General features: G+C 46.4%; 4 protein-coding genes and 1 non-coding gene across 5 annotated transcripts in view; 3 read left to right on the top strand and 2 right to left on the bottom strand.

Moving 5' to 3' along the window:
* LGALS3 (galectin 3) overlaps positions 1–17601 on the top strand; it is a 22928-nt gene extending 5327 nt beyond the window's left edge. Inside the window, exons 2-6 of the mRNA XM_063118218.1 lie at positions 10499–10520; positions 11385–11885; positions 13436–13524; positions 15511–15679; positions 17339–17601. Coding sequence (XP_062974288.1) covers positions 10503–10520; positions 11385–11885; positions 13436–13524; positions 15511–15679; positions 17339–17494 — 933 coding nt within the window. The 5' untranslated portion in view covers positions 10499–10502 and the 3' untranslated portion in view covers positions 17495–17601. The remainder of the gene's footprint in view (positions 1–10498; positions 10521–11384; positions 11886–13435; positions 13525–15510; positions 15680–17338) is intronic.
* Positions 17602–20706: 3105 nt separating this feature from the next.
* On the bottom strand, positions 20707–43773 carry DLGAP5 (DLG associated protein 5). The gene is made up of 18 exons (XM_063147680.1): positions 43542–43773; positions 41674–41876; positions 40450–40551; positions 39105–39168; positions 37007–37111; positions 36689–36759; positions 35968–36260; positions 35660–35799; positions 34274–34403; positions 32649–32734; positions 32082–32242; positions 30941–31036; positions 28220–28442; positions 26295–26511; positions 24777–24837; positions 23322–23550; positions 22906–22955; positions 20707–20907 (listed from the first exon to the last, which is right to left on the bottom strand). The coding sequence occupies exons 1-18, from the start codon at positions 43771–43773 to the stop codon at positions 20779–20781; spliced, it is 2592 nt and encodes an 863-aa protein (XP_063003750.1). The 3' UTR covers positions 20707–20778.
* Positions 38244–38378, bottom strand: LOC134393835 (small Cajal body-specific RNA 14). Its single transcript, XR_010025119.1, has one exon. It is a non-coding gene; the product is annotated as a small Cajal body-specific RNA 14 (non-coding RNA).
* A 2951-nt stretch (positions 43774–46724) lies between the features above and the next one.
* Positions 46725–50578, top strand: IMP3 (IMP U3 small nucleolar ribonucleoprotein 3). Its single transcript, XM_063147679.1, has 2 exons — positions 46725–46809; positions 49264–50578. Exon 2 carries the CDS (start codon positions 49273–49275, stop codon positions 49834–49836), a length of 564 nt encoding a protein of 187 aa, XP_063003749.1. The 5' UTR covers positions 46725–46809; positions 49264–49272; the 3' UTR covers positions 49837–50578.
* Positions 50579–63654: 13076 nt separating this feature from the next.
* On the top strand, positions 63655–137307 carry FBXO34 (F-box protein 34). The gene is given in 5 exon segments (XM_063118194.1): positions 63655–63824; positions 93781–93859; positions 131980–132188; positions 134547–135360; positions 135362–137307. Coding segments are annotated over 3 exon segments (2190 nt in total). The 5' UTR covers positions 63655–63824; positions 93781–93859; positions 131980–132108; the 3' UTR covers positions 136658–137307.
* Positions 137308–143367: the final 6060 nt, after the last annotated feature.

Here is a 143367-nt window from a genome sequence, read left to right as displayed (position 1 = left end):
TGTACCTTGAAGCATTCTGGCTGACCTTGGGCCAGTAGCTCTACCTCGCAGGGTCATTGGGAAGATAATGCGGGTGATCGTGCCTCTGTGTATGCCATCCTACACATAATAGAATCATAGAATAGTAGAGTCAGAAGGGGCCTACAAGGCCATCTAGTCCAATCCCCTGCTCAATGCAGGAATCCGCCTTAAAGCATCCCTGACAGATGGTTGTCCAGCTGCCTCTAGTGTGGGAGAGCCCACAACCTCCCTAGGTAACTGGTTCCATTGTCATACTACTCTAACAGGCAGGAAGTTTTTCCTGATGTCCAGCCAGAATCCACTTTCCTATAAGAGCCCGTTATTCCGTGTCCTGCCCTTGATCGAGAAGAGATCCTGGCCCTCCTCTGTGTGACAACTTTTCAAGTATAGAGGAAGGGTGAGATAGAAATGGGAGTGAGAACATTTGTCTTCTAGTGTCGAAGGGCCTTTATGTACATTACTGCAGAGGGATGAACATTATTACCCACATAGCACAGCTGTGGGCTGAGGCCGACACGTTTCAGCTTGCTGGAGGCTGGCTGGTGACAGTTCATAGCGGAGGCGTGAGTTGATTCAGAGAATTCCTAGTTCACAGCTCCTGCCTTTTTGCCCCTATATCACATCGGTTGTGGCTTCCAGCTAATTCTGTGTTGCATGTGTGTATACGCCTTTCATTTGATGTAAACTCAGCACCCCTCCCATTGAAACGATCATACAGAGGGCCTTTGTGTTATTTGGAAACAGGCCAGACACTATAATCCTGCTTGGATTATGTCTGCATTGTAGGTATGAGCCCCTCCAATGAATTCTCCCTCTCCCATAATACTAGAACCTGATGAGGTCATCCTGTGAAACTGACGGGTGGGAGAGTCAAGACAGATAAAAGGAAGTCCTTCTTCATATGGCGCAGAGTTGAACTGTAGAATTCACTACCACTCCCCACTTTATACGGGGAGTGGTAAGATCATCTACAGGGGTCCTTCTCTGTGAGCCCCTGCCAAAGGAAGTGAGGCAGGTGGCTACTAGGAGGAGGGCTTTCTCCGCTGTAGCATCCCGGTTGTGGAATGAGCTCCCCAGAGAGGTCCGCCTGGCGCCTACACTGTACTCCTTTTGTCGCCAGCTGAAGACCTTTTATTCTCTCAGTATTTTAACACTTAATTTTAACTTAAATTTAAATTTTACTGTTTTAACTCTGTATTTTAGTCTTATATCAATTTTGCTGCGTGGTTTTTATCCTGGTTGTGCTTTTGATACTGTATTTTGTATTTGTGCTTTTAACCTGATGGTTGTTTTATTATGGTTTTAATTTTTGTGAACCGCCCAGAGAGCTTCGGCTATTGGGCGGTATAAAAATGTAATAAATAAATAAATATGTGGTCGGAGGAGGCCAAGGTTTCGGCAAACTGCTGCTGTCATGTCTAGCTTGAACCTCAGTGGAGAGAGGAAGCATTCTGCACATGCTCAGAGGCATGAATTTACCTGTTCTGAGGTCCACTGGATTGTTGGAAACACAAGTGTTGAAAGCTTCTGGGTTGAGATAAAAGGGCAACTTAACAAAAGGGAAAACTTTCTAGGTGCCTGCTGCAGGCCACCAAATCAATCAGAAGAGCTAGATGAAGATTTACTAAAGCAAATAACTGAAGCCTCAAAAAGCCATGAATTATTATTAGTATTATTATATTTATTTATATCCCGCCTTTTTCCCAGTACTGGGACTCAAAGCAGTTTACAAAATTAAAACATGTACAATTAAAACATATAAATATAAATTTACAAAAGTTAAAATAGAATCATAGAATAGCAGAGTTGGAAGGGTCCTCTTAGGGCCATCCAGTCCAACCCCCTGCTCAATGCAGGAATCCACCTTAAAGCATACCTGACAGACGGCTGTCCAGCTGCCTCTTGAAGGCCTCTAGTGTGGGAGAGCTCACAGCCTCCCTAGGTAACTGATTCCATTGTCGTACTGCTCTAACAGTCAGTAAGTTTTTCCTGATGTCCAGCTGGAATCTGGCTTCCTTTAACTTGAGCCCGTTATTCCGTGTCCTGCACTTTACAGTAAATTAACCTACAGTAAAATTTAAAAAATGTTAATATTTTTAAAAAACAGTAACAGATAAAAAAGGGGAAGGGAATCTCATACATTAACACAGGTCCAGAGTGGTTGTGATGGGAGATTTCCACAACCCAGATATTTGTTGGAAGATTAATCCTGCCAAACTCAACTGCCTGCAAGTATGTTGAAAACAAAAGAGTTGTTAAGAATTCGATGCTCTCCAAGGTCACAGTTAGACTTTTGTTGTCTAAATATTTGATTTTCAAAGAGGGGTGTTATTACCTAAGCTTTGTATTCAGGGAAGGCTCTCTTTGCTCTCAGGGGACTGGCCTGGGCTTGTCTTCCACAGCTTGGGACTGGTTCTTAAAGGAGTATTGAAATGGCACTAGTGAAGATCAAAGCTGAAATGTATTCAGATCAGGGCTGGTGCAACCATAGAGGCCACTCAGGCGGCCGCCTAGAGCGCCAAGCTAAGAGGGGCACCGGGCGCAGCGCAGCACTCACACGTGTTGAAGCCCAAGGATTCAGCTGGGCCTGGCTGGGCGAGATGGCGCCCCGCGCTTGCCCAGGTAAAGCGAAGCCAGGGACGCTGGGGTGGGGCGGCTCCACGTTCGGACTTCCGGAACGCTCCCGGAAGAGAGAGAGAGAGAGAGATAATGTATGGGTGAATGGGGTGCATGGGGTCTGTGTTTGTTTGGAGTGAGTGATGCTGAGTGTGCCTGTGCGCGCGCGTGTGAGTTGTGGGGGGGATGATTTGGAGGTGATGTTCCTATTAAATAATGCATTTTAGACCCATAGACGTTCCTTTCCAATTTGTTTGCTATAATTGGCATGACGTATTTCTTGCACTTTAAAATAAATTTAGCAGTTTCAAGCTTTGTGCTTCTTATTTTTTCCAGTTGGCATTTTTGGGGTGGGGTGGGGTGAAAGTAGCTCACCTTGCCTAGGGCGCAAAATAGTCTGGCACCAGCCCTGATTCAGATGAAATCAACTTGCTTTGCAGTCTCCTAAAGTAAGATAGGTGAGGTCATCCCTTACAGGAACATCTCCAACTCTTGTCTGAAAATCTACAACCTCCTGGGCAGAAATGAATTGCTCTAATGGCAAAGACGTGCTTCTGACAAATCGCTTTAAATAGCCTTGCCTAATCGCCTCTGGTGATTCACAGTTGTATCGAGATGACCAGGCAGGGAACAAAGTTCAAAGGAGAGAGGGTGCTATTACCGTATTTCTTCGATTGTAAGACACCATCGATTGTAAGATGCACGCTAATTTCAGTACCACCAACAGTAAAAAAAACACCTAAGACACACCTGCCATTCTAAGACGCACCCCATTTTTAGAGATGTTTATATGGGGGAAAGCGTGTCTTAGAATCGAAGAAATAGGGTACATTCATGTCTATTTATTTATTTATTACTTTTCTATACCGGCCAATAACCAGGGCTCTCTGGGCGGTTCACAAAAATTATGCTTGTAGGTGTACCGCGGGCAGCAGGTTAATCAGTGTCACATTCTTGGGTTCTTAAAAGTTTGGTTCCCCCCCCCCCCCCGCTTTCTCTTTTAAAAAATAAATTCCAGGACATCACTATGCTTCAAATGACTCACTCAGGTTTAAGTGTGAAGGTGGACTACACTAGTTGCTGGAGAACATAGGCGTTAGGTTGCTGTTGCATCCATTTCCTGCTTGTGAGTTTTGTGTGGGCAGCTGGTTGGCCATTGTGTGAACAGATTTCTGGACTAGATCAGTCTTGCTCAATTTGGGGCGCTCAGAGGAGGGCCAGGATCTCTTCTCGATCCTCCCAGAGTGCAGGACACGGAATAATGGTCTCAAGTTAAAGGAAGCCAGATTCCAGCTGGACATCAGGAAAAACTTCCTGACTGTTAGAGCAGTGCGACAATAGAATCAGTTCCCTAGGGAGGTTGTGGGCTCTCCCACACTAGAGGCCTTCAAGAGGCAGCTGGACAACCATCTGTCAGGGATGCTTTAGGGTGGATTCCTGCATTGAGCAGGGGGTTGGACTCGATGGCCTTGTAGGCCCCTTCCAACTCTGCTGTTCTGTGATTCTATGATTCTATAATCACACAAAAATCTACGTTACTCCACCACTCCATCCAAAACTAACACTTTATCCAGTACATGGCACTACTTTACGTCTTCCATGCTAGTAAGGAGTGACCTGGATTCAAATCCTCCCGCAGCCATGAGGTGACAGCGACCCGACACGTTTCCTAATATATAAGCGGGTTGCAAGGAGAACCTTGCTGAAGACAATGCGGTGTTCTTCGTCACGGCAGCAGCTTATAACCAGTGTTTGCCAAACCAACACCCTCCAAATGCGTTGAACTACAAATGCCATCATCCCCAGCCGGCACGGTAGAAATGTTGCTCTTGTTTCTAGGGAAGCCAGCAGAGTTAGTGAGCCTTGAAGCAAGCGATGGGCGTGGGGAGTTATGACTCATGTTTGCACAGTGCTTTCGCCTTGCACAATGGCTGTGTGTTGTCCGATAGAGGAAGCTCTTGCAATTTTCCTGGTTATCCCCTTGAATGTGTGTGTGGTGGGGGAGAAGGGCTCTTGCGTCCGTGCACTGCTGAAGTTTTCCACAGAATCTGCGGTTTTCCTTCAGGGCCTCTATGGTCTTACAGTGCGTTGCACGCTCTCCACAAAACAGCTCTGTTTGTGTGCAGAAAGCCAAAATATGTTCTTTTGCTGCCTTCTCAGTTTATTCCAAGATGAGTCAACACCATGTGCGTAAAACGCAAGAGAAAATTAACTGGCAGCACATTTGAACGGCTGGCAGCAAGCAGCTGCCCCGGGACAGCTTCTGACAGTTCAATCAAAACAAGCTCAATTGTAATCTCCTTTTAAACCCACGTTGCCTCCTTTTCCAGCCCGCCCCCAAATCACTTTATCTCAAATCACTTTACTTCTTCTACATCCAACGCTCCAGTCAGGATTCTAAATAGTACAGCGGCTTAGCAAAAAAAATCGTGCACATTGTGATACAAGTGTGAAATTTGGTATGGTGGCATTTATGACCATGTTGATTAAAATGAGATATAGGGACATCTTGGGAAATCATCGTAGCGGCCGCCATCTTGGAAAATGGCGGCCAAAATCCAGTTTTCGCACAATAACTCTATTATTTGTAACCTCACAGAAAAGATGTCTCAATACAAATTAAAGCGCATAAAATTTGCTACAAAAAAAGTCATTAACAATCCTTTCATAGGAGCAACCCTCGTTGAGATATAAAGGTTTTATTCCTACCCATTTGTCTGAGAAGTCAACAACATGCACTATCTCACCATCATTCCAATCTTGCACTTTGTGTTGCAAGCCTGAAACTTTCAGAAGTTACACTTTACACATTTTTCAACAAGAATACATACTGAGGCATCAATTTGGGGCGGTTTTTTGTAGCAAATTTTATGCCCTTTAATTTGTATTGAGACATCTTTTCTGCGAGATTACAAAGAATAGAGTTATTGTGCGAAAACTGGATTTTGGCTGCCATTTTCCAAGATGGCGGCCGCTATGATGCTGTCCCAAGATGCCCCTATATCTCATTTTAATCGACATGGTCATAAATACCACCATACCAAACTTCATACTTGTATCACAATGTGCACGATTTGGCCAGAAATTGTCGTTAAGCCGCTGTATTTATTATTTTATTTTATTTTTATTAATTACATTTCTATACTGCCCAATAGCCTGAGCTCTATGGGCGGTTCACAAAAATTAAAAACATTCAAAGTATAAAACAACAGTATAAAACCATAATATAAAATACAATATAAAAGCTCAACCAGATAAAAACAGCAGCAATGCAAAATTACAAATTTAAAACACCAAGTTAAAATTTATTTATAGACTGCTAAAATGCTGGGAGAATAAAAAGGTCTTCACCTGGCGTCTAAAAGCATATAATGTAGGTGCCAAGTGAACCTCCTTAGGGAGCTCATTCCACAGCCGGGGTGCCACAGCAGAGAAGGCCCTGCTCCTGGTAGCCACCTGCCTCACTTCCTTTGGCAGGGGCCGTAGCTAGACCTAAGGTTTATCCCAGGATTGTCCTGGGATCAAACCTGTTCATCTAAGTGCCACACAGGGCATCCAGCGCTCAGGCAGAAGGACCCCTGAGGATGACTTTAAGGTCTGGGCAGGTACATATGGGAGGAGGTGTTCCTTCAGATAGCCTGGCCCCAAGCCATTTAGGGCTTTAAATGTTAATACCAGCACTTTGAATCGGGCCCTAAAATGTACTAAAAGGAACTATGCAAACTATGCAGTGGTAAATTTGAGGCGCGACTTCTGCAATGCACTCTACATAGGGCTACCTTTGTGCCTAGTCCGGAAACTTCAACTAGTTCAAAATATAGCAGCCAGGTTGGTCACTGGAACACCTAGGGGTGACCACATTACACCAGTTTTAAAAACTCTTCACTGGCTGCCAATTAGTTTCCAGGCGAAGTATATAGTGTTGGTTATTACCTTTAAAGCCCTACATGGTTTGGGTCCAGGCTACCTGCGGGATCGCCTTCTCCCGTACAATCCGCCCCGCACACTCAGGTCCTCTGGGAAGAATCGACTTCAGTCAACCAAAACTAGGCTGACAGTTATTACCCAGACAACCTTCTCTTCTGCTGCTCCCAGACGGAGGAGATTAGTCAACTTGACAGCCCTTTAGCATTTAAAAAAGCAATAAAGACTGATCTATTCTGGCAGGCCTACCCAGTTGACTCTTAAGATGCCTTTTAATAATGTGCTGCTTTAATAATAATAATAATAATAATAATAATAATAATAATAATTTTATTTGTTACCTGCCTCTCCCTCTGGATCGAGGCAGGGTACAACACAAACACCATAAAATACATATAACTAATTAAAACATTTAAAACTAATGCATTATTAAAAGCAGCACACCATTAAAAAGGCATCTTAAAATTCAGGTGGGTATGCCTGCTGGAAGAGATGAGTCTTTATGGCTTTCTTAAATTCTGGAAGACTGTTAAGTTGACGAATCTCTCCCAGCAAGCCATTCCACAAACTGGGAGAGGCAGAAGAAAAGGTCCTCTGGGTAATAGTTGTCAGCCTTGTTTTTGTTGGCTGGAGTCAATTCTTCCCGGAGGGCCTGAGTGTGCGGGGCAGATTGTACGGGAAAAGGCGATCCCGCAGGTAACCTGGACCCAAACCATGTAGGGCTTTAATAATGTATTAGTTTTAATAATGTATTAGTTTTAAGTGTTTTAATTATATGTATTTTATGGTGTTTGCATTTGTGTTGTACCCCGCCTCGATCCAGAGGGAGAGGCAGGTAACAAATTATTATTATTATTATTATTATTATTATTATTATTATTATTATTATTATTATTATTATTCATCCTTTATTGCTCTGACTGAAACCTGGAGCAGATTCATAACCCCACACTGACATTGGAGCTCCCAGCCTCCACTGTTTCTGCGATTAAATGTCCATCCAGGTCATGGCTGGGTTCTCTAGAGCCAAAGAATTTATTTGTATGAAGCCCAACGCGTTTCAGCCTACGTACTGTGAAAGGCCTTCTTCAGGGGGCTGTAAACATTAAAAGTACATTTTAAAATGCTTTAATTGGACACATGTAGTAGTCCCATGTAATATGTATAACTTTTAAAACCTATATAGGCCCCTGTGGCAATATGTCTAAAGTTATACATATTTTAACTTCATGTGTTGTCCCACCATTTTAAAATGTATTTTTTAAATGTTTATAGCCCCATGAAAAAGGCCTTTTATAGTACATAGGCCAAAACCAATAGTACGTAGGCTTCATACAAATACATTCTTTTGCATCCTGAGGACCTGTTTCTCTCTTCTTTTGATTTGACTGGGATGCTATCCTCCTTTTGGTTTTCGGGTTCTCTAGAGCGCCTGCCTTAATTGGGTGCAAAATGTCCTAAAAGCAGACAAGGCACAGGTGAGCCTCTTTGGGTCTTCCCCCTCCTTCTTATATATTCAAAGTCCTAAATGGCTTGGGGCCAGGTTATTTGAAGGAACACCTCCTCCCATAGGTACCTGCCCAGACCTTAAGATCATCCTCAGGGGTCCTTCTCCGTGAGCCCCTGCCAAAAGAAGTGAGGCAGGTGGCTACCAGGAGGAGGGCCTTCTCCGCTGTGGCACCCCGCCTGTGGAACGAGCTCCCCAGAGAGGTTCGCCTGGCGCCTACAATGTATTCCTTCCATTGCCAGCTGAACACCTTTTTATTTTCTCAGTATTTTAACACCAAATTTAACTTAAATTTAAACGTTGCAGTTTTAATTTCCGTATTTTAATCTATATCCATTTCTGCTGTATGGTTTTTATCCTATTATTATTATTATTATTATTATTATTATTTATTTATTTATTTATTTATTTATTTATATAGCACCATCAATGTACATGGTGCTGTACAGAGTAAAACAGTAAATAGCAAGACCCTGCCGCATAGGCTTACAATCTAATAAAATCATAGTAAAACAATAAGGAGGGGAAGAGAATGCAAACAGGCACAGGGTAGGGTAAGAAGGCACAGGGTAGGGTAAAACTAACAGTATAAAGTCTGCACAACATGTACCTGGTTGTGCTTTTTATATATTGTATTTTGTATTTGTGTTTTTAGACTGTTGGTAGTTTTGTTGTGCTTTTCATGGTTTTAATTTTTGTGAACTGCCCAGAGAGCTTCGGCTATTGGGCGGCATAAAAATGTAATAAATAAATAAGATCAGCATTATGTTTATGCGGAGGGAGGGCCTGGGTTATTGCGTGATACAGTTTGCCTTATTGAGTCAAACCATTGGTTCTAATGCTGCAGAGCACTAAAACGGACAAATCCATTTGCAAGGCAAAATTGACCTTTCAGAGCTCTGTAGCAGCTATGGAGTACTAAAAGGGTTGTATTTAGCTTGCAAAGAAGGTAAATGCAACCCTTGTAGTGCTACGGAGCACAGGGGTTTTTTAAAGCAAATTTTCCAACTGCACAAATGCTCTATAAGACACCCCCGCCCCCGCCCAAGCCAAACACATTATTTCTCTTTCACAACTGGACAGATTATCACCAATTCTAGTAGTACCTTACATTAAAGACAGATTGACCCCGGGCTGTACGGATACCCAGGAAGGACGGCAGACCAAGAGACGTACACCACTGGTGGTCATCTACAGCCCCCAATTGAAACCACTGCAACGGATCATCGGTGAACTCCAACCCATCATCAGCACAGATGTTTCTCTCTCACAAGCCTTGGGAGGCAGAGCAGTCCTGGCCTACAGACCACCGCCCAACCTGAAGCAGATGCTAACCAGCAATAGTACACAGGACAGAGACACACACAGAGGGACCAGGACATGCAATAGACCCAAGGGCCAACTCTGCCCCCACATCTATTCAGGCAACACTGTCACAGGACCCAACAACACCAGTCCCACCATCAAAGTCTCTTTCACCTGCATCCTTATATAATTTGTGTTACGTGCCATCCCTGACTTTGTCTATTGTTAAGTTCTTAATAAGCACATAAGACATTAATTTTATTTTATTTTATTTTATTTTATTTATTACATTTGCAACACAACCTTGGGAGTTTGTGACTGACACCCAAGGAAATTGCCTCCTGGGATTAATGGTTTGAGGGTGAGGGTTTTAATGGAATTGTCTTAATGTGGGTTTTAATGGAATTGTTTTATATGTTATTGTGAAGCGCCTTGATGCCAGAAATGGTGAGGCGGCGCTATAAAAATGCTTTAAATAATAATAATAATAATAATAATAATAATAATAAGAAGAAGAAGAAGAAGAAGAAGAAGAAGAAGAAGAAGTAATAATAATAATAATAAAATAATAGTACTGGCTGTACTCTGGAATTTTCTCCGCTTGTCATAAATGTATGTATGTTACTGCCAGATTAATGTATGAAGAACTTACTGGACAGCTGTTGAATTGTACAGACGTTGTTCATGATATAAGGCAGCCTTCCTCAACCTGGGGCGCTCCAGATGTGTTGGACTACAACTCCCAGAATGCCCCAGCCAGCTGGCTGGGGCATTCTGGGAGGTGCAGTCCAACACATCTGGAGCGCCCCAGGTTGAGGAAGGCTGATATAAGGGTTTGTACTGTGGAATATGCTTAATAAAAACAATAAAAAAGGCTACTAGTCCTGATGGCTACAGTATATGTGACCTCCAGTATCTGAGGAAGTAAGCATATATATACCAGTTGCTGGGGAACATGGACAGGAGGTTGCTGTAGCGTTTGTACTCTGCTTGTGGGTTTCCATGGGCAGCCGGGCAGCCACTGTGTGAACAGAGTACCGGATTCGATGGACCTTTCTCTGATCTGGCACGATTGTTCTTATGTTCTTATGTTCTGATCTCTTCTATTTTTCTGTTTTGTTTCAGGAAGATGTCTGACGGTTTTTCGGTAAGTGTCTTGTTTCTTAAGGGGGCGGCGCTTTTTGATGCCGAACTTGGGAAAGGGTTGATTTTTGTTGTTGTTACATGAAGTGGGGAGCATTGACTGGTCTAGCTGTCTTGGGCTGCACCCCCAGAATCCTGACTGATGAGGAGCACTTGTGTCAAAGACGTCCCACGCAGCTTTCTTGGGGAAATGAGAAAGCACCATCGTCAACTTGACAGTCTTTTAAGCAATAAAGACTGATTAGGGTGACCCTATGGAAAGGAGGACAGGGCTCCTGTATCTTTAACAGTTGTATTGAAAAGGAAATTTCAGCAGGTGTCATTGGTATATATGGGGAATCTGGGGAAATTTCCTCTTCATCACAGCAATTAAAGCTGCCGGTGCCCTTCCCTCTTTTAAATCTGGTCACTCTAGTAGAGCTCCTGCACCTTTAACTGTTGTGATGAAGAGGGAATTTCACCAGGTTCTCCATATTTACAAATGACACCGGACGAAATTCCATTTTCTATGCAACTATTAAAGATACAGGAGCCCTGTCCTCCTTTTCATAGGGTCACCCTAAGACTGATCTATTCTGGCAGGCCTATCCAGTGAAATTTTAGAATGCTTTTAGGATGTTTTAATAATTTATACTATGTTTTTAATCGGTTTTTATGTGTTTTATATTCACTGTTGTTCCCTGCCTCGATCCAAGTAGAGAGGTGGGTAAGAAATAAATTATTATTATTATTATTATTATTATTATTATGATTATGATTATGATTATTATTATTATTCCCGGAAAGAAATGGCTACCGCCCAGAGTAGTGCAGACATGCCCGAGGAAAATCACTGCAAATTACTGATGTTGGTTTGTTTCTCACACAGCTCTCTGATGCCCTGTCAGGGTCCAACAACCCTAACCCTAACCCTAACCCAAATGCACAGCCTGGCGCATGGGGAAATCAACCTGGTGCGTTCCCGGGTTATCCTGCCGGATTTCCAGGCATGTATCCTGGAGCCCCGGGCACATTCCCCGGAGCACCGGGCGCGTATCCTGGAGGCCCACCATCAGCCGGATCGTACCCCGGAGGTCCAGCAGGAGCCGGATCGTACCCCGGAGGTCCAGCAGGAGCCGGATCGTACCCCGGAGGTCCAGCAGGAGCAGGATCGTACCCCGGAGGTCCAGCAGGAGCCGGATCGTACCCCGGAGGCCCACCAGCACCAGGTGGCTTTCCCAGCGCTCCAGGAGTTGTTCCACCAGGTGCATCGGGAATGTATCCTGGCCCTGGGCAGCCGCCAAGCGGCAGCGGAGTTCAGCCAACTGCGCCGCAGACTGGGCCTGGATTCGGGACTCCCACGCCGATTGGAGGCTCTTCGGCACCCTTGGTGAGAGAATCCTGCGAGGGTTGGGGGAGGCGAAGGACATGTATCGTCATTCCTGTTCCTTAGGGTGACCATATGAAAAGGAGGACAGGGCTCCTGTATCTTTAAAGTTGTATAGAAAAGGGAATTTCAGCAAGTGTCATTTGAATGCATGTAGCAGCTGGTGAAATTTTGTCCTCATCATAAGAGTTAAAGCTGCCTCTTGACCAGATACAAAAGAGAGGAGGGCACCTGCACCTTTAACTATTGCTATGAAAAGGTAATTTCACCAGATGCTGTCTGCATACAAATGACACCTGCTGAAAATCCCTTTGCTCTACAACTGTTAAAGATACAGGAGCCCTGTCCTCCTTTTCATATGGTCACCCTACTGTTCCTTGACTACAAGGTCTAGAATTCCACAGAAGCAGCAAGTCCTTTTGTTCACAGAACAAATGATAACAGCTGCCTTAAACTAGGAGCATCTGACGCATTTTGCAGATAAGTATAGGTACACGTCCCTCTTGGCACCGATGGGCCGCTTAAAGCTGTTTCGTTATACCCAGATTAAGCAGAAACGCCCCATTCTTTAGGAATCTGTTTGAGGGCAGGCAAATCGTACAGATACGATGGAACGGCCTGCACAATAGGTACAAACGTGTTGGAAATCGGAGTGGCGCAGAGGTCGGCAACCGCAAGCCTTTGGGGCAAATCCAACCCTCTGGGGTTTCCCAGATAACCACGCCTCCCTTTCTTGACCACCCCCCTTCCCCCGGAATGCTGCTCATTTGGTCTCTTCCCCCAGCTTTTGTGCAGGGTTTCCCCCATTCTAAAAGACTGAAAGGCCTTTCTTAAGGCTGGGTTACTAGCACTCAGAGCTTCAAGCTCAAATATGGTGATATTTTTGGTATTTGGGCTGCACCCCTATGCCCCATGTCTGGAAGGTCCCATGCACACACAGCTTATCTGAAATGAATCCAGCCTTCGGGCTGAAAGTAGTTCCCCAACACTATGGAGGGGGCTGTTTTTATGATGGCACATTGGGCTCCATAAGCCCTCAAACCCCTGTGTTTGCGCTCCTGCGGGGTTGTCCCCATGCGAAGGAGCGAGTGCAGGGTTTTGTGTCAATGGGAGGAGCTGCTCTGCCATGTCTCCTTGAGCTGGTGGAGAGCTCTGGCTTAGCTCCTCCAGTTGCCCCCCAACCAAGAAGGAGAAGCCGTCCTTCTCCCTCCCTCCTGCAGCTTGAGTTCCCCAAGCACGGAGGTGTTCCAGCAGGCATTTGGCTCTCTGGCTCACCCCCCCCCCTTCTTCCTGTCCGGCTGACGGTGACCAATCATGGGTCCCCATTGGTCGGCCACACCTCTGCTGCAACACTGGAGCAAGGCGACAGACACAGATGAACCGGAGTCGCCTTGCTCCGCAGAAAATAAGTCAGGGTAAGTCCCTGACTTTTTAAATTCGGATCTTTGCCAGGGGTGGGGGGGACCTAGGATGGCTCTGCAGTGGCTGCTGGGTCAAATAAAGGACTGAGGATACATTGATTTCATGCAAAGTGATCTGTGTTCTTTTTGCAGAAAGTCCCTTGCGACATACCGCTTCAGTCAGGGCTTGTGCCTCGCTTGTTAATAACCATTGTTGGGGCGGTGAATTCAAATCCGAACAAGTAAGTCCGGGCCCTGGGGGGTGGGGAGGTGGAGGCAGGCTGATCCCAAATTCTCTGCATTTGTTGCGCGGGATTGCCCTTGTTGTGGGGTAGGGTGACCATAAGGAAAGGAGGACCTGGTCAAGAGAGCAGGGCTCCTGCGGCTTTAACTGTTGTGATGGAGAGGGAATTTCACCAGGTGCTGCATGCCTACAAATGACACTTGCTGAAATTTCCTTTTCAATACAACTGTTAAAGATACAGGAGCTCTGTCCTCCTTTCCTAGGGTGACCCTAGGAAAAGGAGGACAGGGCTCCTGTATCTTTAACAGTTGCAAAGAAAAGGGAATTTCAGCAGGTGTCATTTGTATGCATGCAGCACCTGGTGAAATTTCCTCTTCCTCACAACAGTTAAAGCTACAGGAGCTATGCTAGAGTGACCAGATTTAAAAGAGGCCAGGGCACCTGCACCTTTAACTGTTGTGATGAAGAGGGAATTCCACCAGGTTCTCCATATATACAAAAGACACCTGCTGAAATTCCCTTTTCTATGCAACTGTTAAAGATACAAGAGCCCTGTCCTCCTTTCCATAGGGTCACTCTGTGGCTCTCCAGCCTTGCATCTGGGAATAAGGAGCCAATAGATACTGGTGGATGTTTGCTAGTTGGAGATATCCCAGGAGAGGTCAAGGGACCGGGTGGGTTAACCACGCAGCATACCTGGGCAGTTTCCAAAATGTCCCACCAGGTTGCTGCTCCTTGAACCAGAGAGTCTTCCTTATAGCCAAGCAGAGCAATAGCTCCACCTGCTGCCTGTAAATGAAATAACCCCACAAGTTACTCCAGTACACTTGAATGGCTTTAATGTTCATAATTGCTTCCTGTCACGCACACCCCATCCCCGCAACTAGCAGAGCTGTAAAACTAAGCAGATTTATGGAGATTTTAAAAATGTGCATTATACTGAGAGCCAGTGTGGTGTAGTGGTTAAAGTGTTGGACTGTGAGTCGGGAGATCCAGGTTCTAGTCCCCACTCGGCCATGGAAACCCACTGGGTGACTTTAGGACAGTCACTGACTCTCAGCCCAGCCTACCTCACAGGGCTGTTGCTGTGAGGATAAAATGGAGAAGAGGGGGACCATGTAAGCCACCCTTCCTTGCAAGGGGAAAAAAAGCGGGGTATACATGTAATAAATAAATAATACAATATAGTCAGGTGGTAGAAATAGGTTTGTTTTTAAGTTAGGCTCATCATATGAAAAGTTGGTCAGGGCTCCTGTATCTTTAACAGTTGCATAGAAAAGGGAATTTCAGCAGGTGTCATTTGTATATATGGGGAACCTGGTGAAATTCCCTCTTCATCACAATTAAAGGTGCTGGAACTATACTAGAGTGACTAGATTTAAAAGAGGGCAGGGCTCCTGCAGCTTTAACTGTTGTGATGAAGAGGAAATTTCTCCAGTTTCTCCATATATACAAATGACACCTGCTGAAATTCCCTTTTCTATGCAACAGTTAAAGGTAACGGGAGGCCTGTCCTCCTTTTCATAGGGTCACCCTATTTAAGTACAATTCCTTTTTATCCATGATCATACAGGCAGCAGTGAGTTTTCTTTCTGGGATTACAAATTAATCCCAGAAAGGGACAGGGCCTTTTCGGTGGTGGCCCCAAGACTATAGAATGATCTCCCTGATGAGGCTCGCCTGGCGCCAACGCTGCTATCTTTCCGGCGCCAGGTTAAGACTTTCCTCTTTGCCCAGACATATGGTGGCACATCTTAATTACCCACGTTTTTGTTTTTTTAATGGTTTTTAATGCTTTATGTATGTTCTGTTTTAGAATTTTAAATTTTGTATACTCGTTTTAATCTTAATTTTAGATGTTGGAACACGCTAACACATACAATGATGATCTTAATTGAAATGCCTCCCACTTCATACCCCCCCCTTAAAGTCAAATATTGCAACATTCCCCTGGAATATCATGGTGTCTTCCTGTTCTTTGTAGATTTCAAGTGGACTTGAAGAAAGGCAATGACATTGCCTTCCACTTTAACCCCCGCTTCAATGAGGGCAACAGGAAAGTGATTGTGTGCAACACCATGCAGCAAAATAATTGGGGGAAGGAAGAGAGAACAGCCCCCTGGTTCCCATTTGAGGCTGGCAAACCTTTCAAGGTAAAAATAATGGAAGCATTGGCTGTGATGTAATACTATTATTATTATTGTTATCATCATCATCAAATCATAGAATATTAGAGTTGGAAGGGGCCTATAAGTCCATCGAGTCCAACCCCCAGCTCAATGCAGGAATCCACCTTAAAGCATCCCTGACAGATGGTTGTCCAGCTGCCTCTAGTGTGGGAGAGCCCACAACCTCCCTAGGTAACTGGTTCTATTGTCGTACTGCTCTAACAGTCAGGAAGTTTTTCCTGATGTCCAGCCGGAATCTGGCTTCCTGTGACTAGAACCCGTTATTCCGTGTCCTGCACTCTGAGATGATCGAGAAGAGATCCTGGCCCTCCTCTGCGTGACAACCTTTTAAGTATTTGAAGAGTGCTACCATGTCTCCCCTCCATCTTATCTTCTCCAGGCTAAACATGCAATTCTGTCCCATAAGCTATATCTGCTTCAAACTGGTGCTGTGATTTGTGGGATTTTGCATAAGCATGTCTATAGTAAAATCCCTAGTCACTGCATCCTGTACCTGGGACCGTATTCACAATTGTGTTGCACAAAATTACATCTGAAATTCCACGTGCAAAAATGGCTATGAAAAGATACCATCTTGACATCAGAGTGTGGGGAATGTTGTTGTTGTTGTTATGGTACCTTCAGAACTAAGGGTGCAATCCTGCTGAGAGTTGTAGGACTTTTTTCTGGTTTAAACATGCATAGGATTGCACATTAACACATTTTATTATGGCATAAGCATTTGTGGATTAGAGCCAATTTCATCAGATTCATGGAGTGAGATGGGTGTAAAATGTACAGAGCGTTTACGATATATTTTTGAATATAAGCAATATAAGTACTGAGTCTATTAATTAATGCATGTGTGCAAATGGGGGGAATCTAAAGGTTGGAGTAAAATGGCAATGTAGAATGTACGGTGTATCACAGCCTTCCACAACCAGGTGCTGTAGATGTGCCCAGGGTGGGGACAGCTGGTCTCCGATGATTCAATTAAAGCTTTAAAAAGTATGCAAAATTATCCTTCACAGCAGCAGTAATTGGCGATATCGTGAACGTTTTAGCTCTGCTAAGGTGAAATGGGCTCTAGTCTAGGAGAAAGGAAGGAAAGGAACCTCTCGTGCAAGCACTGAGTCATTACTGACTCTTGGAGGGACGCCAGCTTTTGCTGACATTTTCTTGGCAAACCTTATAGCGGGGTGGTTTGCCGTTGCCTTCCCCGGCCGTTATTACCTTTCCCCCAGCTAACTGGGTACTCATTTTACCGACCTCGGGAGGCTGGAAGGCTGAGTCGACCCGAGCCGGCTGCCTGAGAACCAGCTTCCGCTGGGATCGAACTCAGGCCGTGGGGAGAGTTTCAGCTGCAGAAACTGCTGCTTTACTACTCTGCACCACACAAGGCTCATTGTCTAGGAGAGCTCATGCCATAATAAAATCCATGCCCAGGACTCTTGGTTAGTCTTGCCGCAACAGCCTAACACAGCTATAGCTCTGGAAACAAGTTACAATGGAGGTGTGCTAAAGCTGTGTCTTAAAAGGTTCAGCCACGATTTTGAGCACTGGGCCATCTTCATCCATGGCTTCCCCAAGCACCGCAATTAGTTTCAGTACTGTTAAAAGTATTTAACGTCTGTCCTTTTGCAGATCCAGATTCTGTGTGAACCGAATCATTTGAAGGTGGCCGTCAACGACGCTCACGTCTTGCAGTACAACCATCGCATCAAAGAGCTGAACCAGATCACCAAACTGTCCATCATGGGCGACGTCACCCTCACCAGCGTCACACCGACCATGATCTAACCCCCTTTGCCTCTGGCCTACCAATACTCCCAACGCTTTGTGTTAAAACAGATCCTTTTTTAAAAAACAGGTCTGATTGGATTAATTTTGTAAGACAAAAATTAATAATAAAATATAGGACGTTACACCAAGGCTGGTTGTCATCTTGTGGTTATACGCCCAGTTATATGCCGGATTCCTGACGTCCATGCCAAATGTGCTTGAAAAAGAAACAAAAGCCAAACTGCACGTTTCTATTCATAGAATCACAGAATAGCAGAGTTGGAAGGGGCCTACAAGGCCATCAAATCCAACCCCTGCTCAATGCAGGAATCCACCCTAAAGCATCCCTGACAGGTGGTTGTCCAGCTGCCTCTTGAAGGCCTCTAGTGTGGGAGAGCCCACCACCTCCCTAGGTAACTGGTTCCATTGTCGTACTGCTCTAACAGTCAGGAAGTTTTTCCTGATGTCCAACTGGAATCTGGCTTCCTGTAACTTGAGCCCGTTATTCCGTGTCCTGCACTCTGGGAGGATCGAGAAGAGATCCTGGCCCTCCTCTGTGTGACAACCTTTCAAGTATTTGAAGAGTGCCATCATGTCTCCCCTCCATCTTCTCTTCTCCAGGCTAAACATGCCCAGTTCTTTCAGTCTCCCTTCATAGGGCTTTGTTTCCAGACCGCTGATCATCCTGGTTGCCCTCCTCTGAACACGCTCCAGCTTGTCTGCGTCCTTCTTGAATTGTGGAGCCCAGAACTGGACGCAATACTCTAGATGAGGCCTAACCAGGGCCGAATAGAGAGGAACCAGTACCTCATGTGATTTGGAAGCTAAACTTCTATTAATGCAGCCCAAAATAGCACTTGCCTTTCTTGCAGCCATATCGCACTGCTGGCTCATATTCAGCTTGCGATCTACAATTCCTTAAGGATTGAGGAGAGTTTTGGAAGGGGTGAGCAATAAATGGGAGGTTTCTCAGATGCTGGATTTGGGATGTACCTGTGCAAGACAGCCGGTGGCCGGGGTGTCAATGTCATCCCTCTGCCTCGAATAATTGAATGAATGCAAACTCTGGAGGTACTTGCATGCAGATGATCTTTATTTCGTCTATTACAATCTGAACAAAAACATTATATCCTCTAGCCCAGCTGGCTGGGAATAACGGGAGTTGGGGTGCAACATACCTGGAAGGTACCAGGTATGGTACCTTCTCTCTCTTTCTGCTCGTTTCCTGATTAAAGATCCCTACAAGCTAGCGGCCATTCCCAAGTTAGAAATCATGCAGTTTTAAATCCCTGCCCTGATTGGTAGGCCCCACCTTGGAAACGATCACCACCTTTTAAGACTGACCAGGGTTGTGCCTTGCTTAGCTATGGAAAAGTGAGGGCAGAGATGGAGGCAGCTTACTCGATCGATAAGGGCAAGTTAAGAGCCTCATCTACCCAACTGGGGAAGCAGAGGCTAAAATCGAAGTGTGACATGAATTCAGTGGATGCCATCCCAGAAACCGTTGTCACATTCAAACCCCATGAAGGCTGTAGCAAATACAAAGCCCATTGCAGTGTTTGGAGGGGCAGGATCGGGGGGCATGGTCTGGGGACAGGGACTGGATATGTATTATTTTAGCCCTTGTTCCTTCAAGACAAGGGTTACCAGGTCAAAGGCGAAAGCCTCTCAGCCTCTTGAATGAGAGAGTCTGAGCTGTAGGGGAAGATTTGTCTTACGGTTATGGGCTCTGATTAGTTCTTTCAAATCAATGAAACTTCTCACCTTTGTAGCTCGGGATCATCTGTCCTTACGGACTTTCCTCTACACCCCTTCTCTTTTCCTGGGCTCCTGCTGCCTCCTCCCCTACGCACTCCTGCCCACCCACCGAGGTGCTCTGAAGCAGCCCAGCCAATGACAGCCAGAGACGCTTCTGTGCCTCTGCTCCAGCGGACTCATCCTGCGATTCATAGAGCTTCGGCTATGGGACGGTATACAGATGCAATAAATAATAATAAATGCCCAACAACCACTCAACATCCGTAGCGTAAGAGTTACCAGCTATGAGTGTATTGTCTTCACAAGCCTGGACTACAACTCCCATCGTCTGGAGGGATGTAGGGGAGAGGGCAGCACCGGCAGACAGAAATGGCTGGACACAACGCAGAGCTAAGCAGAAAGATGCAATACTGGAAAGAAAGAAAAAGTTGTCCCAAGCGTAGGCAGGGCCCTATGGTCTCATACCTTACAACGAACTGCCATAAAGATTCATACAGGAGCTGTTTTAAAGACATTCCCTCTATGGTTAAAAAAAATAAAATGAAATGTACAGTGAAACAAAGGCCCTGATCAGAAGATACCTTAGATCAGGGTGGCTAAGGCTTTTTGTTAATAAAAAAGCCTTAACCAATGCAGTTTAAGGTGTCTTCTGAACAGGGCCAAAAGGATGCAGTGCTTGGCTGTATTGAAACGATAAATAATACTCTAGATTATTATTATTATTATTATTATTATTATTATTATTATTATTATTATTATTTATTTATATAGCACCATCAATGTACATGGTGCTGATCATGTCAGATTTTCACCATTCTTTCCGAAATAGTATCAGGTTTATATAAACCCGTGATTTAAGTCAACCTGGGTTTTTTTCTTGCTTGAGTCCCAGTCAGCCTATGCTTCCTTGATCATCTTGATTTAAGATCAATCCACCCTGGGAGGGAGATAGATGGGGAAAGATGGATTTTTTTTTTAAAAAAAAATCCAAAATATAATTAAACTAACCAACAGTAAGGAAGGGGGGGGGGAGATGGGAAATGATATTTCAGAACCCAGATAAATGACACTGAGAGGTAGAAGCAGGCCCCCATTCATAAGACGGGCTCAAGCTTGTTAATGTAACTTTAATAATAATGATATATATTTCCAAGTTTGATTAAAAGAATATAGGAAAATGACAAAAAAAAATCTAAACAACGAAGATTCTGTCGCACACACCCCTCTTGAAGTTACGCCACGACCTTTATTTACAGACTTTTGAAACTTGAAATGTTTCATCCCAAAGAAATTTACTTGCTAGGAACACAACTGAAGATGGATACTTGGAAAACACACACGTTGGATAACAGAAACTTCTCCATGGCAGAGCTTGGGTCTCTCTTCTGGCAGAGGTACCCATCTTTGAGACACTTATATTTAAAACATAACCCAGTAAAAAAGTTTTAAATGCTAAAAGGTAAGAGACCTCATTTATTCAGTGCACTGGTGCAGTTGCTCTCAAACATAATAAACCCCAAAGTTGATAGGATTAATCCAGCCCCTTATTTCTCCCCATCTGGCAGAGGGAGGGGAGAGAATACAATGAGGTCGTTGGACGAAGCCCCCGCAGCAATTTTCGCAGCTTCGTTCCCCAGAGGAGTGAAGAAAAGGCTGGTGTCCGGGTGTGGCTGCTGCGAACAAAGAAACGAGTTAAGACCCACCTACTGCTCAGTTCACTACATGCTCAAAACGCAAGCTCCCTAAGGAGCCCAGCTGTCCTTTGAAACCCAAGCAAAGTTTCCAGTCCTCTTGGTGGCAGGGAAGAACTTTTGAATGGCACTATTTGCTGCCGGTTTTGAGGCAATAAGGAAGTGGTCATGGTGCGGCTCCTGGCGGCCAAGGAAATCTTGCCCTCTCGATGACTAGAAATGCTTCCCAAGGCCAACTTGCATCTTACGGCTGTAGCTTCCTCACAAAATAATCCCCCAAATAAGTTGTATGAATGCTAGAACCTCTCTCCTTGAAGCTTACCTGCCAAGTCTCACTAAGCTACTCCTTGCCTTGGGCAGTCTTTGGCCAATCAGAAATGCATGGCTGCAGTTTCACTACAAACTCTGACATCCTGAGTATCCCTATCTTTTGGGGGGAGGGGGGGCGAGGAGAAGAAAGTACGTTTCTAGACCTCATTGTTGCAAAGAGCTTAAAATGTGTGCATACTCTATTATTACTTAAGACATGGACCCAAAAGTTTCAGGTAAAGATTCTAGGGAACTCCCCCAAAGAAGACGGCCCATCGGTATCCCCCCCTTCACCAAGCATATGCCTCCCACAGAAACTTAGCCATCCAACCCATAATTCTCCCTGCATTCCAGACACTTCACCTGTGTCTGGAACCTGTCATATCTTGCTGAGAAAATTCCATATTGTTAGACAATCAAAAACTTTGGAAGCAAGGTATGCTATCCAAACCCCAATATCTACTTAAGAAGCAGCGGGGATTCCAACAAGAACTTGTTGCTTCCAGTGTGAAGACCTGGATGATTCTTATTTTGGGACATAATACACACAAACCTATCTCATCTCAGTTCATAGAATAGCAGAGCTGGAAGGGGCCTATAAGGCCATCGAGTCCAACCCCCTGCTCAATGCAGGAATCCACCCTAAAGCATCCCTGACAGATGGTTGTCCAGCTGCCTCTTGAAGGCCTCTAGTGTGGGAGAGCCCACAACCTCCCTAGGTAACTGGTTCCATTGTCATACTGCTCTAACGGTCAGGAAGTTTTTCCTGATGTCCAGCTGGAATCTGGCTTCCTTTAACTTGAGCCCGTTATTCCATGTCCTGCACTCTGGGAGGATCGAGAAGAGATCCTGGCCCTCCTCTGTGTGACAACCTTTCAAGTATTTGAAGAGTGCTATCATGTCTTCCCTCCATCTTCTCTTCTCCAGGCTAAACATGCCCAGTTCTTTCAGTCTCTCTTCACAGGGCTTTGTTTCCAGACCCCTGATCATCCTGGTTGGCCTCCAGCTTGAACACGCTCCAGCTTGTCTGTGTCCTTCTTGAATTGTGGAGCCCAGAACTGGACGCAATACTCTAGATGAGGCCTAACCAACTTATAGCTAAGCTGTAAGGGGCATGGCTTGAATAGGATGCAACACTTCTAAGAAGGCTTTCTTCACTGGGCGCCATGCACCTAAATTTGGAATTGCATGCATGAATGGCTTTCTCCTCCCACGTTATCAAAAGCTGAAGTACACCTGAGACCCCATCTGACAAATATGTACTTCTCTGCTATGCTAGTGTTGCAAAGCCTGACTCTGCAACACAAAACAGATGGGAGTCATTTGCTCTACAGGGAGATTGACGCAGCCTAGTTTCTGCCAAAGTTCACACCACTGTGTGCATCACGTGGGCTGCTCTCGGGAGGATAGATCTGGCCTTGCACCAGGGGGTGGGAACTTGCTATAACTGGTCTTCCTCAATCTCCCACCCACTCCATTCTTTGAAAAATGGAAAGCATAGCATCAAATTTAGGGTGGATTCCTGCACTGAGCAGGGGGTTGGACTCGATGGCCTTGTAGGCCCCTTCCAACTCTGCTATTCTATGATTCTATGAAATTAATTGCAGTAAACTGAGAAATATTACAATTGCCCATATTCACGATGACTGACTCCATTCCAAGCAAATGTACCTGGAGATCAAGCGGTCCATCATCACAGGAGAAGTTACTGAGAAGGAGGCCTGGAAAATAAAGTCATATTTTCAGCAGGGTTTGATAACCAACAACAAACCACAAGGAGTACCCATGGTTTGTTGTTGGGCGTGAAATGCGAGTTGTTTGTGGTTAACAAACCATGATCTTTTAGCGTGGCTGGGAGCACACAACACAATTCACCACCCACCCAAGATTCAACAGCAACCCATACTCAACACGTACTCTGGCTTGCTGTATCGAGTACATCCACCTTCTCTTTTGTTGCAGTGGAGTCAGTTCCAGGAATTCAAATCCCAAATTGGTCCTTGTGATCCCAGAATACAGCCAGAGGGGTTTTTCCACACTGCTCAAAGAATCATGTTCAAGTGCTCAAATCTACCAGTTTTACTTACCTTCTGGAGTGTGTAATTCCGGAGAGCAAATTCCTTCAGACTGGGAATCCTTCTTCGGAGTGCACAGAACACCCTGCTCTTCCAGATCTGCAACGGCTTCTTCCATCTCTTCTTCAATTTCCGGTTCTTCCTTTATAACGCTGGGACTTTCCAGCCCCTGACAACGGACAGGAGCCAAGCCATTGTCACTTGAGGGTGAGCCCCTGTCACAGGTGTTTGCTCGTGAATCCTGGGGATTCAGAGAAGAGAAACAGATTTCAAAGAGCATGAAAGGGAGGGCAAATGCTTTTGAAGGCAGTGCTTTTTACAAGCCTGCACCAACCAAGGACCTTATCTATGCTTCAGATACAATTTGGGAGTCATTTTTCCTTGAGACAGGAGGGAACGTTAAAACCCCCCTGTTTTTTTCCGGTGTATCCTCAAAAGAGAAAGACACAGAAGAGATTTATAGGAGCCAACTTTTGGTCCTAATGGGAATTCTTGTATTTGGGGCTAATTTTTTTAAAAAATAAAATTTGTTTTAAATTTTCACCACTGATGAAGACCATGTGGGTTGAAACGCGTTGGGGTTAGTTGTATGTTGTATTCAGTTTAAATTTTAAGTGTATATATTTGTTTAATGATTAAATATATTTCCTATGGATATATGATTTTATTCCAGTATATATAACTCCATTTGAATTTTGTACATTGTTTCATATCAGTTTCCTATTTTGTTTTTTGGGGAGAAATGGGCAATTATTTGTATTACAGAAAAATGTCGGCCAGCGTTAGAGATTTCATCTGAACCAGGGGTAGCCAAATTGCTCTTTGGAAAGAGTTTCATCCAGTGCAGTGAGCTGATCAACTTTAAAACTGTAGTTTAAAAAGCTGCTCATAGTTTCACTTCCATTTCACAGCATTATAGAGTGGGAAGGGACCTCAAAGGTCATCTAGTCCAACCCCATGCCGATGCAGGAAATCCACTACTACAGCATCCTTGATAGATGTCTTCTCATAGAATAGCAGAGTTGGAAGGGACCTACAAGGCCATCGTGTCCAACCCCCTGCTCAATGCAGGAGAGGAACCTCACGTGATTTGGAAGCTATACTTCTATTAATGCAGCCCAAAATAGCATTTGCCTTTCTTGCAACTATATCGCATTGTTGGCTCATATTCAGCTAGTGATCTACAACAATTCCAAGATCCTTCTCGTTTGTAGTATTGCTGAGCCAAGTATCCCCAAGTATCTCCTTGAAACCTCCAATGAAGAGTCAACCACCTCCGGAGGGAAGCTGTTTCACTGTCGAAGAGCTCATACTGACAGGAAGTTCTTCCTACCGTTGAGTGTAAATCCTTTTTCTTGTAACTTGGACCCATCAGTTTGGGTCCTACCCTCTTGGAAGCAACAGAAAATGAATGTGCAAATCTCTGACCTTAAGGATAATTATGCATGCAACCGCAATGCCACTTACCGTAGTTTCCTCTGCTAGCTCTTCTGTTGCGGTCCGCAATTCCTCTGCAGCCTGGATGTCACTGGGGAAAAGGGAAGAGAGCAGACATGTGCAATCTGGAAATTATGTCACTATCCAGCTTTTCCAAATATTTATCTTGGGAAAGGTGTGGGCATGTGCGAAAGAGAGGAGAGAAGAGTTATTCCCTAGACTCTAGAGCATCCCAAACCCTCTATTCATAGTCAACATCCAAGATACTGAACGAACAATCACGAGGGTGACGTGTACAGTATGAATCAGTACAGAGATGCAGTGGACCATTCTGAGTGCAGGGGAATGAAGAATAATTTCTTCCATTCAAGCCAGCCAGCAGCCACCCCTGGGCCCTGCAACAGGGCCGGAATAATGATACCTTATTTAGCCCTGGAAAAGATTGAGACAACACTATTACAGCTGGATGTGCAGCCAGGGGAAATTGGGTCAAGCATCACAGCTAGAAGGAATTGACATAGGAGAGGAGGTGGGCAAATTATTTAAATGATTTTCGTCTGTGCGTTATCAGTATGAGTTGAATTATCAACTTCCAGGAGTGGTTTAAATCTACACCACAGGTTCTGAAGCAGGATGGAGGAATCGGGGATCTAGCAGGGGCACTGTGGCATAGGAAGAGCCCCGCACTGGTCCTGGCACAACAGATGAAAATCTAGGAGATATGATAGAGGCGTACAAAATTACACACGGTGTGGAGAATGTGGATAGGGAGACATTTTTCTCCATCTCTCAAAATACTAGAACCCAGTGGGGTCATCCCGTGAAGCTGATTGGTGGCAGACTCAGGACAAATTAAAGGACTCCTTCACACAGCACATAGTTAAATTATGGAATTCGCAACCACAAGATGTGGTGATGGCCACCAATTTGGGTGGCTTTAAAAGGGGGGTGGGTGGATAAATTCCTGGAGGAGAAGGTTATCCATGGCTACTAGCCATGATGGTTATGCGCTACCTCCAGTATCTGAGGCAGTAAGCCTATATGCACCAGTTGCTGGGGAACATGGGTGGGAGAGTGCTCCCTGCTTTGTTGGTCCCTGGTCGACAGCTGGTTGGCCATTGTGTGAACAGAGTGCTGGACTAGATGGACCTTCGGTCTGATGCAGCAGGGCACTCCTTATGTTCTTAATTGGCATCAATGATTGCTTCATGCTGTTGTTCTGATCCTCTGGCTTATTGTGGATCCCAAGAGCTGAGGGAGAGCATGGAACAAAATGCACCTCCATGCGTTTGGCTTGAGGGTCAAATGGAGCCTCCATGTGCTCAGGGAGGATCCTCTGGCATCCCAAATGCTGTGTACAAACAACAGGGGACGGGCCACCCTGCATGCGGACATCCAGCTTGCTGCTGTGAGAAACAGCAGGTTGGGCAGGACAGACTTTTGGCCTGATCCAGAAACAACTGTTCTGACGCTCCAGACAGCTGGACAGGTGGGGAGGGTCATTTCTGCCCCCAGCCAAAGGGGCCCAAGCGCACTCCAGCTGCATACCTTTGTTCAGAAACAGATCCAAGTAGGCCAGGTGCACCAGGATCCAAGCACGCATTCAGATCTGGCACAGAAGGAACGGCTTGGGACGCGGACGGTGTGCTGAGCCGTACAACGCAGGTCTCTGCGCAACTCTGAAGCAGGGCCTTATGGGCAGATCTTGGAGTTGCTCGCCTGGAAATCCGTCGGGAACTCCTGCTGACAGATTTAGGAGTCCGGCCTGTGGGGTCAGGAGATAAAATAGGGGGTGTTCTATTTTATGTCAAAAAGAAATTTATAGTATTTTATTAAAACATTTGTATCCTGCCCTATATCGCTGGGATCTCAGGGCGGCGTACAGATAAAATAATACAAACCGTATAAAACAATAAATATACACAGCTAAAAACTAATCAAACCATTAATCAAGCTAAAACCAGTATAGAATTTAAAAGCAGTAAAAACAATTAAAACCATGTTCAACCTTGGTGAATTTAGCCATCAAAGGCTTTGTTTAAAAGCCATATTTTAATTTGGAGCTGAAATGAGGCCGGCGCCAGTCGGGCCTCCAAGGGGACGGCATTCCACAGCCGGGGTGCCACCACAGAGAAATCTGAATTCTTAAAGATTGCTCTGTGCCCCGAAACACCTAGAAATTACCTGGATGGCAGAATGTTTAGTCCCTTCTGCATATTGCATAGAATTGAGTTTCTGAACTGTACCACTTTCCGTCTGCAGCTGAGGGGAGGAGAGGTGTCATGTTTTTGAAGCATCAGAAAGTGGGCTAAATTAATTAATTCAGAATTTAGTGCCTGAATTTGCTTCCCCCCCCCTCCTCCCTCCCAATCCCCTTTCCCTTTGTGTCATGTTTTTTAAATCGTAAGCCTGTGGGCAGGGACTGTCTTAAGAAATATTTTTGTAAGCCGCCTTGAGAGCCTTTTGGGCTAAAGGGCGGGATAAAAGCGCTAAAATAAATAAATCAACCTATTCTCTCTGGCATGCTAGTTTCCAACACACAGGAGGCATCTTATATTGGCATATGGCTCTAAAAGGAGAGTAGGCAAATTCAGTCCCAATGGCTATATATAATGTCAATATAAGAAATTGTTTGGCAAAAGCTCCATTTTTTTAAAAAAAGAGTAGCTTTAAAAATGTTTTACACTATAGATTGTGCGTGTGTACAGGGAGCACGCTTCCCTCCGTAACCCAGAATATACAACGAAGACTTCTGCATGAGAGAAGGGGGGAAGAGAGACTTTTAGTTGCCCCAGCAAAGTCTTTCTTCTCTACAGAGAGGCCCTGGCTCCCATTCAAAAGCCTTCACTCACTGTTAGGGATGTCAGAAGAATCCGGTTGGGGCATGGAGCTCAGCGGGTTTTCGACACCTCAGCCCACCCCCCACCCACCCCCGGACGCCACCTCGCAGATCCCTGAGCTGGGTCAACCGGCCACGTGACGAGACAGGCAAGCTTGCGGTTTCCCGACCTTTTTCTGAGCACAAATCGCGATTTCCTCAAATGCGGATTTGTGCAAAATCGCGAGCAGGAATTCTGTATGGAAATTGTGATTTGCGCAAATTCGCAGCATAAACTGTACCAAAATACAGGCGGGAGCGAGCCGTTATGGCTGCAATTTTGCGCAATCGGCGCTATTTACAGACACAAATTTGTGCAAGTCATGTTTCCATAAGTATCCCCACCTGCAATTTTGCGCAAAATCATAGCTCATGGGTAAGAAAAGGCTGCGAGTTGTCACTCGGCACCCATAGACTGTCTGGCGGATCACCCCACACGTGCCGGGGTCGGACAACCAGCAAGGATGTTCGCCCATCCCTAGTCACAGTCCCTGTTCACTAGTTTCCAACCTTCCTGTGGCAAGTTTTCTCTTCCCTGATTCCAAAAAGGAATCAGGCATGTTCACCGGAGGCCCAATGTCTTGCAATGACTGACCTGCAAAGGGCTTGGCAGGAGAATTGAAGTGGAAAAACCTGGCGTCGAACATCACTTTCTCTGCTTCCGTTGGCATTTCTTGGCCTGTAGCCTCTTTTGCCAGCCCCTCCTGCTTCAACTTGTTCTTCACGGCCGCCTTTATAGCTGCAACACGCTTTCGGGCTGCTGCCCTTTTGGCAGACCCACCCTGTGCTTTGTTGGCCCTTTGAGGAGCAGCCTTCTTCTGCAAGTCAAAGGACAAGACAGTGTAGTTCTCCTGAGAACCGCGTGGCACCAGCAGGGAACGGGACCTTTGCAGATACAGGTGGAGTCCAGACAATTTATTTAGCTACCTGGTTATAACACAAGACTTCCAAAACTTAAAATCTTGCTCAGGGACAGCGGCTGTGAGTGAGGGAAGGGCACAAGTTCAAACCTCACCTCAGCTATTCCCACGGTGAGGATTACACTGGGCAGCCTTGCAGGCTTCGCTAGGATTATGTGAAGAGCTCTGAGCACTGAGAAAATGCTAAACGTGCCTGTCTTCAAAGCAAACAGGTGTCAAAATGCATCCTGCCTTCTGGCCATGCGGTGGAGAAAGGGGCTTAAAAACAAACACGATCCCATTTTCCAGAACAGGAATGTCTCATTGGCGAAGATGGCCACCAATAGGAAAAGAGAACTTTCGGTCTAGCTACCTTGGCAGGAGGGAAGCTCTGAAGCAGGCAAACAGTCCGAAAGATATACCCTTGAGCAGATTTTTATAAAATCTCAAACGGAGCACGTTTTGCATTCAAACACCCTCCCTGTTATCCAGAGGGACAACCAGTGTGGAGGGGATACACTGGCAGGGGTAGAGATGAGAAAAAACCTGGAAAAAACATTAAAAAATTTGGGGGGAAAACAGTTTTTTTCTGAAGTCTTTTTTTGTTTTTCCCCCCGAAAAATTGAAAAAATGAAGAAAAAATGAATTACAGGATGTTTTATTTTAGCATGATCAATAAAATGTTTAAGACAAGGTGTTCAGATATTTACCTTTCCAAATGATTTTTAAAACTATGTAGAGTATTAAATTATTACAATTTCTGTGCACAGAGAACAAGCAAGTCCTAGGTTGCAAACTGAGACTACAACTCTCAAATGCAAGAGCAAGATGCAGTTCTGCCTCTAGGGGGCAGCACTGCCATTGAAGCAGAGACTGAAATGGATAGTTTCAGAAAATGTGCCTGATTAAATTTCATGCATATTCATTGAATCTTGGTCCCCCCCACTCCCCACTTTTTCTCAGTTCTTTTTATGGGAATGGGTGCTTTATGTCAGCTTGACACTGTGGAGGACTAGCAGAGACATAAATAATTTTCTTTGTTACTAATGTTAATGGTTTCCTCTGTTGTTGTTTTTATTTTATTTTTTGCCTGCTCCTCATAAACTGGCAGAACCAAAGAGGTTCCTTACAGTTCAGGAACTTGTACGCTCCATTTGTTACCAAAAAGGTAACAATTTCTTTAAAAAAGTAAATTCAGTTTGTAATAATTGTTTGAATACACTGTAATTTTAATATACCAAAAGTAATAATTTTATGCCAAACCAACTTGGACATAACTACTACTACTACTATTATTATTATTATTATTATTATTATTATTATTATTATTAGTATCCCACCTTTTGCCCAATACTTTACGTTCCTAAAGTAACGAAGTGACTTTCAATCTGTAAAAAGTGCTAATGTTGCATTATTTCAATTTTCCCCAAAATGTCTGTTTCCCCCGAAACCCCCCAGAAAAAAAATGGGTTTTTTCCATGGCTTCAAAATTCCTGGAAATTTTACATCTCTAGGCAGGAGTAAGAAGAAGAAGCTCAAGAGCGAAAAATCTTTTCTTAAAAAAGAAATACAAGCACACCACAACTCCAAGGTTTGGAGTTGCCTGTCACAGTCATTTTAGAGCGAGCTTAATTATTACTATTAATTACATTTCTATACCTCCCCATAGCAGAAGGTCTCTGGATCTTTTACATAAGATGAAAACAATTAAAAACGATATACAAAACCCACAAAAACGTACAGCGTACACAAAAACATACGTAAAAAAGCAACTATAAACAACTTTAAGCTGTCAGCCGAACCTAAAAACAGATCCAGGATCAGTGAAGCTCATCGCATATTGTTAAATGCCTTGGAAAACAGAAAAGCTTTGATCTGGCATTGAAAAAATAGCACCTTGGAACCAGGCGGGCCTTATCGGGGAAGATCATTCCACAATTGGGGGGCCACCACAGAGAAGGCCCTCTCCCGAGCCTCCCTCGGAGTAAGCCCCTGGAGAAGGCTATGGGATCACGAGCCCTCTAGTGGCTGACTGCTCCAACTGAGCAAGGCCTGCAAGACGAGCAACACTGGCTTCGCCCACTGACCCAGCCCCATACAAGTCAAGAAACAGGCCAAGGGCTCTTTAACCCACTGCTCCCCGGAGCAGTTAACAGATGTTCTGGTGGAAGGAGCCCTTTAGGTTTCCCACCTCTTGGCTTGTGCATGGGAGGAGGCAGCAAAGGTGCATAAGGAGGAACCATTCCAGAGTTGCAGTTCACACAAGCAAACAGCGGTTTAAAGAGCCCTTGGCCTATGGCTTAGCTAGAGGGAAAGTGGGCATAACATGACAGAGCAAGTGAGTGCATGCGTGCGTGCGTAACTATGCACCATGCGAGATGATCAGCCAAGAGCAGAACTCCAGAAACCTCTCCTACCTTGGCAGGTCTCTTAGCCTGGACATCGTCTATCATTTGCCATCCGTTCATCTGAAGCTTCCTCAAGTTCTCAAACTTCTTATTTACATCCTCTACCTGTTGGGAGAGAGAAAAAAGAACCGCTGCAGGACTAGGCTAAAGTAAGCCAGCTCAACATTTTGCATTCTTTGGAAGCGAAACAAAAAACCTCAAAATACACAGTAAGCTGGCTTGGTAAATACAGGGTCTGAACTTACACCACAAGAGCAATAATCCATTAAGACCCGGCTTTCCAAAGCTCTATTCGCTAAGGTGCAAGTGGAAAATATAACTCACCTCCCCATATTAACGGGGTCGCTGACAATAATGTATTACTCGCACACTTGCCCAGAAAAGATTACTTTCTTTAGAAACCTCTAAATTTGGAAAATGTGTGCTGACGTCTGCCATCAAGGGTAGCCCCATACAAAGCACGTTTGTCTAGATCACAATGGCATCAATCAAGGCAATTTTTATTTATTTATTTATTTATTTATTTATTACATTTTTATACCGCCCAATAGCTGAAGCTCTCTGGGCGGTTCACAAAAATTAAAACCACAGTAAAACACCCAACAGGTTAAAACACAATTACGAAATACAATATAAAAATATATATAGCCCATGTCCTATGCACACTTGCTCAAAAGTACATCCCACCATACTATAAACAAGGTTGTGTTGCCTCCTGCAATGCTGCACAAGTGGAGAATTTAACATTGGGTGCCAAATTTAGCACATGGAGAATCCCAGGTTTCATTTTAAAGAAAGCAATTTTCTAGCCCTTTAGTTTTGAGGGCACAGGTTGGCAAGATCTCAGAAGCTAGCAAGGTACACATGCAGAAACTGGAAAGCATTGTTTGCAAGGCACAGAGCTTCATACCTTGGTCACCTCTTTCACCTATTTTCCTATTTGGGACAATTCTGCTAATTTACCATTTTAATCAGGCTGCAGAAGCTGAGTTACCTCGGCACACAACCAGGATTTTTTTTCTCAGTGTGTCTGTGTAGAGGGAGGAGCAGTTACACAGGCACAGACCTGGCTATAAGCAACAGGTTGAAAGACAGGGAAGGGCCACCTGAATGCTAGAGAGAAATATCACACTAAAAAAAAAAATCTTACTTGGAAGTCCACCATATCCCAGAAACCATCCAGATCTGTACAGGTTGTCTCCTTTTCCCCACGTCCAAACTCACAGTTATCCACCAGTCCTTCAAACTGTTTGAATCTCTCTGCTATCAGCAGTCTGGTTTGCCCAATGGTGGTGCGGACAAGATCTTTTGCTGAAGAAATTAATATTGTGTTACATACATCAAGTTAAGGGATGCACAGGCCTAATCTGCACCAAGTAGGATATTTCACTATGAAAGCGGTATATAAAAAGGCAGCAGCCACACCAAGCAGGATATAACACTATGAAAGCGGTGTATGGTCTGTGTCAATGGGCCCCAACAGTTGCCAGTGCACTTCAGTACAGCTACAAAGCAGTCATATGGCTCCTGCCTTTTATATACTGCTTTCATACCACTTTCATAGTCCCATATCCTGCTTGGGGTAGATGAGGCCAGAGTCTTTAAAACCTGATGTATTTTGCTGAGAGGCATCACAGCCACAAGGCCAACGCAGTCAAGCGAACCGTTCCCCCGTGGAGAGCCATTTTGCAGCACCTCCTTGAGTTTCTTCTCTTACCGTCCTCTGGGATATCCATCTCAGCTGTTCCATCCCATTCGAGGCAACACGAAGCCAGCCTCTCTGTCTCGGACCGAAGGATGTTTCTTTAAAAACAAAAAGAACATGCAGACACAAAGTTCAGTTACGTGAGGACGGTTGGGTATTTGAAGCTGAAAGTAAGGTGCTAGCCTGAGCTTTAGACAAGCCTAGCTATTTTCCAAGACTGGGAATTGGAGTGATCAACCATATTTGTATTCCGCTACGGAACTTTGGGCAACATGCAAAGGGTTCCCCCCGTTTAATGCTCCCAGAGCGCCCTGCAAAGTAGGTTGACTGAGCAACTGTGACTGCTCCAAAGCCATCCAGTGAGCTTTGACAGAATGGGGATTTGAACCCAGGTCTCCCTAAGTTCAAGCTCAACGCACCGGCTCGCTCTGAATAGGACTTCAATAGCAAATTATGTTTTGGCTATGGAGAGCTACACTACAGCCTCTACTTATGGTTGAGAGCCATGAGACACCCAGCTTCGCCTCTGATACTGCTTTCCCCAACCTAGAGCCCATTCTAGTCCATAATGGATCCCTTTAAGGTTGGCGACCATTTCTATTTGCAATTCATTTGGGCTCCGACGTAAAGTCCGAATTAGGAATCGCTCCTGGCCCACTGACCTTACTGATGTACCAGCGGCTACAGGAAATACGTGGGAAATGTGTGTTCTAGGAGCAGATTCTAGACTGAATGGCAATGATTTTTTTATGTCAACCTATTTACTCTACTCATACTCATTTGAGAGGAAAATCAGATGGCAGCAGGACCGGATTCCCACCATTCTGGTCACAGAGTGCTTCAGGTGGACCATTGGGGAGGCCCACACTGGTCAGATCGAGGCCTCCTTAGACATTTACAAGCCCTGGTGCACACCAGTGACACCCCTGAGATACACAAGAACTTCAACTCCCATCAGCCCTTACCAACATAGTGAACAGTGAAAGATGATGGGCGTTGTGACCATTCACCACTAACTCAGATTTGGGCTAAAATATATTTGCAGCACCAGAGAATAATGAATTGGGGCCCCATTACTGCTGCTAATGCCCCTTTTCTCCTTCCCACAATACAGCCTATTATCCGAGGCCACCTTCTTGATTTTCATCATTTAAATTCACCTACAATGGTGCCTGTGAGGTTTTTACGGTCTTTATTGTCGAGTTATTTTAGCAGCAAAGTAAATCTCTTTACAACGGAGAGGGCCTAGTTTGCACAATTGAACAGCCATAATTGAGCAGGCAAAAGTGTTTTCAGCCAGGGTGGGCTGCGGCACATGCAGCCGGCCACTCTGAATATTCAGCACCTAGCCACAGCTTGTTGTGTCATGCAAACCAGGGACCCTGGGTTATGCGAGGGTGAAACAACCTTCACATAACCCATGGCCTATTATTGGGTTATGAGAGGGTGGTTTAACTCTCGCATAGCCCATGAGCCCTAAGTTTGCACAATACAAGCCGCAGCCTAGCGCTGAATATTCAAAGCCTGACCGGCATGCGCTGCAACCCACAGTTGGCTGTTTTCATTGTGCGAACCCCATCACAGAGTGTCCTATGAACCAAGCTGTGCATACGTTTAGACGACCCTTTTGTACAAACCTGAAGTAGGGCACATCATGCTGCAGCTCCCCTGTCAGGTCTGACGTGGCCATTGCTGGCGGGTCTGCACACAGCAGGCTGATTTCCCTTTCAGCGGGAACAGCATCCCTCATCTCATTAGACACGCATTCTGGAAAGATAGCATATTATGCAGGGAGAGCTCCAGAACGCCGTACAGCACAGGAAGAATTTAAGTTGCAATGTGCTCTCCAGCAATTAAAGAGTTCTAGTTCAACACCCTCTGCCTTATTATTATTTATTTATTTATATAGCACCATCAGTGTACATGGTGCTGTACAGAGTAAAACAATAAAATAGCAAAACCCTGCCGCATAGGCTTACATTCTAATAAAATCATAATAAAACAATAAGAAGGGGAAGAGAAGGCACCAAACAGGCACTGGGTAGAGTAAAACTAACAGTATAAAAGTCAGAACAAAATCAAGTTTTAAAAGCTTTAGAAAAAAGAAAAGTTTTTAGCTGAGCTTTAAAAGCTGCAATTGAACTTGTAGTTCTCAAATGTTCTGGAAGAGCGTTCCAGGCGTAAGGGGCAGCGGAAGCAAATGGACGAAGCCTTTCGTCCAAAACCTCAATAATGCGTTTGTTTTGTGTAAGGGGGGATTATTGAACTTGCAAGTAATTAAGAGCTACCATTAATTGCTAGAAAGAAAGGCTACATTTAATATTCTCCCTCATCTCTTCCTACAGTAATGCATCAGTATAAAATGGCTTCCAACCAGACTGTAATGCTCTCTGTTCTCCATCAACTATTTATTTATTTATTTATTACATTTCTATACCGCCCAATAGCCGGAGCTCTCTGGGCGGTTCACAAAAATTAAAAACATTCAAAGTATAAAACAACAGTATAAAACCATAATATAAAATACAATATAAAAGCTTTAGTTCACTGAAGCACACGGAACAACAGTGCTAGCAAAAACTAAAACACTCCATTATTTGACAGCATATGATGGAGTGTGTGTTTTTATCCTATCCTAGTAGTTTTATTGTTAATTGCTTGAAATTACATCTAACATTCAAGAAAGTGAAACAGTTTAAAGGTTTTATGTTACATTTTATCATGCTGTGTGCCCCTGAGAGAGCTTTGGCTAATGGGTGCTACAGAAATGTACTAAACGAACGAATGCAATGAATTTTTGTAGTGCTTTTTTTTAGAACGTTCAAATTATTACAGATAGGTATCATGTCACAGTAAACGGTACAACAACAAACCAGCAAGGTAGGTCAGCACTGCAGACAAAGGGCTGGGCGAATGGTGTCTTACCTAAAGCCAGTAGTGGGAGAGAGATCTAAACGCAGGCGTTTGGGCTAGCAGTGCAGCCTCTTAGCATCTATGTTACAAAAGCTCTCTCTCTGACTCACCTGTCTTAGCTTCCAAGAATTCCAGGGCAGACTGACACTCCTGAAGGACCTCCTTTGTCACTTCTGGGGCAGCGGAGAAATGGTTGTTTAGGCCATAGTCCTGTGTCACGGGTTCTTTTGTATCTTCTTCAGGGGCTTTGCTAGGAAGAACAACAATAATCTATGTGACATGCACCTGAAGTGACATAACACTTGACCTCAGACAACAGCATCTCAAAATGCAGACAATTTGAGTGAGTAAGCTTTGTGACATTTGCAAAACAAATCTAAGACATCTTACAGGGAGGTCTAAGTTGCAGGCTGCTTACCTGGTGGTCTGTGCGGAGTTCCAGAAGAGATTGGGTGACAAGAACACATCCACCCTGGAAGGGCTCATTGGTTTAACCTTGTAGGTGGTCAAACCCTCCAGGGGCTGAAACACAAAGTTCTGGGGGGCAAACGAACGTGTTCTCTTTGACGGCGCAGAAGCTGGGATGGGAGATGCCGGCAGGTTTTCCTTCTCAAGGAAAGCCACGTCCTGCTCTGTGTCGGTAGCAGATTGAGGTTTCGCCTCTTCTTTCACTAGCTCTATTAGAGGATTCTCTTTCATGCCGTGCAACGCCTGTTAACAGGACAGAGATCCGCGCTTAAAGCCAGGTACCACTTTTCCAGCCGATAAGGAGCAGGCAACATGCCACCATTGTGAGACTCTAGGAAATGTTTGAGTGGCCCTGAGAACTTGATGTGTTCTACGGCCACCCACTTAAAAGATCACCAACAGAACATGTTTCCATCCTCCTTCTCCTCCTCCTCAAAATACGGATGGCACTAGAGAGCTGGAATAGTTGAGTGCTAAGAATGTTGAGTCAAGCGCCAGGAAATCTCCACACTTTAGGTGACTTTAGGTAAGTCACCTTCTTGGCCTTTCCCCTTGCCAGAATGGAGACAGCACTAGTTTAACACACGGGGTAGTTGTTAAAGACTACCATGGCAGTGATTGTGAAGCTGTAATGTAAAAACCATTTTTAGAAGTTAAAATAAAATGCTTACTGTTGTCCCTTCATTTTTGACTCCTTTCTGCTGCTTTCCTTTCTGCGGTATCCTCTTCTGTGGCAGATTACCTAAAACAGGGCACAGCTAGCATTACCTGAGGAGTTTTCCACCATAAACCTGCCAACTGCCCCGCTAACATAAAAGCAAGGGAGGGTAAGTCAGGTTTCTTTTTCTTCAAAAGACACCACCCAGATGTTTATAAAAAAAACAGAGGGGGAAACGTACTGAAAGTACAATTAGGATGAGATTAAAATGAAGGCGACTTACAGCCCTGCTGACTGCTGCCCAAGCAGAGCTTTCTACTACTTTGCTCACCTGCAATTACGGCCGGTCGCGATACCTGTGGTATTTTGGTCTTGGCAGCGGCTGTTGCTCTTGTAGTTCTTCCACTTGTGGTCGTAGAGACTGCGGGCTGCACCTCTGAAAGCGGAGGTAAAAAGCTGTACTCTTCAAGACCTTTCACATTCTGCTGTTCAGGCACTAACATCATGGTTGTTGAATGACTGGGGGTTGGTATTTGGCATTCCTTCTCAGGATGAGGGGTGGAAGCTGGAACTACAAAGGTGTGCAGTTCAGGGGGAAGAGGACATTGTTGGGGGAGGAAGGCAAGAGACTGTGTGGGAGAAGCAACGAGGATGATCAGGGGTCTGGAAACAAAGCCCTATGAGGAGAGACTCAAAGAACTGGGCATGTTGAGCCTGGAGAAGAGAAGACAGAGGGGAGACATGACAGCACTCTTCAAATATTTGAAAGGTTGTCACACAGAGGAGGGCCAGGATCTCTTCTCGGTCATCCCAGAGTGTAGGACACGGAATAACGGGCTGAAGTTACAGGAAGCCAGATTCCGTCTGGACATGAGGAAAAACTTCCTGACTGTTAGAGCAGTACGACAATGGAATCAGTGACCTAGGGAGGTTGTGGGCTCTCCCACACTAGAGGCCTTCAAGAGGCAGCTGGACAGCCATCTGACAGGGATGCTTTAAGGTGGATTCCTGCATTGAGCAGGGGGTTGGACTTGATGGCCTTATAGGACCCTTCCAACATTATGATTCTATGATTCTACCTGGACAGAGGAGAGGAAGAGAGGCTAAACTCACTATTATTATTATTATTATTATTATTATTATTATTATTATTATTATATTTATTTATTTATATAGCGCCATCAATGTACACGGTGCTGTACAGAGTAAAACAATAAAATAGCAAGACCCTGCCGCATAGGCTTACATTCTAATAAGTACTCAGTACACACTACTGAGTACCTAGAGATTGAAAGTGTTGTGCTCCCTCTGCAAAACAAATAAACAAAACAAAACCCAAACCACTCAAAATCAACTACCCAGATTTGATTAATTCCCAGAAATTGAAGAAGAAAAGCTCACCAGCGCTATTCAGAACCAGAGTACACAGACTCCCTCCTCCAAAATCCACTCCAGGTTTTTCTAGCCACTGCACTGCAATGGGACCTCTGGCTCCCGGGCAGCCCTACTCACCCAGGTCAAAGACTCTCTTGCTCTTGGAGAGACGGTGAGCAGTTTTGCCAGAGGTGAATGTCTGGCATCACGGCACAGAAACCTGGTAACTGGACAGGCCCTGTCGGCAGGAGCCACTTGATTGATTTATGTGGATGCTGAGAGCTGCATTGACGTTAGTAACAAATGCAACCCATTCCAAAGACAGCCACAAGGCTTTGCGCGCTCTGCTGTCCAACAGGAGACTCAAACTCTGATGTACAGCGTGCCAGGCACAACTCTTTAACCACTAGTTTATCCAGCATGCTCCCTTCTGAAGCGCATAACAGCAACGAACAAGGACACCCAAAAATGTATCCTCTCCTCAGAGTAATGAAAAGGAGCCCAGTTTGGAATGAGGGTGAGGAAAAGGTACTAGAAATGATCAGAAGACGAGAGAACCCTGCCTTCCAGAATTCAGGATGGCAGAAAATTGGCACAGAGGGAGAGATAGGATTGCAAGTTCTTATGGAACCTCTGGCAGCTTCCGAATTCTACTCCTGTCGATTGCCTTGGAAAAACTTGAGACAGTCAGATTCAAAGCCATGAAAGCTCACATGAGCGGCAGTAGGCTTTAGGTTATGGGATGGTTGGTGACAGGCCCACCTCCCAGTGTGGTTGTGAAGCTCTAAATCAGCCTTCCTCAACCTGGGGCGCTCCAGATGTGTTGGACTGCATCTCCCAGAATGCCCCAGCCAGCTGGCTGGGGCATTCTGGGAGTTGTAGTCCAACACATCTGGAGCGCCCCAGGTTGAGGAAGGCTGCTCTAAATGAAATAAGGGATACCAGTTCCTTTCAAAACAGACCCTATACACACGGCATCCAAGGGTTAAACATTCAAGGTGGGTATACATATTTGGGCTAACCCTGTACCAAATGATAGAGTGGACAGTTCATACCTTTGTTCTCTTTTCTGGGAGGTTTGTCTACGTGGATATGCTGACCTGTTTGCAGACGGCTGCCCTTTCCGGCACAGCTCGGCACCATCTGCAGAGAGAAATGAAGCAGAATTTTCATCACTCCCCACCTCTTTATTATGCGAAAACACATACATTTTACCACCTATTCACTTCTAAGAACATAAGAGCCCTGCTGGATCAGACCAAGGGTCCATCTAGACCTTTGCAGCCAACTAGCTGTCAACCAGGGACCCACAAGCAGGACATTGTTTAACAGCACCATCCCACCCATGTTCCCCTCCCCAGCAACAATAGTCCACAGCCCTTCCTTTTATAGCCAACAGACACTAGCAAGGCAATCATTCCCTTACAGTGCATGTCTACTCAGAAGGAAGTGCCAGTGAGTTTAATGGAGCTTGCTTACCTGCATTGAGTTGCAGCCATAATTATATGCACTTAACTCTATCTTTTGTTTATCTTAAGTCTACCCTTATGGAGAGATAGGTATTTGGTAAGCTCTTTGCTTAGTCACCTGGAAGCAAATCTTGCACACCACAGGTGACTAGAAGAACATACTTGTCTTAAGTCATTACCATCAAATAGCATTAAAGACAGCTGCCAATACAACAGAATCAAGCAATCCAAAACTCAATTCTTAATTCTACATAAAGGTGCTCGACTTTGCAACATTCTGCTCAAAAGAGTTCCATTCTACAAAGACTTTGAAAACTGTCAAAAAAACTCTTTTGAAATCAACACACAAAGCTGAGGATCCAGAGAACTGTGCAACTAATTCAACGTGCCAGGAAAGTAGCAGGGGTGTGTGTGCGTGTTGTCCATATAAAAGGAAGAACACAGCAATGGGGATTGAGGGATTTGCTTCTGACCCTTGGATGTATCCTCTCTTAACTTCAGGCACTAGGGTCACTTTAGGGAATTAGAGTTCAAGGGACAGGAAGAAAAGATCTCAGATGGAGTCTTTTCCAGTCCCCCTGGAAAGGAACCATTGGCTGGATTAAAACTGTTGGGTGCACACATATACAAATGGGGTAATATGGTATTTTGCTGGTGTAATTTCTGTTTGTGTAGATCAGAGAACTGAAAGGAAACTAGTTCTCAACTAACAGAAATTCACATACGTATAATGTCAGGTGCTGACCACACTCAGTCGAAGCACAGTGCTAACACGCTGCACACCAAAAACCAGACACACAAACAAAACAACTAAACTCTACATGCACAAATGAAACAACTGCCCATCGCTGGTTTTCAGGTTAACTGCCACAGCTCTGGTAGCTCAATTCTGTATTTAACATTCAAGCTATAGGGACAGGAATAAACGTACAGAAAAAGTTGCTGAAAGGTGTGATCTAGTTGATGGTCCAACTGGTTCTTGCAATTGGTTCTTTGTCCTCGATCTTGTCATCCGCACAACAGGTGGTGCTTCCTAGGAGGAGACCAAAGACTGAGTGAGCAAATTTCCCAATCCCCGAGTTATATATTATAGTTTTAGCAAGAAACACATAACACACACAACACACGTGATTTGGAGTAATCTGTGCCTCCTAACCAATTAGGGATTGTTAAGGTGTACAGAATTATGCACAGTATGGAGAATATGGATAGGGAGAGATTTTTCTTGCTCTCTCAAAATACTAGAACCCAAGGGGGTCAACCCATGAAGCTGATTGGTGGGAGATCCAGGACAAATAAAAGGAAGTTAAATTATGGAACTCACTAGCACAAGATGTAGTGACGGCCACCAATTTGAATGGCTTTAAAAGGGGGTTGGATAAATTCTTGGAGGCGAAGACTCTCAGTGGCTACTAGCCCTGATGGTTGTGTGCTATCTCCAGTATTTGAAGCAGTAAGCCTGTGTGTCCCAGTTACTGGGGAACATGGGTGGGAAGGTGCTGTATGCATCATGTCCTGCCTTGTTGGTCCCTGGTCAACAGCTGCTTGGCCACTGTGTGAACAGAGCGCTGGACAAGATGGACCCTTGGTCTGATCCAGCATCAGGGCTCTTCTTATGTTCTTATATGGCTTTTAAAAATATTTTGTTTTGTTGTTCTTTTTTAAAATGTTTTTCTTTTTTTAAAACCAGGGTGAGATCTTAAGCCAGCAGTGAGTGAATAACAAATTAGTTCACACCAGCTGAATCTTCAGGAGGCCATTTAATTTCAGACATGGTAGCCTAACAAACCTCTAGTTTAAAGCCCTGGACTTTAACAGAAGCACACATGCCAATGCTATGAGCTAGTTCAGACATAACAGCTGCCAAATCATGGCCTGGCCATTGTGAATGGGCCTTGCGCTCATGCGCTCGTTCCTTCAGCATCGCATCCTAATTCCCGCTCTCTCTTTCTGGCCCCCACTTGCCATAGCTGGCCTCCAAACCGGAATGGAAGACCCACTTTAAACCATAGTTTCCAATTCTGGTTTGGACAAAAATAAAAGGAAGGAGTTGGGACTGCACAAGCTATTATGCATGAACCGAGCCCAACTGAACGATAGGGAAAAGGAAGGCAGAGCAGCCACCCATAAGTACAATGCCCGCTGTTTTCGTTACCTTCTCCTTTGGCTTGCTCAATAACGGGATCTGCGATGCTTTTGAGAGGAAGCCAGGGTCCTCCGGTTTGAATCGCCCACATTTAAATATAGGCTTGTCTCTCTGCTCTTTCAGCTTGCGAAGTTCTTTTTCGGCTTTGTAACGCTGTAGCATTTCCAGGCGCTCCTGTCCACGAGTCTTAGATGCAGCAATTGGGATCTGGCCTACGTGGGGGGTGGGGAAGAGTTTAAATCCCAACGATAACAACTTAATCGGGATGGACGGCCCAATCCTTTCCAGCCATGTGCAAGTGACACAAAGCTGGGAAGGATAACACCATAGAAGACACCATCAAGATTCAAAGCAATCTTGACCAGCTGGAACATTCAGCTGACAGCAAGATGGAGATCAACGGAGATAGAAGCAAAGCCTGGCATTTAGCTGTATAAAAAGCTAATAGCACCTTAGGTTGCATATACAGACGCACAGTGTTCAGATAGGAACCTAGGAAGCTGACTCAGTAGTCAGACCCTTGGTCCATCTACCCCAGTATTATTGACACTGACTGGCAGTGACTCTCCACGGTTTCAAGAAGTATTTTTTTCGTTGCCCTACCTGGAGAAACTGGGGATCAAACCTGGAACCTTCTGCATGCAAAGTATGTGCTCTATCACACTGAGCTATGGCCCCTATCATAAGAAGAACATAAGAAGTAATAGTTCCACTCTGCTGCTCTGGTCAGACCACATGTGGAGCATTGGTCAGGGTGCCACATTTTAAGATGGACATTGATTGGGTTTGGAGAACACCATAACCAACAGTGGGTTAGTCAACGGTGGGTTATTGTGTCGTCCCTTGGGATTTTTCACACCACAGTTTGTTATTCCGACGAAATAACCAATGCTGCACAGAGCTGATTATTTGAACAACACAAATTGGCTATTGTGTTGTGTGTTGGGCATCGTTGACTATTTTGTCGCACACAGTTAGTTATTTTCGATGACTAGAGTCCCCTAGCAAGAGCGACCAAAGCGGTGGAGGCTGCTCTAGTCCAGCCAACAGAACTCACAATGGCTGATGGGATACCAAAGGGAGGACTGAGTGGGGGGAGAGAGGACGAGGGATCTGTCAGTCAAATACACTGTTGACTAATAGTCAACTTGACGCTGGCCTTAATCCACACCACGGTTGATTATAATCATGTCATGTGGGGAGTACCCCCTTGATAATCAACCGTGGAGTTGACTATTAACCCACCATTGGCTATTGTGTTGTCCAAACACAGCCATTAAGAAATAGCATCTCCACAGGATGGCAACCAAGATGGTGAGGGGTCTGGAAACCAAGTCGTATGAGGACCGATTGAAAGAGGTGCATAGGTTTAGCCTGGAGAAGAGAAGGTTAAGGGGAGACATGGTAGCTATCTGCAAACATTAGATAGAGCTGTCACATGCAGCATAGAGCAACCTTGTTTTCTGTTGCTCTAAATGGCAGGACTAGAAAATGGGTAGAAGTTGTAAAGAGGCAGACGAGCTAAATATCAGAAGAAATTTCCTAAAGATAAGAGCTAAGTAGAACAGACTGACTCAGGAGGCAGTAAGCGCCTCTTCACTGGATTACCATCTCTCAGGGTTGCAGGAGTCGCATCCCGCATTGAGCAGGGGTTGGACTAGTTGATCTCCAAGAACCCTTCCAACTCCAAAATCCTAAGGCCAGTTGGGCTAACTTAATTCTCCATTCATTTTAATGGTGCTGCTCTAAATAGGATAAACCCTGTTATTATGTTTACTTGAAAACATCCTATTTATTCGATTTAGGGAGAGTGGAGCACAGTGGCAAAGACTAAAAACAAGAACTTCGTTAAACGCTAGTCACATGTCTTCACTTACTTGACTTTCCTTTGCTCTTTGAGGAGTACCCTTCGCCTGTCTCTTCTAACCGAGAAAGCTCCTTGCCTCTTGATGACTGTATATTGGCATCAATTAAGCCAAACTGCCTGCCCTTATTGAACTCATTGTGCCTGCTCTCCTTCTGGAAGACGGACTTTCGGCGGACAAGTTTCGTCTTGAGGGTTGCGGTACTCAGATCCTTTTTGTACCGAGTAGCAAAATTTGTACTCATTTTTATTTATTCTAGATATAAAGTGAAATGAGAAAAAATTACATTATAGACTTTGTTCTTCCTCCCTGTAGATTTCCACTGCTAAGCTAGTTGCTAAATACATAAAACATTGCAACAAAACAGTACAAAAATGTGTAAGATGTTAGAACAGCAAGAACCAGAACATCTTTAGCAAATTAATCCTATAAAAAACGTATGCGTGTAAGGAGGAGGAAGGAAAGAGCCCCCCATGAGGGACTAGGTCAGTTCCTCCCCTACCCACCCTTTTTTAAAAAAAAAGGAAAAAAAGAAAGACAAGAAAACATTTTCTTGGATTTGTTTACAAAAATAAGGAGGAAGAACATTTCACAATGAATAACTCTTTTACGGATTTAAAAGATCCACAACGTAAGCTTTGACAACTAGAACCCACTGTATCAGACGAGGCTGTTCGCATGTTACAACAACCTATCTGTTTAAACACTGCAGGGCTGTCAGGGTCATGCTGGCATGGTGCCTGCAGTGTGTCCACATCTTCTGCTTTAGCGCAAGACCCAAGATTGGCTCCTTCATAGGTTGTGCAGCATGACATGCGAACCAAGACCACTGAGTTGTTAGGAGCTAAACAACCCAGCAGTTAACCCAAGGTCTGTCATTGGATTAACGGAGAGGTCATTTAGCCCATAAATAATCCATCAGTCTGGGTTTGCACAACACGTTCCACAACCTACAACGGAGCAGATTGTGTGTTGCGCGCTAAAGCAGAAAAGGTGTGCATGCTGTGGTCCTGACAGCCCACTGGTTTTAAATAAATGGGTTGTTGTTATGTGCAAAATGAGTCACACTCTGCCACAATAAATCTTTTGGCGCTCTTGGGGGCTTTTTTTGTTTTGTTACAATTACTGACAGCTGTCCCTCTGGAATTCATTCTTAGGGATATATTACCTACAGAGTGTGGATAGTACTTGTGAACGAAGGCCAGGGTCCACCTGCCTTCCCTACAAGGTAGGCTCCGGACCAACCATCCCGTTACCCAGGTTCCCACCTCCCTAATCCCCTGCCAAGACGGCAGAAGCCAGCCCTCCAGAGAATACCCACACAGCTGACTAAGGACTGAAGCAGTTTATTAAAACTCTAAAACTAATCACGTAAAGTTTCAGTCAAACATATAGCTTGGTTTGCCCATCAGGCCCCAACATTGCAGGCTGCTGGAAAGGGCCTGGAAATCTACTTGCTTATTCTGGCCTTCCTCCGATTACATGTGTGAGTTTTGTTGTTATTTTTTTAGACTTTTGAATAGGCAGCCTTGGATCTCTGTTTTTTTGCTTCTTTTAGATTTGGTTTCAACTGTTTTATTCTGGGCGGTATAAAAATGTAATAAATAAATAAATATTGTTCCCCCCTCCCCCCCCCCGCCCCATGTATATTTTAAATTTTGTAAGGCCGCCTTGAGGCCCAGCATTGGGCAAAAGGCGGGATACAAATATAATAATAATAATAATAATAATAATAATAATAATAATAATATTGTTAGCTACCAAATACCACGTGTCAGCTGGGCGTTATTTACCTGCCTCAGCTTCGGGTCAACACCAGTGGCTTGGAAGGCGGGAGGTTCCTGAGGAGAATTTCAAACTAGTTCCAAGCGAGAGACCCCCACCCTCACCCCCCCCCACACCCCCAGATTATACCCACAGTATATTTAGAGCACATCCTGCATAAAAACCGGTTTCCCTCATAGCCAGGGGGAGAGGTTTTATTTCACCCTCCTCCCTCAGGTTTTCAAGCGGTGGCGCTTGGCCCTGAGGGGGGTTTATGCGACGGGCCCTGAGGGACCCCCACGGCTATCTTCGTTCTCCACCCCACCCCCATTTTTATTTCTAATTATTAATAAATAAAATAAATTATTACTACTTTTTTTTTTTTAAGAAACAACCGAGAAAACGGAAGGCTACAAATCTGGACTGAAATATAAAAATATAGTTCAGAAGTCGCCATCCCCCCCCAACACACACATACTTTTATTTCGCCCCCTCCCGTCATACAGACTCACCTTCGGGGCGCACGCGCAGTGCTCCCCCCTCCGATGCCTTTGCTCGAATGCAAGCGCGGCCTCGAAACGCAGAGCAGCCGAACGGTCTCCCTCGAAGCTTCGGTTCAAATTTTAACCGCCGCCGCCGCTGATTGGCTGTGGGGAGAGGGGGAGGAACGGAGCGCCGCCCACCCTATTGGCGGCGTTGCTGTCCTCTCACGCCGGCCCACCAATCACCATCGGCGAAGGGGGCGGCTCCAGCCCGCTCTCGTTGGAAGAAGAGTTCGGCCACCCTATTGGCGGCGTTCTTGTCCTCTCAGCCGGCCCACCAATCACCATCGACGAAGGGGGCGGCTCCAACCCGCTCTCGTTGGAAGATGAGTTCGGCCTCTCGCTTGGAGCTAGTTTGAAGTTCTCCTCACCAACTTCCCGCCTTCCAAGCCAATGATTGGCCCGAAGCCACGAAATGCGGAATTTCCGGCTACACCCCCTTCTTCTCTCGTAGAGATAGAAAGAGTGTAGAGTAGCACATCTATTCCTCGAAGACGGGACTGCTGCAATGGGAGTTATTCCTTTCCCCTCTTCAAGCTGTAAGAAGCGTTCCATGGAGAATGAGCTACTAGTCGTGACGGGTGTTTGCCACTGCCAGGCTCCGAAGATGCATGCCTCAGAATAGCAGAGGGATGCAGCCTTCGTGTCCTATGGTGGGCTTCCCATAGGCGGTATTCTACTTGCCCACTGTGGGGACCAGGACGCTAGACAAAACAGGCCTTTGGTTTTCTCCATCAGGCCTCTTTTAGGTTTTTAAGTGAACCCGGAAGCTGAGCAGCATGTGCCCGTCTTGATTTATAAATCTATGTTCAGAAGGGACGGCGGGGGCGGAGCTTTTCCAATGCAGGGGGAAACCGGAAGGGGAAGTTGTCTGAGGCCTTCCCACGTGGGCGCTTGCGCGGCTCTTGTTAGAACGTTCGGTGGGAGTTTAGCCTTGCGGAGTTTGATTCGTTGGTTGCTGGACCAAGACACGGGTAGGTGGCTCTGCTTGGATCGCCATGGGGTGGGGTGGGGGCGCGGGGTCAGACCACTGCATGGTGTGGCTAAAGTGAGCTAGGGGACATTTTTCTCCCCTCTCCCATAATACTAGAGCCCAACGGGATCATGCCATGAAGCTGATGGGTCGGAGATTCAAGTCAGATAAAAGGAAGGACTTCTTCACACAGCGCAGAGTTAATCTATGGAACTCACTGCCACAAGACGTAGTGATGGCCGCCAATTTGGATGGCTTTAAAAGGGGGTTGGATAAATTCTCATAGGAGAGAAGGCTATCAATTTTGGTCGACAGCTAATTGGCCACTGTGGATTTGATGGACCCTTGGTGTGATCCAGCAGGCCTCCCCTTATGTAATATTGGCCTCTACCCCAAGACTAGGTTCTCCGCAGTGCTATTATTTTTAATTCTAATCTTAATTGAAAACTGTCTTCTGTTAGATCAGACTGTGACCCTGTTCAGACGACATGCTAAGCCACGGTGGTTAAGCTCATTCCCAACCATGGTGGCTACATAACCATGGTTTAAACATGTTCACTAACCATTTGCTGGAAAAGGGTTAGCAGCCTAACTATGGCTTAGTGTGTCGTCTGAACACACTAAGCCATAGTTCGGATGTTGGTATTATTTTGGCAAAAAAGAGCTTTTCCCAACGCCTACTACCTAATTCTTCTAAATAGAGAAGTTGGGGATTTTCAGCCTGTGACTTTCTGCATGCTGGACATATGATCTACCAATTAACTGTGTTTCTTCTAAAGTTCCAACTTTATTTATTTATTTATATTTATTTATTACATTTATATACCGCCCCATGTCTGGGCGGTTTACAAAAGTTAAAAACAGTAAACGTTAAAAATATACAAAATTTAAAACCATCAAAAACATAAAAACAACAGTATCCATTTAAAAACAACAGTTCTGGGGTCTGTTAAAAAAAACTAACTTAGCGTTGTTAAATGCCTGCGAGAAGAGAAAAGTCTTGACCTGGCGCCGAAAAGATAACAACGTTGGCGCCAGACGAGCCTCAACGGGGAGATCATTCCACAGTCGGGGGGGCCACCACCGAAAAGGCCCTCTCCCTTGTTGCCATCCTCTGAGCATCCCTCAGAGTAGGACTTTAGATGTTGAGTGCAGTGTACGGGTAGGTTCATGTCGGGAGAGGCGTTCCGTCAGGTATTGCGGTCCCAAGCCATGTAGGGCTTTATAGGTTAAAACCAGCACCTTAAATTGGGCTTGGAAACGTATAGGCAGCCAATGCAACTTAGCTGGAACATTTAAAAATACAGGAAACCAAGTTACTCACTGTCAGACTTCTGATATATCTAGTCCAGTACTGTCATCAGCAACTCCCATCATTCCCAGCTAACCTGGCATGCTCTCAAGTAAAGATCTTTCCTATATCTGCTACCACAACCTCCTAACTGGAGATGCCAGGGGCTGAACCTGGGATGTCTTGCATTAAATACCTGGTCTCTTCCACCGAGCTAAGGCACTTCCCCATAAACTACCTTGAGTGCATTGACACTAAGTGCTCTATGCCTTTCCCTTTCTCTGCTGTGTCTGTTACATTCCAAGCCTGTAGGCAGGGCCTGTCTCTGTCTTGTAACGTCTGTATAGCACTCTGATAATTTTAGAAATGTTTATTGCTGTTAACTTTCTATACCAGTGGTTCCCAAAGTGGGCGGTACTGCCCCCTTGGGGGCGGTGGGATTGCATAGGGGGACGCTAAGAGGCAAAGGGGCAGCAGGGGGACGCTAAGAGGCAAAGGGGCAGCAGGGGGACGCTAAGAGGCAAAGGGGCAGCAGGGGGACGCTAAGAGGCAAAGGGGCAGCAGGGGGACGCTAAGAGGCAAAGGGGCAGCAGGGAGACGCTAAGAGGCAAAGGGGCAGCAGGGGGACGCTAAGAGGCAAAGGGGCAGCAGGGGGACGCTAAGAGGCAAAGGGGCAGCAGGGGGACGCTAAGAGGCAAAGGGGCAGCAGGGGGACGCTCGAGGTTTTCTTTTCCGAGAAGCGCCTCTCCAGAAGGTCTTAAAACCCAGGAACATTTTTATGGGAGAAGGTAGTTTTGTCCCAAGCCATATAGGGGAAGAATCCACACATGTATTAATACTGCTTAAGAAGTGTCCTTTTAATGGTGAATTGAAATGTTTCAAAAGCACCAAAACGCTAATGAAGAGACATACCCTGCTTGGTGTGCTCCGCCACGCCGGCTGCAAAACAGGGGCGTTCGCTCTCTTTTCTCTCCCTCCCTCGGCAAGCCTATGGCAAGTGCTTCCCATTTAAAGGGGCTGCATGCAGGGGGCACTGGGCATGAGTTTGTGGAACCAAGGGGGCGGTTACCTGAAAACGTTTGGGAACCACTGTTCTATACGTTTTATTAACATTATTATTAAGCGTGATAAGTAAGTTACTCTCGATGATTCATTTCCATCTAGGAAGAGAAGATGGTGCGCAAGCTGAAGTTCCACGAGCAGAAGCTCCTCAAGAAGCTCGACCTGGTGAATTGGGAGGCTGCCACAGGGAACCTTGCTGAGCTGCGTGTGCTCCGTCGTTACCGCTTGCAGCGCAGGGAGGATTACACCCGCTACAACCAGCTGAGCCGGGCCGTTCGGGAGCTAGCTCGCCGGATCCGAGACTTGGGCGATGCGCCGGAATCAGCCGCTTTCCGGGCTCGGAGCACGGCTGCGCTCCTGGAGAAGCTTTACGCCATGGGGCTGGTGGCCTCCAAGAGCTCTCTGGAGCTGTGCGACCGTGTCTCGGCCTCCTCCTTCTGCCGCCGTCGTTTGCCTTGCCTGCTCCTGAAGCTCCGCATGGCCCAGAACATGAAATCTGCCGTCACCTTCGTGGAGCAGGGACATATTCGGGTCGGCCCTGAAGTTGTGACGGACCCGGCATTCTTAGTGACCCGGGCCATGGAGGACTTCATCACCTGGACGGACTCCTCTCGCATCCGCCAGCATGTGCTCAACTACAATCAGGAACGTGATGATTTTGACTTGGCTTGCTGAAAAGAGGCTTCCTTCCCTATCTGTGAAGCTGAATTCTCCCACTTTTGTATAAATCTGTGTCGTCTGCAGGAATATGCCTGAAATGCTTAGCCCAGGTCATCTCTGCTGGTCCCAGCATCTGCTCTGCTGGTGGGATATGTCCTGTTTCATTTGGATCATCTACCATTTTGAATGATAATAGCGCACGACTGTTTGGAGCAGTGATTCTACCTGCTTAGCTGTGCTGACTTCTTGCCCTTCCAAGACTGGATCGGACTTGGTAGGACCTAACTAATTTGTCGTAATCTGGTGCCTGTACTTCCCATTTAGATGCAGTGTGGTGGCACCTTCTCTCTATGTATTTGAGGGAAACGCGCAAAACTACAAACAGAGACTTTAAAATATCTGCTGCACACACTGCTGATATTCGTCACCATGTGTTCAGAGTATCCACCAGAGGGAGATGGTGGACCAAAGGTTGTCTGAGTGAGCTTGGGAAAGAAAATGTGTTGGCAAAATGTTGTATGGGGAAGTGTGTTTTTTTTATGAAACCTTCTATTATAGATCTCTTCCAGGACCACACTGCAGATTAGATCACTGGATTATATTTGACCTCTCCCCAGAAAACAACCTGAAATAATCTTGATCCATCTTGAATGCTTTAATATAAAGAACACCAAACAAACTTTATCACTCATTCCTGATCAAGGACTGGATGGCTGCCCACAACAAATCTGTGCAACTATTCTTTTAATAAATCTAATTTTTCTTCCCTGGTGTCTCAGCAAAATAATTAATTGTTTGTCTCTATGGTAACGTGTTCCCTGATAGGGTAGGAACAGTCACTTCACTGCTGAATTTGTTGGCTAGAACTTCAATTTCTGAATCGATGCTTTGAGTGTTTGTACATTTATTTCTCTTCTGTGGTCTCCATTGTGTGGAGGAAAGAAATGTTTGGTACTGTGTTTCTCAGTTTGGCAATAGCTTGGCCCAAAAAGTGGGTCCAAAGATTGCCTTTGGGAAGCAAGGTTAGTATTCTGTGTTTCAAGTTTGCCTCCAGCTTTGGCAAGTTTAAAACTAACCATGCACTTTCCAAATATGGTTAATAAACTGCACATAATAATTGATGGACTGTGGTTTCTCGACTGCCCAATATTTATTATTTATTTATTTATTTAATTACATTTATATACCACCCCACAGCCAAAGCTCTCTGGGCGGTTTACAACAATTAAAAAGAGTAAACATTAAAAGTATACAAAAATTTAAAAAACATAAAAACAGTATAAAAACAACAGTATCGATTTAAAAACAACCATTCTGGGATCCATTAAAAACAAACTTAACGTTGTTAAATGCTGTTAAAATGCCTGGGAGAAGAGAAAAATCTTGACCTGGAGCCAAAAAGATAACAATGTTGGCGCCAGGCGAGCCTCATCGGGAAGATCATTCCACAGTCGGGGGGCCACCACTGAAAAGGCCCAGGGCGAGAGCTTTCCACTGAAACAAAGGAGAATTATTCTAAGGTATTAAAGGCAACACTGAAGTACTTTGGCCACATAACGAGAAGACAGGATACCCTGGAGAAGAGGCTGATGCTAGGGAAAGTGGAAGGCAAAAGGAAGAGGGGCCGACCAAGGGCAAGATGGATGGATGATATTCTGGAGGTGACAGACTTGACCTTGGGGGAGCTGGGGGTGGCAACAGCCGTCAGAAAGCTCTGGCGTGGGCTGGTCCATGAAGTCACAAAGAGTCGGAAGCGACTGAACGAATAAACAACAACAAATGATACTATGAATATGTATTTTACTTTATACAGTATAAAAGAGCCGGTCCCGGCTCTAAGAGATTTACAGTTTGACATGGGAGTAAATGGAGGAAGAGGAACACAGTGAAGAGGTAAATAGGAAAAATAAAAATTTATAAAAAAGAAGGAAAAAAAAGAAGAGGTAAATAGGAAAAAGATCTGTTTCAGTTTCACAAACTTAGGTTTAGTTACAGTAAGGCAGCCTTGTGAATATAAGTGCCTTGCTGGATCAGGTCAAGGGTCCACTGAGTCCAGCACTCTGTACACACAGGGGCGAACTGGCTGAGAATGATGGGTGTTGGGAGTCCAACACATCTGGGGCAGCACCAGGCTGAGCAAGGCTATAGCAAGGTATGGGGACTAGGAGGTTTCAACCCCCTTGAACACTTAGTGAGTGTTCCCTACTAAGGCTGTGCTAAGAGGCAGAGGTTGAGCCTGGGGAAGAGAAGATGGAGGGGAGACATGATAGCACTCTTCAAATACTTCAAAGGTTGTCACACAGAGGAGGGCCAGGATCTCTTCTCAACCCTCCCAGAGTGCAGGACACGGAATAACGGGCTCAAGTTAAAGGAAGCCAGATTCCGGCTGGACATCAGGAAAAACGTCCTGACTGTTAGAGCAGTACGACAATGGAACCAGTGACCTAGGGAGGTCGTGGCCTCTCCCACACTAGAGGCCTTCAAGAGGCAGCTGGACAACCCTCTGTCAGGGATGCTTTAGGGTGGATTCCTGCATTGAGCAGGGGGTTGGACTTGATGGCCTTGTAGGCCCCTTCCAACTCTACTATTCTATGAAACAGGCAGAATCCAGGATTTTTTGCCTAGCTGTGATTGGGTTGCAATGTGTTCCTCTCCCTGCCCAAAGATAGCTCTAACTCTGCTTGTATTTTGTCTGGAAAATATATATTGGGATAGTTTTTAGACATGTCACATGCAACGTGGCTGCATGCAAGTTGTCAAAGCACAAGGCTTCTGCGAGCCTTTGAGCACTGCGTTTGAGCTGCGAAGTAATTTAGGGAGATAGGCTGCAGCCGGACAGATGTTCTATATGGGGGGCTTTTGACAGCAAACCCAAACCAGCAGGAGACTGTTTCAACAGTCTGAACACTCTCAGCCGCTCAGAGCCCTCTCAACCATTTGCAGGGAAGTCTATGGGACTGGAGAGTCTTGGCCAGAGCAGTCTGGGGCTGGATCATCTCCACTATGAGGGAAGGTTACGACAGCTGGGATTGTTCCGCTTGGAAAAAAGGAGGCTGAGGGGAGACAGGATAGAGGCGTACAAAATTATGCACGGTGTGGAGAATTTATTTATTTATTTATTTATTATACTTATATACCACTCCCATAGCCAGGGCTCTCTGGGCGGTTTACAGAAATTCTAAAATTGAGATAAAAACAAGAATACAAAATTTAAAACTCTAAAACACAGTACATACACACATAGAGCATTAAAAACCAATTAAAAACTAAACAAGTGGGTAATTAGGATGTGCCACCATATGCCCGGGCAAAGAGGAAAGTCTTAACCTGGTGCTGGAAAGATAGTAGTGTTGGTGCCAGGCGAGCCTCATCAGGGAGATCGTTCCACAGTCTGGGGGCCACCACCGAAAAGGCCCTATCGCTCGTTGCCACACTCCGAGCCTCTCTCGGAGTAGGCACCCGGAGGAGGACCTTAGATGTTGAATGTAGTGACCGGGTAGATTCACGTGGGGAGAGGCGTTCTGTCAGGTATTGTGGTCCCAAGCCGTGTAAGGCTTTATAGGTCAAAACCAGCACCTTGAATTGGGCTCGGAAACATACAGGCAGCCAGTGCAAGGGGACCAGAACAGGTGTTATATGGTCAAACCTTCTGGTTCCCGTAATCAGTCTGGCCGCTGCATTTTGCAAGTGTGGATAAGGAGGCTTTTCTTTCTCTCAAAATACTAGAACCTAACTGGGCCATGCCATGAAGTTGATCGGTGAGAGATTCAGAACAGATCAAAGGAAGGACTTCTTCACACAGCGCATCGTTAAACTATGGAACTCACTACCACAAGATGTAGTGATGGCCACCCATTGGGATGGCTTTAAAAGGGGGATTGGATAAATTCCTGGAGGCAAAGGCTATCAATGGCTGCTAGCCCTGATGGCTATGTGCAACCTCCAGTATCTGAGGCAGGAAGCCTGTGCGCACCAGTTGCTGGGGAACATGGGAGGGTGCTGTTGCACTGTGTCGTGCTTTGTTAGAACCTGGCCGACGGCTGGTGGGCCACTGTGCGAACAGAGTGCTGGACTAGATGGACCCTTGGTCTGATCCAGCATCAGGGCTCTTCTTATGTTCTTTTAAGGTGCAATTTTGTGCATGTTTAGACAGGAAAAGTCCTATAAGTTCCACCATTCCCCAGCCAGCCATGTAGTCTGGGGAATGCTGGGAGTTGTAGGACTTTTCCCTGTTTAAACATGCATAGGATTGCACCCTTAAATATTTAAAAACATTTCTTTTAATTCCCCCACGTAACAAGACCTGCATTAGGGAAGTGCAAGAACTCTTCTCTTTGTGCCTACCTTTTGTTTCTGGGTGGCCTGGCTGCTGTCCACTGACAATTACGCTAAATTTCCTGGATTTCCCCATTGTTTTCTCGTGAGCAGCTCTCACGTTTGCTAAGAAAAAGCCAACAAGTTCCATGTCCAGACAAGAGTGAACTTGGGTCTGTCGACATTTCCTAACTGCTGCTTACTGGCTAGGACTGGTGAGATGCAATTGACAGAGAAGCCGAGTACAGCACACACCCTTCCACCGCTGGAAAAGAGTCTATTCTTTGCACAGTACAACCCTGAGGACAGAACTGACCGTTCTTTGATGGTAATGGACAATTGAGTGAGTGGGGAGTGTTATCGCTAGTGAAATCATAAGAACATAAGAGCCGTGCTGGATAGGACCGTCCATCTAGTCCAGCACTCTGTTCACATAGTGGCCAAACAGCTGTCGACCAGGGACCAACAAAGCAGGACACGGTGCAACAGCACCCTCCCACTCATGTTCCCCAGCAACTGGTGTATACAGGCTTACTGCCTCTGACATTGGAGGTAGCGCATAGCTACTAGGGCTACTAGTCATTGATAGCCTTCTCCTCCAGGAAGCCAGATTCCAGCCGGACATCAGGAAAAACTTCCTGACTATTAGAGCAGTACGACAATGGAACCAGTTACCTAGGGAGGTTGTAGGCTCTCCCACACTAGAGGCATTCAAGAGGCAGCAGGACAGCCATCTGTCAGGGATGCTGTAGGGTGGATTCCTGCATTGAACAGGGGGTTGGACTGGATGGCCTTAAGAGGACCATCCGACTCTGCTATGATATGGATGGCCAACCCCCTGTAACTGGGGATAACCTAGAGGCCCCCCTGCCACGACACAGGCTCTGAACACCAGACCTCACGTCTGCCACCACTTATTATGGGGCGACACAGGCTCTGAACACCAGACCCGGCTGAGGCTACTCCCTGCTCAAGCCAAGCACCATCGCTTGATACGCCTGAGGCATAGTTCTCCAAACTATGTGGAGAAAGGGGTTTAAAATGGAGAAGGATTTTAAAATATATAATAATGCGCTGTGAGTTATATCTGCTTAGGTGAATGATTGTCAGAGTGGGTGTTATATGTGTAAACTTAAGATGATAAATGCCAAACAGACACGTGGAACTTTTGTGGTAGTTTAAAAACAAAACAATCAAAATTTATTTTTAAAAGTTCATAAGCTTTGTTTCAAATAACAACATTTAAAAACCTTTTTGAAACCTTTCATACAATCCGGTCACTCATTCACATTCACACTTTCCTTTTTCTCACACAATCACTCTTGAACTTTCTTGATTATCAGTATTGATTAATATACTTCCACTACATGCACACCACACTCTAAAGACACCACTCACTACACTGACCCTCAAATTTCCCAGAACTTAAGTACCATAAATACAGAGAGCACTACAGACTCTAAGAGTCCCTAACAAGTCTCCCTGAAAAGGACTCTCAATCCCCTCCGTCCTTCCCTTATATATCCCTCCTCCCCCTCCCAAGACATTCTAACTCCGCCCACTCAGGCCAACATTCTAAAAACCACAGACTTACAAACCGTAGACATACATTTGGAATTGACTTGTGGGGTGTAACGCCACACCCCCTTTTCTTTTTTTTTTACAAACAAACAAATATATCTTTTAAAAAGTTTACAATTTTGCCTTTAAAAGGTCTGCCAACCAGGTGAACTGCCCCCTACTTTTTTTTAGCACCCTCCCCCAAACTTTTAGACTGGCTACCTGCCTGATTGCAGCATAAGTATGATTGCAACCTCCTCATTCCTCCATTGCTGGGAAGTGTCCAGATCTCATGGTGATGCTTCCTTCTCTCATTTGAACTTCAAGGTAATTGCAACCATCTTATATAAGAATACAGTAGTGTAAGTCTTATTACCTGAGATCCACCAGACCGATTTTGCTCATTTTTGTTTTAAATTGAAGCTTGAGCGGTGTAGACGTGCAGAAAATTTTGAAAGTTCGAAAAAGGCTCAGAGCTCGCGCTTTAATAGCAATTAATTTCCTCCATGCCGAAAAGGCAGGGCAGCCCCTCCGCCAGCGGGATGATAGACAGCCCTGCTTGGCCAATCAGTGTGGTGTGAAGGCGGGCCCTGGGCGCAGCCATGAGGTCAGGCTGTCGCTGCCAGCAGAGATGGGGAAGAGGACGGAGCAGGCCAATCGCGGAAGGGGAGGGACCATGCATGCAAATTTCAGGGGGATTCATTATGCATGAGCCATATTTGCATTATTCATGAACCCCTCTGTGGTGAGGGGACTGGGGGCCAAAAAGCGGGAAAGAAGGACTAGTAGCACTTATGGAGACATGGGCATTACTCTAGTCTCTGTATAATCAACTTACCTCCACCCCTGCTTCTGGTGGCCAGTCCTGCATAATTCTGCTTTGAATGGCTAATAGTTTGGAATTAAGCGCACTGCAGAGGGAGGGGAGGGGTTACAAACCGTTATAAATGACCCCTTTCAGAGTGTTTTGCAGCTAAAGCTGCAATTCTGTGCACAGTGTACAAAGTGGGGCTTGCTTCTGAGTAAGCGTGTATTGAGCTGTGTAAGAGGTTGTTGAATTGGCCACTGCTGACTGTTGTAACTAAAATAATAATAATATTATTTTGCATCCAAGTTTCCATTTTACACATGTGTGCCTGTACCCAAAGATTATGCTGTCTTTCCATGTCTTAATGAATTGCAGAGGGGTGACTGTTAGTGCTGTTGCAACAAGGAGTCTTGTGGCACCTTAAAAAAAAACCCAACATTTTGTGACATAAGCTTCATGGATACTCAAGATAGTCTTTAAGGTGCCACTAGACTCTGCTCTATGTCTAATTAAGAATTCTCGGGAAAGTTGCATGTTCCTACTCTAAACTATTTCATAGAATCATAGAATAGTAGAGTTGGAAGGGACCCATAAGGCCATCGAGTCCAACCCCCTGCTCAATGCAGGAATCCACCCTAAAGCATCCCTGACAGATGGTTGTCCAGCTGCCTCTTGAAGGCCTCTAGTGTGGGAGAGCCCACAACCTCCCTAGGTAACTGGTTCCATTGTCGTATTGCTCTAACACTCAGGAAGTTTTTCCTGATGTCCAGCCAGAATCTGGCTTCCTGTGACTTGTGCCCGTTATTCGCTGTCCTGCACTCTAGGAGAGCAGCTTCCGGGTGTGCTGTTTGGCGCCCTCCTTTGGTTGGCGCTCTAGGCCACCGCCTTAGCTGCTTCTATGGCAGCGCCAGCCCTGGTTATTCTGTGTCCTGCACTCCGGGAGGATTGAGAAGAGATCCTGGCCCTCCTCTGTGTGACAACCTTTCAAGTATTTGAAGAGTGCTATCATGTCTCCCCTCAATCTTCTCTTCTCCAGGCTAAACATGCCCAGTTCTTTCAGTCTCTCTTCATAGGGCTTTGTTTCCAGACCCCTGATCATCCTGGTTGCCCTCCTCTGAACACGCTCCAGCTTGTCTGCATCCTTCTTGAATTGTGGAGCCCAGAACTGGACGCAATACTGTAGATGACGCCTAACCAGGGCCGAATAGAGAGGAGCCAGTACCTCACACAATTTGGAAGCTGTACTTCTATTAATGCAGCCCAAAATAGCATTTGCTTTTCTTGCTGCCATATCACAGTGTTGGCTCATATTCAGCTTGTGATCTACAACAATTCCAAGATCATATTCGGCTTGTGATCTACAGCAATTCCAAGTTTTGCATTTGCAACCATCTTCACCCCATCTATAATGGACCTAGTTTTGTTTTTGCATCCTTTAACAACTACCTATGAGCCTCGTGTGGCGCAGAGCGGTAAAGCAGCAGTTTCTGCAGCCGAAACTGTCCCCACGGCCTGAGTTCGATCCCAGCAGAAGCTGGTTTCAGGCAGCCGGCTCGGGTCGACTCAGCCTTCCATCCTTCTGAGGTCGGTAAAATGAGTACCCAGTTAGCTGGGGGAAAGGTAATGACGGCCGGGGAAGGCAACGGCAAACCACCCCGCTATAAGGCCTGCCAAGAAAACGTCAGCGAAAGCTGGCGTCCCTCCAAGAGTCAGTGATGACTCAGTGCTTGCACAAGAGGTTCCTTTCCTTTTCCAACAACTACCTACCAGACAGATAAAAGATGTTCATGGCGTGGAAATGTGGCAAGGACGAGTTTCACCTGCTGATTTCTACCTGCCATGTAATGTTGCAACACAGCCACGCCAGTTCAACCTCTGCCATTGTATGCAGGTATCTTCTACATTACCATGTTCCCTCAAAGGCTTTATATACTGCTATATTAATTGGGCACACTGACTCTGTAGATGTGTATAGCGTTGACTGGTGCATAATTAAGGTGGCTTTTTCTGACATAATGCAGCATTGTACAATGATAACTCATGCTGTTAGTTGTTAACTATCAGTTCAGCCACACAAGGTTATGCCAAAAAGCCACTGGGATACCCTATGTGAGCCATCCCTCCACCTTCCTCTAACTCCCTTCTCTGCTCACCTTTCACCTGTCTAAGCCTTTACCTGGGATGAATGGGCCACATCTGGCAAATGGTGGGTATGTAATAAGAGTTTGGTTAACCCTTTACAGACAATGCTAGGTCTTGCATTGGCTTCTGGTAATTTCAGCCAAATTGCGACTATATGAAGGCGCTGTGTGGAGAATGTGGATAGGGAGACATTTCTTTCCCTCTCTCACAATACTAAAACCTGGGGACATCCCATGAAACTGATTGGTGGGAGATTCAGGACAAATAAAAGGAAGGACTTCTTCACACAGCGCATAGTTAAATTATGAAATTCATGACCACAGGATGCAGACAAGCTGGAGCGTGTTCAGAGGAGGGCAACCAGGATGATCAGGGGTCTGGAAACAAAGCCCTATGAAGAGAGACTGAAAGAATTGGGCATGGAGGGGAGACAGGATAGCACTCTTCAAATACTTAAAAGGTTGTCCCACAGAGGAGGGCCAGGATCTCTTCTCGATCCTCCCAGAGTGCAGGACACGGAATAACGGGCTCAAGTTAAAGGAAGCCAGATTCCAGCTGGACATCAGGAAAAACCTCCTGACTGTTAGAGCAGAACGACAATGGAATCAGTTAACTAGGGAGGTTGTGGGCTCTCCCACACTAGAGGCCTTCAAGAGGCAGCTGGACAACCATCTGTCAGGGATGCTTTAAGGTGGATTCCTGCATTGAGCAGGGGGTTGGACTCGATGGCCTTGTAGGTCCCTTCCAACTCTGCTATTCTATGATTTTATTCTATGATTCTAGTGATGGCCACCCATTTGGATGGCTTTAAAAGGGAGTTGGATAAATTGCTGGAGGAGATGGCAATCAAAGGCTACTAGTCCTGGTGGTTATGTGCTATCTCCAGTATCAGAGGCAGTAAGCCTGTATACAGCAGTTGCTGGGGAACATGGGTGGGAGGGTGCTGTTGCAGTCATGTCCTGTTTTATTGGTCCCTGTGTGGTTGGCCACTGTGTGAACAGAATGCTGGACTAGATGGACCCTTGATCTGATCCAGAAGGGCTCTTCTGATGTTTACATTGAGTCTATCTGATGTTGCTCTATCATGCCGAATACTATTTATCTTCTCCCCTGTCCCAGGGACAAAGGAGGCTTTCCCTTAGTGCTGTTGCTTCAGATCCATCAATTGGAGATGGTGGGGATTGAAACTGGGCTCTTGTTTAAAAATATGTGCTTACAGCCAAGGTGGAGTGCCAGCATGGCCTTCTGAGGGCTAACGCTCCATAGGGGCCCACAGGAAAGAGTCCCCTGGACTTGCTCTTCGTCTTCACCCGTGCAACCTGCTTGTTCACGTGCCTTTCGCTCTGGCCCAGATAATGGTGGGGGTGAGATGGTGGAATCATAGAATCATAGAATAGCAGAGTTGGAAGGGGCCTACAAAGCCATCGAGTCCAACCCCCTGCTCAATGCAGGAATCCACCCTAAAGCATCCCTGACAGATGCTTGTCCAGCTGCCTCTTGAAGGCCTCGAGTGTGGGAGAGCCCACAACCTCCCTAGGTAACTGATTCCATTGTCGCACTGCTCTAACAGTCAGGAAGTTTTTCCTGATGTCCAGCTGGAATCTGACTTCCTTTAACTTGAGTCCTGCACTCTGGGAGGATCGAGAAGAGATCCTGGCCCTCCTCTGTGTGACAACCTTTTAAGTATTTGAAGAGTGCTATCATGTCTCCCCTCCATCTTCTCTTCTCCAGGCTAAACATGCCCAGTTCTTTCTGTCTCTCTTCATAGGGCTTTGTTTCCAGACCCCTGATCATCCTGGTTGCCCTCCTCTGAACACACTCCAGCTTGTCTGCGTCCTTCTTGAATTGTGGAGCGGAGATGGCCTTGGCTACTTGCTCCCTGGCTTTCCACCTGTCAAGCAAGCAAGTGGGAGCAAAGATACTGAGGAGCAATAACAGCTGGTGAGAAAATAGACACAGTGAGGGAAGGCCCTTATTGAAGGTGTCCTGCCCAAGGGACTTCAGTACCCTGGAATCAGCACTGCATATATGCTCCACTAGCATTTGGGGCAGATGACTCCACCGACTTGTGGGTCTTAGACGATCTTAGAAAACGGGTCCTATGCACTGGCTGCAAGCAGTTGTTTTGGTTAATTCAAACAGCATGGTGGTACTGAGACTCAATCCAGACAAGACGGAGGTACTGTTAGCGGGTGGTTCTTCTGTCCGGCGAGGTGATGTTTGCCCTGTCCTGGACGGGGTTGCACTCCCCCTAAAGGATCGGGTCCGTAGTTTGGGGGTGCTCTTGGATCCAGAACTGTCACTTGAGGCACAGGTGAACTCAGTGGCAAAGAGCACCTTTTATCAGCTCAGGCTGATATACCAGCTGCGCCCTTATCTGGACAGAGATAGCTTAGCTACAGTTATCCATGCTCTGATAACCTCTCGTTTGGATTACTGCAATGCGTTATACGTGGGGCTGCCTTTGAAAACGGTCCGGAAACTTCAACTGGTGCAAAACAGGGCAGCAAGGTTATTAACAGGGACTGGCCGGCGAGATCACATTACGCCAGTCCTTTTACAACTTCACTGGCTGCCAGTCCAGGTCCGGGCCCAATTCAAAGTGCTGGTATTGACATTTAAAGCCCTAAACGGTTTGGGGCCAGGTTATCTGAAGGAACGCCTCCTCCCATATGTACCTACCCGGACCTTAAGATCATCTACAGGGGGCCTTCTCCATGAGCCCCTGCCAAAGGAAGTGAGGCAGGTGGCTACTAGGAGGAGGGCTTTCTCCGCTGTGGCACCCCGGTTGTGGAACGAGCTCCCCAGAGAGGTCCGCTTGGCGCCTACACTGTACTGCTTTCGTCGCCAGCTGAAGACCTTTTTATTCACTCAGTATTTTAACACTTAATTTTAACTTAAATTTAAATTTTACTGTTTTAACTCTGTATTTTAATCCTATATCAACTTTGCTGTGTGGTTTTATCCTGGTTGCGCTTTTTATACTGTATTTCGTAATTGTGTTTTAAACTGTTGGGTGTTTTACTGTGGTTTTAATTTTTGTGAACCGCCCAGAGAGCTTCGGATATTGGGCGGTATAGAAATGTAATAAATAAATAAATAAATAAATAAATGGTGGTGTGCGCTATATATATAGCCATCAAAAGCCTTGCTAAGTGCGATCATTAAATTATCTGCCGACCACACAAGAAGTACAGTAGTTTGGCTAATCCACTCATTACTCTGACAAAATCAAGCCCTCCCTGGACTATGATAAGATAGGACTGCGCATGATATCTCTTATTTTCCTCAAGCGCAGGGAAGGTTGTAATGCAGAGAGAGGCCAAATGGCTGGGGCAAGTTCAATATGGAAGCCATGCCTACTTTTTAGCAGTGGGTTATCAAATGCCTGGCAACTGTGGAGGAGGCTGGTATCACGCTGTTGCTAAGATTAGAACCTTATGTTTTTCAAAAAGAAAAGAAATAAAATAAAAGCTGGTAACACCCTGGCATTAAAGTCTACACTTTGCTTTTTTGGGGTGGGGGTGGGGGAAGCACTTGGACCATCCTTGATTTGATTGGCACCATGCTTAAAAAAATGAGTGCCATTTTTTGGTAGAAAGGGGTGTATGTGTGTGAGTGAACAATAAATAAATACACTTACACAGGTATTAGTTTGGTTCCAAAAAACCCAAAACTGGCACCGGGATGGGTTTTAAAGGGTGGCACCTGGCTTGCGAAAAAGAGGTGGTACCAACCTGAATGTAAGGTTGGCATCTGTTTTTTTTTAAAGGCAAGTACCTGGGGTCGAAGGTTCATATTTTGTGTAAAAGACAACAACACATGATACCAACCTTGCTTTTAGACTGGCATTTGGCTTAAAAAGAAGGTGCTACTAAGCTGAATCTAAGTTTCATATCTCGTGTTAAAAGTACAATACCTCTTACCAGCCTGTCTTTTAGATTGGCATTTGGCTTTAAAAAGAGGATAGTACCAGGCTAGATCTAACAGTTGCATATGTCTTTTCAAATAAGGTGTTACCAGGCTTGTGTAATAAAACAAGAGCTGGTACCATCCTGGCATTTGGTTTAAAAGGACGGTGTTGCCAGGCTGGGTTTCAGGTTCACATCTGGCTTTTTCAAGAAAGGTGATTCTAGACTTAGTCTAAAGTTTATATCTTGCGTAAAACAAAACACAATGATACCTGGTACCAGCCTGGCTTTTTTCTTGGGCAATTGGCTTACAAAGGAATAAGGTACCAGGCTGGGTCTCTCAGGTTCACATCTGCCTTTTTTAAATATATATATATATATATATATATATATATATATATAGGTAGTATCAGGCTTGGTTTAAGGTTCACATCTGTGTAAAAACTACACCACCACCTTTGTTCCAGCCTGGCACCTGGCTTTTAAATGATGCTGGTGCCAGGTTTGCCTCTGGCTTTTAATGAAAGGTGGTGCCAGGCCATGTGCAAGGTTCGCACGAACCTTGTAAACCGCCCAGAGAGCTTTGGCTATGGGACATATATAAATTTAATAAATAAATAAAATAAACCTTGCACATGGCCTGGCACCGCCTTTCATTAAAAGCCAGCGGCAAACCTTAGGCCCGGCCTGGCACCAACATCTTTTACAAGCTGGCTTCGAAAGGCTGCTCCTCTTGCGATGGGGGAAGGCTGGCACCACCAGCTTGGCACCTTCCTATTTGTATTTATTTAATTTATTTATTTTTTGTAAAAGAGCAGCTCTTGGCGCGGCTGCTGCTGGCACTGTGGGACGTGGTGGGGCTGTGCTTGGCACTCGGCCTGAAATTCCCTCAGCCAGGCGGGGAAGGAGGAGGAGGAGGTGGAGGAGGCCGGTCCGCCCGTCCCTGGCACGGCTGAGGGAGGGAAGCAGAGACGGCGGGCGGGCGGGCGAAGGAAGCCGGCAGGTCGGAGGGTGCCCCGCCTGGCCCAGCGCCAGCCAGCCTTGAAGCCTCCCCGGCGGGCGGTCCCCTACTCGGCGTCGCTGCTCCGCCCCGGGCCTGGATTGGCGAGAGGCCTCCGCCGCGGCTCCTCCCCGCCGAGTTGGGGCCGAGCGAGGGAAGGGACGGAGGGAGACGGCGGCGAAGGTGGTAGCAGCGAACAGCGGCGGGAGACGAGAAGGAAGCGGAGGCCCAGAGGAGACCCGCCCGCTCAGCGTCGCCCCCTCGCCAGGTAGGGCAGGCCGCTCGAGGCGCCGGGCTCGCCTGGACGCGCCGCCGGCCCCCGCCTCCGTGGGCCTGGGGTCCCCTCCCGCCTTGGAAGTCAGCGCCCCCCTCACGTAGCCCAAGGGCATATACGAGGGGTGGGGGGCCTCTCCAAGACTCGCCCCCTCCCCTGCCTGTGTTTTTGGGGGGCTATGGTCCTATCTACTCAATATTTGAGGGGTGCTTTCCCCTTTTTTTGTAGGGTGGTGCCTGTAGGTGTGGGATGTTTCCTTAGCTGTAGGGGGTTATTTGGGGTGGGGGGCTTCCTTCCTTCCTTCCTTCGGTATGGGGGGCTTCCTCCCTTGTTCAGGATTAGGGTTTTGAATTTCCCCACATCTGGGGTTGGGGTGTGTGATATAAATGTAGCTCCAGCAATTGGGGTCACATCTGGGGCGGGGGCGAGGTTCCCTCCATCTTTTGGGATCAGGGTTTCCCTACCTCCCTGTAACTCAGGGCTAAGGATGGAGGTTCCTCCACATTTACGTTTTTATCCTTTCAGAAGGGGTTTGTGGCGTTGGGGCTGACTTTGCTTTCAAAGCTGGGGGGAGAGTTGGGGGTGGAGGCTTCCCGTCCCCATAGGTTGTAATTTTCAGGGTCAGTGTAGGACTAGGGGGGGGTGTCCCTATATTTAGGACTTTTTTTTTGGCGGGGGTGAGGAGAAAGGAATATAGCATTGAGGCAGCTCCCATGGTTTGGGAGTAACCCCCTTGTTAGGAAGGTGAGATTTCCTCTTTTCAGAATGGGATTTGGGATTAGTGATTTATTTCCCCCTATTTACAGTCGTCCCCCCCCCCCCAGATTGACATATAGGTTTTGGGGGGTGTTGCCTTTTCGTAGTTGGAGTTGCCCCTTAGCCAAGCTCTTCCCCCTTCATTCAAGGTCCAACTAGAATAGAGGCTCTATTCACCCAACACAAACCCCGTTCAAGAATTGCCCAAACTTCCTGTTACTGGGGGTCCTCTGACTGGCCCCTGTTGGAGTAGGTAAATTTTAGCAATTGCCAACCATGTCCTAAGGGCTACTTGCATTCAATTTGCAACACAGAATGATTTCCGTGTAAGAAAAAGCAGGAAAGTTCACATAAAGGTGACGTGTGACTGTTTTTCAATGTTTGCCTTGAGTTAAATGCAAGTGTTTGCAAAGACTGCAAGGAACTGAGATGTTGTTGTTTTTTTGCCCTTGAGAGCAACTTCAGTTTACCTGTATGGGTGTAGAGGCAACATTGTATGCCTGTGTACATGTTTCTCCTTCCTTTAACTTTACAGGTAAAATGAAATATGTGAAGTGTCATATGCGTCTTTCTAAACTAAAGGCTTTGGAATGGACTTTGTCCTCAGCATGCTTCCTTTCTGTTAAGCTCCTTAATTTCCCCTCTCTGGCCTGTATTTAAGGTGTATTTGGGCATCTCTCTCTTCGGTTTAAAGGTACAAAGAACCCATGATGGAGGTGGCTCTTGTCTTTGATTCAGTTGCATATTGCAGTAGCATATATGAGTTAGCGAACTTGAGGAGTCCTCTGACGTTTACTTCCCTTACGGCCACTTTACACATTCAGCAGAATCAAGAGGATTTGTTTGTATTTTTGCCAATGCTATATCAATATTAGCCTTATTCAAGGCTAATTGTTCAATAGGTGGTCCCCATGTGATGGATAGGTTTGATGAGGAAACATCACCTTCCTATTGGTGGTATCCATTGTTAGTTTAATGTAAGTCCCATTCATTTTAGTGGATCTACTCTTAAGTAGGACTGGCATGGGATAGAACCCCGGGGCTGTTTCTGTTGGGGTAACTTCAACCCTTAAAGTGCACCTTCCACAACACTATTGCTGTCAGCTCTACTCCCAAAAGGGGAAAAATAATTAGCCCACTAACTAGCATTCGCACAAGCCGCTGCAGCTAGGGAAACTTTACTTGCCTGCTCCTTTCTCCGTAAGGGCTTCCACATGGCTGTAGTTGATGCTCCATGGAGGAGAAAGGTGAAAAAATGATGCAAAATTTGCTAAGTGTTTGTCAACTACCCTTATTTTTCTTCCACCTTCAGACTGGGAACTGGCTGCAAAGGTGATCTGTCAATGTCACTTTTCACTCCAGCACTGGAGTGAGGCTGCAGCACAAGGTGATATTGACAAGCCCTTTGGGAATTTCCTTAGCAGGTGATGGTGCATGGGTAGCCAGGTAATGAAGAGAGGTGGGGTTCCATATTATCACGAAAAATGTAAGCTGTCATAAGCCATAACTCCAAACAAGATGAGACAAAAGTGCTACCTTGGTTCACACCTGAAAGAACTGTGCTATAATTGTGCCCACATCTTTAATGATAAGTGTCTGGAAGAAGGCTAGGCTATACTCCCTGACATCTTAGATTTCTTTCAATGGAGAAACATTAAGTAGACAACTCCTACCTGCAGCCTGAAGTGGTACAATCCAGGAAAAGCTTTTATCAGTTGATTCTGCTGAATGTATAAAGTGGTTATTAATGATTTAGGTATCCACAATACCAAATTGTGGATCTACTGCCTCCTAATGTTGAGATGAATGCCATGCCACGCTGACTAGTGGTACAATGCCGTAATATCTTTGGTAGCCGTGTTTTCTACATGGATAATGTTTTTGTATGAATACAGTCTATTAAAATGCAGCAGATGTTAAAAAATACATATCTGTGAATCTTCTTATCCCGGTTTTCGCGCAATTTTGTTCCTGTCCTTTTCTCTGCCTTGATGCTGTGTGACAGTTACATAAAGAGGGTATTGTGAAACTGGATTGGACAGAATGTTGTCAGATGCTCTGATCATGCTCTGTAATGTGCTCAGAACAGTGTGTGCGGAGTGAGATGGCATTGTGTTTAAAATATTCAGCATGTCGTGTCTCATTAACATGTCCTTTCTGTAAAGCATCGATGTCATATTCATACTACTTGCATGGTTAAATATAGGATAAATGTACTTATGTTTTTAAAAAATCAAAACAAAGGAGATAATGGTAGCAGCTTGTGATGCTTTATTCAGCGTTAAGGTGCAAAGAATGTTTATAGAGTGCATTTTGAGCTGTGGTGCGGAAGATGTTATTAGGTTGCCAGCCTGAATCTTTTATTAACAAACGGAAGAACATGATCCCAGGTTGCTGGGTTGGTTTTGTGTATGTGTTTTCAGAGTTCAGCCTTTCACAACTGGTTCTACCTTTTATCAAGCCAACATAGAGCGATGATCGCAGTGAATCTTCTCCATAGGAGGCTCTTGAGCTTGCTTTCCAATCTACCTTGATAACCCCATTTCCCCCACCATATTTTCCCCTTAACCCATGACATATATATTTGCTAAATGAGCCCCTTGCTCCCTACCTAGTGAGCAGGGATCCCCGTGATTCATTAAATGCATTTTCACTCTCTCCAGTGCACCTTGATAGGGGAAGAATACAGGTCTTCCCCACATGTTTGACCAGAGTGCTTGGTTTTCCTACAAACTAGGAAGGAAGGAAGAATGCTGTGTTTCCACTAGTAGAGCAGATAGAGTACCCCTCCCTGCATAAATATTCAGCTCCCAGCTTTTGCTGTTGCTTACTGGTGATATTCTGGAAAGCTGGGGTCGTAAGCATCTTGAAGACCTGTTCAAAGCCCAGACGCTATGGGCTCCTGGAAAATGAAATCCCCAAGACTTACGTTGTCATCTTGAAGATGGGAATAACAATGGTTGTGAATAGATGAGTGAGAAAATGGGGAGCTAAGGACCTTGCAAGCTAAGAGCTGGTTTGAACTTTAGGGGCGTTATGCCTAGTTTCAAGCGTAACAAATAGTTCGGAGTGCTATACGAGCTCAACCCATTTTCCAGAGTTTATTATGTTATGTTTACAGGACTGTATGTACTAATAACTAAATAAGTAAACCACAGTGTAATGTAGCTTATCTATAGGTGGAGATGGGATATGCTTTTGTTGCCTTAAGAGTTTGGCTGCACATTGCATCAAGGGGGAGCTATGCTTAAGCCTGGTTCTGACCGTTGAGGATTCTGAAGTTTCCTTGGAGCTGAGCATCTTCTGGGAAACTCACGAGGAAGCAGGTCGCCTTTTATTTATTATTTTATTTATTTAAAACATTTGTATCCCATCCTATGTCGTTAAGATATCCATTGTCTTTGCTCCACCACCTTTAAGGACAGTTAGCTGTTAAATTGGGGTATAAGATAAGCTGAGAGAATGGCAGCTGGGGTAGCTTCAGAATTCTGCAGCTTGGGTTAAGCATAGCTACTTCTAGCAGGATGAATGTATTCCGTGGGAGAGAAGCAAACTGTGCTCAGCTTCTTCTTCTTACTAGCGGTCTCTTAACGTTGGTCAGGCCCAGGCCTGCTTAGCTTCAGAGATGGAAACTACAACAGGCATCTGATAGCAGCTTACAAGATAGTGACGGGGATAATGAAACCCCTCTTCAGGTGCTAATCCTAGGTGTTGGTCCCAGGGATGACATATCTGGGAGTGGAGCATCTGGTGTATTATACGACCAGAGCTGTAAAATATGTGTGTGTGTGCATTGGCAAGATTTTTGAGCCAACGGCAATTTGATAAACTGTCTGGGGCACCATCACAAAATGGCTGCCTTGGAAGGCAGAGTAAAGGACAAGTAACCTGCCAATGGATTGAGTACAAAGCATAAGTGGAGGCTGAGCTCCAACACACTAAACATAGGGTGACCATATTAAAAGCTTTAACTGCTGTGATGAAGAGGAAATTTCCCCAGATTCCCTGTATATACAAATGACACCTGCTGAAATTCCCTTTTCTATGCAACTGTTAAAGATACAGGAGACCTGTCCTCATTTTCATATGGTCACCCTACGAAACAACTCCTTTGGACCCACAGTTTTCAGCACCAACAGAAATCTATTTCACAGCAATCTCAGCTGCCAATAAGAAAATGTATTACTTGTTTTGTTTTGAAGTGGGATGCATAGGGCACCTTGGTAAGTGCAGTACTGCGTTTGATTCTTTCCCCTCTCATTTAAATGCACTTTGCTTACCCTCTGGACTTTCACTAGCAATGAATTTGGCCCTTGAAATCATAACTGGCAAGTTTTCTGTAGCACATTTCCTCTTTAATATATGTCTAATCTCTTGCTTCAGGGACTGGGTGTGTTTGGAATATTGAGTGTTGAGAAGGGAGGGAGCGTCCTGTGGAATTCTCCAAACAGAGATGGTGTAAAAGAACCTCATTCACCAGTTGTGCTGGTATCGTGTCCAGGTTTTGCCTGCTGCTGCTGCATGGCACTGTTTATCACTGGCTTTTACTGGGTTTTCAATAAATACATGGTAGTAGAAATAAAACCTTGTGTGACGAGCAGTCATTAAACAATCAACACCGCTCCCTCACACTCGCCCTACTTCTTCGGTCTTGCATGATTTGCACTCTTCTAGAAAGTAGATTAAAAACAAGCCCTAGATTGCATTGCTTATTTTCATCTCTAGCTTTTATTTTAATTTTAACTTATTGAAAGGACAGTAAGAAAGGATCATAGAATAGTAGTGTTGGAAGGGGCCTATAAGGCCATCGAGCCCAACCCCCTGCTCAATGCAGGAATCTACCCTAAAGCATCCTTGACAGATGGTTGTCCAGCTGCCTCTTGAAGGCCTCTAGTGTGGGAGAGCCCACAACCTCCCTAGGTAACTGGTTCCATTGTCGTACTGCTCTAACAGTCAGGAAGTTTTTCCTGATGTCAAGCTGGAATCTGATTTCCTGTAACTTGAACCTGTTATTCTGTGTCCTGCACTCTGGGAGGATCGAGAAGAGATCTGATGAGTGCTGTCATGTCTCCCCTCAATCTTCTCTTCTCCAGGTAAACATTCTCCAGTTGTTTCAGTCTCTCTTCATAGGGTTTTGTTTCCAGACCCCTGATCATCCTGGTTGCCCTCCTCTGAACACGCTCCAGCATGTGCATACAAAGCTATGCAGACATTCTAGTCCTTATTGCAGGCCATTTTTGGGGTCCTCCAAACTTTGGAGGTGAGTTGGGAGTCTCCACAGAAGACCTTGTTAAGTTGTATGTGCCAGTTGAAGGCTATGAGTTGTATCCAGTTGGATTGCTCCACCAGTGGGAGAGAATCACTGGTGTAACAGATTTTCTCCCGCAACACCTCAAATCTGTTCCAGAGGGTTGAGGTTACCTTCTGGAATGTATTGGGGGGCTACTGGGGGGGAGGGGAAGGAATCTCCCACCCCATAACTGGACTTCCACAAGGGTTGGATCCAGGCTCTTATTTGCCTGAGCTTTTAATGAACAGTGATTTTGAGCTTGTCTATTATTATTATTATTATTATTATTATTATTATTATTATTTATTTATTTATTTATATAGCACCATCAATGTCTACTGGCCTTTTATTATTTTACCAGCTTGATGTTGCATCTGTATTTTCTTTACTAAAAATGCTTTCGTTTTAAATTAATTTTTGGAAAATATTTTGAGAAAAAATGAAAATGGAAGAAACATCTCTAGAATAGTGAAGGGCTGGAAAAATCTGGCTCAAAATGTTATGCTTTTGGCCTAGGAATTTGAAGCAGTTTTTCAGTTTTGTCTTTGACCAAGTAGTAGCGTTTAGTTGCACAATCTCAGTATTTCCTCTGTGTGTGTGTGTGTGTGTGTGTGTGTGTGAGTGTGTGAGAGAGAGAGAGAGAGAGAGAGAGAGAGAGAGAGAGAGAGAAGCCTTGTTGCTATATGTTGAGTGTTTGATGAAGGCAGTGGTGTAAATGTGGATATTTCTCATCAAAATGTGATGAGTTTTCCCCAATTTTGAAGACTAAGGTCACAATCCTATGCAGGTTTAGACAGAAAAAAAAGTCTTATAGCTGGATGAAAAATGGCATGAACTATGCAACATTTTTCTGTCTAAACATGCATAGGATTGTATACCAGGAATGTATTTCATTTTAATATTGATAAATCACCTTTGTGCCAAAAGAGCCCCTAAGGTGATTTACAACTTTAAAACAATGTCTTGTCAAGCAATCCAGATTAAGATCAGAACAAGCCGTCTTTAAAACAACAAAAGAGCGAAATAAAACCGTTTAGGACCCATCAAAAACCAACCTAAACAAAACAGTCTTTACAGCCGACATGAAAGATGGGGCCAATCTGACCTCTGCGGGGAGGGAATTTCAAAGTTGGGGTGCTACCACAGAAAAGGCCCTGTCATCCTAACCGCTGTTGGTGGTGAGGCACATAACAGGGCCTCCAAAGAGTGTTATAAAGTTTGGGAAGCTTCATACAAGGGGAGGCAATCTTTCAGCTTTCCCCCAAACCATTTAGGAATTTGTAGGTAAGAAGCAGCATCTTGAATTTGATGCATGAACAAATTCATAGCCAGTATAGTTGGTTATAAGACCAGGGTTTTATTTACTTGAGTTATTATTACATTTATATCCTGCCGTTTTTCCTCTTGCAAGGGACTCAAGGTTGCTTATATGGTCCTCCGCTTCTCCATGTTATCCCCACAACAACCTTGTGAGGTAGGCTGGGCCGAGAGTCAGTGACTGGCCCAAAGTCACCCAGTGAGCTTCCATGGCTGAGTGGGGACTAGAACCCGGATCTCCTGATTCCCAGTCCAACACCGCACAACGTTAGATGGTTTACAAAGCCCATACCTGAAAGCAATTTGGCTGTTGCATGTTGTCCTAGCTGCAGTTCCTTCAAAGGCAGCCCCTTGAAGAAGGCACTGCAGTAATCTAAATGGTAAGTCATTAAGGCATAGAAAATAATGTGGAGGGCTGACAGGGAGGGGGAGGGAACATGGTTGAATATGCCCTCAAGTTTGTAATTCAAGAATAGTGGCGGATGAAAACCCAACTGTATTTTCTGTTTAGAGAAATGTGTGTTGGTTAACAATAAGTATCTTTTTCTAAACGCCCTCCAGCCACGGCAATTTCTCCTTGCACACAAAAGTAGTCCTGTTTACAACTTTGGGAGTTATGTTAAGTGGTTTTTCCAGCAGATATTTTGAATCGTTTGAAGCCGGCACCAGGCTTTGAATCTGGCTTCTTGCCGAACAAGTCTAAAACATAGGTGTGAAAACCGCAGGCACACCGTTTGCTACTCAAAAGACCTGTTCTTTCCTTGACAACAGTTTATCTTGGTATTTGTTTTCCAGAAAGCCCACATCATGCCCCCTGTTGAGCAGTTTGTGGGTTCAAAGGTCGCCGTAACTTAAACATGTTTGCTTTTCTGTGCATATTGCTGTCTGGTGGAGTCTGGAAGCTGCACAATGAGCGAGATTTGTGGAGCTGGAATTGGGCTGAATTAACTCACTGTGTTGCTTTATTTGCCAAAAAGAATAGATATGCTGGAAGGAAATATTGTTGCCAGCATAAAAAATCCTCAATTCCCCCACTTAGGAAAACCATCCAATGCTGAGTGGATTTCTACCTTTCGCTCTGTTATCTTTTCCTCCCCTTCGCTGCCCACTGACTTTAACTCCTTCAGTTTGCAACAGATCTGACCTACGGAGCTTAGTCACGTGGAGCAGGGGTCCCCAACCTTTTTGGACCGGTGGGCACATTTGGGAATTCAAGAAACTGCTGCGGTTACTACCACAAAATGCATTTAGCTGTTGCATCTGTGGATCGTAGGCTGTGTCTTATTCAGCAAAAAAACTTTGGTTTTGTGTCTGTTCAATAATAATAATAATAATAATAATAATAATAATAATAATAATTTCCCGGTTCTCCCTCTGGATCGAGGTGGGGAGCAACATAAAATACAAAATACTATAAAATACATAAAACTGATTAAAAACGTATAAAAGTAATACATTATTAAAATAACAACCAGACATCTTAAAATTCGGCTGCGTAGGCCTGCCGGAAGAGATCAGTCTTTATAGCTTTTTTAAATTCAGAAAGACTGTTAAGTTGGCGAATCTCTCCTAGCAGGCCATTCTACAGTTCGGGAGTGGCAGAAGAGAAGGTCCTCTGGGTAATGGTTGTCAGCTTAGTTGTCGCTGACTGAAGAAAATTCTTCCCAGAGGACCTGAGTGTGCGGGGCGGATTGTACGAGAGAAGGTGATCACGCAGGTAACCTGGACCCAAACCTTGTAGGGCTTTAAAGCTAATAACCAACACTTTATACTTTGCTCAGAAACTAATTGGCAGCCAGTGAAGTGATTTTAAAATTGGTGTAATATGGTCACCCTTAGGTGTACTTGTGACCAACCTAGCTGCCATATTTTGAACTAATTGAAGTTTCCGGACTAGGCACAAAGGTACAGCACATTGCAGAAGTTGAGCCTCGAATTGTCTAATTCAGCTAATTGCTGGCGCTGCAATTCAGCTGTTGATTCTTTTAAACATATATTTTGGCAATGTCCTGTGGTTGCTTCTTTTGTACTGGAATAGTCTTTAACATTCACTGATGTACACACATCTGAAAGGAGCTGGGTTGGAGAAGGCTGTTCAAGACTACAGCTGAGGGCTGCACGGTTCAACTGGAATCGGTTCAACTGGAATCCCACCCACAGTGTCCTGAGAGATGTCCGTGGAATCCCAAAACAGGCTGAGATAAGTACCGGTGTCAGGCTTCCTCCAGCATTTTCAGTAGGGATGTGCTCCGCTTCTCCTCGGACCGGAGAAGCAGGAGCGGATCGGGGGAGCCACGGAGCGTTGCGGAGCGAATCGAGGTGATTCGCAGCGGAGCGGCCCCTAGGCGGATCGAGGCGGGGCAGAGCGGGCCCGATCCACAATTTGAGGATCGGGCGCGAAGAGGATCAGGGGGTTCGTGCACATCCCTAATTTTCAGCCCCTGTTACTTCTGGCAGAAAGCCCTGCCTATAGTTCTGTGTTTGTCATACACAATATTAACATCACCAGCTATGATGAGGTGGGCAGAATCCAGGCTGGAATCGAACTCTGGGTGATTTGAAGTACATCAGCAAGACTCCCAGTTGTTTAACAATCACAACAACAGCGTGATGCCCCCCCCCCTGCCAAAAAAAATTCTGCTAAAATGATGAAAGCTGGTGGGGAGTAGACCAGGAGTGGATTTTTTTTAAAGGGGAAAAGGGTTAGTTCTGGAATTCAAAGGCCTCATCTACACCAAGCAGGATATTGCACTATGAAAGCGGTATATAAAAGGCAGGAGCCACACTACTGCTTTATAGCGGTATTGAAGAGCACTGACAACTGTTGGGGCCCATTAAAACATACCATATACTGCTTTCATCCTGCTACATCCTGCTTGGTGTGGCTCCTGCCTTTTATATACCGCTTTCATAGTGCAATATCCTGTTTGGTGTAGATGAGGCCAAAGAAATTCCTGGGCTCAGGATTCTTCAATTCAAAGTGTATGTCTTTTGCATCTCAAGTTTCGAGTAAAAGCCAAAGACAATCCCGTAAGCCTGAAGTCTGTCCACCCCTATTCCACTTTAGGCATAGTATGAAGAAATCTTTGGTCCTTGCTCTGTTCTAAAGTCTTGGGGTAGGTAGCATTTTGCCGCAAAGATTGATCCTGTCTCCAGAGGACTTGCAAGCGTTGTGTGGTGCTTTCAAACTGTGTATCTCTAGGGAGCTTCTTCCACATTGATTGATATATCAAGGAAGCCCCACATTCTGCAGATGTTTCTGGGGTATGTTCCATAGCATACAGCCAGTTCATAGACAGAGCATTGTCCAGGTTAAGTGGACTCCTTGTTGCTTGCATGAATTTTTGTAAACCGCCCAGAGAGCTTCGGCTATTGGGCAGTATAAAAATGCAATAAATAAATAATGTCCCTCTTGGAACATGCTAAACGCTCCTTCAAGACTGTTGCAGGTGTAGATCTGTAGAGGTGGTCGAGCATATCACATAATAATAATAATAATAATAATAATAATAATAGATGAAGATGATTTTGCTTCTCACCACAAATAGTCTTGAAGCAACTAACAAGCACAAATACAGAAATCCATAACAAAAAAAGCCTAAAATCAATATAAAACATAAAACAATAAAACAAAAATAAAACAATCTAAAAAAAATTACGAAAAGCATTCATCCAATATACACAACGCAACGCCCACCCACCACATCCCAGAATGAACACCACAAAAGCAGCCCACAACAGTTGGGTGATAACTAATTCCAAATGCCTGGGAAAATAAGTACAGCTTTGCCTGTTGCCAAAAAGGACGTTGGCGTCAGAGGAGCTTCCTTGAGGACAGTGTTCCATAAATGTGGGGATATCACAGCAAAGGCCTGTGCCTCATCTGCCACCCTCTGAGCTTCGGAGAAGGGCCTTTGAAGCTGACCTCAGAGATTGGGTAGGCTTCTATTTGGAGAGGCCATCCTTATTATTATTATTATTTATTTATTTATTTATTTATTTATTTATATAGCACCATCAGTGTACATGGTGCTGTACAGATAACACAGTAAATAGCAAGACCCTGCCGCATAGGCTTACAATCTAATAAGTTGTAGTAAACAATAAAGAGGGAAGGAGAATGCAAACAGGCACAGGGAAGTGTAAACAGGCACCGGGTAGGGGGAAGCTAACAGTATAGAGTCAGAACAAACTCAATATTTGAAGGCTATAGGGAAAAGAAAAGTTTTTAGCTGAGTTTTAAAAGCAGTGATTGAGTTTGTAGTTCTCAAGTGTTCTGGAAGAGCGTTCCAGGCGTAAGGGGCAGCAGAAGAAAAAGGACGAAGCCGAGTAAGGGAAGTGGAGGTCCTTGGGCAGGTGAGAAGGTATTGGGGTCCCAAGCCATTGTACATTAAATAAATTGTATAAGGTCATTGCTGACCAAATTGCATAAGGTCATTGCTGACCTTCTCCTCGAGAAACTCCTGATAAACTTCTAAACACCCCTGCGTTTTTCCAGAAGACAAATTGAAAACCACTGGGCTAGAGAGATACCAAGGTTTCCTTTTATCTACCTTTCTTTCCTTGCCTTTTTGTCTCCGCACCCGGCCCTTTGCCCTCACTGCCTTCCCATCTTGCTAGTGCTGATTTTTTTGTTTGTTGCTTCCATCGTTTGTAGCTTTCTGAGGTTGCTAATCTTCAGCAATGACAGCCTGCTGCAGGAAGGTTTCGACTGATTAGAACCAGATAACTTGTGGGGAAAAGTTAGCGTAATGCCGCCACTGAGGTCATGAGGATTTTAAAAACAACACGCGTAAGTGAGTGCAACAGCTTCAGTGAGCTGCAAAAGCAATGTCCTGGGATGATGCCGGAGCTGGGCCCCTGCCAGTTGGAAAAGGTCTCGGTTGTAATTCACCAGGCTGGGTGCTGGTTTGTGAAGTTTGTTTGGATGCACACCTGTGGAGGACACTAGTGATTTAAAATTCAACTAGCACAAACTAGCAGGGCTGGCTCATTCATGCTTCATTCATGGGCTACTGCAGATGTTGCAAATCTTCTACCCAAATGCTTTTCTTCCTGAAGGAATCATAGAATCACAGAATAGCAGAGTTGGAAGGGGCCTACAAGGCCATCGAGTCCAACCCCCTGCTCAATGCAGGAATCCACCCTAAAGCATCCCTGACAGATGGTTGTCCAGCTGCCTCTTGAAGGCCTCTAGTGTGGGAGAGCCCACAACCTCCCTAGGTCACTGATCCCATTGTCGTACTGCTCTAACAGTCAGGAAGTTTTTCCTGATGTCCAGCTGGAATCTGGCTTCCTTTAACTTGAGCCCGTTATTCCGTGTCCTGCACTCTGGGAGAATTGAGAAGAGATCCTGGCCCTCCTCTGTGTGACAACCTTTTAAGCATTTGAAGAGTGCTATCATGTCCAGTTCTTTCAGTCTCTCCTCATAGGGCTTTGTTTCCAGACCCCTGATCATCCTGGTTGCCCTCCTCTGAACACGCTCCAGCTTGTCTTGCGTCCTTCTTGAATTGTGGAGCCCAGAACTGGATGCAGTGCTCTAGATGAGGCCTAACCAGGGCCGAATAGAGAGGAACCAGTTGATTGGCCATATACACTTCCATAATGATGGCTCATGCATTCTAGCAGCACAACTTATTGCTGGTAGAACGATTGGATGTGTTCTCACCGCTCTTGTTCACATACTGCTCCTGTTGGCATAAGATCAGACATTCTGCTTTGCTGAGTCAGGCCAATTCTCTCTACAATAGCGGCTGGCCAGATGCCTCTGGAAGCTTGTGAGCAGAGCACGAAGTGGATTGCCACCCTCTGTATCGCGCCCCAGCAGTGTTACTTGACCGGGGTGTGTGCACGCCTTTCTTAGGAGGAAAGGGAAGGCTAAAATAGAGACTAAGGAGGGGACATCAAAGAGGTTTATAAAATCATGCATAATGTGGAGAAAGTAGTCAGAGAAATGTTTCTCTTCCTCTCTCATAAAACACTCCAACAGACGAGTGTTTTATTGCACGCTCATTACTGGGCATTCATGAATTTTTGTGGGTCCCCCTTACAATGTCATCTGCCTCCTGCGCGCCTCCTGCTCCTTCTAGCTTTCTTTGCACGCCAAAAAAAAAAACACTCCAGTAAGCCTGACTTATTTTTAAAGATGGAAGTTGCTGCTGTCTCTTGCTGTGTGCAGGAGAAGCAGCAGGATCAAAATGGCCCACTAAACTGGCCACGTGCAAGTTGTTTACTTCCTCTTTCAAAAGAGGAAGTAATGAGGGACAAATGTGCGGGTGGAGAAGCGACATTAAACAAACATGATTTTCCCTTGTGTGAGAGGATGTTCTCGGAGGCCATCCAGTGAAATAGGTTTATTTTTATTTATTTATTTATTTATTTATTTATTACATTTTTATAGCGCCCAATAGCCGAAGCTCTCTGGGCGGTTGCTTTGAATCTGCTGGCAGGCAGAAGGAAATACTTCTTTGCTCAGCACATAATTAACCTTTAGAATTCACTGCTACATGATGTGCTGATGGCCACTAGCTTACGGGGCTTTAAAAGCGGATTAGACCAATACAGGTGTCCTGTTAGTGGCTACTACTAGTCTCAGTGGCTGGATTTCAGGTTTAGGGGCAGAATACCTCTGTGTGCCAGTGCTAGGAAGCATTGGTGGAAGAAGTGTTTTGGCTTCATGCTGTTAGAAACGCGATTTGAAATGAAGATTCTTGGACAAAATGGTGAAAGTTAATACTCTGTTTTATTAATACAAACTTGCAAGTCTGGGTGTCTAAGCAAGGTAGGCACACCCACAAGCTGGTGCAAAGCCTTTTTATCCCTTAAGCCCGGCCGAAGCGGTCCCTCCCGTTTCCCCATTGGTCAGGTACTCCAGAGTTTACAGCCTATCCCGGAATGCCTAGTAGCTCCTCCCTTGTTTACCTCCCTACTCCCCTCATTTGATAGTTCACCCACTCTTGTTTACTTGCCCCCATATTAAGCTTTAATTTCCTATAAGCAAGCCCTCTCAATTATGTCCCCCCTCCCATTATTCTAACCACAAAGTAATAAGTTTCGAAAGTCAACAGATGTGTTTCAGTCCTTTTTCAGTTTATCTAACTCTTCTGACCACAAGTCTGACCACAAATTCCATGTTGTTCTTACTACCTCAACTGAAAAGTCCCCACACCTGCTGTACATTCCTGCTTATCTATAATGCTTCAGTAGCTATAACATTGCCTTGAGCTGACCTCATTCTGAAGCCCTTATAGCATCTTTAATAATGCGTTAGCCATTAATTATTATATTCCCCCTTATGCCAAGCATTGCAATATTGAAAAAGTAACATATTTATTCATTTCTCACAATGCCCAGTGAGCTACTGGTAGTCATCTCGTTGACGACTGATGGGCTATCTTTTTTGGTAGTAAGGGTGGTGGATAATGAGGCAGCATGCCATATATGCGCACTCCCCCCCCCCCCACATGCATCTTCCCTCACTGATACATGCATATAAACTTCCCCTCCCTACATGTTGAGATCAGGGGATAGGATCCTGTGGGGAGGGAGTTTAAAACCTCCTCTTCCACCATCAATCCTGATCCAGATTGCTTTTCCTTGCTGCTAATAGCGGTGAGGAAGTAAAATCAAGTAGTGGTCTCAACCTGAAAACAACGTTTTGGACAGTTGTAGAGTTGTGAGTAAGTAATTCTGTTGTCCCCGCAGAAAGAATTGGGAAGATCACCTTTCCTCACAACAGCTGAATGCAAGAAGGTCTGAGGGAGTCACTACTTAATGCAGCCTTCCTCAACCTGGGGCGCTCCAGATGTGTTGGACTGCATCTCCCAGAATGGCTGGGGCATTCTGGGAGTTGTAGTCCAACACATCTGGAGCGCCCCAGGTTGAGGACGGCTGACTTAATCTGTTGGAAAACGGGCACACCACGGCCCTGTAACATGTGGGCATCTCTGAGGTTCATGCTGATGAACCTGGGCCTGTCCTCATACGTTATTGGATCACAGCCTCCATCCTGTGTTCGTCTTTGTTGCAGAATTATGTTAGCACAGCCTGTGTTAACACAGTTAGTAATGATCCCTTGCCAAAAGTGGCTGTCCCCAGGCAGCAAAGCCAGGATGTTTTTCCTTCACCACATTTTTTTGGGATTTGCTAATCTATTTTTTTAGATCATCTTTTCATTACGTCCTCCGTCCCTCCATCCCCCCCCCCCCCCGGAAATCTGAAATTGCAGGTATGAACAAGGTTTGGTAACCTATGGCATATTTCTTCCCATTCTTATGTTCGATCAAGATTGTTTGACCTCCTTTGAGCAATTCAGCTTGAACTACGCAAACACAGTCTTTGTTGTTATTATTATTATTATTATTTATTTATTTATTTATTTATTTATTTATATAGCACCATCAATGTACATGGTGCTGTACAGAGTAAAACAGTAAATAGCAAGATTCTGCCGCATAGGCTTACAATCTAATAAAATCATAGTAAAACAATAAGGAGGGGAAGAGAATGCAAACAGGCACAGGGTAGGGTAAGCAGGCACAGGGTAGGGTAAAACTAACAGTATAAAAAGTCTTTGATCATAGAATCATAGACTAGCAGAGTTGGAAGGGGCCTACAAGGCCATCGAGTCCAACCCCCTGCTCAATGCAGGAATCCACCCTAAAGCATCCCTGACAGATGATCAGCTGTTGATTAAATCGACTTTCGTACAGACCTGAACACGTAACGTATACAAGTCACAGGGACCGTAGACCAGTAGCTGACCCAGGCACCCTGCATCACATCTCTGCATGGTCAGAAGTCTGCGGGTGATTGTAGTAGTTCCAACAGGTGCAACAATCACTCATGAGTTGTTCCTATCCAGCTCCCTTGCTCTGTCATCCTCTGGCAATGCCTGGTCCACCAGTTCACTCGTCCTGCAGCAGTGACCGGCTTCCTCTAGCCTGAGCAGAGAGAAACAAGGTAGTGGCTGTATTTCTCTTTCACCCTCCCCACAAGCTGGGGCTCAAGATCCATCAGAGTTTAAGCCTATCCTTTGCTTGCCAAGCGATGCTGAGCAGACCAGTTCTGCACCTGCTACCATTAAGGAAGAGTTTTATTTGCTTGTTACATTAAACTACCATGCACAAGGTTGAACCAAGAATTGGGGCACAGCTCAATAGTGCCGCCGCCACCATTGGTGCTCTGTAAAGTCTCTTGCCCATGGTATAGAATCATAGAATAGTAGAGTCGGAAGGGGCCTACAAGGCCATCAAGTCTAACCCCCTGCTCAATGCAGGAATCCACCCTAAAGCATCCCTGACAGATGGTTGTCCAGCTGCCTCTTGAAGGCCTCTAGTGTGGGAGAGCCCACAACCTCCCTAGGTAACTGATTCCATTCTATGCTAATTGCTTTTCCAAACCTCCCGTTCTGAACAGATACTCTCAGATATTGAACAGATATAAAGGTTCCTTCACTGCTGTTCCTCCCACTTTTGATATATGGAGCACAGCTTTCCAGTAGCCTCCCAAAGATACTGTAGGTGGGGTTCCTCAGAGTCTGGCAATAAACTACAAAGCCTCATGCCTTCCCTTGAACCTCCTCCTGCCCCACAGCATTTGAAGCAGTCTTCGGGTATTATTCTTAAAGAAGCAATTAAAACAATATCAGTCCTATATCTGACATGGTCTTGGATTTAGGTTCACTTTCCAGCTTTGGGGGAGAAAATATGGATAAAGTGAATTTACTTATTTGCAGCCCAGAAAAATCCATGCATCTGTTGATTGTGGTAAATCTCACCTTTAAGGTCTGCCTCTGCAAAGAAAAATAGCTTAACGCTCGCTGAGCACTTTTCCTAACAGGATGCACAAATAAGTCCAGCGTTGAAATGACTGATGTTAGCAATTGTAAGGACTGTAGTCACTCTTGAGGCTTGTGGTGATCTGTTGTTCTTTTATGTCGGAGATAATAAGGGCTTGTTCATATAATTTAGGATTTGGAAGGACTTCTCACAGTTGTCCTGAAATAAACAAGCTGGAATTCTTTTCTCTTGAGACACACAACACCTTTCTGCTCATCATGCACAGGTTATGATAGCACTCTTCAAATACTTAAAAGGTTGTCACACAGAGGAGGGCCAGGATCTCTTCTCGATCCTCCCAGAGTGCAGGACACGGAATAACGGGCTCAAATTAAAGGAAGCCAGATTCCGGCTGGACATCAGGAAAAACTTCCTGACTGTTAGAGCAGTACGACAATGGAATCAGTTACCTAGGGAGGTTGTGGGCTCTCCCACACTAGAGGCCTTCAAGAGGCAGCTGGACAACCATCTGTCAGGGAGGCTTTCGGGTGGATTCCTGCATTGAGCAGGGGGTTGGACTCAATGGCCTTGTAGGCCCCTTCCAACTCTGCTATTCTATGATTCTATGGTGCTACTTTATAGAACTGGGAACTCCAACTTTCAGAGATGAGAACCTTGATATCACAAACATGTTCAAAGTTGGGTGAACTAAGAGCCTCTCTTTTCCATTTTCTTTGACCAGAGGACCAGCCTTGGACTACACCAACAAAATCAGAGGTTGAATTGAGTCCAATTGAGGTTCAGACTTATTTTTATCCTGCTCCTCAGCTAAAAAGACACCTGGACTGGCTTACAAGGAATCAGTAACACAAGACAGTCCCCACCCGTTGGCTTACAATATAAAAAGACACCACACGCAAGGACAATGGGAAGAGAAGGGAAGAGGAAAAAATTAAGTAGTCTTTCAGCAGGGGTGGTGGACTAGCCCTGCTTCCCCCCCTCCCCCACACACACACCATGAGGAATGGCTCCTCATGGTGATGATTGAGAGAGGGTTTCATGGGGATGGTCTGTTAGTAAGGCTAGTGCAAGGTTCTTCCCAATCACGTGAAAGTGACTCTCAAGATCTTCACCGTTGTCATACCCAAAGGACGGCATATGTGAACCTTGAGAGATTAAAGGGACAATGCAGTATTGAGTAGTCAGATGACTTTTAGGTTCCTGTTCATGTGGAGGAGGATGAACCTTCTCAGTGCCTCTTAGTCGTGATGGCTGTGGAAATCTTCCATGTTCAGAGGCCTTGTGTTCGCTAGGGAGGAGCAGAAGCAGACAGGGGCTGTTGATTCAGGCCCTGCTTGTAGGCTTGCAAGAGAGCTGTGGAGCTGGCTGTGGCAGGAAGCAGAATGCTAGACCAAGCGGACCTTTGGTCTGATCCGGCAGATTTACTTTTATAATGGTTGTCTTATCTAAATGGCTTTGATCAATGCTTTTATTTAACCTTTACTGCCTGCAACAGCCAATTTATAACATGCTCAGCAAAATCCACCAATTTTGTCATTTTCTGAGAATATTAGAGCCACCCCACTTTCGTTACCCTTTTTTTAATAGAGGAATTTTGTTCCTGCTTCTGTTCTCCTTAACACTTAGCAACCTGGGGAATTTGCATAATCCTTTGCCCAGCACTTAATCTCTCTTAATTCAGGGGTTGTATAATATTTGTTAAAAAATGTTCCCAGCAGTTCTGAATTATTTTTAGCTTGGGTTGTCATTTAGTACTAGGTGTTCTTGATAGCTATTAATTATTAAAGTTCATTGGAATTCTTTTATTGTACCATGGGGTTATGTTGCTGCTCACACAAAGATCAGTCCAAATGCAGATTTTCACTACAAACCTCATTGTTCTAGTGACCTTTAGCAAGGCTTTAGAGCCTCCTGTAATGCAGAAATAAATTTAAAGTAGGCGAAGCAATCCTAAAGCAAGCTTTTCCTATAGTTTTCCTCCTTGCCGGTTTTTCAAAATGTAAACCATTAGCCTGGAGAAGAGAAGATTGAGGGGAGACATGATAGCGCTCTTCAAATACTTAAAAGGTTGTCACACAGAGGAGGGCCAGGATCTCTTCTCGATCCTCCCAGAGTGCAGGACATGGAAAAACGGGCTCAAATTAAAGGAAGCCAGATTCCAGCTGCACATCAGGAAAAACTTCCTGACTGTTAGAGCAGTACGACAATGGAACCAGTTACCTAGGGAGGTTGTGGGCTCTCCCACACTAGAGGCAGCTGGACAGCCATCTGTCAGGTATGCTTTAAGGTGGATTCCTGCATTGAGCAGGGGGTTGGACTCGATGGCCTTAGAGGGCCCTTCCAACTCTACTATTCTATGATTTGATCCAGATTTGTACTCAGTGGAGTTCCACTCATGCTGGAGGACATGAGCGTTCCTCTTCTCTTATTCCTTTCCCCTGCAGCCCCTGAAAACCTGCTCCATAGAATCATTGAATAGTAGAGTTGGAAGGGTCCTAAAAGGCCATCGAGTCCAAACCTCTGCTCAATGCAGGAATTCACCCTAAAGCATACTTGACAGATGGCTGTCCAGCTGCCTCATGAATGCCTCTAGTGTGGGAGAGCCCACAACCTCCCTAGGTAGCTGGTTCCATTGTCGTACTGCTCTAACAGTCAGGACGTTTTTCCTGATATCCAGCTGGAATCTGGCTTCCTGTAACTTCAGCCTGTTATTCCGTGTCCTGCACTCTGGGAGGATCGAGAAGAGATCCTGGTTGCCCTCCAGAGTAGTATGAGAGGGTGTGCGCGCTTGCGTGCTTGTGCTCTCTGTTCCTTCCAAACAGCTCTTCTGTTTCGGAAAATCCATCCCACTGTTTTTCATTATGTTCTGACCCTATCCCCTTTCCCTCCTGGTCCTTCCTAGCACCTTTCAAACACTAAATTGGCTCCTTTTGCGTTGCGTTTTCCATTTATATATGTTTTGTCGTTGGCTTTCGCTTACTTGCTTGTTTGTTTTAATTATCTTCTTACTTTCTGAATATGGAATGAATGCAGCAGAACCTTTTTATTAGACCAAATAATGTTGAACGTGCTGGAAATGGAAGTTTCCAAGTTACACAGAACTTCTTTCCTCCTGTCCAAATAGTGTGTGTGTGTGTGTTTTCAAAATGGCTTGATGGCTGTGGCCTTTAGGGCGATCATTGGCTTTCTCCTTCAGTGGACCACAGCTCAGTTTAGGGATTTATTTATTCATCACATATTTTTGTGAACCGCCCAGAGAGCTCCGGCTATTGGGCGGTATAGAAATGTAATAAATAAATAAATAAATATATTGCCCAACAGCCAAGGCTCCCTGGGCAGTTCACAATTAAAACAGTTAAAACCACAATATACACAGTCAGAATTTAAAACTTTTTTTAAAAATGTCACATAAAACCAGGATAAGTTATAATCCAGGGAAAGCTTGTCTAAAAAGATGCGTTTTCAGGAGGTGTTTGAAAGGTGTTGTATTTTCTGCCTCCCGAACAGCATGAGGGAGGGTTTTCCAGGGGGTGGGTGCCGCTACAAAGAAGGCCCCGTCCTCAAGGTTCTTCGTAAAGGCCTTCTGCTTGTCTTGGAATGTGCTGCCTTCTGTCTCCGCTGGACACGATGAAGTGGGCTGTTGGTCTGACAGGATTGCTCTTTTGTGACTTTAAATTCTATTGGTCATTTTGGGGTTGCAGAAGTTAAATGTACCTTATGAATGGGAATTTTACAGGGGCAGTTGCAGAATCCTAGGCTTTATTTATTTATTTATTACATTTCTATACCGCCCAATAGCCGGAGCTCTCTGGGCGGTTCACAAAGGTTTTAAATCCTTTTAGAAAACAATCCAAAGGTAGAAGGACTGAAACATTGCGAGTATCCAATGCTTTGCCGGGTGATTTTTCACCTCTTTCCTGCTCCTTTACAGCATTTTCCAGTAAGTGGGCCTTTGAGTCCATCTAATGGCATTGAGCTAGGACATTGGGGAGGGGGGGGGCATTGGATTTGGTAGATCTATGGCCCCTTCCCTACCTGCCCACTAGCAAATCCCCATTCCTCTTTTTTCCTCCCTTTCCCAAGGTTGCAACACTGACCTCAGGTGAGGCCACTGCTATATAGCTTTCCACAGTGGCTGGGAGGTGAGGCAGAATCATGCCTGGATCTCTGCATGTGAAGCTCTGTCTCCAAGTGGAGGGGGAGACATCAGGAAAAACTTCCTGACTGTTAGAGCAGTGCAATAGTGGAATCAGTTACCTAGGGAGGTTGTGGGCTCTCCCACACTAAAGGCATTCAAGAGGCAGCTGGACAACCATCTGTCAGGGATGCTTTAGGGTGGATTCCTGCATTGAACAGGGGGTTGGACTAGATGGCCTTGTAGGACCCTTCCAACTCTGCTATTCTATGATTCTATGATCTCTGTATCCAATGGCCCTTCAGATGGTTTCTAGGGTCCATGGGATCACATTGTTGTTTCCTCCCCTCTTGCATAGAACATGCAGACAATAATGGGTGTGTCCTGATAGAGCAAAGTGATACTAGATAAAATTCGCCTGCGTCACTTTTGTTTTACATGCCTGAAAGTTATCAGCCCTTTCATTTATCTGTACTTTCATCTGGTTTTACGCTCTCTGCTAGGTCTGTTTTACAACAATGCCACCGTAAAACTAAATCTCAAGAGTGCCTGCTAGAAAGTAAGTTACTAAGTTTGACACTTAACTTGGGAACAAACAGTTATACCCAACTGGCAAACTATAGTTCGAGCAAACTAGGAAGTTACTCATTAAGCCAAATGTAACATTTTTCATAAAATAGTTAAGAGCAGAGACACCACACTGACAACAAAGGTCCGCATAGTTAAAGCAATGGTATTCCCTGTGGTAAACTATGGCTGCGAGAGCTGGACCATAAGGAAAGCTGAGCGAAGGAAGAGCGTTGCTTTTGAGCTGTGGTGTTGGAGGAAAATTCTGAGAGTGCCTTGGACAGCAAGAAGATCAAACCAGTCCATACTCCAGGAAATACAGCCAGACAGCTCACTTGAGGGAATGGTATTAAAGGCAAAACTGAAGTACTTTGGCCACATAATGAGAAGACAGGATACCCTGGAGAAGAGGCTGATGCTAGGGAAAGTGGAAGGCAAAAGGAAGAGGGGCCGACCAAGGGCAAGATGGATGGATGATATTCTGGAGGGGACAGACTTGACCTTGGGGGAGCTGGGGGTGGCAACGGCCGACAGAAAGCTCTGGCGTGGGCTGGTCCATGAAGTCACGAAGAGTCGGAAGCGACTGAACGAATAAACAACAACAACATCTGAACCAATTCTTTTGCTGTTCATTCCACTTAAGGAAGACAATTAGGGGTGTGTGTGTGTTTTGGTTTTTTTAAAAAAAGAGCAGTCGGTGAGATGAGTAGCTGCTTCTCGCTCTGACTAGCTTGTTCCTCAAACTGGAACAGGTGTATCTGTGATTCATCAGATCAAGAGAGAATACAACGGCTTTAAAGGACAGACCCTACTCAGTGATAGATTTGCAAATCTTTACCAAATGTTTGGAGCTTCAGGAATTAATGTATATGGATAGTGGCCGCCAGACAACAAGCCAGAGAGATTCGGCGATGGGCCAGTATATAAAAGTAACGTATAAAAAAATACGTTTTTATTGCTCAAACAGTCTAAGAGAATAACAGGCTTTAGGTTAGATGAGGCAGATCACAAATATTCCTAAATACACCCAAGTTATAAACACTAGAACAGCCTTCCTCAACCTGGGGCGCTCCAGATGTGTTGGACTGCATCTCCCAGAATGCTTAGCTCAAAATGCTTAAACATCATGTCATCATGCCATCTAAACAGGGCCAATATTTTCAGCACCCCAAGATCTTGTTAAATATGCAAGCTAGAGAATAAAAATGCCAGCTCTCATCTGTCCCTATGCACACGCTCATTTCTCAAGCCCATGACTGAGCCAGGCCATTGGGTCCATCTAATGCAGCTTTGTCTACCCTGACTCACTGTAGATCTCCAAGTTGCCTGGACAACTTCTGAGCCAAGCATTTACTAAGATTAGATGCATTTTCAACCAGGAAAACTATTTGCAGTTTTGAACTTCCCTGAATTCCAAGACGTCCTTTTGGCTTGACATAGTTATTACTGCGGTTTTCATAAGACGCTGAATGCCGGCATCTAGGGACTCAAGTGCTCTGGCAAGATTCCTGCCCTGTATTTCCTGCTGTCCTTCCTTTGCAAAGCCGATGTGGGAAGCTGCATTATAAACTTGCAGGCAGGTGACTCTGTTTCAAGCAAGGCAGTGAGGCCAATTTTATAATAAACGGCATGGGATTATCTGTCAGCTTGTGCCTGGAGCAGAATATTTAATTGTATTCTGCATGTCTAAGCAGACTTCAAAGCTGGGTTCATTTTTTTTTTTTATCATTCTACCACACCCACCAGTACTGCAATAACTTGCATGCAGCTTCCAGCAAACTCAGGGCTATTAACCTTGCTCGAGTTGTTCCTCCTCCTCAGGGTTAGAATAAATACACCTCCCATGCTGCTTAGATACTAGTCATTTCATAATCCACTTCCTACGAAAGCATGCCACCGACAGAGAGCATTTGGCATTCTTGAATATTGGGTGTGTGTGCGTGGGGCGATACTTTGAAATTTTACATGATCCGTAACTTTCCTGTTTGTTTGCCCAGTCTTTATTTTCATTGTGTTAAGAGGATGTTTGAATAATGTCTATGAAGTGGAATTGATGGAAGCGAACAAGGGAGCTTGCATTAGAGCGGGTAGATCATTAACGACTCGTGTTTTCCTTACTACTTAAACTTCCTTGTTCTGGGAGATCTGTTCTGTAGAGTAAATCCCATAAAATGATTCATTCTCTAAGAGAAATTGAATTGGGGGGGAGCTGGGGGACTCCTAGGCTTTTTTAAGACCATCGTGGATGTTATCACATCCCGCCTGCCTCTTTTGGAGGCGTGGGACATGTTGTGTTTTGCAGCCCACATGAGGAAAGGGGGAATATCTGTTGTGCATGGCTGGCTGTTTTAATCGCTGTTTGCACAGTAATCTGAGCCTGTGAAACGCTTGGTGCCAAATTTTCTAGTCTCTTTCTTCTGGCTAAGAATGCAGGTCACTAGGCATCGGATGGGTTTTGTTTGCAGCCATTTTTTTGAGCCAACGCTTTGTGCTCCAGCAAAACAACAAAGGAATTCTCTCACCCGCCAGCCCAGTGGCTTGTTGGAACATTGCTTGACTATCAAGGGTTTGCCAATTCCCCTCCAGGCCTTATCCCAGTTAGTGGCCAATGGTGAATTTGTTTGGACAAGCAGTTAAGCCCATGGCAAAATGGTTCCTGGGGATCAAATTCTTGCACCTAGAAAACTACTGTTATTGGGGTGGGGGAAGCTTGGTGAGAACCCTTCTTCTGGATGTCTGCTTTCTGTAAGGCAGGTCCTACAATGAAGCAGCCTGATGCAGGCACATGAGGCGGCACAGAATGGGAAGAGCAGCACATTGCACTGGTCTTCCCACCCAAAAGGCCTGCCATTGCTTGATTGGCTGGCTGGCCAGCTAGCTAGCTGCTCTCCCCCTCTTCCACCCTTGCTGCCACCTGCCTCACTTCATGCTTGCTTGGCCAGCTGGCCACCAGCTTGCAGATGCAGCAGAGCAGACGGCTCCTCCTCCCCATTCCCTCAGCTGGCTGCTCCCACCTTCAGCCCTGGCTGCGAGGCTCCTGAAAGGCTTGGCCAAAATATCATGGGACCTCTGGCTGAGAGAGTTAAGAGGACGAACTGCCGCTGGGTTGGTTGGTGGGTGAGCAGGCGGGGAGGGAGCCGCCACCATGAAGAAGTGGGGCAACTCCAGTGGCATGCTGAAGTCAGACCAGGCCTGGCTCTGTGAGTGCAGGAGTTCTTCTTTTCTGCTGGTAAATATCAACCTGGTTTGCGTGCAACAACCACCCATGGGTTATGGGGGCTCTGTGCAAATGAGCGCACAGATTACTGCCTTTTTGTTGTATCTGGGTTGCATGCCCACAGATTACTGCTTTGCATCCGGTTTATCGCATTTGGCATGACGTCTGAAACTCTCTCAGGTATCCTGGTCCCAAGTTGTTTAGGGCTTCGTACACAAGTACCAGAACCTTCAACCTGGCCCGGTAGCGAATAGGCAGCTAGTGCAGTTCCCTCAGCAGAGGAGTTACATGCTGGAAAGAGGCAGCTCTAGACAATAGCTGAGCTGCTGCGTTCTGCACTAGCTCCAGCTTCTGGAGCAGCTTCAAGGGCTGCCCCACATAGAGCGCGTTGCAGTAATCCAATCTTGAGGTTACCAATGCCTGTACCACTGTGGCCAAGCTGTCCCTCTCCAGGAGAGGCCGTAGCTGGCGAACCAGGCAAAGCTGGTAAAAGGCACTCCAAGCCGCCGTGGCCACTTGAGCCTCCAGTGACAGAGATGGATCTAGGAGTACCCCCAAACTGCGAACCTGATCTTTCAGAGGCTGTGCAATCCCATTCCAGAACAGGCAATGAGCCTGTCTCCTGGACTCAGGAACCACTCACCCACAGGGCTTCCATTTCATCTCACCAGGATTCAGTTTATCGATGTCAACGCTGTGTGCCTGAGACTCCAGAGAGAGAGAAAGAGAGAAGTTAATTGAGCTCTTTACGCCACGGCTTTCTGTACATGGCTGAAACAAATGCTAACCCGGAAGGCTGGCACTAAACTGGGTGCCAGCTGTGGTGTGGGCTTTTTGCAGTGCCATGGGCTTAAAATCTTTAACCAGTGGTGTGTAAAAAGTGTGTGTGTGTGTGTTTGTTGGTTTTATTTTTCTTCTACCCTTCCCTGGTGTGCTTTTTAGGGGAGAGTAATAAAGCAGCGTGCTAGGTTTAGCAGGCCAATTTTGAAAGGCCGTACTGGCTGGGGGTGGTGGGATTGAAGCACAAAGGCTTCTGGGAAACACTGGAGAAGGTTGTGCTGCAGTTTCACTTCTGGTTTGCTGCAAGAAGGCCCACAAAAAGTATATTCTTATCACTGTTTAGCTCACACTTTCCTAGTGCTGGTTCAGTGGATAAACTCCAAATTTTTGTGAACCACCCAGAGAGCTTCGGCTATTGGGCGGTATAAAAATGTAATAAATAAAATAAATAAATAAAATAAATTGGTTACCTCTGTACGGTCGAGCAGTAATTCTGAAGATACTTGGAGGGCGGAGTCAACATGATGAAGGGCAGTTTATGAGGGCCAATAAGCTGAAACTGAATCCCAATAAGACAGAGACCCTATAGGTTGGTGGTTCCCAGGTCTGGGGACTGGGGTGTTTGCCTCTTCTGGATGGGGTTGCACTCCCTCTGAAGGAGCAGGTCTGTAATTTGGGGGTGCTTCTGGATCCATCTTTCTCGTAATGCGTGCTCCTTGGTGGCTGGGAGTGCCATTACCAATTTCGGTTTGTATACCAAATACGCCCATTCCCGTATAGGGATAGCTTAGCCATGGTGATCCATGCACTGGTAACCTCGCAATTAGACTACTGCAATCTGCTCTATGCGGGGCTACCCATGTATGTGGTTCGGAAGCTGCAGCATGCAGCAATTAGGGTGCTCACGGGGACATCTAGGTATGCCCACATAACACCTGCGTTAAAAGAACTGCACTGGCTGCTTGTTAGCTACCGAGCCACACACAAAGTTATATTATTCTATAAAGTCCAGGTCCGGGCCCGATTCAGAGTGCTGGTGTTGACATTCAAAGCCCTAAACAGTTTGGGGCCAGGTTATTTGAAGGAACGCCTCCTCCCATATGTACCTGCCCGGACCTTAAGATCATCTACAGGGGCCCTTCTCCGTGAGCCCCTGCGAAAGGACGTGAGGCAGGTGGCTACTAGGAGGAGGGCCTTCTCCACTGTGCACCCCGGCTGTGGAATGAGCTCCCCAGAGAGGTCCGCCTGGCGCCTACACTGTACTCCTTTCGTCGCCAGCTGAAGACCTTTTTATTCTCTCGGTATTTTAACACTTAATTTTAACTTAAATTTAAATTTTACTGTTCTAACTCTGTATTTTAATCTTATCTCAATTTTTGCTGCGTGGTTTTATCCTGGTTGAGCTTTTCATACTGTATATTGTATTTGTGTTTTTAAACTGTTGGTGGTTTTATTATGGTTTTAATTTTTGTGAACCGCCCAGAGAGCTTTGGCTATTGGGCGGTATAAAAATGCAATAAATAAATAAATGAACAACTTGTGACCATGACACCTAGCAGACAGCCTTCCCTTGCATATATCCTGATGACATTTAAGATCTTCAGAGGAGGTCTTGGTCATCATTCCAAAACAGATAGAATGTTGTCATGAAGACCCTCTATGCCGGGACCTTCTCTGTAGTGGCACCCACCCTCTGGAAAACCCTCCCTCGTGTGATTCGAGAGGCAGAAAATGTAACATCATTTAAACACCTCCTGAAAACACATCTTTCCACACGGGCTTCCCCTGGGCTGTAACTGCTGTAAGGTTTATTTTAGTTTTATGTGGTATTTTTAAACTTTTACACTTTCATCTGTTGTATTTTATGGTTTTAGTTGTGAACTGCCCAGAGAGCCTTGACTTTTGGGCAGCACGAAAATGTAATAATAAATAAGAGTAATTAATAATGCAATGCAGACAGGTCTAGTAATTTGGGACAGACTGCATCTGTTGCTCCTCAACCTGCTATGAAACCTCTCTTAAGGTTTAGTGAGGTATTGTGAGGTACTGGTTCCTCTCTATTCGGCCCTGGTTAGGCCTCATCTAGAGTATTGCGTTCAGTTCTGGGCTCCACAATTCAAGAAGGACGCAGACAAGCTGGAGCGTGTTCAGAGGGGGGCAACATGGATGACCAGGGGTGTGGAAACAAAGCCCTATGAAGAGAGACTGAAAGAACTGGGCATGTTTAGCCTGGAGAAGAGAAGATTGGGGGGAGACATGATAGCACTCTTCAAATCCTTAAAAGGTTGTCACACAGAGGAGGGCCAGGATCTCTTCTCGATCCTCCCAGAGTGCAGGACACGGAAGAATGGGCTCAAGTTAAAGGAAGCCAGATTCCAGCTGGACCTCAGGAAAGACTTCCTGACTGTTAGAGCAGTACAACAATGGAATCAGTTTCCTAGGGAGGTTGTGGCCTCTCCCACACTAGAGGCCTTCAAGAGGCAGCTGGACAATCACCTGTCAGGGATGCTTTAGGGTGGATTCCTGCCTTGAGCAGGGGGTTGGACTCGATGGCCTTGTAGGCCCCTTCCATCTCTGCTATTCTATGATTCTATTAGTATATGCATTTGTGTGTGTATACACTTGGAACTCAGGATAATACTTCATGCAGCTGATGAAGTGGGCGGTCTTCCATGACAACCTATGCCATAATAATGCATTTGTTAAGACTTTACGTGCCATAAGATTCCTTTTGCTTTTTACTACAAGAGACGAATGAGGCTCCCCCCCTTCTGCTCTGCCCCCCCTCCCCCCGGAGTAGCCTCTTGCTGGCCCGTAAGGTGCCAAGTGCATAGTGAGCCATTGTGGTGTAGTGTCCAGAGAGGGCTGGAGTTCATTTAACAATGTGTAATGGCCATGCTGGCTTGGTATGATTTGGAGTCATACTCTGAGGCCTTAGCTAGACCTACTTTTTATCCCACAACGGAGGAGGGAAGATCCCGCGATGTGTTTATCGCGAGATCCCTCCTTTGGCTACATGTGAAACACGATGTGCTCAGCAGGAGAGGCGTCGCGGCCGCCATTTAGTATTATTTTTTAAAGAGGACGGAGCGCACGAACACTTGTGGGCTAAAGGTAAGGGTTTAAATTTTTTTAAAAAAATTTCCTACTCCCCCCACCCTACCTTTGATGGGCGCAGCTCACGCAGAACTCCAACTGGGACCGCGGAAAAACCGGGGCCAAAGTGTAGGGTGAGATCCCGGGGGGAGGGAGGGATCATCCATCCCTGATCCTGGGATCCCCTGTGCATCATGTGGACGCACAGGGACGATCCCGGGGTTGCTAAGGCCTAAGACATCAGAAAGGCACAAGTTAAAGAAGGCTGAAGTACATTAACCTGATGCACACCAACCTGAGTTGGGTAAAAATTAGGGTGAAAACGTGAGAGATGTTTTGTAAGATGGCCCTTATTCCCAACCCTCCAAATCACTCGGTCCTGGGCCAGTTGTCTGACTCTTATAAAGACAGCTTCCCATGTTCCAGGAAGGTGGGGTTTGGACATTTATCCCATTTGTATCAATAAGAGCTTAAAAAGAGCTATGCTGGATCAGACCAAGAGTCCATCTAGTCCAGCACTCTGTTCACACAGTAGCCAAGCAGCTGTCGAACAGGGACCCACAAGCAGGACAAGGGTGCAACAGCACCCTCCTACCCATGTTCCCCAGCAACAGGTGTGTATAGGCTTACTGCCTCTGATACTGTAGTATCATTTTGACCATATGTTGTGTGTTTTGAAACATGATTGTGTTGTAGTAGTGTTTTGTTCTCCTCTAGCTTTTTTGAGTTGTGTTGTGGGCTAGAAAGCTTCTGAAGTAGTGTGTGTCCATGTGTCCTTCCACTGTCATTTACAGAAATTCATTGCACGATCTAACCACTTTGAGTTGTCATTGCCATTGCCCTCCAGAGAGAAGAGCCCTAAATGTTCTGGGTGTAGCTTCTTTAATACATTTTTATGATGTGTCTTTTTTTATAAAGATAAAATGTTCCCTGCCTGCTTATTGCCTGCTGCCCTCTAATCTCCTTTCTCTCCCTCCCATTTGCTTTTTCAGAAATGCCCTTCAAAGGATTGAGCAAAACATCGAGGGTGCTGTGATGTCTGATACTGTGCAGAGGGGCTGCTCTCTGAAGGTACTCTTTTAATTTCCCCCCAGTGATGTGTCTAAGCAGGAAGGGGGTATAAGGGGAGACATGGTAGAGGTGTTCAAAATTATGCATGGTGTGGAGGAAGTGGACAAGGAGTCATTTTTCTCCCTCTCCCATAATGCTAGAACCCAATGGGGTCATCTCATGAAGCTGATTGGTGGGAGATTCAGGACAGAAAAATGGACGTCCTGCTTCACACGACACTTGGTTGATTCAACTGTGGAATCTGAACCCGACGTGAATATACCCGGTCACTACGTTCAACATCTAAGGTCCTCCTCCGGGTGCCTACTCTGAGAGAGGCTTGGAGTGTGGCAACAAGGGATAGGGCCTTTTCAGTGGTGGCCTCCAGACTGTGGAACGATCTCCCTGACGAGGCTCGCCTGGCGCCAACGCTTCTATCTTTCCGGCGCCAGGTTAAGACTTACCTCTTTGCCCAGGCATACGGCGGCACATCTTCATCACCCACATGTTTAGTTTTTTTTAACGGTTTTTAATGCTTTATGTGTGCATGTTCTGTGTTTTAGAATTTTAAATTTTGTATACTCGTTTTAATCTTAATATTAGAATTTCTGTAAACTGCCCAGAGAGCCCTGGCTATGGGGGCGGTATATAAGTGCAGTCAATCAATCAATCAATCAATAAATATCTGATAGCAGAAGATGTAGTGATGGCCACCAATGTGGACAACTTTAAAAGGGGATTAGGCAGGTAAGGCTATCAGTGGGTACTAGACATGACTATATGCTGCCTTCCGTAGCAGAGGCAGCATGCCTAGGTACATCATAGAATCATAGAATCATAGAATAGCAGAGTTGGAAGGGGCCTACAAGGCCATCGAGTCCAACCCCCTGCTCAATGCAGGAATCCACCCTAAAGCATCCCTGACAGATGGTTGTCCAGCTGCCTCTTGTGTGGGAGAGGCCACAACCTCCCTAGGTAACTGATTCCACCGTCGCACTGCTCTAACAGTTAGGAAGTTTTTCCTGATGTCCAGCCGGAATCAATCGCTGGCAAACCTGAGTGGAGGGTTTGCTATTGCACCCATGTCCTCCTTGTGGGTTTTCCGTGGCATCTGTGCTTGGCCACTCAGTAAGCGAAATGCTGGACTAGATGGGCCCTTGGTCTTATCCAGCATCACGGTGCTTCTTGTGTTCTAATGAGCAGCTCAACTGATTTCTTACTGGCTTTTTGGTGTTGGGGAAGAGAGAGAATCCTTGTCAACGTACACAATGTGCTGACTTTTTCTTTTAAAAAATGGTGGTTGGATCTGTCGCTGTAACGAGAGACAAGGTGAGAAATGGGCGAGGACTTCATTTTATTTTGTTTCCCTTGACGTTTTCAGTTTTAAAATAGATGCTGCTCTGGAGATCATTTGGGCCTGTTTGCTCATTTGTGTTGAAGCTCAGTCTTTGGAAATTGCTGGCCCAGAGGCTTTCTGAAGTCTCCTTGCAGTCCAAAGGGTGCATACATGCAGGAGGCTGCTCACCATATATTTGCAGGTTCTCCTTGCACTGGCCTTCCCGCCTCGCAGTTGGCCTCTGCTGGATGTGGGTAGTTGTTTCACTAGACAAGCTGGAGCGTGTTCAGAGGAGGGCAACCAGGATGATCAGGGGTCTGGAAACAAAGCCCTATGAAGAGAGACTGAAAGAACTGGGCCTGTTTAGCCTGGAGAAGAGAAGATTGAGGGGAGACATGAGAGCACTCTTCAAATACTTGAAAGGTTGTCCCACAGAGGAGGGCCAGGATCTCTTCTCAATCCTCCCAGAGTGCAGGACACAGAATAATGGGCTCAAGTTACAGGAAGCCAGATTCCGGCTGGACATCAGGAAAAACTTCCTGACTGTTGTTATTATTTATTTATTTATTTATTCATTTATTTAGCACCATCAATGTACATGGTGCTGTACAGAGTAAAACAGTAAATAGCAAGACCCTGCCGCATAGGCTTACATTCTAATAAAATCATAATAAAACAATATGGAGGGGAAGAGAATGCACCAAACCGGCACAGGGTAGGGTAAAACTAGCAGTATAAAAGTCAGAACAAAATCAAGTTTTAAAAGCTTTAGGAAAAAGAAAAGTTTTTAGCTGAGCTTTAAAAGCTGCGATTGAACTTGTAGTTCTCAAATGTTCTGGAAGAGCATTCCAGGCATAAGGGGCAGCAGAAGAAAATGGACGAAGCCGAGCAAGGGAAGTAGAGACCCTTGGGCAGGTGAGAAACATGGCATCAGAGGAGCGAAGAGCACGAGCGGGGGAATAGTGTGAGATGAGAGAGGAGAGATAGGAAGGAGCTAGACAGTGAAAAGCATTGTAGGTCAACAGGAGAAGATTATATTGGATTCTGAAGTGAATTAGAGCAGTACGACAATGGAACCAGTTACCTAGGAAGGTGGTGGGCTCTCCCACACTAGAGGCCTTCAAGAGGCAGCTGGAAAACCATCTGTCAGGGATGCTTTAGGGTGGATTCCTTCACTGAGCAGGGGTTTGGACTCGATGGCCTTGTAGGCCCCTTCCAACTCTACTATTCTATGATTCTATAGGCTCTCAGTAGTCTTTTTCTATTGTTTAATTTCTCCCCGCATGCTAGTAGGCCTCAGCAGCTCACAGTTCATGAATTCCTTTTCAGAGGAGACAGTACTGGTAAAATGGGAAATAATCTCCATAAGAAAGCTTCATATGTTGACGTGCACACACATACCTAGGCAGTAGATGTGTTTTTGTCTCCAGGTGGCAGGGAATCTCCTGGTTAACTAGATTATTTGGTGCATTCCAGGATCTTCCTTTATAATAGGAGTCGCAGTATCTCTTCAAGGTGCTAGTAGTGGGTGTGTTACTTGAGTGAGTCTTGCAAAACTCTTGCAAATCCATTAATACCTTTCTTGATAGCGTTGGCGTGTTCCACCACTTCTACCTGGCATTTTAAACCATTCTAAGCCTAGGTTTAGTTTCACAATCCCCGTTGTGGGCGGTCTTGTCTGGGTTGGAATTGTAGCAGTTGCAGTTTAGAAGGGGTGGTCTGATTGCGGAGGTAAGGTGAGCCAGGTAATTGGAGTGCAACCCAGAGCCGGAGGGGATGTCTAGTTCAAGGCTAGGCCGTGCTGCTACCAGGGACTCGTATTACCAGTTAGAGCTAGAAGGTTAGTCCTGGCTGGGAATAAAAGTCAGCAAGGGGGCCAAAAAGCAGATGGGGCATTAAAAAAAAGGGGATTTGATTCCAGCAGAGAAAACACGATATTTAGAGTTATGAGAATTTTTTTTCTTTTTGCATGTCCCATTCACAATTGCAAACGTGAGCAGGAGCATTTTTTTTAAAGAGAGTTGTCTGCAGGATAAAAAATGCGTACTTTTAAAAAATGTGCACTTTAAAATTCACATCAAAAACAAATTTGCACATTTACACGCTATAGTCAATAGGGGATAATGCGCACTTTTGATAAATATGCACTTTTCCTATTTGAACAAGCCAAAAAACAGGTTGGAAACAGGAGTGGCCCCAAATCATATTTGAAGTGATCTTTGGAGAATTTAGGCGAGCTCAAAAATCCCAACGGGAGAGCCAGGGGGCAAGAAACGGATGTTCCTTAGCTTGCTGTTCTGAACTGGTGGGCGTGGAAAAGTGGTATTGATTGGAAGACACCAAGCGTGGAATGAAACGCTTGGGTGGATGCCAGCAAAATGGCGGTTGCGACTTTGGCAATAAAATTATCTCACGCATTATTGGAAGTGATGCAGGGGGGAACTGATCAGATAGGGCAGTGCCTGCTCTTTAGTGTAACGTTTATTAGGTTATTCTCCCACAAAAGCTGCTAAGGCAGAAGGAAATGGCATTTGTACCAACGTCTTTTGTTGGAGACGGTGAACTACGTAGGTCGATTTGAACGCTCTCGAAACGTCCTTTCTCCAACTCGTCCTTTCAGAGATTTGGGTCTCTCTTGATCACCTGACTCTTCCTCTGGCTAAGAATGATATTTCCTAACACCCGCTCCGAACAGCTGTCCCAGTGGCACAGCAAGTAAAGAGGCCTTGTGTGATTCTTTGCGTTCCTGATTTTCGTAAGCTGTCTGGCACTGGACAGAAGATCACTGAATTCCTGCCAGGCACTGCCTCTCTTTTCAGGTGTGGCCCTAAGGACTAGAAACCTTGAAAAAAAAGGAAAGCTGGGATTTATAGGGTGACTAATACTGCATAACATCACAAATTCACTCAATCCCATGTTTAGAATACAGTTGGGTCCAGACTTCTGTTGCAGCTGCTGTTATTTTTGGGGGAGAGGTGACCAGCTGTAAATGGCCTCTTTACCCTGAGCAGTGCAAAGAGAGTTGAACCCAGTCCACCGTGCCCCTCCTCCTCCAGCCAGCTGTTCACCAAGGATCCCATGTGCACATGCACACACAAGCACCTCCATCGCTAAGTTTATCCTTTGGTTAAGAATGAATGGCGGGTTTGATTGTTCAGGGCTAAGTCACAAAGTTGAAAGAGCTTGGCCTGTCTGGTCTATATATACACAGTACAAGGCGAAAAAGACTGTGAATATGCTTGAGAAGCAAGCGACTTTCAAAAATCTAAGAAGGCTCCTAACATGGAACAGGCCACACCCTGTTTACTACAAGCGTGTGTGGACTTTGGCCAGCAAAAAGGTGTAGCAAAGTCAGTGAAACCAGCATGGCGAGTAGCTCATTCTGGGGTTGCTGAATCCTAGCGGGATTGCTGGCTGGTTCCAGGAGCGATTCTGATTCCTGTGGAAACGGCGCCACTTCACATAAGCCATCCTTACAGCTTGGTTCCAGGTGATCTTACAAGTCAAGGCTAGATTCCCAGAAAGTATCTGCTTTCCTGAGATGCGGGTGCCATGTGGATGCTGACTTCTGACTAGGGATGCCTTCCACCAGGAAATCCACCCCTTTTTGGCTCACCGGCGTTCCGGAGCATGCCCAACTTGGCATGCGTTTGTGAGCAGAGCCATGGATTTTTCCTGAACTCCAGGTACTTTGGGCATATATTATTGTATGTGTCGGCTGTAATTTGCACAAATAGAGATTTGTGCAGATTACAGCCACAATTTGCGCAAATAGAGATTTGCGCAGATTACGACCACAATTTGTGCAAATTGCAGGTGCGCTAGAAATCTGCTAGTTGTCCCGACTCACCGCAGGCCGAGTTGGGCCAGTTAGCAGACCATGAACCGAAGTCCAGGGCCCTAACTGGATTCCTCCAACATCCCTAGTTGTGTCTCAGTATTTTCATACATGGTGGAAGAGCGGGTAGTCCAGGAGCCACCGGAGATTAGACAAGCTCCTACCGCCAATTGTAAGGCGTTTTTACTTTCACAAGAGTTCGAGGGAGGGGTGGTTTAAATTTTAATGTGGGTTGAAGGTTTTTAATAGAAATTGTTTTATGTGTTACTGTAAAGCTAGGTGGTGCTATAAAAATGTTTTTAAATAAAATAAAATAAAATAAAATAAATAGAGAAAGAGGCTTGAAAATGAGTCTTGTCTAGGGGGGAGCTCCATATTGTGGAGGGGCTGAGTAGGATTTTCAGGGAGTGGAGCTTCAGTGCTTTACTCAGTTCCATTTTCTTTTCTAGTTCCTAACCAGCTGTAGGCCTTTATTCAAGACCCTATCATGCGCCAGGTGCTTCTCTTTAGTCCGAGTGAGCAAGCCCCTGGGGCATCTATGGCAACCGTTCCCAATCCGGGGCCCTCTGGATGCGATGGACTACATTTCCCAGCAGCCCCCAGCCAGTTTTAGTCCAACTCATCCAGGAGGCACCAGGTTAGGGAAGGCTGAACTACTGTGACCACATGATGCTTCCTTAATGCAGAGCTAGATATCCGTCTAGCTCAGGGGTGCAAAACCTTTTTCAGCCTGAAGGCTGAATTCCTTTTCGGAAAAAGCTGTAGGGGCCCGCATTCCAGTGGTGGGTGGGGCTGAAGGCCAAAGGGGGCGGGATTAAAATATCCCAAATAGCAGCATATTGTATTTCTTAGGGTGACCATATGAAAAGGAGGACAGGGCTCCTGTATCTTTAACAGTTGTATTGAAAAGGGAATTTCAGCAGGTGTCATTTGTATATATGGGGAACCTGATGAAATTTCCTCTTCATCACAACAGTCAAAGCTGCAGGTGCCCTGCCCTCTTTTAAATCTGGTCACTCTAGTATAGCTCCTGCACTTTAACTGTTGTGATGAAGAGGGAATTTCACCAGGTTCTCCATCTATACAAATGACACCTGCTGAAATTCCCTTTTCTATGCAACTGTTAAAGATACAGGAGCCCTGTCCTCCTTTTCATATGGTCACCCTAGTATTTCTTCGATTCTAAGACGCACTTTTTCCCCCATATAAACATCTCTAAAAACGGGGTGCGTCTTAGAATCGCAGGTGCGTTTATTATTTCTTAGAATCAAAGCTTTTTTTTCTGTTGGTGATACTGAAATTAGTGTGCGTCTTAGAATCGAAGAAATATGGTATTTTTGCTTAAAGCTCTTCCTGCCTTAACAGAGGCATTTCAAGCTTTTAGAAGGGTGGGGAAATGGCACAAAACCTGGGAACCCCCCCCCAAACCTTTGGGGGAAAGAGGATGGGTCCAGGAAAGGGGGCGGGGCTATCTGGGGAACTCTGGAGGGCTGGATTTGGCCCCTGGGCCTGAGGTTCTGCACCCCTGGTGTAGCCAGTGCTGTCTGCTGTTCTGAGTGGCATCAGTTCCCCCAAGGTCTTCAGGAGGTGTCCTTCTTAGGAGATGCCAGGTGCTGAAACCCCGGACTTCCTCTGTGCAAGGCTGGCTGGCGTCCTACCACTCAGGTGCAGCTCTTGCCTGTGCAGAAGGCCTTTTAATTACCCCCGTCCCCACCACCACCTTGCAACAGGTCGCTTTCTTGTCTGAACAAGATGTGCCCAAGGAATGGCCCTCGCCCGGGTGTAAAGAATAGACTCTGGACCACCTTGTGCCGCACTCCTCTAGACACCAGCTCTGCCGTCTTATCCTGCAGCAGCAGTTCCATAACACTGGGTTCTGAACAGCCCCCATCATTCCCATGGTAACAGGCTGATGTCACAGCCTGAAGGACGTGATTTCAGTGCCTGGCTGCTGCAGGGGTCTTGCAACTCAGGTGAAGGAGCAGGTGGGCTGAAACTGGGCTGAAACTCCCGCGAAGGACCTGCGCCGAGCGGGGCAGTTTCCTGCGGCAGGTGTGAACACTGTTTTCGTCATGTGGGAAAGCTGGACGTGTGAACCGGCTGCTTTTTTGCCTGCCGGCCGACCTTCTATAGCTGATTGACGCGTTGCAGGTATCTTTCTCTTGCAAAGGACTGTCCTGGGGCTTGGGGCGAGGCATGGGTGTGTGTATGTGTGTGTCATTTTCTTTGGCCTTCCTCAACCTCCCTCCCGCATGCTGGCTGGGGATTATGAGAGCTGTAGTCCAAACCCTCTGGAAGGTACTAATTTAGGGAAGGCCGCTCTGGTACGTCACACGTTTTCATTTCATTTGCTTCGGGAGAACTTTCCCATGTCGTGGTGTTTTAATTCTGTTCGAATCGCCTCTTTTGTTCTCTGACCCACACTCTGCCCCACTCCTCCCCCTCTCTTTCCTTTTATTCGTTAGGAAAGGGAACTCTCCCCTGCCCTCTACAGTATGGTCACATTTTCCTATATCCTATTCGCAGATTCCAAGATTCTTGAACAGGGTCTCCACCCATTTCATTTGGCTGCAACCTTTTGCTCCCATGAAAGCAGGGCTGATTGTTCTGAATCTCTGTGTATATGTGCTTTGGCACAGCATAAAGGTACCTACAGTCACACTGCCCATTGTTGGCTTGCAGAAATGGCTACAAATGAAAGGGGTGCAGTCCCAGGGCAATAAAGATAATGGTGTGGTGCTTATCCCACCCCTTCTTTTTTTCCGTGACAATTTCCCGCAAGCGGTTCCTTTTCTGTGTTCTCATCTATAGCACTAGCATACTGGGTATTTTATTTTATTTTTGGGCTAAATGCACTGAAATCCTTGTATATTTTGTCTAAATGGACTGAAATCCCCCCCCCTGGACACTGTTTTTCCAGTTCACCCAATTCTTCGTGCCTTGCACCTACGTGCCAGGAGACTTCACAGGTGTTTCCCTTGGCCTTAATCGGCATGCTTTAGAAACGTTGGTGCCAAGATCTTGCCATTTCAGTCTTGCCTACGCTTCTGCCTTCTTGCTCGAAATAAACCAGTTGAGCTAAAACACCGCGTAGGTAGCACCCTGTTAAGAGTTGCCAAGTCCAGGCCGGAATGTTTGCCTGGATTCCTCTTCGCTTTCGGAAGCGCGTTTGGTGCTCACCTCGACTTGCCCAGCGGCATTACCCCAATTAATTTGGGACAGTGTTGATTTCTGATCTGACAAAGCTCACAGAAGGCTTTGCTTTGATCTAGTAAGCCTAGTTCTTGAGCAGCTTACTTTGTTTTCCAATGCATTTGTTTTTAGGAAAACCTGACAAAGGGCAGTGGTGCCTTCTGGGTGAGTAGTCATAGAATCCTAGAATAGCAGAGTTGGAAGGGGCCTACAAGGCCATCGAGTCCAACCCCCTGCCCAATGCAGGAATCCACCCTAAAGCATCCCTGACAGATGCTTGTCCAGCTGCCTCTTGAAGGCCTCTAGTGTGGGAGAGCCCACCACCTCCCTAGATAACTGATTCCATTGTCGTACCGCTCTAACAGTCAGGAAGTTTTTCCTGATGTCCAGCTGGAATCTGGCTTCCTTTAACTTGAGCCCGTTATTCCGTGTCCTGCACTCTGGGAGGATCGAGAAGAGATCCTGGCCCTCCTCTGTGTGACAACCTTTGAAGTATTTGAAGAGTGCTATCATGTCTCCCATTTTCTCTTCTCCAGGCTAAACATGCCCAGTTCTTTCAGTCTCTCCTCATAGGGCTTTGTTTCCAGACCCCCGATCATCCTCGTTCTCAACGGAGGGCATTTGTTACCACTGCTTCTCCCTTTCTTCTCTCCCTTTCTTCTCTCTCTCACTGTCAAAATTTAGATTGTATGCTTCTCGGGCAGTGGGTGGAGTCCTGATCATCCTGGTTGCCCTCCTCTGAATATGCTCCAGCTTGTCTGCATCCTTCTTGAATTGTGGAACCCAGAACTGGACGCAATACTCTAGATGAGGCTTAACCAGGGTTAGGGTTAGTTTCAGTGCACAACCCTCCCAGTTGGACATCTGTCCATGAACTGGTAGTTGTGTATGTGCCTGTGTTTGGGGACTTGTTTGCAATCCAAACCAAACTTGGTATGTGTGAAGGGATGTGCAAGGAGGCCTTTAGCTTACCTGGCCTTGTCCAACCTGGTGCCCACCAGGTGTGTTGGACTACAGCCCCCATCATAGGGATGATGGGAGCTGTAGTCCAACACATCTGGCGTGCGCCAAATTCAGGAAGGCTCTTCTAAAAGCTTGTCTGTATTGAGCAATAGTGGGAAAGGGGATGGAACTCTAGTAGAGGATTATTATTATTATTATTATTATTATTATTATTATTTGCAATTGTAAAAGAAACAAAAACGGAAAAAGTGTTTGTCTGGTGGTGGTGGTATAACAGCAACAACCAGAGGAAGAACTTGACAAAGAAGCATATCTATATCCAGTAACCGTTCATAACACTATTAGGAAAAGGAAAACTAGGAAAAAAGACCTCGACACTTCTATTCCAAATATATACATTAAACAGAGGAGGGCCAGGATCTCTTCTCGATCCTCCCAGAGTGCAGGACACGGAATAACAGGCTCAAGTTACAGGAAGCCAGATTCCGGCTGGACATCAGGAAAAACGTCCTGACTGTTAGAGCAGTAAGACAATGGAACCAGCTACCTAGGGAGGTTGTGGGCTCTCCCACACTAGAGGCATTCATGAGGTAGCTGGACAACCCTCTGTCAGGGATGCTTTAGGTGGATTCCTGCATTGAGCAGGGGGTTGGACTCGATGGCCTTGTAGGACCCTTCCAACTCTACTATTCTATGATTCCATGGAGCAGGTTTTCAGGGGCTGCAGGTGAAAGGAATAAGAGAAGAGGAACGCTCATGTCCTCCAGCATGAGTGGAACTCCACTGAGTACAAATCTGGATCAAATCATAGAATAGTAGAGTTGGAAGGGCCCTCTAAGGCCATCGAGTCCAACAATGGAACCAATGACCTAGGGAGGTTGTGGGCTCTCCCACACTAGAGGCCTTCAAGAGGCAGCTGGACAACCATCTGTCAGGGATGCTTTAAGGTGGATTCCTGCATTGAGCAAGGGGTTGGACTCGATGGCCTTCCAACTCTACTATTCTATGTTTCTATGATATAAGCAGTCCATATATCGAAATAAGCCTCCAGATGAGATTGATGACTGTAGGATATACATTCAAGTGCAGCAAGAGCATCTTCACGCCATCGAACAAGAAGCGATGGGTATTTATCTTTCCAATCTTGAAGTATAAGTCTCTTCACAACTGTAGGGGCTCTTGAAATCCACTTTTGCTGTTGGAGGATTAATTTTTTGGGTGGGGGGGCAGGAAAGATTTACATATAAGTTGTTTGGCCACTAGAACTCTTATTATGACTTTGGTCTTAAGGCCTTTATTTATTTATTTATTTTACAACATTTATATACTGCTCCATATCTACAAAGATTCCGAAGTGGGGAGCAATCCGAGATTAAATAGTACAGAGGTAAAAAGAATAAAACACCATATATAGTTATATGCTGATAAAAATATGGCAGGTTGGTTAAGAAAGGCTTCCTGGAATAGATAAAGCTTTTTTCAGGAGGCGCCAGAAGCAACAACAGGGTTGGCCCCGGCGCTTGTCTGACCTCCAGAGGCAGGGAGTTCCATAGGAAGGGGGCCACCACACTGAAGGCTCTCCTCTGGGTGGACTCCAGTCAGTTTGTAGGTCCGTTTGGAAGCGTCAGAGCGTGCCCTTTGATGACCTCAGGGAACGGGCAGGTTGGTAAAGGAGAGGGCGCTCTCTTTTAGCTGATAATGCTCCCATGCTGGCTAGAAATGCTGGGAACTGTAGTCCCATGCAGCTGGAGGGCACCAGGTTGGGGAAGTCTGGTTTAAATGAAATGATTTTTCTGTTTTAAAAATTTGCGAAAGCTTTGAATGTGGCCTGTGTGCCGAGAAATCTTTGCAAGGGTGTCAAGCAAAACTGCCGTAAGTGAGAAAAGGGCTTCTGGTAGCCTCACCTGTGAGATCGTGATGGCTTTTCAGGATTTTCATGTTGAGTTTGTTTTTCTTCCCTTCTTCCTTGTTCGGAGATCCAATACTTCTGGTGATTCGATTTTCTGCATTTCAGTGGCGTATCTATTCCTCTGTGTCCAAGGTTATCTTAGAGAATAAACTACTTTTGCTCTGTGGGTACTTTAGGAAAACGTTTGGTTTCTTTTTGATTTTGGTTTTGGTTTTGCATCTGTTAATTCATATTGATATCCCACTTGTTCATTTAACAACAACAAAAATCCACAAGGCAGCTAAGAATAAATTACAAAACATACAAGGGAGCTAAGAATAAATTACAAAATAGAAATGACAAACTATCACCACTTAATCAAAAGGAGGGGGGGAAAGACAGCAGTTTATCAAAGCATCAGGAACTATGATACGTGAACAGTGTCAGTATAAATATCATCCAAACTAGAGTCAAGATACAGTCGCAAAAGCACCATCTTGGTCAATTATCAAACAGCCTACAAAAAGTCTGTGGGTGTGTTTAGAAATTCCACAGTGTTGGTGCCACTGCTGAGAAGGCCCTACCTTTGTGTAGCCACTGTACTTCAGGTTAAGAGACAATTTGCTCCAGTGCTGTAACAGGAAGGAATGTGGTGGAGTAGAGCTCTGACACGATTTTCATCCCATTTACATTATTATTATTATTATTATTATTATTTATTTATTTATTTATATAGCACCATCAATGTACATGGTGCTGTACAGAGTAAAACAGAAAATCGCAAGACCCTGCCGCATAGGCTTACAATCTAATAAAATCATAGTAAAGCAATAAGGAGGGGAAGAGAATGCATACAGGCGCTGGGTAGGGTAAACAGGCACAGGGTAGGGTAAAACTAACAGTATAAAGTCCAAGCAACATCAAGTTTTAAAAGCTTTAGGAAAAAGAAAAGTTTTTAGCTGAGCTTTAAAAGCTGCAATTGAACTTGTGGATCTCAGATGTTCCGGAAGAGCGTTCCAGGCGTAAGGGGCAGCAGAGGAAAATGGACGAAGCCGAGCAAGGGAAGTAGAGACCCTAGGGCAGGCGAGAAACATGGCATCAGAGGAGCGAAGAGCACGAGCGGAGCAATAGTGTGAGATGAGAGAGGAGAGATAGGAAGGAGCTAGACCATTTTAGCACTTTTATCTCGCCCTTTAGCCAAAAAGGCTCTCAAGGCGGCTTACACAAATATTTCTTAAGACAGTCCCTGCCCACAGGCTTACAATCTAAAAAAACAACAACCATGACACAAAAGGAAAGAGGATTGGGAGGGAGGAGGAAAAAGAAGAAGCAAATTCAAGCACTGCCATCTTGGCCCTGTGGGGAAGAAGAAGGACCGAGGGGACAGGAGCAGGCAGAAGTAACATCGGGGCCTGCTCCTGCTGGACTCTTCCCCCCCCCCCACAGGGCAAACTGCCATCTTGGCCCTGTGGGGAAGAAGAAGGACTGAGGGGACAGGAGCAGGCAGAAGTAACATCGGGGCCTGCTCCTGCTGGACTCTTCCCCCCCCACACAGGGCAAACTGCCATCTTGGCCCTGTGGGGAAGAAGAAGGACCGAGGGGACAGGAGCAGGCAGAAGTAACATCGGGGCCTGCTCCTGCTGGACTCTTCCCCCCCCCCCCACAGGGCAAACTGCCATCTTGGCCCTGCGGGGAAAGAAGAAGGACCGAGGGGACAGGAGCAGGCAGAAGTAACATCGGGGCCTGCTCCTGCTGGACTCTTCCCCCCCCCCCACAGGGCAAACTGCCATCTTGGCCCTGTGGGGAAGAAGAAGGACCGAGGGGACAGGAGCAGGCAGAAGTAACATCGGGGCCTGCTCCTGCTGGACTCTTCCCCCCCCCACAGGGCAAACTGCCATCTTGGCCCTGTGGGGAAGAAGAAGGACTGAGGGGACAGGAGCAGGCAGAAGTAACATCGGGGCCTGCTCCTGCTGGACTCTTCCCCCCCCCCCCCACAGGGCAAACTGCCATCTTGGCCCTGTGGGGAAGAAGAAGGACCGAGGGGACAGGAGCAGGCAGAAGTAACATCAGGGCCTGCTCCTGCTGGACTCTTCCCCCCCCCCACAGGGCAAACTGCCATCTTGGCCCTGCGGGGAAAGAAGAAGGACCGAGGGGACAGGAGCAGGCAGAAGTAACATCGGGGCCTGCTCCTGCTGGACTCTTCCCCCCCCCCCACAGGGCAAACTGCCATCTTGGCCCTGTGGGGAAGAAGAAGGACCGAGGGGACAGGAGCAGGCAGAAGTAACATCGGGGCCTGCTCCTGCTGGACTCTTCCCCCCCCCCCCCCACAGGGCAAACTGCCATCTTGGCCCTGTGGGGAAGAAGAAGGACCGAGGGGACAGGAGCAGGCAGAAGTAACATCGGGGCCTGCTCCTGCTGGACTCTTCCCCCCCCCCCACAGGGCAAACTGCCATCTTGGCCCTGTGGGGAAGAAGAAGGACCGAGGGGACAGGAGCAGGCAGAAGTAACATCGGGGCCTGCTCCTGCTGGACACTCTCTCTCTTTCTCTCTCCTCCCTCCCTCCCTCCTTGACTCCTTTTCCTTGTGTGTCATGTCTTTATTAGATTGTAAGCCTGAGGGCAGGGACTGTGTTTTTTGCTAAGTGTAAGCCGCTCCGAGAGCCTTTTTTGGCTGAGGAGCGGGGTATAAGTATAATAAATAAATAAATAAATAAATGATTCTTAGTTGCAAAATTCAGCTGCTGTTGCTTCTCCCTCTAATAGCCTCATACAGATCAAGGCACGATGGAGGGCTGCCTGGCTGTGGGTCCTTTTCCCTCTGATGGCCTCAGCAGCAACAGTTGGTAGCAGGAGGGTGGGGCCCTCTCAGCTGGAGCTGGACCCAGGCATGATGGAGAGGTGCCTCGCTGCTGCTTCCTTTCCCAATTCTTATACTTTGGGTATTATGATATGTACTGCTATTTCTGAGGTTTATAAGGTTGCAGTCCTGGGCCTAATCTCCACCAAGCAGGATATAGCAGTATGAAAGCAGTATATGGTCTGTGTCAAAGGGCCCCAACGGTTGTCAGTGCACTTCAATACCGCTATAAAGCAGTCGTGTGGCTCCTGCCTTCTATATACTGCTTTTATAGTGGAATATCCTGCTTGGTGTAGTTTCGGCCCTAGACTCACACACCTGTGAGTGTCCCATTGAACTCTGAATGTCTTACTTCTGAGTAGACATGCATAGGATTGCACTGTTAATGCCGTTTTCTTTTTGACTCCAGAATTGAGACACTTATTTCCAGATTTTACTACCTGTTTTTAGACTTTGTAGGTGCTGGTGTGTGTGCGTGCGTGTATGGGAGAGAAAGAGCTTGATTATAATATATTAATGTGTGAATATATATCTCCTGGAATCCACTATTAGGTCTTGTTTTTCTGTTGAGGTTAAAATGAAATTACTCCTACAGAATTTCCAAGTGTGGGGGCACCCTGGAGGTCAACTAGTCTTAACACATGCTCAATGCGGGAATCTTTTAAAGGGGAACAAGTGTGCATGTGTGTGTTGTGTTTAAAATGAAAATCCTGCAAATTGAGTCATTCATTGTGACTGTTAATGGATGTGCCCGTGTGTTTGAGGAGGAGCTCTTCTCACTGCAGTGGAGTTGCTGGTGGTCAAGCACATTGCTTCATTCCTCTGTGGACTTTTCCGAGCTCGGCAGGGTGTGAGGCGCTTCCAGTGACTTTCCAGACTCCTGTCAGTGTGAGCTGGGAGGGTCTGTTTTGAGTAGCGGTGATAAAACCGCGATCCCTAGCTGGACGCTAGTCAACTCTCCAGTATCAGTGTTGTAAAACAATGCTAGGATGGAAAAAATGAGTGTCTTGGACGTTCTGTCCCCCCACCTCTCGGAGGAAAGGCATGGAAGCGTTGCAGCATCTTAGTAAGGGCAATGAAAACATCTGGAGGCTTTAGCTTTAGTACAAGTTCAGTGGTGGCTCTTAGAATCATAGAATAGCAGAGTTGGAACGGGCCTACAAGGCCATCGAGTCCAACCCCCTGCTCATTGCAGGAATCCACCCTAAAGCATCCCTGACAGATGGTTGTCCAGCTGCCCCTTGAAGGCCTCTAGTGTGGGAGAACCCACAACCTCCCTAGGTAACTGATTCCATTGTCGTACTACTCTAACAGTCAGGAAGATTTTCCTGATGTCCAGCTGGATCTGGCTTCCTTTAACTTGAGCCCGTTACTCCGTGTTCTGCACTCTGGGAGGACCGAGAAGAGATCCTGGCCCTCCTCTGTGTGACAACCTTTGAAGTATTTGAAGAGTGCTATCATGTCTCCTCTCCATCTTCTCTTCTCCAGGCAAAACATGCTCAGTTCTTTCAGTCTCTCTTCATAGGGCTTTGTTTCCAGACCCCTGATCATCCTGGTTGCCCTCCTCAGAACACACTCCAGCTTGTCTGCGTCCTTCTTGAATTGTGGAGCCCAGAACTGGACGCAATACTCTAGATGAGGCCTAACCAGGGCCGAATAGAGAGGAACCAGTACCTATACTTCTACTAACGCAGCCCAAAATAGCATTTGCCTTTCTTGCAGCCATATCGCACTGTTGGCTCATATTCAGCTTGTGATCTACAACAATTCCAAGATCCTTCTCGTTTGTAGTATTGCTGAGCCAAGTATCCCCCATCTTGTAACTGTGCATTTGGTTTCTATTTCCTAAATGTAGAACTTGGCATTTATCCCTATTCAATTTCAGTCTGTTGTTTTCAGCCCAGCGCTCCAGCCTATCAAGATCACTTTGAAGTTTGTTTCTGTCTTCCGGGGTATTAGCTATCCCACCCAATTTTGTGTCATCTGCAAATTTGATCAGCGTTCCCTGCACCTCCTCGTCCAAATAATTAATAAAAATGTTGACGAACACTGGGCCCAGGACTGAGCCCTGCAGTACCCCACTCGTTGCCTCTCCCCAGTTTGAGAAGGTTCCATTGATAAGTACTCTTTGAGTCCGATTCTGTAGCCAACTGTGAATCCACCTAATAGTTGTTCCATCTAGCCCACTTCCTCCATCCCAAGCTAGGTAGGGCTAAATTCCCAACACTCGCAGCTAAAATGGGTGTGTGAGCTGCCCCCCAGCCTCCCAGAATCCATTGCAAAAGAAAGCAAGAAGAAGAAACTGCTGGCAGGCTGGGAACCAGTTCAGTCGGAAGGCCAAACTGGGCCCGGTGCCACGGATCTGGGATGGGATAGCCTGCTGCTTTCTTCAAGGCCCAGACCCCCAACCTCAGTTGTGGGAAGCCCAGGTTGCAGTGGCTGCTGGGGAAAGTGGGGTGGGTTTAACCATTTCCCCAGCACAATTTCACCATTTTTGTGAACCACCCAGGGAGCTTCTGCTATTGGGCAGTATAAAAATGCAATAAATAAATAAATACATTCAAAATCAATGCCCAGCCCCACAGTTGGTGTTAACTGCAATCAGGTGGGCGTAGGGGAATAAATACCCCCCTCTGTGACTAATGGCAACTTTGGGGGAGGGGCTTTTAAATTGGGGCAAGTGTGAGGGGGGCTAGTTCACCCACCCCCACCAGTCCTGTGGCCCCAATTCAATTCAGGGAGTTTCCACAGCTGTTTTTAATCTTGAAGAAAATGCCAGGGGATCTGATCAGGGATCTCTTGCATTCGCTTGCAGTTCGGCTCTGGGAGCGACTACCTTGTGCCAGGTTCGGTCTCCTGGCATCTGTGTGTGCATTTCTCCTTGGTGAACATTCCCCTGGGTCCGCTGCTCATGTGGTGTGCCGAGTCTTGGCCTCCTGCCTCCTCTCTGTCTGCCCAGCTGCTCCTAGACCTGACCTAGTCTCCTTACTGTTTGTCTCCTGTATGCTGTTCATTCTGCCCCTAGGCCCGGCCCGGCTTCTTCCTCCAGAGCCATCCCAGGAAGACTCCTAGCCAGGTTTCCCAACTCAGAGGGCTTTCTTCCTAGTTCCCTGCCTCTACTCCAGGTTGGAGTCATAGAATCATAGAATAGCAGAGTTGGAAGGGGCCTACAAGGCCATAAAGTCCAACCCCCTGCTCAATGCAGGAATCCACCCTAAAGCATCCCTGACAGATGGTTGTCCAGCTGCCTCTTGAAGGCCTCTAGTGTGGGAGAGCCCACAACATATAACTGTGGTGGTTTTTAAGATTGTTCGGCTTGAGAACCTGCTGTGTGTGTGTGTCGCGAGCAGCTAGCGAGAATTCCCATTATAGCTTGTTTTAAGCGGTCTTTTATCACAAGGCTGCAATTCCTGAACTGGCTCCAACCTCTGATTTCTTTACAAGCTTAAGAGAGTTGAGCCTGGTGTGTCCGAGGGCCCTTTGCATTGCTGCTTTTTCACCCAGATTAAGGTAGCATGTTAACTGTAGCCGGGTTTGGGGGATCTCTGGGGCTGGGGGAGTTGATGGCTCCATGGGAAAAAGGTGCTCCCTTCCCATACATACTCACTCAGCAACATGGGACAATCGCTTCCACACAATGGAAGTAACAGACTTCAATGGCGAGTCTGTAAACTCCAAAGTAGCAGGTGCTGGGACAAACAAATAGCGATGCTCTACTTGTGTGCTTCCCAGTGACAATGTGGCTGGTCATTAATTGAAGCAGGCTGCTGGAATGGATGGACCTTTCGATCTGATCTTTCCAGTATGCACAGACCCACACCCAGCTTCCTAGTAAGAAACATAGTAAGCTGCTGTATACTGAGTCAGACCATAGATCCAGCTAACCCAGTATTGTCGACACTGACCGGCAGCAGCTTTCTAGAGTTTCAGGGAGGAATGCCCTCCCCTTGGAGGCCCGATTGGCGCCAACATTGACTGCATTTCGACGCCAAGTAAAAATATGGCTTTTTAACAAAGACTTTGATGGTTAAACTCACTGGCACATTGTTTTAACTGTTTTTACTGCTTTTAAATTATATATTGTTTAAACTTGGATCATGGTTTAATTTGTTTTTAACCGTGCATATTTATTGTTCTATACTGTATGTTTTTATCTGTACGCCGCTCTGAGATCTTAATGATATAGGGCGGGATATAAATGTTTTAGGAAGATAGATGCTTTTGAACTGTGGTGTTGGAGGAAAATTCTGAGAGTGCCTTGGACTGCAAGAAGATCAAACCAGTCTATACTCCAGGAAATAAAGCCAGACTGCTCACTTGAGGGAATGGTATTAAAGGCAAAACTGAAGTACTTTGGCCACATAATGAGAAGACAGGATACCCTGGAGAAGAGGCTGATGCTAGGGAAAGTGGAAGGCAAGATGGATGGATGATATTCTGGAGGTGACAGACTTGACCTTGGGGGAGATAGGGGTGGCGACGGCCGACAGAAAGCTCTGGCGTGGGCTGGTCCATGAAGTCACGAAGAGTCGGAAACGACTGAACGAATAAACAACAACAATAAATGTTTTAAATGAATGAATAAATAAATAAATAAATAAGTCCTACCTGGAGATGTCGGGGATCGAACCTGAGACCTTCTGTGTGCAAAGCTCGATGGCCTTGTAGGCCCCTTCCAACCCTGCTATTCTATGATTCTATGTCCATGTGGTGATGACATATTTCACCAGGTGCTGCATGCCTACAAATGACAACTGCTGAAATTCCCTTTCCAATACAACTGTTAAAGATACAGAAGCCCCTGACCAACTTTCAGTATGGTTACCATATGCCACTCTGTGTGTCTGCTTATGTAGGTACCACAGCGACAGCCCAAAGTTATGGCCCAAATCCCTATTTATTCTTCGTCCCATTTTAGAGACAGGAGTTGCAGGTTCAAGTTAACCACTCTGATTTGATCCTGAAACAAGCTAGTTGATAGCGTAAACCTACCCAAATTATTTCTGTCATTATATGGAATACAGTGGTGGTGGTGGTGGGTTAGTTCAGTTTCAGTATTAGCTGAGCTGTTCCTGGTTCGGCTTTCAGAAGTTGAATTGTGTTCCAGCTATAGTGGGGGGAAACTAAGATGGGTTTAGAGAATACCGAGTATGAGACAAAATAGCAAATATGAAATGGTTGCTTGTCATTGGGTATTTAGCCTTATGAGTTCACTAGAATCTTTCTCACAGGTAACCTAAGGGCTAGTTGACCTGTGCTTGATTATCACTTAATGACTACAGCAGTCGGTTCACACAGTCATCATGCACTGAGTAACTGGGTGATGTATGTACTTCCTAACTGTTAGAGCAGTATGACAATGGAATCAGTTACCTAGGGAGGTTGTGGGCTCTCCCACACTAGAGGCCTTCAAGAGGCAGCTGGACAACCCTGTGTCAGGGATGCTTTAGGGTGGATTCCTGCAATGAGCAGGGGGTTGGACTGGATGGCCTTGTAGGCCCCTTCCAACTCTGCTATTCTATGATTCTATGTGTGAACCAGTTCTAAGACTCTCCTGTGTTGGATAAGAGTTGGATGGCCGCGGGTGTTCTTGGGGACATGCTGACTACCATCTGTCTAAGTACTTCCCAGTTTCTTTTCCTACTTGTAAATGCTCCTCCCGGACTGCCCTGTTTTTGCTGCATCCATCTTGTCTTTTAGGAGCACCTTAATCCAAACCCTGCTGGCCTGGAAATGTTTAGGTTCAGCCTTTGTAACCACAACCAGAGAGCTTCAGCTATTGGGCGGTATAAAAATGCAATAAATAAATAAACCAGTAGCTTACAATCTTCTTCGGCAGCTGAGGGGGGTTCCCCAGTTCCTTAAAAACACTTTATTCAGGAGAACAGAAGACAGTAAGTGAAAAATAAAACCCCAAATGACTTTTGGCACTCCATCAGTTATACGGTCACTTCCTTCTTCTGGTAGAAAAATTAGAAATTTAGGAGTTGATTTGCTGTTTGTTTTTTCAGCCAAAGCCTATGATCTTTCTGGGGCTGTGAAAGTTGCTCTTTTAGCATCTTCATCTTCTGGCATCTCCTAAGCTTTGATCCTCGGTTGTCTTGAATCTCAAAGGATGCGGCTTTTTGAATGGCCCCATCAGGTCGGGCTTCTTTGATTCCCAGAACAGATAAAAACCTTTAATTGAGTTTTCTGGTTCAACATATTTGATTTACCACATCATACTGCCTCCCCTCCCCCCCCCAAGCCTAATTACGTGCATAAATGGCTGCACTTTCAGGCACAAAGGGCGCCATTCCTGTTGAGAGCCATGGGGCTGAAAGAGGCTTCACCAATGAACCCTTTCTGTCATGGAAAGCTCCTTCATGTATGAAATAGCTTGAAAACAGCACTCTCGCTGCCAGTGGGATAGTTGTACGTGCTTGCAGGGGTTGCTGCAGGCACATGGAGTTGAAGAGGCTTACCCCAACTTCGTAGCCAATTGTGGTGGTCTGTATTCATGTGAGTGCAATGCTTCTATGTGGGTTGGGTGGTGCATCCTCCTCTGACAGCAGAAGCACCATCTGGGTGTTAAATGCAGCCCTGAGTCATGATTCCCTATAAATATGTGTGTGGAATCATGGAAGGGATATCCTAACTTTGGCTCACCTTATCTCACCCTCCCAGTGCCATGGCCTTTCTCTCTGTTTTCTCCTTTGCCTTCCAACTCCTGGTGTGTGTTCATGCGAAGAGGGAAAGAGATGACAGGACATCATAGAATCATAGAATAGAAGAGTTGGAAGGGGCCTATAAGGCCATCGAGTCCAACCCCCTGCTCAATGCAGGAATCCACTCTAAAGCATCCCTGACAGATGGTTGTCCAGCTGCCTCTTGAAGGCCTCTAGTGTGGGAGAGCCCACAACCTTCCTAAGTAACTGGTTCCATTGTTGTACTGCTCTAACAGTCAGGAAGTTTTTCCTGATGTCCAGCCGGAATCCGGCTTCCTGTAACAAGCCCGTTATTCCGTGTCCTGCACTCTGGGATGATCGAGAAGAGATCCTGGCCCTCCTCCCACACGTCAGAGGGAGATGTGTGCACGTAAAGTGATGGGGAGGATGATATGGAGGCATTGAAGCCCTGTTGAGGTCTGCTGGAAGCCCCCCTTGAGAAGACACCCCCTCCCCTAATAATGTCAAGCTTTTTCTCTGAAGCCATACAGGCTAGAGATTTGCTTCCTTTTAATAGAAAAGAGAAGTTGTGATTCTCGACGTTCTGTGCCGTACGGCAGAGATTATTTCCACAAAGCCGTTGTTCTTGCGCAAATAAATCAGTTGCATTTGGTGGTTATTCCATCGACCCATCAGGGAAGATGTTACGAAAGGTCCTTGCAGAAATTGCAGCTGTGTCATGCCGCTAAGAGCACCGGGGAGGTTGCTGTTGGCGGTCTGAGCGGGAGCGATGGAGAGGATGCTGGTTGGAAGCGGTTGGGAACGTTCTTCACTAGCGTCGGAGGTTACAGCGCATCTATTCTGTGTGAGTCAGCGCTGCAGCAAGCAGAACATGTGGCCAGACGGAGATAGATTGATCTCTACAACTGGGTATGTCGGCAGTATTCAGATTAGCAGGTGGCTCGCTCTCCGTCCTTGTTAACGGCACTTATTCACGTGAAGAAGGAGCAGCTCCAACGATAGCAGCAGCAGCAGCTGCTCTGCACAGCTCAGGGGAGCTGCTGTTAGGAGAGGAAAAATGCAAAGCCTGGCTCGGTGTGTGTGAGGTCTTCTGTGTACCAAAAAGGAGCTCCTCCTCCCGTATGTACCTGCCCGCACCCTAAGGTCATCCTCAGGGGTCCTTCTCCGTGAGCCCCTGCCAAAGGAAGTGAGGCAGGGGGCTACTAGGAGCAGGGCCTTCTCTGCTGTGGCACCCCGGCTGTGGAATGAGCTCCCTAAGGAGGTTCGCTTGGCGCCTACATTATATGCTTTCAGACGCCAGGTGAAGCCCTTTTTATTCTCCCACCATTTTAACAGTCTATAAATAAATTTTAACTTGGTGTTTTAAATTTGTAATTTTGCATTGCTGCTGTTTTTCTCTGGTTGAGCTTTTATATTGTATTTTGTATTATAGTTTTATACTGTTGTTTTATACTTTGAATGTTTTTAATTTTTGTGAACTGCCCAGAGAGCTCCGGCTATTGGGCGGTATAGGGGCTTGCTGGGTTGTCACTCGCCTCCTGGCACTGCAGCTGTCACCACCTCTGTGCTGTTCCTCTGTCTCCCTTACTCCTATTTCAGGAAGTCCGCAGGGCTCGTTCCTTGGTGACTTACAGAAAACAAGCCAAAGGTTGTGCGACCACACTTAGAATACTGTGTACAGTCCTGGTCACCACACCTAAAAAAGGATATTACAGATCTGGAAAAAGTGCAGAAAACGGCAACTAAAATGATCAAGGGGCTGGAGCATGTCCCCTAGGAGGGAAGGTTACAACAGCTGGGATTGTTGAGCTTGGAAAAAAGGAGGCTAAAGGGAGACATGATAGAGGCGTGCAAAATTATGCATGGTGTGGAGAATGTGGCTAGGGAGGCATTTTTCTCCCTCTCTCAAAATACTGGAACCCGGGGGTCATCCTATGAAGCTGATTGGTGGGAGATCTAGGACAAATAAAAGGAAGGACTTCATCACACAGCGCATAGTTAAATTATGGAACTCACTACCACAAGATGTAGGGATGGCCACCGATTTGGATGGCTTTAAAAGGGGGTTGGATAAATTCCTGGAGGCAAAGGCTCTCCATGGCTGCTAGCATTGATGATTAAGTGCTACCTCCAGTATTCGAGGCAGTAAGCCTGTGTGCACCAGTTGCTGGGGAACATGGGTGGGAGGGTGCTGTTGCACCATGTCCTGCTTGTTCATCCCTGGCCGATGGCTGGTTGGCCACTGTGTGAACAGAGTGCTGGACTTGATGGACTGTTGGTGTGATCCAGCATCAGTTGTAACTGTCACCACCTCTATGCTGGTTCTCTTGTATCCCTTTACTCACCTCCTTCTATTTCAGGAAGTCCACAGGGCTAGTTCCTTGGTGACTTACAGAAAACAAGCCAAAAGTTGCTATTGCTGCTGCTATGTTTTTGTCATGTCTTTGGGGTGTAGTAGCAGTTGGTTTTCAATGCTTGTGCTGCTGTGTTTTCAGTGTTCTATTTTTAATAACTGTGTTATGTCATGGTGATATTTTTAAAAAATTGTAATCAGGTGTCTTGATGGCCCTTTTTGTCGGAATGGAAAGGAACCTCTCGTGCAAGCACTGAGTCATTACTGACTCTTGGAGGGACGCCAGCTTTCGCTGACGTTTTCTTGGCAGGCCTTATAGCGGGGTGGTTTGCCGTTGCCTTCCCTAGCCATTATTACCGTTCCCCCAGCTAGCTGGGTACGCATTTTACCGACCTCGGAAGGATGGAAGGCTGAGTCGACCCGAGCCGGCTGCCTGAAGCCAGCTTCCGCTGGGATCGAACTCAGGCTGTGGGGGGAGTTTCAGCTGCAGAAATTGCTGCTTTTACCACTCTGCACCACACAAGGCTCTATTTGTCAGAAAGGCAAGGTAAAAATGGGGGAAATTTCTCCTGCATTCATTTCCTAGAGGTCTTTTGTCCTCAATTCCTTTGTCCAGTTTCTTCTGTTGTTTCTCGTTGTGCACAGAACAGCTCCGCTCACCCTGTCAGCCAAACTCCATCCCCTCTTTGTAATCCCACTGTCCTGCAAAACTCTTCCTTCCACACACACACACACCTGTGCACTATGCCACATGGGCTTGGGAGAGGCAGAGAAGAAAGAGGTACATTTCCAGGCACTGGTGGGGGGATCTGTAAATGATTGCCCTTTGTGCTAACAGGGTTGATGATTTCTCAGATATTTGTGTAATTGTAATTAAGACTTCCTGGTAGACATAGATGCATAAAACGTTTTATAGACCCAGACGCAGAGAGAGAGAGAAAGAGAGAGAAACCCAGCATGCCTGACTTATGAAAGGATCAGGTGGCAGGTGATGGATGGGAAAAATATTTTTCTGCCTGAGACTCTGGGGAGTTGTCACCATTCAAAACAGGCAATACGGGCTGATAGTCTGCCTTGGTATTAGGCAGCCTCCTCTGTCCTCTGTCAAGGAAGGCCCTGAACTTTGCTGAAGTAAGCTTTTGGTCTCCAACAAAGAGAGACCCTCCTTGAAGCTGCTCTTGTTCCTATTTTGGTTGCATGTGCAGATCTGAGGCTGAAGAGCGTCAGCAAGCCCTGGTAAAGTGAGCTGTTTTCTCCTTGCTTCTCCTTCATCCTAGGTTATGTGCTATGTAAACAGTAGCCAGAAGTATTACCTCTGGTGGGGCTGACGTTTGCAGTTACGTAGTGAAATGCAGTCACTTGAGAATGACCCAAGACAGACTCAGGGGTTTCACTGAAACAGCCTGGACATATAACTCCCACTACCACCATCCATCCCTTCCTCTCCTACCCACACATTTTACTAGCCCCAATTTATCCTAAACTCAGTGGCTAAGTTCGCATGGAGGTAGTCAAATTGTGTCTGGGCTGTCCCACTTCAGACTACAGATGGGGACCGACATGACTGAATGCTTCACTGTGACTACAGATTCGCATAGAAAAATTAACACATGAGAGAAAAAGCTAGGCTAAAATGCCCCTTCCTAACATCTAGTTCTCCAAATGGTTTATGTTTATTATGTTTTGCATGGGGAAACATACAATTCCACCGGCAATCTGAAGTGATACGGCCCAGACACAGGTTTAATAATATCTCCTTCCCCCCTCCTTTTTATTGTGAATATTAACAAAATAGAACAGAAAATACATTGTGAAAATGGAAAAATAACCCACATTACATATATAGGATAATCGTCGATTTCCATCATGTGTACTGTTCATAAAAAAGGGAGGGATTATTCAGAATTATTCAAAGGTTTCAAGAAAAGCAGACCAGATACCTGTGTATTTATCCACTTGCAAGTTGCGTCTATAAAACACCCGTTCAAAAGTTGATAATGTTTTTAGGCCCTTGATCCATTGCATTATGGGAGGTGTGGATTTGTCCTTCCAATGTGATAGCATAAGTCTTTTGGCTGTCATAAGGGCTCTGAAGTTCCATTTGCGTTGCGTTAACTTCCAAGAAGACGGTAGGTACTTTAGGAGGACCTGGATGTCGTTCAATATTAAAGATTGTTTCAGTACAAAGTCCATCCTTGTTGTTACCGCCTCCCCAAAAGGGGCAATTATGGGGCATTGCCAAAACATATGAGTTCAAGAAGCATTAGATGCATTACGTCTCCCAACAATTGTGCAAGTTAGACAAACCCTTATTTAAAAAGGTGTTGTGGAGTCCAATAAACCTGAAACAATTTTTTTGGGTGAATAAGACGTAAACGGAGATCCATAGAAGCTTCAGATATAGATGTTGGGGCAACCGTCCATTGGTTAGGCAAGAGAGGGCACTCCAATTCTCTGTTCTAGTCCAGTCTTAAACTATGGGTATCATATTTACTTACGGCTACTAAATACATACATACATATATATATGTCACAAGGAACAAAAGAGATGAAGGTGTACGTTCTCAAGGAGCCCTCCAGCACCGTTAGAAACACTTATAACAGCTGAACTGACACGTCAATCCACGACCGTGGATTGACGTGTCAGTTCAGCTGTTATAAGTGTTTCTAACGGTGCTGGAGCGCTCCTTGAGAACGTACACCTACATCTCTTTAGTTCCTTGTGACATTTTCAAGTACTACCCCAAACTCTTGACATTGAGATCAGAATAAACTATGCTAATGGAATAGAATTCTGTAAACTGAGAATGCATGTAGTGAACTAACATACACCCAGGCAGTAGTGCCATTACTTGAAACTTTGAAAAGGGGAGAGGCATGATTCAAGGAAGTTTCAAAGTCCTTCTCTTTGATGTAGTTAAGACTGCAAAGTAGCAGCGTATTTATTTATTTATTTGTGATCCTCTTCTTTTTATACCGTACAATAACTGTAGTAGTGTTAGCAACACAAGCCAAGGACTCACACCATGGCTTCTTTTGTCTTCACTTCCTTTTCTTGAAGCCAAGAGATTTGTGTCTGGGGCAGACATATCTAGGCTGAAGGCCCATTTAATTCCATTTAACAATAGCCACCCAGTATGCAGAGCTGTTAATCCATGGGTGTTACCGAGGAACAATCACACATGATCTGAGGCGTGCTCAAATGCACGCACCCCATGCACTAGGTGATTGCGTCTGCTAGTGCATCCAACTGACATTCCCCCTCCACTGGTGGCTGAGCATTCAGCGTTAGTGTGAAGGGAGGCTGGAACGGTGGCCCCATTCCAGCCAGAGTTCCACTGGTATCGAGGGAGCCCCACATGCACCAGCTCCCTTCATGGTCATGCCAAATGTGTGGCTGTATTAGCAGTGGAGGGCAGGATTAGTGCCATGACCTTGCTCCCTCCTGCACGTGGACCACAAGGGTGTAGAGAAGGTCTCAACAGACCTCTGCTCTATACATGAGAAGACTGAGGGGGAGACATGATAGCACTCTTCAAATACTTGAAAGGTTGTCGCACAGAGGAGGGCCAGGATCTCTTCTCGATCATCTCAGAGTGCAAGACATGGAATAATGGGTTCAAGTTACAAGAAGCCAGATTCCAGCTGGACATCAGGAAAAACTTCCTGACTGTTAGAGCAGTACGACAATGAAACCAGTTACCCAGGGAGGCTCTCCCACACTAGAGGCCTTCAAGAGGCAGCTGGACAACCATCTGTCAGGGATGCTTTAGGGTGGATTCCAGCTGGACATCAGGAAAAACTTCCTGACTGTTAGAGCAGCATGACAATGGAACCAATTACCTAGGGAGGCCGTGGGCTTTCCCACGCTAGAGGCATTCAAGAGGTAGCTGGACAGCCATTTGTCAGAGATGCTTTAAGGTGGATTCCTGCATTGTATAGGGGGTTGGACTTGATGGCCTTAGAGGCCTCTTCCATCTCTACCATTCTATGATTCTATGAAGATTGAACCAATGCAATTCAGATATTTTTTGAATCCTCTTTGTGAAAAGTAGAAAATTGGGAGAGTGGGGTCTAGATTCTTTTCCCCTGATAGGTGGCAATCCTAGGTGTGCTTCCTAGGGAGTAAAGCCCTTTGACACAATGGAACTTTGTTTTAGGAAACTGCCTTCTACTGAGTCAGACCACCGGTCCATCGTACTGTCTATATCAGGGGTAGGCAACTTGATGCCCTTGGCCCCCAGTGCAGCCCAGACACCTTTCTTGCCTCCCCCCAAAGTGCCTCCCCCTTCCACTTATTTCTTTAGAATTAACCCGTTTTCTTACTAGCAGCAGGGATAGCTGTGAAATTGGTGTCTGTTGGTGCTGAAGACTGTGGGTTCAGAGGAATTGCTTAGTGTGTGGAGGCTCAAATGCCACCTCTGCCTGGTAATCAGTCTTCTTTTGGGCAGGTTACTTGTCCTTTGCCCCACCCCTGCCCCATAGCAGCCGTTTCGTGGTGGTGCCCATGACAGTTTCTCAAATTGCCAGATGTGCCCATGTCCTCAAAAGGTCTCCTACTCCTGGTCTACATTGACCATACGCAACTCTCCAGGGTTTCTGGCAGGGCTCTTTCCCAAGCCCTACCTGGAGATGCTGCAGATGCAACATGAGGCCTTCTACATGCAAACTGTGTGCCCTATCGCTGAGCTACATCCCTTCAGAATACACCTGCATAGGGTTGCACTGTCGGTGTGTTTTCAGGATTATTAGATTGTAAGCCTATGCGGCAGAGTCTTGCTATTTACTGTTTTACTCTGTACAGCACCATGTACATTGATGGTGCTATATAAATAAATAATAATAATAATAATAATAATGCAGCGTGAACATGCCACCCATTCTTAGGCGTTCCTGTAGCGATTTTCCCAGCACGGCCTTCATGCCTTCTGGCCTCTTCTAGCAGTTAATTCCACGCCTGGTGACCAGTGAGAGTGGACCTCTGCCACGACTCACCCCTTTTCCCTTTTGTTTTCACCAGCCCTGTAATAACTCTGGCAGTTTGTTGGTTGGCTCAGCTCTCGTTTCCTCCTGTGTGCTGTGTAGCACAACTTGTCCGGCAAGCTGGTTCCTGTGCCTGCAGCAGGGAACCAGCCCTGCCGTTTCTGCTGCAGCTTCGGCTTGGAGGCCCCTGAATCAAGCAGGTGCCAGCACTGGAACCCAGAGGGAGCACTGGAACTCAGTCGGCAGTATGCAATTAGCTTTGGGGGTGAGGATGGGATGCTGCACCCCAACTTACAAGCCCCCCCCCAAAAAAAAGGAGTTGTGGGAAATTTCTCACACATCATACTGTCTTTGACTGGTGATTCCATATGAGTTTAATGATGCTTGAGCCTTATCCAGTCTAGAGAAAGAATCCACAAGTTTGCATGTAGTCAGGAGAATGAGGGTGATTCAGTGTGGAAATTCTCCCTCGACCAGTTTGCCAACAAGTTCTCAAACAAAGTTTACTGAGAGAACCAAAAACAAACAAACCCCTTAGTTGCTTTTGTATTATCATCTATGGGGCATATCCAGTCCGTCCACCAGTGGAAGGGTCATCAGTAGCAGAATGGATTTCCCTCCTTATGCTCCCCCCAGGTTTCCAGGGGATTGAGGGACCCTCTGGAGGAGATTTGGGAGGTGGGGAGAGGAAGCTGAAGTCCCATTGCATGAGCAGATGTCCTTTCATAGAATCATAGAATCGTAGAGTTGGAAGGGGCCTATAAGGCCATCGAGTCCACACACACACACACACACACACACACACACACACACACACACCAGCTCAGTGCAGGAATCCACCCTAAAGCATCCCTGACAGATGGTTGTCCAGCTGCCTCTTGAAGGCCTCGGGTTTGGAGAGCCCACAACCTCCCTAGGTAACTGGTTCCATTGTCGTACTGCTCTAACAGTCAGGAAGTTTTTCCTGATGTCTAGCCAGAATCTGGCTTCCTTTAACTTGAGCCCATGATTCCGTGTCCTGCACTCTGGGAGGATTGAAAAGAGATCCTGGCCCTCCTCTGTGTGACAACCTTTTAAGTATTTAAAGAGTGCTCTCATGTCTCCCCTCAATCTTCTCTTCTCCAGGCTAAACATGCCCAGTTCTTTCAGTCTCTCCTCATAGGGCTTTGTTTCCAGACCCCTGATCATCCTAGTTGCCCTCCTCTGAACACGCTCCAGCTTTACATGACACTGAATGCAAAGCCCCATCTTACTTACTCTCAGAACATTTTAACTGTTGTAAGCTGCTTTGGGAAGCCAGTCTGGGCTGAAAAGCGGCGTCCAAGTCTAATGAATAAATTGTTGCTCACTGTAAGTGTTGCATTGGGTTGTGTCAACAGTCCAATCTGGGTTGGCCTTGCTATGGATTCTCTTCTGCTGTGGATCTGGTTGGTGCCCCTTGAGTTGTGCCGCCCTGGGCAGCTGCCTAGACTCCTGCATTTTGAGTTGATGGCATCTGTCCATGCCCAATCCTGGCCCACCATAGTTCCTTCAGTTTTGTGCATGAGTGTCCTGGTTCCTTCCAACCCAGCTGTCCTTGTAGAACTCTCTCCTGACACTGCTTATCTTCCAAAATGGTTGGGTGCCTTCTTTCTAGAGAACCCCTGGCTTCCCTCTTGTTGAAGAAGGCGCCCTGTTGAAGGCCTTTATATTTTGGTTTTCTGTTCCGTTTAGTGGACTGTGGGGCCTATAATTTTTTTTATAGTTTTAGTGCTGCGATTTCAGCATTTTTGCACGTACCCTTTCGTCTTTTGTTGTGTGTGATTTTTTAATTGCTCTTTATTGACCCTTTGGTAAGCTTCCTTGGATCTCTTAAACAGCAAAGCAGGGTCCTAATAATAATCTTGACTGCCGCTTACAACGATGGCAGCTAGAACCTTTTTTAAAAAGAAGAAAAGAAAGTCCTGAGCTTCTGGGGCTCTTTGGTGTCCTTCAGACGTGTTCCACACCCCAACTGCTACACCGTGTGTGGAAAGGATGCAGCTCACCTGAAAGCCCAGCTGCCCCCAGAGATCAGCCCAGCTGCTGCACCCTTGTGCTGCCGCACGCTCCTGCGATGCCTGCCAAAGCTTGGTGTTGCTGCTTCTGCATTTGCTGAGGTCAGATGTTGGCTTTTGTATGCTGCGGCGATGCTTCTGAAGGACGCAGACAAGCTAGAGCGTGTTCAGAGGGGAGCAGCCAGGATGATCAGGGGTCTGGAAACAAAGCCCTATGAAGAGAGACTGAAAGAACTGGGCATGTTTAGCCTGGAGAAGAGAAGGCTGAGGGGAGACATGATAGCACCCTTCAAATACTTAAGAGGTTGTCACACAGAGGAGGGCCAGGATCTCTTCTCGATCCTCCCAGAGTGCAGGACACGGAATAACGGGCTCAAGTTAAAGGAAGCCAGATTCCGGCTGGACATCAGTGCAGTGCTTCCAGCCCCCGTTACAGAATTCAGTGCTCATCGGAGAAAGTCTTTTCAACGCCTGCCTGAAACAGAATCAAAAGCACTTAGAATTTTTAATGCATGTCTTTTTTAAAGTCCAGAAGGAAGCCCAATCCCATAATAGTAGCCATAGGGGTTGGATGGGGTTTAGAAGAACTTTAGAAGAGAACTGATGCAAAAGGGGAAAGGGCCCCTTGTGCAGGGCGGTTGTGTGTGCGCGCATTTGAGAAAAGCAGTCGGGGCTGAACCAGTCTTGGGTTTGAGCCTGGAATGTCTCTTCAGTGCCAGGTTATGGAGCTTATTTTCTGCTCGGGGTGGGGAGCGGGGAGCACAGGCCAGACGTGGTGACCCCTAGAAGGCTTGAGGCGCAGCAGCATGGAAGAGGAGGAGGAGGAAAGTGGGAGCAGAAAGAGAAAGGTACTCAGGTAAGCTGCTGGTGGATCAACAGCTTTGGGCTTGTTTGACGTTCTGGAGCAGTCTGGAATGTGCTTCCTGCAGTTTCCTAATACTGCATGGGCAACTCGTCAGAGGTTCGTAGAATCATAGAATAGCAGAGTTGGAAGGGGCCTACAAGGCCATCGAGTCCAACCCCCTGCTCAGTGCAGGAATCCACCCTACAGCATCCCTGACAGATGGTTGTCCAGCTGCCTCTTGAAGGCCTCTAGTGTGGGAGAGCCCACCACCTCCCTAGGGAACTGATTCCATTGTCCTACTGCTCTAACAGTCAGGAAGTTTTTCCTGATGTCCAGCTGGAATCTGTCTTCCCTTAACTTGAGCCCGTGATTCCATGTCCTGCACTCTGGGAGGATCGTGAAGAGATCCTGGCCCTCCTCTGTGTGACAACCTTTCAAGTATTTGAAGAGTGCTATCATGTCTCCCCTCAGTCTTCTCTTCTCCAGGCTAAACCTGCCCAGTTCTTTCAGTCTCTCTTCATAGGGCTTTGTTTCCAGACCCCTGATCATCCTGGTTGCCCTCCTCTTCAGTCTCACGACGGGCTTCGTAATTCGAGGTTGGGCTGTAGGTTGGACCCAGGCCTGTCCGTGCGCCAAGCACGCCTTGCCCCCACTGAGCGATGGGCCACCTCCACTGTGTCGGTGTCAAGGTTCAGCCCTAGAGCCTCCCTATGAAGTAGCAATGCCCTATGTCTGGGATTACTACCTATACTGGCATGTTCCTGTGCTCTTCTGCCATCACAGTGAGTCCCAAACCGGGGTGGGTGGAAGGTAACTTCAGCTAGCCTCACAAGCAACACCCTCCCCACGCCCTGCCACATGCACACAGCTACACCTGGGAATGCTGGCCAACTTGCCCACGGAACACGATGCAACCACACTTTGAGTACTGTGTACAGTTCTGGTCACCGGACCTAAAAGAAAGATATTGTAGAGCTGGAAAAAGTGCAGAAAAGGGCCACTGAAATGATTAAGGGGCTGGAGCATCTCCCCTATGAGGGGAGGTTACATCAACTGGGATTGTTTAGCTTGGACAAAAGGAGACTGAGGGGAGACATGATAGAAGTGTACAAAATTATGCACGGTATGGAGAATGTGGAGAGGGAGAGATTTTTCTCCCTCTCTCAAAATACTAGAACCCGGGGTCATCCCATGAAGCTGATTGGTGGGAGATCCAGGACAAATAAAAGGAAAGACTACTTCACATAGCACATAGTTAAATTATGGAACTCACTAGCACAAGATGTAGTGATGGCCACCAATTTGGATGGCTTTAAAAGGGGGTTGGATAAATTCCTGGAGGCAAAGGCTATCCATGGCTACTAGACCTGATGGTTGTGTGCTATCTCCAGTATTTGAGGCAATAAGCCTGTGTGCACCAGTTGCTGGGGAACATGGGTGGGAGGGTGCTGTTGCACCATGTCCTGCTTGTTTATCCCCGGCCGATGGCTGGTTGGCCACTGTGCGAACAGAGTGCTGGACTAGATGGACCCTTGGTCTGATCCAGCAGGGCTCTTCTGATGTTCTTATGTCTTCGCTTCAGAACCATTTGCAGTGGTGCCAGTACCCAGCCCTGGAGCATGAGAAATACAAACGAAGATGTGGCTGTATCAGCTCAGCAACTTAACAGTGTTAACCCAAACCAGCTCTTGTCCACAAAGAAACAGTTTGGATTTTGGGGCTGTCCTGGGTGAATTAGAGCAGTTGGGAGAGTCTGGGCTGAGATTCTACAAAACCCAGATGCCCCCTGGCTATAAAAGGAAGAATAGGGGCAAAGAAAAAGGCCATGCAAGGGACCACACCTGTGCTGATCTTTGTGGCTGGCATTTAAACGCTGGCCTCCCTGATGCAAAACCAGTGTTTTGTCCCCCGGATACCCCCAATGGGTTTTCTGCCTTTTGGGGTGAGCCAGAGTCCGTGATAGCCCAGCTGTGGTTCATGCAGCCACGCTGGTGCAGTTGTGGCCTAAGCGCAGAGGCCCGGATGAAGACCATAATCAGGTGCTGTGATGTTCGCAGAATAGCGCCAGAGTGCCGGACTGTGTATTATTGTACGTGAACCAGTTGTGTGGAAAATACCTCCATGTCTGAGGGAAGGGAGGAAGATAAGCAGTGAATTCATGTGTGTTATCTTTGTGGAACAGTTGGGACATTGTGGGCAACTTTTCACAGTAGAAAACTCAATGCCTCCTTTACGCAGGGAAAGGCCAGGTGGGTTTAAAATAATAATAATACTAACTTGTCCTTTGTGTTGTCTGTTATCTGTCTTCAGTGATTGACTGAAAAGAAGCTTTTTGAGTCGCAGTGTATGTGTGCGTGGGGGGAGGTGGTTCACCTGTGTCTCCACGTGAGAAGTGGCTGATCTCACCAGTGGTTGGCACAGATGGAGCCCATTTCCTGTTGCCTATCTGGAAAGTCAACCTTTATTTACTTAGACTCATAGAATCATAGAATAGCAGAGTTGGAAGGGGCCTACAAGGCCATCAAGTCCAACCCCCTGCTCAATGCAGGAATCCACCCTAAAGCATCCCTGACAGAGGGTTGTCCAGCTGCCCCTTGAAGGCCTCTAGTGTGGGAGAGCCCACCACCTCCCTAGGTAACTGGTTCCATTGTTGTACTGCTCTAACAGTCAGGAAGTTTTTCCTGACGTCCAGCCGGAATCTGGCTTCCTGTAACTTGAGCCCGTTATTCCGTGTCCTGCACTCTGGAAGGATCGAGAAGAGATCCTGGCCCTCCTCTGTGTGACAACCTTTTAAGTATTTGAAGAGTGCTCTCATGTCTCCCCTTAATCTTCTCTTCTCCAGGCTAAACATGCCCAGTTCTTTCAGTCTCTCCTCGTAGGGTTTTGTTTCCAGACCCCCGATCATCCTCGTTCTCGACGGAGGGCATTTTTTACCACTGCTTCTCCCTTTCTTCTCTCCCTTTCTTGTCTCTCTCACTGTCAAAATTTAGATTGTATGCTTCTCGGGCAGTGGGTGGAGTCAATACTGAGCTGAATGGACCATTGGTCTGACCTGGTAGAAGCCAGTTTTTCATGTTTCCCTACTGGTCAGATTCTTTTGATGTTGACAAGAATTCTCTGGCAGCTGTGTGTGGCAGGCCTCCTACCCCAGAGATGTATTCTGTCTCCTTAAGAGTCCCAGGGCAAAGGGCACATTCTATCGAGGAAGCTTCCTATGTCCTGGAACACTTAGACAAAGGGACGGAACTTCTAGAGACACCAGTGGCAGCCTTCATCCTTGACACTTGGCATAAGAAGAGGCACAGGGATGGAGCTGGCTCTGTAATGCAGCTGTACTGATGCCCATATGTTGAGGAAGAGCTGGACCAGCGCTGATTTGGGTTCTGGAGCGGTAATATCTTTGAGGCAGCACCCCTCACGCTATGTGGTCTGTCCTGGCCCACTGAGGCACTGGTTCCTCTCTATTCGGCCCTGGTTAGGCCTCATCTAGAGTATTGCGTCCAGTTCTGGGCTCCACAATTCAAGAAGGACGCAGACAAGCTGGAGCGTGTTCAGAGGAGGTCAACCAGGATGATCAGGGGTCTGGAAACAAATCCCTCTGAAGAGAGACTAAAAGGACTGGGCATGTTGAGCCTGGAGAAGAGAAGGTTGAGGGGAAACATGATAGCACTCTTCAAATACTTGAAAGGTTGTCACACAGAGGAGGGCCAGGATCTCTTCTCGATCCTCCCAGAGTGCAGGACACGGAATAACGGGCTGAAGTTACAGGAAGCCAGATTCCAGCTGGACATCAGGAAAAACTTCCTGACTGTTAGAGCAGTACGACAATGGAATCAGTGACCTAGGGAGGTTGTGGGCTCTCCCACCCTAGAGGCCTTCAAGAGGCAGCTGGACAACCCTCTGTCAGGGATGCTTTAGGGTAGATTCCTGCATTGAGCAGGGGGCTGGACTCGATGGCCTTGTAGGCCCCTTCCAACTCTGCTATTCTATGATTCTATGATCAGTGTTCATCTCAAAGCCCGGTTGGCATCCAAGGGCCTTTATCTCTCTCCTTAAGCACTTCCAGGTGGCTTCCTGGAAAGCAGCTTGAAGGCATCTGTCTGGAGGGCAGATAGCACATGGCTGTTGAACGGAAATGGGTGGGAGAGACACAGGAAATAGTGACAATGAGCGAGGGAGAGGGAACCGTGTTGGGCAGTGGCATTGCTCAACACCACAACCTCCACCACCACTCAAGCCCTTCTTGGGTTCTGTGTCATAAGTGCAGCCAAAGTATTTCAGAGGTTTTCACTGTAATCATGAGGACTTGACGCACTTGATCTTCAAAATGGTAGGGTCTCCCCGTGTTTGATCAGCACTTGAGATGTCTGGAGTAGTGTTGGGTTGAGTAAAGAAGAACGCCTGATAGCCTGGGATGTATGACGCTATTTGGAATACCCAGATCAAGGGGCTTGCAAAAAAAAAACCAACATTTTATGAACCACCTAATTGCTAGCACAGCTGGTTTCCAAGGATTTCCTAAATTCTAGGTATCAACAGCTGGGATTCTTTACCTTGGAGAAAAGGCGAATGAGGGGAGACATAATAGAGGTGCACAAAATTACCTACGGTGTGGAGAAAGTGGAAGATGTAGCTACCAGAAGATGTGGTGATGGTCACCCATTGGGATGGCTTTAAAAGGAGGTTACACGAATTCCTGGAAGGAGAAGGCTATCCATGGCTACTAGCCCTGATGGCCGTGTGCTCCCTCCAGTATCAGAGGCAGTAAGCCTGTGTGCACCAGTTGCTGGGGAACATGGGCAGGAAAGTGGTGTTGCGCTCGTGACGTGCTTATGGGTTTCTAATGGGCAGCTGGTTGGCCCACCGTGTGAACTAGATGGACTCTTGGTCTGATTCAGCATCAGTTCTCTTCTGGTGTTCCGTACTTGCCCAAGTGGCATTCCATTGCCTTGACACAAGTAGTCCAGTTCAGCACCACCAACAACTCAGGACTTGTTTTCTACCCTGTACTCTTGTCAGCAAATCAATTGTTCTGTGTCTAACGATTTTCAGACCCACCCACCCCACACACACACCAGGTATCAGTGTGGAAGCAACTGCTCTTGTGAACCCCAGCCCTGTGGATCGTGTGTGTACGTGTGCGCGTGTGAGCTAAGGAGACCCTCCCAACAGCTGTGCTTGAGCTCGCTCTGCAGTCTCCTTGGCCCACGGGGCCTCCACCGACAGCACCTCTGAGGGTCTGCTACTGCGCACCACTCTGTTCTTCTCTGAAATCCAATATGAAATCAGCATCGCTTTCTGGCAGGGTTGGCAATTTCGCTGCTCGAATGTTTCAAGAGTCACAGAAGGGGTGGAAACAACATACGCTACTTTATTATAGGGTCAATTCCTCATTTAAAAATAAAAATGGGAAACTGTCAGACTCCCATGGGATCCTTCACCATGCACAGTTGTTCAGAAGAAAATGTGTGACCAGCTATCCCAAGAGGGAGTTTTAGACCATGGCATGCAGAAGTTCCCAGTTTCCTCCCTCACCGGAGAGGCCCTTGGTGGGAGACTCTGGACAAATAAAAGGAAGGGCTCCACAATTCAAGAAGGACGCAGACAAGCTGGAGCGTGTTCAGAAGAGGGCAACCAGGATGATCAGAGGTCTAGAAACAAAGCCCTATGAAGAGAGACTGAAAGAACTGGGCATGTTTAGCCTGGAGAAGAGAAGATTGAGGGGAGACATGATAGCACTCTTCAAATACTTAAAAGGTTGTCACACAGAGGAGGGCCAGGATCTCTTCTCGATCCTCCCAGAGTGCAGGACACGGAATAACGGGCTCAAGTTAAAGGAAGCCAGATTCCGGCTGGACATCAGGAAAAACTTCCTGACTGTTAGAGCAGTGCGACAATGGAATCAGCTACCTAGGGAGGTTGTGGGCTCTCCCACACTAGAGGCATTCAAGAGGCAGCTGGACAACCATCTGTCAGGGATGCTTTAGGGTGGATTCCTGCATTGAGCAGGGGGTTGGACTCGATGGCCTTGTAGGCCCCTTCCAACTCTGCTATTCTATGATTCTATGATTCTATGACTTCTTCACACAGTGCCTAGTTAAACTATGGAATTTGCTTCCACAAGATGTCGTGATGGCCACCAATCTGGATGGCTTTAAAAGGAGGTTGGATGAATTCCTGGAGAAGGAGGCTATCTGTGGCTACTAGCCCTGATGGTTATGGGCTACCTCCAGTATCAGAGGCAGTAAGCCTGTGTGCACCAGTTGCTGGGGAACATGGGTGGGAGGGTGCTGTTGCACCATGTCCTGCTTGTTCATCCCTGGCCGATGGCTGGTTGGCCACTGTGCGAACAGAGTGCTGGACTAGATGGACCCTCGGTCTGATTCAGCAGGGCACGTCTTATGTTCTTCTCTGGAATAAGTTGCCATTGGGGGTCCGCCCTGCCCCCTTTCTGCAGGCTTTTGAGAAGGCCTTGGAAACCTTGTTTTGCTCTGGCCTTCTCCTGATACAATTGCTGCCGTTGCCTGCTTTTGTTGTTGGTTTTTACTGCTGTTTTTAATTCTGCTCCTACTGTTTTATTGTGTTTTATGGCTTTTAATATTGCATTGGTATTATGTGTTTTATTGTTGCATGCTGCCTTGGGGCAGCTTTTGCCCTGAAAAGGCAGCCAGGAAATACTTTAAATAAATAAGAAATCTCCTGCTCAGGTGGGAAAGACCACTGCCTGAACGCCCAGAGAGCTGCTGCCAGTCAGTGCAGTTAATCTAGCTCAGCCTGCACTCCAGTAGCGGGGACGGATGGCTCTGATGTCAGTGGGCTGGTGAATCCGCTCCGGGTTTCACCTTGGATAGCTCCTTTAGAGTTCTGGCTAAAACCCGGAGCGGATTCACCAGCCCACTGGCATTGGAGCTGCTAGCCTCCATTGCCCTCTAGATGTTTTGGACTGCAACTCCCAGGATCCTTGCCCATTAGCCCTGCTGGCTGGGGCTGATGGGAGTTGAAGTCCAACACCTCTGGAGGGCACCAGCTTGGGAAAGGAAAGCTTGATTTGGTATAAGGCTGCTTCTGATGTTTGAGAGCGCATTCCCCCCGAATACAGGCCGTTGTGCTACTGCTGGAGTGTGCATAGGGACCCCCCCCACACCTCTCAGTCTAATGGCACCTTCTCCTTTCCTTTTCCCCAGCGGTTTTTAGGTGCCGAAGACCCGGTGGGCCACCGCGTGGGACGGGACAAGCTGATGCAGGAGCCCTGGCAGTGGACGGAGATGGATTGGCTGTGACAGCCTGCCGCAGGTGGAGGTGGGCGAAGAGTTATGATGAAGAGTTCCTGCCGAGCTGGCCTCCACAGGGAACTGCTGAATTCCACGTCCTCCGCATTCCACCCGGTCAAAAGGTACGGCTGACCTAGAGACCTTCTCCCCCCAATCCATCCGTGGAGAAGTCAAGGGCTTAAGAGCTTCTCTGACTCCGCGTCTGCCTTTATGTAGGGCCTGGTGGATGCAACGCCCATTTTAAAGAAAGGGTGGGTGGGGGGCTTTCCAGGAAATGTATCCAGCTATTCTAGGTCCCAAAAAAACTGCTCTTAAGTGGAAAGATGGGTGGTGGTAGTCTTTTGTAGATTGGGAACCATTTAGAAAACAGGAAGTCAAAAATAAGAATAGAGCAACCGTTTTCACAATACTTATTTAAATATCTGTATCCTTTGCATCCTGAAATAGCATGAACCTTCATACAAACCATAATTATTGAAAACAAGCCCCATAAAAGCAAAAACTAGAAATAGTAGCCATCAGTAAAATATAACATAACTGTTCAGTTGTCTGAATGCCCTTCTAAAAGGTACATCTAGAGAGTAAGTTCCATTACACTAGACGGGTGGGAATCATTCTTTTGTTGAGGGCCATATGCCTTCAGGTAGAAAGTCGAATTGGAAGGGGCCTCTAAGACCATCGAGTCCAACCCCCTGCTCAATGCAGGAATCCGCCTTAAAGCATCCCTGACAGATGGTTGTCCAGCTGCCTCTTGAAGGCCTCTAGGGTGGGAGAGCCCACAACCTCCCTAGGTAACTGGTTCCATTGTCATACTGCTCTAACAGTCAGGAAGTTTTTCCTGATGTCCAGCTGGGATCTGGCTAACTGGAACTTGAGCCCATGATTCCGTGTCCTGCACTCTGGGAGGATCAAGAAAAGATCCTGGCCCTCCTCTGTGTGGCAACCTTTCAAGCAGTTGAAGAGTGCTATCATGTCTCCCCTCTGTCTTCTCTTCTCCAGGCTAAACATGCCCAGTCCTTTTAGTCTCTCTTCATAGGGATTTGTTTCCAGACCCCTGATCATCCTGATTGCCCTCCTCTGAACACGCTCCAGCTTGTCTGCGTCCTTCTTGAATTGTGGAGCCCAGAACTGGATGCAATACTCTAGATGAGGCCGAACCAGTGCCAAATTGAGAGAAACCAGTACCTCACGCAATTTGGAAGCTATACTTCTATTAATGCAGCCCAAAATAGCATTTGCTTTCTTTGCAGCCACATCAAACTGTTGGCTCATATTCAAGGGTTGCATGCCAAGAGTAGGCAGGGCGAGAGCTAAAACTGGGTTGGGCCACCGCCACCTCCCTCTCCCTCTCTCTCTCTCTACCACCCCCTTTTCCCCTTTCTGCCCAACAATAAGCTGGATCTGGGAGTGGGGACAGATCACTTTCACCTTAGGTCTGAACTGAATGTTTGTACTGGACTTCTGAAATTAGGTCAAGGGACAGAGGTTCTCACCCCAGCATTAACTTATAGGGATGTGCTTCTAGTCCATAAGATTGTGCTGTCGACAAAGTTTATTTATTTGTTTGTTGCATGTATAATCATCCTCTGCCTCTCTCATTTTAATCCTCACATCAACCTTGTGAGGTAGGCTAGGCTGAGAGTCAGTGACTGGCCCAAAGTTACCCAAAGAGCTTCATGGCCAAGTGGGGACGAACCCAGGTCCTCGCAGTCCCAGTCCAGCCCTCTAACTGCTACTCTGCACTGGCTCCGTTCAGAACAGCTTTAGAAGTTTTCCGAATTGACAACTCAGATACAAAGAAGGAGTCAGGCAGATCCAGCTCGGCCAGCTGGTAGGAGAAGGTACCTTTGGGTTTCCCCAAAGATCTGTAGCAGGATCAGTGCTCTGGAGTCAAGGTGATCAAGTGAGGTAGGCCTGGTTGCTGAGGACCACCAGTGTATTCTTAACAGTAAGATCTGGGGTAGGTTGTGAAGAAGTTGATAAAAGATCTCGAGGATCTGCAAAGACCAGCAATAGAACAGCAATTGTGCGATTCAGGGAGGAGAACATGAAGCTGAGCACCAACTGCAGTGGAAGCCTCAGCAGTTTTGGTTAAGACTTCAAGAGAGTTCTGTCCATTCTTCTCAGGATCCTCCCACTGGAGGCCTGGTCATGGATGGGCTCTTCAAGAACCCCTCCCTCCCTCAGCCTCCCAATCCTGGAAGGTGGGGTGGAGTGTGTGGACAGGCTCTCAAGGAACCCCGGTGACAGGTAAGCAACCCTCGTGCTTTACATCTGCTGAAGGTCGTCCCTCTCACATCCCACGTGCACCAGCAGATGTGCAAATGCTCACACCACCGTTCCCAGGGCAAAGAAGGTGCCAAAGTCTCCCAGCCTCTCTCTTGATCTCGGAGAGCCAGCTTCACCTCTAGGCTGCTCTGTTCACAAACCAGCAAAACTTTTTCTTGAGATGCCTGTCTCTCTCTCTCTTTCCCCCTTAGAATATCTGGCATGCACTTAAAGCCATATCTCAAGTTCCAGAAGAAAGAGAGGTCCCTTGAAATTAGCCCAGACCCGCCACGGAGCCCACCCATGAGGCAAGAGAGGTTGGCGAACGAGGAAAAACCAAACGGCGCCCAGCCCAGCCTCTTGCCCACCCCGCCTCTTCGGAAGCCGCTGGAAAGCCTCTCTCCCAACACGTCGATCTGCGGTAGGGACCGTGGCGAAAGCCCCGCGGAAGGGCCCGGCGTGAAGGAGAGGAGGGCCGCCCTGCCGGCCACCATCCACCAGGGGGACGACGGCGAGGGGCCCCTGGACATCTGGGCCGTCGTGAAGCCGGGGAACACCAAGGAGAAGATCGCCTTCTTTGCGGGCCAGCAATGCAGCAAGCACAGGGTCTCCTCCATGAAGAACAAAAGCACGTGGGACATCGACGGGCGGGCGACGAAGCGCAGGAAAAAGTCGCTGGATCTCAAAAGGGCCAAGGTCCAGCTGGAAAGGATGCGGGAGGCCAGCGGGAGGTGCTACCAGCCCGAGCCCTTTGCCTGCGGCATCGAGCACTGCTCTGTACATAATGTGAACGACGGCGGGGAAGGTGGCTTCCCCAGCCGGCCGCTGTCGGTGGCCGAGATGGTCGCTTTTCTGGAGCAAAGAGCGAGTGTCTTGCTGGTCGGCTGCGCCAAAAACTGCCCCGGTGCCTCGGCCGTGACCAGGTTGCCCAGGCCCCCGAAAGGGGCCTCCCCTGCTCCTGGACCCTTTCCCGCCTCGGGGGCCTGTGAGGCTCACTCTGAAAAGGCACCCTGTGGGTCGGGCGGGGGGGGGCGGCAGCGACGGGGAGCAGCAAGGGGAGCCGGTGCGCGTGCTGGACATGGTGGCCAAGCTGGAGTCGGAGTGCCTGCGGCGCCAGAGCGAACGTGAGGCCGGGAGCCTGTCCAGGAACAACAGCTTCCGGCGTAATGTGGGGCGGGTGCTGCTGGCAAGCGGGGTGCCCCCCGAGAATGAAGCCGGCAAGGAGGCCGCTGAGGCTCTCCACCGGGAAGAGCGGGGCGGGGAGGAGGAGGAGGAGGAGGAGGAGGCATGGAGGTCCAAACGCGGCCCTTCGGAGGAGGGTCCGTCAGCGGCCCAGCCGGCTTCCTTTCCAGAGGGCCTTGCAGGGCCCGGAGGCCGTCACCTTGAGCCCGGAGAGTCTGTCGCGTCTGGCAAGTGTCCTGCTTCTCAAAAGATCGCCAAGCCGCGCCACGCGGCGCCACGCCCTGAAGCTGCTCAGCCCTCCCCGCGTTCTTTGCAGAGCCAAAATGCAGCTGTCGGTTGTACCCCGAAAGAGCCAGTAGCTCTTCCTAATCTGAATGCCAATGTCAGAGCGAGGGAGTCCTTCAGTATCAGCATATCTGTCGTCAAGACCGAGAAAGGTTACAGGGAAGCCCACCCTGCCGACTCCAGCTTTGGCCAAGACTCTCTTCCGGGGAGGCTGTTCTTGCTCTTGTCCGAGCGCGTGCCGCCAGGGGAGGCCCCCGCAGAAGAGCGCCAAGGGAAGGCAGCTTCCCCTGCAGGCGACTCAAGAAGCCACGCGGCTGGGGAGCCCCCGGGGCCTCCCTCGGAGAGCGCGTTGCAGACCCCCGACCCTTCGCATCTCAAGAGGCAGCGGTCGCACGACTTTCTGGAGACCCGGTTTAAGATCCAGCAGCTCCTGGAACCCCAGCAGTACCTGGCCTTCCTGCCCCACCACATCATCGTCAAGATCTTTGGCTTGCTGCCCACCCGGAGCCTGGTGGCCCTCAAATGCACTTGCGGCTACTTCAAATTTATCATTGAGTACTACAACGTCCGGCCGGCGGACTCCCGTTGGGTACGCGACCCGCGCTACCGGGAAGACCCATGCAAGCAGTGCAAGAAAAAGTACGCCAAGGGGGACGTCTCGCTCTGCCGGTGGCACCCCAAGCCCTATTGCCAAGCGCTGCCGTACGGCCCGGGCTACTGGATGTGCTGCCACCGATCCCAGAAGACCGTTCCTGGCTGCAAGCTCGGCCTTCACGACAATCATTGGGTCCCTGCCTGCCACAGCTTCAACCGCGCGCTCCACAAGAAACCCAGAGAAGCCGAGGAGGAGTGTTAGCGCCTCTTTGGGAGCCTCGGTCCCCGGGTGGGAGGAGAATTCCACGCCTTGTGATGTTTACACTGTACATAGTTTGTGGGTGGTTTTTCTTCCCCCCTCCCTCCTTCCACAGGGCTACGAAACTGCACATACTTTGAATCACAAAAGCCTTTTACCCGCCAGAGGAAAGATTGCGCCAATCCCGTCTCTGTGTACATAGAACGCTCCCAAATCTCCCTTGTGCCCGTAAAGAGTGTCTTCAGCTGGTCGACCAACGTTAATCGCTACAACGCAGCAACCGAGAGAGCGTGTGTTGCGGCTACAGTCCCGTGTTTTAAAGTGTCTCCTTTTCAAATCTGTATATCCTGTATAAAATATACATATATATATATATATATATAAATATAAATATATATAAATATATATATATATCTATTAAAAGATGTTTCTGAAGAGAAACTCTAAATAGGTGCAAGATCGATCTTCAAGAAGATGGTTTAACTGGACAACCTTAAAACTAGACTAGAACAAATATTTGTTATATCTTAGGGTGGCAACAAGCAAAAGAGGAATATGATCATATAGCAAAGAGTATAAAGAAAAGCCCTGGTCTACGGTGCCCACCTTATCTGGTTTTTGTTTTTTTACTTAAATAAAATGTGCATTCTAAATCTGCCTCTTGCTAATGTTCTCCCCCCGCCCCCAAATCCATCCTCCACCCCTCCCTTAAAATAAAGTGTTTCAGGTTCTACAAGCAGGTTCTGTATTTAGACAGGAACATATATGGGGGGTGTTAGAAAAATAGCAGGTTTTTTACATTTAAAAATGGATATTATGAATATTTACCATCTTAGATGAATTTTGCAAATGTAGAACATAGATACATTATTTCTCCATCGTTTGGACATATGCCACTGAATGCTGACAATCACACTTAAGGTGAGTCTCCTCATTCACTGATGCATCTTACATACGTTTCAGACATTCAGAAAATCTTCTGGCCCTTGTTGGCATTGATCAAATTTAAATTTTTCAGTGTTGTGAACATGTATACATAGAATAGCAGAGTTGGAAGGGACCCACAACGCCATCGAGTCCAACCCCCTGCTCAATGCAGGAATCCACCCTAAAGCATTCCTGACAGATGGTTAAGAACCTATCTGAATAATACCTATAAGAACATATCTGATTAAGAACATAATGGGTTCATCCAGATATACAGGTGAGATTCAGCCCTGAACTTTCAGTTAAAGATTGAAGAGAGAAACATTCCACTCCTAGAATCATAGAATAGTAGAGTTGGAAGCAGGGCCGGCTCTACCATTAGGCCAACTAGGCAGCCGCCTAAGGCGCAGACCTCAGAGGGGTGCAGTACTGACCTTTAAGGGTCACTGTTTTATACAAATTAGCTATTTTACGAAAAAAACATAAGTTCAAGTTTTGTACTTTTTAAATTTTTTCTACAAAACATCTGTTCTTAAAAACCGAAGTTGGCAATTTTGTGTGTGTGTGTGTGCAAGTAGCTCGCCTTGCCTAGGGCGCAAAATAGTCTGGCACCGGCCTTGGTTGGAAGGGACCTATAAGGTCATCAAGTCCAACCCCCTGCTCAATGCAGAAATGATTATTATGATTATTATTTATTTATATAGCACCATCAATGTACATGGTGCTGTACAGAGTAAAACAGTAAATAGCAAGGCCCTGCCGCATAGGCTTACAATCTAATAAAATCATAGTAAAACAATAAGGAGGGGAAGAGAATGCAAACAGGCACAGGGTAGGGTAAGCAGGCACAGGGTAGGGTAAAACTAACAGTATAAAGTCCGCACAACATCAAGTTTTAAAAGCTTTAGGAAAAAAAAGTTTTTAGCTGAGCTTTAAAAGCTGCGATTGAACTTGTAGTTCGCAAATGTTCTGGAAGAGCGTTCCAGGCGTAAGGGGCAGCAGAAGAAAATGGACGAAGCCAAGCAAGGGAAGTAGAGACCCTTGGGCAGGTGAGAAACATGGCATCAGAGGAGCAAAGAGCACGAGCGGGGCAATAGTGTGAGATGAGAGAGGAAAGATAGGAAGGAGCTAGACAGTGAAAAGCTTTGTAGGTCAACAGAAGTTTATATTGGATTCCGGAGTGAATTGGAAGCCAATGAAGAGATTTCAGAAGTGGAGTAACATGGTCAGAGCGGCGAGCCAAGAAGATGATCTTTGCGGCAGAGTGGTGAACAGAAACCCACCTTAAAGCATACCTGACAGTTGATTGTCCAGCTGCCTCTTGAAGGCCTCCAGTGTGGAAGAGCCCACAACCTCCCTAGGTCATTGTTTCCATTGTCGTACTACTCTAACAGGAAGTTTTTCCTGATGTCCAGCTGGAATCTGGCTTCCTGTTTAACCAGACAGGAGAAAGCTGAACAGTACACACACACAAGAAACATACACAGTAAATCCACATGATTACATTGTGGGAGGAAGTGGTGTGTTTTCAGAAGGCAAGTGAAGCTAAGACCTTATGCCTCAAACTGGATGGAAATTCACCAGCAAACATGGCAGTCTCTCTCTCTCTCTCTCTCTCTGTAGCTGTGGCATCTCCTGTCTCAGGAATCACTTTTAACTGATGAGGTTAGAAGATCAATAATTGCAACTTTGAGACCTGAGATGCAATCTATGGTGGTCTGGAAGGCACCTCACATGGAAGAGAGCCAGCCACACCTGAGTCTTGAAGGCTGGCACTCCACCAGCCCCAAGGCCCCTCTGTAGTCTTATTATCCAAGCCCAGAGAAATGGGATCATGTGTTCATGAACTGTAATCCAGCAGCCTCAAAAATTCCATTTCTTAAGACATCTTTTGCATAAGCATCATGTGTGACCTTGAAAGACGAAGAGCAAGTGTGCTCAGAGACTGAAATTTGTGTCCACTGGTGGGTTGGTTGGTTTTGGTGCCATCACTCACCCAGAAAGTGACTTCTCCTGAAGATGGGCACTGGCCAAGAACATCGGAGCAGCCATGCAGGATCGGAGCAGCGTTCCAATTCAATTACATTTAACATTTATTTCGTTTATATCCCACTTTCCTTTCATTGTAGAGCTCAAGGTGGGTAGATGTAGTTCCCAAGTGGTCTCCCCTCCAAGCACTGACTAGCCCCAGACCTGCTTAGCTTCAGCAAGGTGGCTGCCTCCTGTGCCTTCAGGCCATGTCTTTGACGAGTGGGATGACTTCCTTGCAGTTGTTCCCCAGGAACTAGTTTCCAGCGTCCTAACACTTCTCACCACGGAGGTTCCAAGGAGCAGCCTTTCCTAAACTCCACCTCTCCAGATGTGTTGGACTGCAACTCCCGCCATCCCCAGTCTGCATGCAGTCCAATACATCTGGAGGGCACCAATGTAGGTGAAGGCTGCCATAGAGCCATCCTGGCTAATGGCTATCAACAGTTGGTGGACCTCCCACTTCTTTATAATTGAAGTTTCAAAACCATCTAAGCAGCGGTCACAACTTGTAGCAGTTGGGTTTAGGAAGAGAGGGACCTGCCTTATATGTCAGATCCTGTAGGCGAAGGCTATCAATTGTTACTAGCCCTGATGGTTGTGCGCTATCTCCAGTATTTGAGGCAGTAAGCCTGTGTGCCCCAGTTGCTGGGGAACATGGGTGGGAGGGTGCTGTTGCACCATGTCCTGCTTCTTCATCCCTGGCTGATGGCTGATTGGCCACTGTGTGAACAGAGTGCTTGGTCTGATCCAGCAGGGCACTCCTGATGTTCTTATCCTTGGTCCATTTACCCTAATGCCATCAACACTGACTGGCAGCAATGGCTCTCGAGAGCTTCTGGCCTGGCTCTTTGCTTGTCCGACTTGGAGATGTCAGGGATTGAACCTAGGACCTCCGGCACGCAAGGCAGATGATCTACCCCTGAGTTGTAGCCCTGTGTGGTCTGAAGAGCTACTTCCTTGTATCTGCCCTGAATTGGCTGCCAACTAGTTTCATTAAGTGATCCACATTCTAATACTACAAGGAGGAGAGAATTGTCTTCCTATCTCCACCCCATGTATAACTTTATAAACCTAGATTTTTTTGCTGTCCCCGTTTTCTCTGTTCACACCCCACCCACACATGATCAAAACAAAACACCCCAATGCTTTCGTCATTCCCCATAAGGGCTCTGCTTTTGGTTGGCCTTTTCCAGCTCTGCAACATCCTTTTTTTGAGGTGCGATGTGATGTCAAGTAATCCAAACCTAAAGATTTCTAGAAAGAACATGAACCAGGAAAGTCTTCAGTTCAAATCTTAATTCAGCCACAAGCTCACTCAGTCACCTGCACAGAATTTGGAGAGGGATGTCAAAACACTCGACAATTCAGAATGCACAGCTGGTGGGTTGCGCCCAGAGTGCAGCGAACTTCATGGTCTGCAGCCCTGATAATAAGGATTACCAAGAAAATTTACAAGGAGAAAAAAAATATTACTATTGGATGTAGTGGGGAACAAAAGAACCAGTCCAAACTGTAAACCAGTTTCAGGGTCGGGTGCCCTATAAATAATCAGTGGGGTATTGTGTGTTGTGAAACAGATGCTTCTTTACAACGATGTATTGCTGAAGTTGGGCAGATGTCAGAGATCCAATTTGTTTTTGAAAAGAACCCTGAAGTCTACCAATTGGAGCCAGACGCAAAAGAGGCTCGGAGGTGCAGGTAACACTTTGCATTGAGGAAAAAGGGGGCCTCTGAGCATGTGGGAATTGGTTTTCAGAATTCGAACTGAGCTTCACACACAGATCCACTCTTTCTCCCCATGCCCAGCTGTTTCAGCAGCCGAATTTGGGCAGGGTATGAGGGGGGAGGCTTTTTATTGCTGCTATTTAGAATCAGGAACACCTGCTGGTCTACTGCAAACCATCTAGAGATGCTCCAGTAGATCCCAGTCTACCTTCTCCCTACCTCACAGCGCTGAGCTTGAATTGTCTGAAGGCCTGTGGATTCCTGAAGAGCGGCTGGCTTCCCTCGGAAGGATATGAAGGTGAGTTATGAGCCCCTCCTGCTGTCTGCAAACAATTATTACAGCCAATAGCTTTGCTTCTGTTGCTTCTTCACACAATCATAGAATCGTAGAGTTGGAAGGGGCCTACAAGGCCATCGAGTCCAACCCCCTGCTCAATGCAGGAATCCACCCTAAAGCATCCCTGACAGATGGTTCTCCAGCTGCCTCTTGAAGGCCTCTAGTGTGGGAGAGCCCACCACCTCCCTAGGTCACTGGTTCCATTGTCGTACTACTCTAACAGTCAGGAAGTTTTTCCTGATGTCCAGCTAGAATCTGGCTTTGCGTAACTTGAGCCTGTTATTCCATGTCCTGCACTCTGGGAGGATCGAGAAGAGATCCTTCAGGGCCACACACGTTCTATTGTCATCATTCACGGCTATTACAGCCCCCTCCCACACCACCCTTCCGAACTGCACTTCCTGTGACATCACCATGGCGTCGTTACGAAGCACCAAATTTGCCACTTCTTTACCCTCTGTGTTCCAGTTCGCTGTTGTCAAAATCCAGGCAGCAACCAGTCACCATGATATGGCTGCAGGATTGTTTTATGACAGATTTTTGCGGTTTTAACTGTTGTGAACCACTCAGAGAGATGCGGCTATTGGGCAGTATAGAAATGTAATCGTAAAGTAAAATAAATAAATAATGGGGACATTTTTAAGAGATGCATCAGGTTTTTGTTTTGTACAAAAACCTCTAGCGTTGACCCGAATATTGCTTATAGACAAGATGGGATAACTTCTCTAAACTAGAAGTTTTAAATTAAGTCCTCTCCCACCCCATGGTTGCCTTTGATCTTGTTCTCACTCAGAATTGCTCTGTTTTGGACTTTTCTACTGCTGACTTTCCTTTGTCAGATCATCATCTAGTTTCTTTCAATATTACTCACAATCCTCCTCCTTCACGTTGACTTGCAGTCTATCAACTATGAGGCTTTTTCTCAGTCTCTAGCCTCCTCTCTCCCGTCTGTCTTTTCGGCTGTCTCCTTGGACTCAGCTGTCTCCTCCTTTAATTCCTCCTTATCGTCAACGCTTGATAATCTTGCTCCATCTACAACTCGGATAGTTCGCCCTTCTCAACCCCAACCGTGGCTCACTTCTTTCCTCCGCTACCTTCGCTCTTGTTCCCGGGCAGCTGAACGCCTTTGGCGTAAGACCAGGGACTGGGTGGACTTTGTCCATTACAAATTTGTACTCTCCTCTTTCTCTTCTGCCATTTCACTGGCCAAACAGCAGTACTACTCAACGCTGATCCAGTCAAATGCTAGGCATCCTCAGCGGCTCTTTGCGTCCTTCAATTCTCTTCTGAAGCCTAATCCACCATCTCTCCCCGCCTCTCTGTCTGCTAATAACTTTGCCTCTTTTTTCAATGCTAAAATCCAAACTATTCACTCTGATCTGGCCAGCTCTGCTCCTCTTCCAGTTCCTGTTCCTCATCTGTCAGTTCCGCCTGCAAATTTCTCTGCATTTCCTTTGGTCTCAGCGGATGAACAGTCTACAATACTGCGCTCTTCAAAGCCTTCCACTTGCTCTCGTGATCCGATTCCTTCTCGCGTCTTCATAAATCTTTCTCCCGCTATCCTCCCTTCCTTGCTTCATATTATTAATTTTTCTCTGTCTTCTGGTTCATTTCCTTCTTCTTTTAAACATGCTAGTCTCTCCCATTCTCAAGAAACCTACTCTTGATAGGCTATCTCTGTCTAACTACCGAC

Source organism: Elgaria multicarinata, chromosome 2, assembly GCF_023053635.1.
Source record: "Elgaria multicarinata webbii isolate HBS135686 ecotype San Diego chromosome 2, rElgMul1.1.pri, whole genome shotgun sequence".
Lineage (NCBI taxonomy): Eukaryota > Metazoa > Chordata > Lepidosauria > Squamata > Anguidae > Elgaria > Elgaria multicarinata.
Note: the sequence above shows the minus strand (reverse complement) of the source record. Positions and strands in the feature narration are given on the sequence as shown.

Excerpts from the sequence above, each read along its gene's own strand:
- IMP3 (XM_063147679.1), top strand. The coding sequence starts at position 49,273 with ATGGTGCGCAAGCTGAAGTTCCACGAGCAGAAGCTCCTCAAGAAGCTC.
- DLGAP5 (XM_063147680.1), bottom strand. The coding sequence starts at position 43,773 with ATGAGTACAAATTTTGCTACTCGGTACAAAAAGGATCTGAGTACCGCA. Across the intron at positions 31,037-32,081 it reads GGGATATGGTGGACTTCCAA|GTAGAGGATGTAAATAAGAA; the intron begins GTAAGATTTTTT and ends CTCTCCCAACAG. Across the intron at positions 26,512-28,219 it reads TCCTGCCAAGCCCTTTGCAG|GCCGGACTCCTAAATCTGTC; the intron begins GTCAGTCATTGC and ends CTGACCCCACAG.